The sequence below is a fragment of the Cynocephalus volans genome, chromosome Y (assembly GCF_027409185.1).
Source record: "Cynocephalus volans isolate mCynVol1 chromosome Y, mCynVol1.pri, whole genome shotgun sequence".
Taxonomy (NCBI): Eukaryota; Metazoa; Chordata; class Mammalia; order Dermoptera; family Cynocephalidae; genus Cynocephalus; species Cynocephalus volans.
Genome location: NC_084479.1, coordinates 9,222,518 through 9,344,139, shown reverse-complemented (window position 1 = coordinate 9,344,139; position 121,622 = coordinate 9,222,518). Strand labels below are relative to the sequence as shown.

Here is a 121,622-nt window from a genome sequence, read left to right as displayed (position 1 = left end):
GAGTTTTTTCTCAGGGATCCTTCCCTGGGTTGGGTGAGTTATTTTCTTTGGGGGGGTTTACTGGTTTGATTAGATGTTCGGGCAGCCATCGAGGCCCCCCTTCTTGAGTGTTATAGATACAGGCCGAGCCACGTCCCCATATGAGGACCGGGTCAGGGCCCTGCCATTTAAGTGTTGAGGGATTTTTCCACATGACCTGTGCATACTGGTCATTTGTTTTTTGGTGCCAATGACAATCGGCTGCTGATTTTCCCTGTGCATCAAGTTGTAAGAAGTTTAGAGTGAATAGAGCATGGTTAAGGATATTATGCGGTGAGCCTTTGGTGGGGTAAAGACCTGTGGTTTTAAGCTTGTTAATGGTATTTTTTAAGGTTTGATTTGTTCTTTCAAGAATGCCTTGGCCCTGTGGATTATATGGGATTCCTGTGATGTGTTTGATGTGCATTTGAAGGCAAAAGGTTTTGAAGGCTTGAGAAGTATATCCAGGGCCATTGTCTGTCTTTAGGACATTAGGTTTACCCAGAACTGTAAAGCAGTGGAGAACATGAGTAATTACATTTTTTGTGGCTTCACCACTTTGGAGGGTGGTGAGGATGAAGCGACTGAAGGTATCTACTGTGACATGGATGTATTTTAGGTTGCCAAATTCTGGAACGTGTGTAACATCCATTTGCCATACTTCATTTGGAAGCAAGCCTCTGGGGTTAACCCCAAGGTGTGGCAAAGATAAAAAGACTACACAAAGGGGGCAGTTTTTAACGATGTCTCTGGCTTGCTCTCTGGAGATTTTGAAACAGAGGCGCAGCATTTGGGCATTTACGTTGTGTAAATTGTGAAATTGTTGGGCACTTTTAAAGGGGTCCTGTAGTAAGGAGAAACAGGCCTGGGTTAGAGTATCGGCCTGTGTATTACCATGAGAGAGGGGGCCTGGAAGATCCGAATGGGCTCTTAGGTGTCCAATAAAGAAAGGTTTTGTCGTGATAAAATTAACAGTTGTAATTGTTGGAACAGAGGTACTGCATTTGTAGAAGGTTTTATGTAGGGAACAGTCTCTAATAGTGGAACAGAGAAGGCAATATATGCACTATCAGTATATAGATTAAAGGCCTCATTTTTTAAGAGCTTGAATACTTGTATGATGGCAAATAATTCAACAAGTTGAGCTGATTGATATGGGGATTTTGTAATATATTGTTGGTTATTTACGATATAAGCAGCTGTACCTGAGGAGGAGCCATCAGAGAAAACTAATGTCACTCCTTTTAGGGGCTTTTGAGAGGTAATTTTTGGGAATGTAAAAGGGTGTAGCCGAGAGAATTGGAGAAGTTTATCGGCAGGGTAGTTGTTGTCAACTTGTCCCTGAAATAGGATAAGGGGAATAGCCCAAGAGTCATCGTTTTGTATTAGCCATTGTACTTGTTCTCTGGTGTAGGGAAGAACAAGATGGTCAGGGTCCCTTCCAAAATGTAGGCGGCTCTTTTCCCTTCCTATTTTGATTAGTTTAGAAATGAGGGTGGTATATGTTGTTAAAACCTTGTTTGGAGATGAAGATAAGTGTACCCATAATAGGGGGCTATGTTGCCAAATAACCCCGGTAGGGGTGTGTGGCATGGCACAGATTATGAAGGAGAAAGGTTGGCTGTAATCTAAGAATGTAACTTGTTGTTTTTGTATAGCAGTTTCTAAAAGTTGGAGTGATTTATGTGCCTCGATGGTAAGAGCACGCGGCGACAGGGGATCAGGGTCACCCTGTAATATGTCAAAGAGAGGTTTAAGTTCCCCTGTGGATAACTTTAGATAAGGCCGTAGCCAATTGACATCCCCTAGAAATTTTTGAAAATCATTGAGTGTGTGTAAATGATTAGTCTTTAATTGAAACTTTTGAGTAGTGATGACAGTCGAATTGAGCTCAAAGCCTAAGTAATAATAGGGGTCTTTTAACTGAATTTTATTGGGTGCAATTTGTAACCCAAGGGTGGTGAGTGCCTCCTGTAATTGGGCACAACAATTGAGTACCTCAGGGGCGGTTTTTCCTGCCAAGAGAATATCATCCATGTAATGAATAATATAAATATGAGGCCATTTGTCCCAAAGGGGATCTATAGCTTGTGCCACATATTTTTGGCATAGTGTGGGGCTGTTGGCCATTCCTTGTGGAAGAACTTTCCACTGGAACCTTTGCATTGGCCCCTTAAAGTTGGTTACCGGGAGGCTAAATGCAAAACGTTCTCTGTCCTGGGGGTGTAAGGGAATGGTTAAAAAAAACAATCCTTAAGGTCAATAATGATTTTGGAATAATTGGAGGGAATAGCTACAGGGGAGGGGAGATCAGGTTGTAAGACTCCCATAGAGAACATGGTTTTATTGATCTCTCATAAGTCCTGGAGTAATCTCCATGTGCCTGATTTTTTCTTAATGACAAATATAGGAGTGTTCCATGGTGACGTGGTAGGTTCAATGTGGCCAGTTGTTCCTGCACTAACGTAGTGGCCGCAGTGAATTTAGTTTCAGTTAGTGGTCATTGGTCTACCCAAATGGGGGTGTCTGTTTTCCATTTTATTTTTTCTGCGTGGGGTGCAGGAAGATCAATGGCCATTAGAATAAATTTTGAGTTCCTAACCCTTGTTGATTGGTATTGGGTGTAACTGAAATAGGCTCTTTAATGCCCTGGCTATTTTTTCCTAGTCCCTTGCCAGGGAGAAACCCTTGATTTAGCATTTGACTGGTTACTATTTCATTTGGGCTACACATGATGACTTTTAATTGTGACAGTATGTCTCTCCCCCAAAGATTAACAGGTATTTCTGAGATAATATAGGGTTGTACTTTTCCTGAATTTCCTTCCATATCTGTCCAAGTTAAGATTTTAGAACTTTGTTTTGGGTTGGTAGACTGTCCTATACCTTGGAGGTGGGTATAAGAGGCTTTAGAAGGCCAAGAAGAAGGCCAATGTTTTTCAGAGATAACAGTAGCGTCAGCCCCCGTGTCTACTAGTCCCTCAAATTTTTTTCCTTCTAAATGTAAGGTTAGTAAGGGCCGTTCAGGAGTAATTTGTTGGATCCAGTAGGCATCCGAAGAGCCAAAGGCAGAATCTGACTGGGGATGGGATGAATTGTGGTGATTTTGTGTATTTAGGGGCAATATAAGTAATTGAGCTAGGCGTTGGCCTGTTTTAATAGGGACTGGTCCCGAGATTGTTGACACTAGGATTTTGATTTGTCCTGTAAAATCATTGTCTATAACTCCGGGGACTACGGTTAGACCAGCAAGGGAAGAACTCCCTCTCCCAAGGACGAGTCCAAAGGTACCAGGGGGCATGGGGCCATAAACAGTTGTGGAGAGCATTTGCACACCATGTTCAGGAATTAGTATTGTGTCAGTGGCAGAACAGAGGTCCAATCCTGTGCTTCCAGGGGTGGCTCATTGGAGGGAGCTAACTCCTGGGCGGGGAGAACCTGTTTCAGGGGGACGAACCGTAAAGCCCCTAGGTTCTGTCCCGAGGATGGGGCCAGGGGCTGGCCCCTTTGGGAGTTTCCCTGTTTCTTAGGTAGGGAATTCCCATCAATGTCAGTCTTGGAATAGCAATCAGATGCCCAATGTTTTCCCTGTCTGCAGCGAGGGCAGACAGTGGAGGGGGGAGGTCGAGGCAGTTTGGCATCAGTCTGTGGAGCAGTGTGAGCCTTGGCTGGACATTCTCACAAGAAGAGACCGGGCTGTTTGCATGTAAAACAAGTCTTGGATTGTTGTCCCTTGTTGGTCGTTGCGGCAATAAGGGGTTTTAGAGCAGCTCCAATAGCAAGGCCAAGGGTGTGGGAGGCCCCAACCCCAGAGTAAAGCTTAATATAATCAGCAAGAGAACCACCGCGGTGTGGGCGGATAGTTTCCTGACAGGTGGGGTTGGCATTTTCATAAGCTAGATGTTTAATGAAGGCGCTTTCATTTTCGCCTTCCCCGACCAATCGTTCTGCTGCATCAGTTAGTCTGCTAATAAAATCACAATATGGTTCATCTGGTTTTTGATGAACTTCAGCCAAGGAAGTGTTGGCGGACCCTTTGGGTGGGAGTCGGCGCCAGGCTTTTAGGCCAGCGACCTGAATTTGGGACAACAATCCTGGGGGAAATGCAGCCTGAATTTCATTAGTTTGATAAGGAGGTCTCCCTAACATCTTGTCCCTAGTCCAAGTTTTAGAAGTTTTATTCTCTGTATTACGCTGTGCCGTTTCCCGGCAGTTTTCAACAAAGTCTGTGTGCCAGAGAACAAAGTCACCCCCGGAGAGGGTAGCCCTAGCTAGGGAAAACCAATCATTTGGTGTTAGCCACCGATCACTGAGGCCCTCAAGAAGTGCTAGCGTGTAGGGTGCAGTGGGTCCGTACAAACCAACTGCAGCTTTTAAATCTTTAAGATGTTTAAGATTGAGTCTACGATATTTTTGTCCTTGGGAGAAGTTACTCAGGGTTTCAACCTCAGGTTCCTCCATATCGGAGGCCTCCTCGGTGGAGAAGGGGTCTTGGGTGTCAGGATCATTTTGATTTTCGGTTTCACCCTTATCTTGACTGGAATTTATGGGGGCGCGACTGCGTGTGACGGGAAAAGTTAAGACTGGTGGACTGTGTGTCTTCCGTTTTTTGGGTGTGGCATCTTTTAGAAGGAGCAAACTAAGTTAATGGTCAAGGGCTTTTATTTCTTTGACTAATTGGACGTGTTGTCATTTTTGTTGAAGCGTGGATTTGAGGGAGGAAATTTGTTGGGTCAGGGAAGAATTTATTTGTTGTAGGGGGTTGTTTTGAAGGAGTTTCTCAGGCACAGGGCATAGGGGGCCCACAAAAGGAGGAAGTGGTTGAGGGAGGGGATAAGGGGGGGTTGGTGGGGAGCGGAGGGCGGCAGATGAAGAACTGGCACAGTAAGCTGCCAGGGATCCTCGTCATCATGATAATGAGCTGCCTGTTCGTCTAGTCTCTTGGTCCTCAGGGGGAAGTTGATCATTATGAGGGGCGAAGGAAGTAAGGGAGGGGTATAATTTTGGAGCTGTTTTACGAGTCTTTTTAGAGGGGTTAGTTACAGGGGAGATTGTCTGAAGGGTCTTTTCAGGGGGATCAGCATCATGGCTGCTAAGTCCCTCCGGCATGCCTATTACGACAGAGGGGCAAGTTGAGGGGGGGCGAGAACCATCCTTAAGGGCTGTCTCCCCCACTTGTATTATGTTTTTGATATCCGGGTCCTGAGAATGGGTTTGTAAAATGTCATTAATTAAATTCCAGTAGGAAAAGGTAGACACGGGGACCTTGCTGGGGCCAAAAGTACGATAGTAATCATTGAGACAGTCACCAACCCGTTTCCAGTATTTATGATCAATGGTGCCCTCTTGAGGAAACCAGGGGCATACATCAGTTAAGAAATTGAAAAAACTTCAGAGATCTTTCTTTTTAGCCTTAATTCTGCGCATCTTGAGGGAATCCTTAAGCCCCTTAAGGAAGAGCTCATGAGAGCTCAATTCCTGTCCCATGATAATCACCTACTCACCAGTCCCATGTCCGCTGGGGCGGCTAGTCCAGCGATGATCAAAATCGAGTCTTGTCCCGAGGATTGATCACCCACGGGCTCAAAACAAGCTCAGGAGCTCAGGGTATGCCTGGCCAGGCGTCTTCCAAGTAGGTGCCAGCAACGCTGTTCCGTGCCTCGGGCCCCATGTTGGGCGGCAGAATGTCCTGTCCTGCAGGAAAGGTAAGAACGTGGGCTCGAGGAGGACTACCTGTAGCTGGTGAAAAGGGGGAGAGACAGGAGACACACAGAATGGAGGCAAGACAGGATTCTGATCAAGCCTCAAAATTTTATTATCAGGCGATTGCTTATATACATAGTGAAGAAGGGGCGGGCTGTCACAGAGTGTGGCAGCTTATGATAGGTGGAAAAGCAGTGGGGTGATAGTGGCGTGGTATGAGAAGAGGAGGTGGGAGAGGTGTTGGCTTGGCATGCGCGGGCTTTTCTGAGGAAGAAGAGAAAGGCTTATATAAAATGGCTGTGATTTGTTAAAATGGTGGCTATTGTTAAAAATGGCTCCTGACAGGAGTTTGTAATAAATGGCATTAACTCTCCCTTAATTATTTGGTATAAATTACTTGTGAGTATATTTAGTCATGAGTATTTCTTTGTTGGGAGGTTTCAATTACTAATTTAATCCCCTTATTTGTTATTGATCTAGTTAAGCAAATGTTTGTTTCTGATTTATTCTAGGTAGGGTCTGTGTTTCTTGAAATTCATACATTTCATCCATGTTGTTCAATTTTTGGCTTATAAAGGTTTACAATAATTCCTTATGATCTTTTTTTATTTCTGTGGCATGGAATGAAATATTCTTCTCAATTCTGACTTTCTTTATTTGAGTTTTCTCTCTTTCTTGTCAGTGTAGGTTAAGGTTTTGTTCATTTTGTCTGTCTTTTCAGAAAACCACATCTTAGTTTTATCAGTTTTTGATTGGTTTTCTATTCTCTGTTTATTTCTGTTCTACTTGTTATAATTTTTTCTGTTTACTTTGGCTTAGTTTGTTTTCTTTCCAGTTTCTTGACATATTACATTAGGTTGTTGTTCTGCATTGCTTTTTAATTTTGCCTACTTAATCTGTCACTTTCTTCCTGGTAAATGTGTTAATTGAGTGGATGCTATTGCATGCTGGCCACATTACACATCATTCTTTAACTCTCTTTCCCTTTCAAAAGGATTATCTAAATTCCCTGCCTCCCAAAGCCTGTTGTAACATAGGAATGTTTTCTCACGTGCCTTCTCTGAACTAACTCTTGGTATAACCTGAATGCTTGCACAAATAGGCATGTTTTCATACTTACCTTTATACATCTCTCTGAAATAATAACTCACGACCACTTGGTGCTTCTAGAAAAAATAGGCTTTGGCTTTGGGATACCACACTGTCCTATCTCTAACTTGTCTGTTCTCCTTGGCTATTTCATGTCTGGGGCGGCCCATTAGTCTCCAGGAAATCTTTGAATGTTGGATTACATGAAACTTGGTTCTAGACTCATTTCTTACTTCTGTACCTAAGTGATCTCTTTCACATATATAGTTTTAATTACCAGATAAACATTGAAAACTTATGTGTATCTTTAGGCTCTCCTATGAGGTCCTGACTCTATTATACATCTCCTCTCCATTGTTCAGTGTACCTCCAACTTCATATATACTTAGGTATACTAATAGACTTTAAATTTAATTATATTACTAAACTTGTAAATAGTAAGTTAATAATATACTCATTAATATACCTAATTAACTCCACTAAACTTAATTATTCTCCAATATTCTGTATCTCTTCTACTGACACCACTATTCTTTCTTGATTACTACCTTCTACCCCACTTTGCCCAGTTCATCTCTGAATCTCCTTGATCTTTCTTCTCATACTGCATTAATTCAGCCATGTCAGTTTTTCTTCATTGCTATCCATCTGGCCCAGAGTCCATCTCACCATTTTGCTGCTGAACTCCCTACAGTAGCCTCACGAATACTGCACGTCTGTCTCCTGAAACCTCAGTAATGTCCACCTACTGCAGCCAGAAAAAAATTGTCACTCACCAGCATAAACTCTTTGATGGTTTACTGATACCCTTGGCCAAGAGCAAAATCCTGAGAATAGACTACAAGCATTCTGGACTCTGTCTCTATTCAGACTTAACTCTCCCCGCAGTCCCCTTCACTCAGTTTACTTCAGTCACAATGTCCTGTTTTTAGTCTGTGCTTTGTTTATTTCTATCTCACAGCCTATGCATGTGCTATTCTTCTGTTTGCCCTTCTTGCTTTTATTCTTTGCTAATGTCTTTGAGATCTTATCTCAACTCCTTCAGGCAAGTTTTTCCTGACTCTCTAGATTATTATTTTATTTCTCAAGATAGAACAAGATCTCATATTGCTCATAATCTTCTCACTTGGAACTCTGACCTTTCTCCCTTAAATGGTAATGGGGTAGGGTCCATGTTTTCTCCCTCTGAAATCTGGCCCTCATGAAAATTAAATTACAAAAACCAGTAAGTTTTAAAGAGGGTCTGGCTGCAGGACACATTATCAGGAAGGGTAAATAAGTGTTTAAGATTTAAAATCACAACTCTGGGATGTTCAATCTAAGGGCAGCTGAAAAAATTACCATCTTCCAAGGGCAACATATTTTTTAATGTCTTATGTGATCAAGAAACATAACAAAAAAGATAATCTCAGAGATCATTGTCAGGGACAATAGAGAGCAGAGAATAATAAAGTTCCTCTCAGAGAGAAATGTGAGGCCAGAACACAAACACCCTTTAAGGATAGGAGCTTCACATGTCTGCACAGCAGGATTTGGGAATTGTTACATTTCAGTGATAGTTGTGTGCTTTCTTTTTCCATCCAAGTGAAAGTGTTTATTGCAGTAGGCCTGTTTTCTTTTCTGTTATTAACATTGGGTGTGTGTTAGAAGCAGGAGACGGGTGGTAGATTGGTGTGTGTGTGTGTGTGTGTGTGGCAAAACATACACCACAAAATTTATTATTTTGACTATTTTAAGTGCACAGTTCAGTGGCAGTAAGTACATTCTCACTGTTGTGAAACTATCAGCATCTCCAGAAATTTTTTTCATGTTCCTACAATGAAACTTTATACCCACTAAGCAATAATTCCTCAGTCTTTCTCTCCATCTCATAGCTCCTGGAAACCACCATCTTTGTGCCATCTCTATAATTTTGACTACGTTAGGTACCCTGTATAAGTGGAACTATACAATATTTGTAAAGTTGTGACTGGTCTACTTCATTTTGCTTAATGTCTTTAAGGTTTATTCATGCTTTAGCATTTACCAGAATTTTCTTCCTCTTTTACAATGAATAAATAGTATTCCATTATATGAAATTACCATTTTTTGTTTCTCCATTGATTCACCAATGGACACTTCAGTTGCTTCCACCTTTTACTATTACAAATAATGCTGCCGTGAACATGTATTATTCGGAGTTCTTCAGACAGACAGAACCAATAGAAGACAGATAGAAAAATGAAAGAGAATTTATTAGAGGAATTGGCCCACATGATTATGGAGGCTGAGAATAACCATAACATGCCTCTGTAAACTGGCGATTCTGGGATGCTGGTAGCATGGCTTGATCCAAGTCTGAAAGCCACAGAACAAGGAAAGCTGATGGTATAATTCTCAGTTCAAGGCCAAAGGCCTGAGAACCCAGAAGGCCATTGGCATTAAGTCTTGTAGTCTGAAAACTGCAGAGCCTGTTGTTCTGATGGCCAGGGGCAGGAGAAGGAGAGTGTTCCTGCCTCAGGAAAGAGAGAGAAGAAATACTTTTCTCTCCCTTTTTGTTCTATCCAGGCCCCCAGGTTATTGGATTTCTCCATTGAAAACACCCTCACAGACACACCAAGAAGGAATGCTTTGCCAGTTCTCTTGGTATTCCTTTAGTCAAGTTAACAACTAAAAATAACTATCACAATGGGTGTGCAGAAACTCTGTTTTCAATCTTTGAATTGTTTATCCAAAAGTGGAACTACTGGAGTATATGATAATTCTATTTTTACTTCACAAAAATTTCTTTTTAATTGTGGTAAGACATATAATTACCATTCTAATTATTTTTAGGAGTAGAATTCAGGGGTATTAATTACATTTATATTGTTTTGCGATCATTGCTACCACCCTTCTCCAGAAACATTTTCCCCCCAAACTGAAACTTTATTCCCGTAAAATAAGAACTTTACATTTGATAATTTGTTTTTTCTTCTTAATTAATTAATTTATTATTGTTGCTTTTACATTCTAAGATCTTGTTGCAGGGCAGTTGGAGGGAAGGATGAGAAGGGAAAGGAGGAAAGTTAGGGTAGGAGGAGGGGGAAGGAGGGAAGGTGGGGTGTGGTCAAAGCCCATGGCATCCTTCTCATTTTGGCAAGGGAACCCAGGGGGCTTTTGGCCATGGCTTGGTGGTCATCGCTGGGCTGCATGAAGATCAAGGAGCATGACTGAAGCCCTTGTACCCCCATCATCCCAGCTTGGGGGCCTGGGGCACTTCCAGCAGCAGCCTGGTGGTTGTCACTGAGCTGGATGCTGATGTTAGACAGGCATGGCTGAGGCTCTCAGCTCTCCTGCTGCAGCTTGGGAACCTAGGGACATTTGGTGGCAGCCTGGTGGTGGTTACTGGTCTGGGTGCAGCTGTCATGGGGTGTGGCTGAGGCCCCCCATGCCAGCTTGGGACTCTGGGGGGTTCTGGTACTTCTAGGTTCCATAGGTGTTCTTTGGTGCTGGTAGACCTTTACCGGTTAATATTGGAACTCTGATCTGTGGGTTTATTGTTTTTTCTTTCAGTTCTGTGTTGGATTATTTACTATTCCCACCACTTAGATTCTGAACTGGAACTAATTTGTTGTCCTTTGGTTACTTCTAAAATGTGGGAACTTCCTGTAGGGACCAGCAGTTGAGACCTGTGATTGAGTTAAAGTGCTGCTTTGCTGCTAATTCTCTAGGGAAGGCTTTTTTAGGTTTTAATTGTTGACCTGGTATGGTACACCTGGGTTGTGTGGAAACTCTGGTCTGAGCCTGAGTCTTTGCAGCAAACTGCACCCCTGCAGTTCTGTATTCCTGACCAATCTCCACTGACTGGTCCTGTGCTGATTGGGGGGCAGATCTGCTGTCCATGCTGTGCCCCAGTGTTCCCCTGGTGGGCCTGTCTCCCCCACTCCCCACACTTCAAATACTTCCCATGAGGTGGGCCATGCACAGGTCCCTTGCAATAACTCACCAGCCTCTGAGTGGCTCCTTTTTTCAGTTGTCTGTGGTCCTTCACTCTTACGTGCGTCCATGGGAATACTGTTGGTCGTCTTGCTGGCCTGGGGGCCATCAAGGCCCTCTTCTCCCCACAGTCTCTAAGCAACTTCATATAAAGGGCACAGCAGTGGGTTTTTTCTGATAATTTTTTTGATTAGAAGGTTTCTGTACCAAGAAGAGTTAAGACTGATTCTGATAGAAAGATGGCATGCATCACTGAGAAAAAAAATTTTTTTGATGTAGATGAGATGAATCTTTGGTGATCTCTCTTGGAAAGTGGTATAGTATTCCATGTTGAGAATATTTCAGGTCATGATTTTTAGAAGCAGAGTCCCTGGTTGCTGTTTAAGTAATTTATTAGTGGAAGACTTTTATGAGAAAGTGGATGAGGGACACAAGAAAGGATGGAGAAAATCTGATCTTAAGTTGAACACAAATTTTACCAGAGTTTATCCCAGTCTAAAGCAAGTTTATTTGTATATAAGTTTGCTTTCATATGGCCAAAGACAATTTTTCAGAAGAGACAGCTGCTAAGTGACATCAGTAGCCAGGGGATGCCTAGTGAAAGGGATCTGGATAGAGCACCACAAGCAACCGTTCGAGCACATCAGGTCCAGTCTAGTGCAGCCTTCCCATCCGGACCCACGGGATCTCTGATTTTTATCCTTGGTCTTCCTGCTTCTGCTGTGTTAGTCTGAGGCTACATATGGCCAGTCGGCTGGCAGATATCTGTTAACGGCTCATATTCCCAGAACAGCTGCAGGTACTGATAACTTTAAGATTGGGCCTTAGGGATGCTGTATGTCAAGGAACATGAGAATAACATGTAATCCGTTGGCTAAGCACTGTATCCACAGGTCCAAATTCCTGAATTTGATTGTCCTGTGGTATGGCTTTTTTAGTGGCTTCTACCACAAGAGTACCAGGTCAGCTGTCTCTTAAAGATGCAGGCTCTCATATAGAGGGAGGGGCACAGAATTCCATAATTATGAGCTGACATTGCCCTATGAAGCAAAATAGTTAAGTGATTCATTTTCTGACTATGTGCTAAAGAACCCATAAATGCCAGGGAGGTGCCTTGAAGCAGGGAGGGGGACAGGCATCATTGGGAGGTTTAAAAGAAAAAAAAATACCAGAAAATAGAGTTTTGCAGGTCTCATGTCCATAATTCAACTAGAACAGCTAAAATTTTATTTAACTATTATGCACAATTTTATCCGGGTAAAAAGGGGCTAAAAATGTTTAACAACTGATGATGTAATCTAAATCCCTTAGTATGTAGATAAAGAAACATTGATAAGAAAAGTTAATTGCCTCATCAAGCTGGAGACGTTACTAGTAGAGCCTCAACTGTTCATGTTTGAATCTTCCTCAGGCAATGTCCACATGCCCAAATGCTGAATCTATTTTAAGCTCATGTTCTTCTAAGGCTAGGCCAGCAGCAGCACTGAGCTGCCAGATACTTAGTACAAGCTATTGCGTTTATTATTATTATTAATAATATCATCATTGTTGATTTTTATAATATGTAGATATGGCATAACATTTGGATTCTTTCTGGGATCTAAAGATCTAACTAGGTCTTTGTAGTCACTAAAAAGATGAAGTGTATTGAAGTGATGGATAATGGCACTGGCTTAATCTGGGGCCATTTATCAAAGAGCTAGAGAATAAACCCCTCCTCGTGTATACCAGAGATTCATAGGTGCTAGCGTGTGAAGATCTGAATATAAAAATGCAGTTCACATTATAGGAAACATCACTTTAAGTCAGGTTCTCAGTAATTAAATGGTTACCCTGTCATGAATAAGTGTAATGCATACGCATATAAAGATATTGCACATAGACAAACATTGTTGAAACTGCCAGATGTTCCTGGAAGTTAGTGAAGGGAAGAAGAGATTACACCTGAGTTTGGCCTTTAAAGAATAAGTAGGATTTTGCAGGCAACATGAAGAAAGATGAGAAAGGCAGCCCAGGCAAAGAGAAGAGCTCTGTCAAGGTACACATGTTGGAAAGAGTGCAGTGGGGGATTCAAGCTCAGCTGAAGAATAGGTTATCTGTTGAAATGTGCAGGGAGTGGGAGTGGAAGAATACTAAAAAGGTCTGATCATATAGCCAGTGAAACTCATAAAAAAAAAAAAATTTTTTTTTTCTGACCGATAAGGGGATCACAACCCTCAGCATGGTGTTGTGCACAGCATGCTCAGCCATCCCTATATAGGATCCGAAACCCGCGGCCTCGTCGCTGCCAGCTCTGCACTCTCCCGAGTGAGCCATGGGGCCGGTCTTCATCAAAAATTTTAATCAGGGGTGTTGTAGGCTTAGACATCTCTTTTGTGGACCAGGGTGTTATAATAAGTATCTAGCAGTGAATGCTGCTCCTGGACTAGCCTTAGAAGAACTCAGTGGATTGTCAGGTAAGCTGGATTTCTAGAGGTTTACTCTCTTTTCCTAGTTTCCTCTTTTTGTTCTTGACTCATCCCAGTCCCTGAAATTAAAGACCTGCTTTTCTCCCAAGTGGGACTGTGGAATCTCAGGAAGTTTCTCTGAGGCAAAGCACACATGCAGCTTGCCTATCTTCAGAGAAGATTCACAGAAATACATAAGGGATGGTTTTCCTCTGTCTCACCCGTCTTATGCAGAGCTAAATAAATAATGCCCTTGTTCCCTCTGAGCAGTTCACCAGAGTGATAGGCCTGTTTCTAAATTGTCCTTGCACCTTCGTATGGACCACTGGGTACTCCTTTTCCCTCCAATATTTTTGCTACATGGGAGATTTTTGTTTTTATTCTTCATATGCCTATTTTAGAACTCCTTTACTGTTCCCTACAAAAGAGGCAACTCACTGTTTTTTAACTTTGGGGACTCTGGGAATTTGTCTTTTATTTTATCTGAAGATTAAGCACTGTAACATAACTTTTTCATTCCCTAGAATAGTGAACAAGTGCTATGGCAGCTCTTGAATCTGAGAGGGAAAAAAAAATCTTAAGACTGAGATGTATCCCTTTCTCATTCAGGAGTAGGGTATGTAATGCTATGAATTGGCCTGTAATGAATCTAGAGAGCCAAGAGTTTTTCCATCAACTGTTCCTGACTCTGTTTCCTGTTTTTACTATTATAACTATTTTATGTCCATATTTAAAGTGGACTCTGAATTCCAAAATGCTCTACATTTCCTCCTCTGCCTGCAAGGTCATAATGCTCCCTTTAACCCCACCTATACCAAGTTAGTGTAGCTTGCTTGAGGAAGACTGAGAGAGCTTTTTCTGAAAGAGTTCATAGAATTCTGGTGAAGTTTGTCTTTACCTATCTCCTACTTTAGCATAGCTGGTAAAATGTCAGGAGGGTAGTAACAGTTGTATCCCTGAGACTAGGTCTAAGAAGTGCTGATGGAGATAATTGGCTATTTGGGAAAGATGGAGATGATGTCAGGAAGATGAGAGTATGGCTCCAGTGTGACTCATTTAAAGGTATCAGAGGCTATGGGCTAGCAGGTATATGTCTGTAATAAAAGACAAGGAAGGTCAGTGGGCCAGCAAGGTCATAACCAATACCATGGTAAGACTTCCCATGATGGAAGAGGGTGGAACACATAGCTTTGATTTGCGATCAAGCAGGCCCATTGTGTGTAGGGGAGCAGAGAATCACTCCAAACTAGCCTGATGAAATGTGGACTTTCTGAATATTGTTGCTATCTGTGAAAAATATAAAAATGACGAGGATCGATGATCTCTCATTAGAACTCCCCTACCCCACTAGGTCAATCCTCGGCTGGTTCTCTTCCCCACTTTCCCAGGGCCTCCCTTTATTTCATTTATTTATATGTCACAAACCTTTGCCTTTTACCTCTCATTGGAATTTCTTGGCTGTCTCTGGCTATAGAAGGAAGAAATGTTATGAAATAGACAGTAGTGTAGAAGCAAGAAGTCAATGAGCTCAATGTCACCTTAGTGCAGGCAAACAAACAAGCAAAGTCTTAAGGAGAGGAAGAGCACAATAAAAGAAAAACATGTGCCAGAGTTAGACAGCTAGTACTGTCCTCCTTTTTGTAACTATGGAGGTATCTGCAAATATAAAGAGGCAAACCTTAGGGAATATATGGTTATATGAAATCACAACAGAAAGGGGCTTAGAACTTACTTGGAGATAAAAATCAAAGTGCAACATATCAAAATTTATAGGATGCAGGGCTCATGCAGGGGTTAGAGGAAAATTTATACTTGTAAATATGATATTAAAAGTAAGAAAAATCTGAAATCAGTAATATAAACTTCTACCTTAAGGAAAAAAAAATGAGCAAACTAAACCCAAAGGAAGTATAAGTAGGAAATAACGAGATTACAACAGAAAAATATAAAATACAGAATTAAAAAACAATAGACAAAATCAACAAACCCAAATCTGAGTCTTTAAAAAGATCAGCAAAAATTGCAAACCTTTGTCTACATGGCTTGACCAAGAAATAAAGAGGGAAGACTGAAATTACTAAAATGAGAAATAAAGCAGGGGCATTATTACATTGTCATTATGGGGGTTTTTTTTTGTGATGGTAAGATTTATTTTCTTTCTTTTTCTCATTGTTTTATTCCACCAGTAGGTTCTGCTCTGTCTTGTGTATTCATGGTAGTTTTTATTGTTTTTCTGGTTCCAGGGGCAGGACTTCCTTGAGGATTTCTCATACAGCTGTTTATGTGGTAGTGAAATCCTGCAGTTTTTGTCTGTCTTGAAAATACACTATTTTCCTCTTGTTTCTGAAGGATAGTCTTGTCACATATAGTGTTCTTGGCTGTCAGCTTTTTTCTTTTAATGTTTTGAATATGGTCATCCCATTTTCTTCTGGTCTGTACAGTTCCTGTTGTGAAGTCTGGACTGATAAAGTGGTAGGACCTTCCTTATAGATGACTAGATACTTTTCTTTTGGTTCTTCTAAGATTCCCTCTTTGCCTTTGAGCTTTGCCAATTTGACTTCTCAGAGAAGTCTGCCTTTTCCTTTCTCCCCCCATTCTGGAACACTTATGATTTGAATGTCTGTGCACTTAACATCGTCTGCTAGTTCTGTTAGAGATTCTTCATTTTCTAAGATTCTTTTTTCTTTTCTTTTTGTCTGCTTGGGTTATTTCAAACAGACTGTCTTCAAGATCAGAAATTCTTTCTTCTGTGTGCTCTAGTCTGCTGCTTAAGCTCTCAGTTGTGTTTTTTATTTCCTTGAGTGAATCTTGCACTTCCATAAGTTGTGCTACATTCATTTTTAAGGTATCAATCTCTTTGTAAATTTCCTCTTTCATATCCTAGATTTTTTATTTCTCATTTGATTATGTTGCCTGAGTCTTCTCATATCTCCTTCCTTAAGATTGTTGTTTAGAATTCCTTTTCAGGAAATTATTTCAAATTTTTCCTGCTCTGTAGGGTCTGCTATTTAAGAATTACTGCTTTCTTTTTGTGGCTTCATTTATTTTATTTTATTTTATTTATTTTTTAAATTTTCTTAATTCTAGTGTATCTTCATTGATGTCTGGTCATCTGTTGATGTAGTTGCTCCTTCTATTACTCTGGAGTGGGCTTTGAGGAGAGAGTTGTCCTTTTCTTTTTCTGATCTCTGCAGATGACTCTCCTTGTGTCAATGCAGTTGAATGTCTGGCAGGCCACCTGCACAGTAGCTGTGGCTACAGATATGATCTTGAACCACTTTTGCAGCATCCAAAGCTGTGGCAGTCCTGAGGTGGGTCTCCTGAGTGGAAGTGGTGTTCTGGGTATGCTTCTTGCCTTCTTCCGGGTGGTGGAGGAGGCTGCCCTGGGCTCCTGTCTAGGGCCTTGGGCATGCTGTCCACTAGAGAAATTAGAAAAAGAGAAATGTATTTCATTCTTTCACACAGCCAAGCAGCCATTACACAGATGTTCATAAGATAAACAGTAACTGATTCTCAAATAAGAGGACTTGATAGTATAATTTGTCACACAACGGGCATTCTAAATTCACCAGTAATTAGAGTTAGCATCTGTGCTTGATAATTGGCTTTATCCAGAGGAAAATAAACTCGAGACAGAATAGTTTTCAGGTGAAGCACCTACTTAAGATACATTCCTACAGAATTGGGAGATAAGCCTTCTATCTTGCTTGATAATTACATTTCAAAGAGATGGCTCTCAGGTCCACAAGAAATGCATTTCCGTCGGTCGCAAAATTGACAAGAGACTTCTTTAGGTTTTAAAAATATCTACGTACATCTTAAAGGCAGAGGAAAAATTTACAATCTCAAGTTTTCTAAAGAAATCCTCTGAAAGAAAAAGTGGGAGGAGGGACTCTTGAAGCAGGAATTTTTTTTTCTTTCTTGATTCGTGTTTGCTCTACTGATCATCAATTTGTTATGTAAAACAGTAACACAGGCTGGCCATTTAGCTCAACTGGTTAGAGCATGGTGTTATAACACTGAGGTCAAGGGTTAGGCTCCCCTTAACTGGCCAGCTGCACAAACAAACAAAAAAGTAAATAACAAATAAAATGGTAACACTGCAAATTTCTAGTTAACTCTATTGTTGCTTTTATACTTCTCTGGGTGAATTTTTGCCATATAAATATTCAGTATATTTATAATAAAATACAAAGCAAAGCAATCATCAGAATTATGATTAATAACATGACTATTGTATTTTTTAAAGAATTAGTGTGTTATTTTTCAGGGGGCAATAAGTGTTGAATATGTCATACCAATGGTGAATGTTAAATCAGATTCTTGCTCAGCAGTGCACAAAATTTTTTCTTAATCATGAATTAATTTTACAGATTGCTATAATGTCTTTATTGCTTGCATGTTTTCAAATGATTAAGTTATGTAATTATTTGGTACTTCTTTATGAAGTCTTCCTCCATTCAAGACTGAGGAGTACCTAACTCTGAAGCCTAATAATCAGAAGTTTTATTAAGAATTTTTTGTGAGGACTAATATATTTCTGTTGAGTTTCAGTCAGTTACCTAGGTATCATCACCTTTGTTTGACAATTTAGGCCTTTGGAAATTTTTTATATCTTCCCATAAGTTTTATCAGCTATGAAAGGAAAAAAACAACCAACCATAGCCATTGATTTAGGAGACCCATTGTGTTGCTGTGGGAAACCCATTGAATGATATATGTTGAATTTGCAGCTTTGAGTATACCTAGCTATAATTGATTTAAGTCTTGAAGACAAATTCATTCTATGAAGCTTTTTTTTTTTTTTTTTTTTTTTTGGCACTGGGTATAAATTAATAGCTAATTACTATTATAGTCAACTAAATCTTCATGAATAGCAGGTATCCACCTTTTAAAATCTATTTGGGGACTTGTATTAGTCTTTTCAGGCTGCAGTAACAAAATGCTATAAATTGAGTGGCTTTAACAACAAAAGTTTATTTTCCCAGAATTCTGGACGCTGAAAGTTTGAGATCAGGACACCAGCATGGTCGTTTGTGGCGAGGGCCTGTTTCCCCACTTGTAGATTGCTGCCTTCTCACTATATTTTCATATGGCCTTTCCTCCATGTGTGTGCTCAGAGAAAGAGAGCTCACTGTTGTCACTCTTATAAGGATACTAATCTTACCAGATCAAGGCCTCACTCTTAGAACCTCATTTAATCTTAATCACTGTCTTAGAGGTCCCATATCCAAACATGGCCACAGTGGGAGTTAGGGCTTTGACTACAAATTTTGGGGGGAAACATTTAGATCATAAGAGAACTGTAGAAAACTTGCTTCTCAAAGTTAATTGAGTGACATTAGAACTGTCTTCTGCAGTTTCTATCTGTACAATTTTTGTTCATTTATTTTAAAACATTTTTGTGACATCATCCTTCCAATCACTAGTAAACAAACATTTTTTGTGTTAAACTTGGTGTCTAAGAACCTCGATGCATATTAGTTGCTTTTACAACATCATTATCAAAAGTTACTAATAAGAGTGACCCCATTTTCACTCTATCAATACTGAGATTGTTAGATTTATAAACACATTTTATTTTAATCTATTTATTCTGAGTACCATTTAAAGCTGTTCAGAAATAAGATGATTAAAGCCATTTCTGAAAGTACAAATGGAAAAAGTAATGTAATAAATAACATATTTGTTTTCCAGTAAAGTGTAAACATTCAAGGAAAAGAAGTAACCCTTCTGTGAATAAAACAGCAGGGCACTCTATAAAAATAATAGTAAGTTTGCTAGAGTACATTCTTTTTTGTTAAGTTACTCTAAAATATCAGTTATTCTAGGAAATTTAAGGTTTAGGTCCGTTGTGGTAACTATAATCCAGGCCTCCTGCAGTGGGAAGTGTGGATGTAGTTCAGGTGGTCTTTTACTTTGCGTAACAGCTGTATGGGTAATCAGCAGCTTTTGAAAGGTCTCTCCTAATGCAGTCAGAGCCCATCATTCCTTTGGAACACTTTTATGTAGACAAAATTTCTTGGCCAATAAAGGTGGCAGACTTTTTGCATGTCCCTTTGGGTCCTTGTGACTATATCTCAGGGTCTGTAGGGAAGAAATAAGTGTTTGTAAGTATTAAACATGATTACAGAGAATTAAGTCAAATAGCATGTAGGGTATGGTTTCAGACCCCAGTTTATGAGTCTGCCAAACTATAAGTTCAAAAGGAGAGATAACTTTCTTACTTTTAGACGTTACTCTAATTCTCAATGAGGCTAGAGTGAATACTCTTTGCCATCCTTTTTTTTTTTTTTCTCTTTCTTCTTTTGTGGCCAGTGGTGCAGGGATCTGAATCCCTGACCTTGGTGTTATCCGCACCATGCTCTCCCAAGTGAGCTAACCAGCCGCCCTCTATGCCATCTTAATCAATGAAATTTTTAGAGTTGGATTCATAAGCCAGTTAGTTGTCTTATGCATTTTCTTTCATTATATTTTATATTTTAGATTACACAAAACTAAAAGTATTTGAATGATATTAGATGATACTTGAAAGAAAATTACTTCCTCTGTCATAGTTCATGTACTCAGGTATCCTAAAAGTGGGAATAAGAAGAGGCTTTGCCATTACCTGAGAACTGGCTTTTAAAGAGAACTGGCAATGCACAGTACACTAGCCATAAATGGTCCAACTTATTTAGCTTAGGACAGAAATTAAACAAAAAAAGTTTTAAAAATATTAGAAACTAAATTTTAGGTTACAGATTAAGGAACAAATGATAGAAGATCTAAAACAATTAAGAATTTTACACCCTTTTACAATCTAGACTCCTGTAATGACTTTTTAAAGATGGAAGTTTAGAAGTTTTACTGTCTGTAAATGGGTGTAAACCCCATTTTTATTTGACCAGAGTTTCTAGGTTCTCTGTTTCTTAGCTGATCTTCTGTACATAATTCCTGTGTGTCGCTATAGATGGAACATCAAAAACCATTGGCAAGATAAACTGGAAATGAAAAGCTGACTATGGGGGTAAAAGGATCACAAATGCCTACTGTTGGACTTGCCCCAGACAGGCCAGCCACACACACACACACACAGACACACAGACACACACAGACACACACACACACACACAGACACACACAGACACACACACACAGACAGACAGACACACACAGACAGACAGACAGACAGACAGACACACACACACACACACACACACACACACACACACACACACACACACACACACACACAGTGTAACCCCAAAGTTTAAGAGTCATAATTTTAAAACATCAAGTTAAATTAATTTTTATAATTATTTCTTTCCTAAGGTAAAGGAATTTTGTGGTGGTAGTAAAAAAAACCTTTAACTCTTTTAAATATAATCTCTGTTTAAGGCTTATTTACTAATTTAATTTTCCACAGATATAAGTCAATTATTTAAAGTGAGAGTTCTATAAAAAGCATGTGTATGTATATTTTTGACATAATCAATTTATTTTTAGTAATCCATGTTTGGCCATTATAATTTTGAGATCACCTTGAGTTATACAGGCCTATTTTTTTAAGTTTTGCAAAATTACACAGCAAAAGAAACAGCTGTTACTTCAAAGCATGCTATGTAATTTTCACTCCACTGAAAACCTGAAATATCCTGGAGCCATTTCTTTTAATACCATGACCCAATACACTCACTTAGTAGCAGAAATTGATCTAACATGATTTCCCTTTTCCCCAACCTCCTACCCCAAAATGAAGTCAGCTGATAAGTATTGAATTTCTCACCATGCAGGGAGAGCAGTGCCTTTATCTGAAACTCCCATGGATAGAGACAGAATCCCTCATTCCCAAAGGGAACGGACAGGGTTGGGGGGGAAAATAGCTCAATAGGTTGTCTGAACTCAGCCTAAAGAGGGAGATCCAAAAACCTAGAAGAAACTCATCTCTTCTGGTACCAGCGAAGTCCCTGGAGTAGGAGGGCAGAATGGGCCTCTCTTTTTGAGGTACTGAAGCTCAAACTCCAAGAGGAAATGCTGGACAGTCAGGGAAGTTGCCTTGGAGTCTTTGCTCATGATCGCTCAAATGTTGGACTAAAAATTAACTGAGGCCAAGTCCGTATAGCAAGGATTTATTGAGCCAATATGATGATTGCAACAAGTGAGATACACAGATCAGGTAACCCTGAAAATGTGTTCTGAAGAGGGCCAACAGAGCTTAGCATTTTATTATCACAAGAAGGGGGAAGTGTCAAAGGAGAGAAAGAGACACAGTCCTGTCTCATCATTTCCTCGGGCTTTCGTTGGCTGTACATGAGATATAGATTTGGGAGTATTACTAGATCACATACTACATGCAGGGATCTAGGGTGAGGGTAATAAGAAGTGTTCTGGGTTACTTTATGGCTTTCAGGCATCACTGTGGCTGCTTCCAAGTAAAACAGTCTTAAGAAAATGTTTTCCAGCTCAGGCAGAGGTGATTACTGACTTATCCCAGATCTCCCAAGGCACTATAACTTAGCTGATGTACTCAGAGCAGATGCTTTTGGTTACCAAGAGGATACCATACAAATATCTTTTTAAACTCACTTTTATCTGAATCCTTTCTGACATTTCAGATTTCCCCAAGTCTATGCATGTATTTGACGACGAGTTTTCTGAAAACAACCCAGTCAGAAAGGAATGTTTACGTCCGAAAGCCATATTCTGTACTGTTCAATTTGGAGGAGAGAAAATTTACTTTGGGATAACAATTAGAAAGAGAAATAAGTAGAAAGTGGGTGTGGGCCTGGCTGGCTGCTGCATTGTGGGAAGCACCACCCCAATTAAGGCTAATGGCCCTCCTGGAGCTCTACAGCACTAGAACTGAAATAAGAAAAGGAACCTCTCTTGGGCCGGCCCCATGGCACACTCGGGAGAGTGCAGCGCTTGGGAGCGCAGAGGTGCTCCCTCCATGGGTTCGGATCCTATATAGGGATGGCCCGGTGCGCTCACTGGCTGACCGCGGTGCGGGAGGCACCAAGCCAAGGGTTGATCCCCTTACCAGTCACAACAAAGGCAAAAAAAAAAAAAAAAAGGAACCTCTCTAAGAAGTGGCCAAAAGGGTCTAGGCTTGGCCTCAGAATCCAGAAATAGAAGGGCCAAATTGTACCATTTCATTACAAACAGTGTGACGGCAAGAGTCTAGATTGTATTCAACCCTGCTGTCTTGAAAGCTAGAAGTGAATGCATTATTAAAACTTGAGGCTGTAATGTGTGCTTACAAATTTGTAAAGCGGATAGTCCTCATGCTAAGTGTTCTTATGACATTAAAAAGAAAATTAAATTACATTGAAAAAAACACAAGTACACAAGAAAACTTTTGGAGGTGATAGATATGTGTATTATCTTGTTTGTGGTGATGGTATCATGCATGTATGTATATGTCCAAATTCATCAAAAAGTACACATTAAGCATGTGCAATTTTGTTTGTTGTGTTTTTTTGTTTGTTTGTTTGTATATCCATTATACTACAGTATAGATTTTAAATACACACACTCTTACTCACCTGAGTAAGTATTACTTACATACTACAGAGCTTCCCCTTTGAAAGAGCATAATTTGCTAGGTTTCACTACATTCACAGTGCTGTGCAACCATCACGAGGATCTAATCCAGAACAACGAAGGTTTATTTCTTAATTGACAGAATTCATATGCCATAAATTTCACCATTATGAAGTGTACAAGTCAGAGCACTTTAGTACATTCACAAAGTTCTGTGCCCTGCGCAAGACGAGAGCAACGAATGATGTTTTAAAAACAAAGCACAGGTTTGCAATCACCACTTGTAAGTTACAACGTGTCATGTAGGTTGTTTCGCACAATTGGTTTGGTAGAAAAAGGGCCCTAAATCCTACTCGTTCAAGATCTTCGTTAAATATTTTGAGAGTCTTGAGAGTCGGGGAAAGAATTTCTCACTCTGTCTCTGTCTCTTGGTGGCTGGTCGGTAAGGTGATCCTAACCCTCGACCTGAAAGATAATTTTAAATGTGTAAACTGCATTCCCTGAGCTCAGTAGACCTGAAGAGAGGAAGACAGAACAAGAAAGTCCCGTGGCATAACTGGCAGTCGTGGACGAGTCTGTCCCTCTGCGAAAACTGATAATTCCAAGTAATTTCAGCCCCGGGATTCAACCTCTAGAACATGAGGAAAGGAATGTTTTTTTTTTTTTTTTTTTTTTTTAAATTTCCTAGGGGTGGAAGGCTTGAAATGAAACTCCCCCTCACCTGACTTCCTCCAGCTCTTGTAGAAGCTTACTGGGAGGAGGCCATGAAAGCAAGGCATTGGGAAGGGAATGGGGCTTGGGAGTGTTTGCTGTTTTAAAGAGGGTGAAATGGAAAGCCTCTTTTAAAAGAACAGAAAGAGGTAAGGGAATGCACCACTGGAGGTGTTTGGGGGGATAATGTTTCCAAAAGGTCTGTCTGCCTGTTAGGGTGGGTGAGGATTTGGGGGGAGGCTTTTGCAAATCGTGGTGTACAGTCCCTGTCCTGAATGATCCTCTGTATTCCTTCATGTTTGAACTCGCATATGAATGTAGAGCTGAATACAGCATCAAAAGGGGGCGAAGGTGCCACAGCCTGGTGTTCTCCTTTGCCTCTTGAGCTCCCCACTTAAGAGTGGACTTCCTGGGCAAGAGCTGGGAACAGAGGAAGGGCGTTGTCAACAAAGTGTGCTGAGTTCCACATGAGAAAAGACTTAAATGACAGTACATCAAGTTACCTTTAAATAATTAAACTAATTGGTTAAAAGTTACCCTTAAATAGTTAAGCAGCATTTAAAATTAATTGTTCTGAAGGATAAAGTAACTGAGTTTTGCATCGAGCCCAAGTTACTGATTCAATAGCAAAGGGTTCGAAGAAGTTGGGTGAGGAATCCTGCAGGCACTTGAACTGAACCTTTTAGAAAGGGCAGGATTTCAAGATGAGGACAGTGTGCCCAGGGGCATGGATTCCTACCAACGAAGTTGGAGGTTTCATGGGAGGCAAGGGTCCTGCAAGGAAGAGACTGTGCCTGGCATAGTTGAGCTTAGGTGGTGTGGTCAGACTGGGAGAGACTGGTGAGTGGTTGAAGCCGAACAAAAGGCTGGGCCCTCTGAGGCAGAGAGGAGGGAGCTGATGTGAAGAAGGAGCTTTGTGAGAACCAAGATGCTTAAAATGCCAATGGTTTTCTGAGCAGGAATAAATGTGAGGTGTCTGTAAAACATGACATCCAGCCCTGAGGGTCCACATAGGAGAGATTTAGTAACTCAACTCATTTGATGGATTATTTGGTCTCTTCTTGGCACAGTTCGAACTCCAGGTAGTAGAAATCTGTGTTTCTTGTCTGTTTTTGTTTTTGTTTTTGAGAGAGCTTGAGGCACCCATTGTCTGGAGTCTTGGATTTGTGACCTGTCTCTGTCTGTATCTTCTTCACATGCTACCTCTCTACTGCTGCCATGTAGTGTCTGACCGCTCTGGGCAGGCCCCTATTTTCTCAGTTGTTAAATTGGATGAGCAGGGCATCCTTTTTAAGAAGACTTGATGTGAGGCTAGCACCCAGTCTTGTGGGCTTCTCTCCCTTTTCCTACGGTGATTGTGGGAAAGTGGGGTTAATGACTGAGTCTTTTTAAGGGGGGGGGGAAGTTGAGGAGGGACTTTGTAGAAGAAGCTTAAGAATGGTCTCCTTTAAGAGGGATTTCTGTATGATCTGGAGCTTAAGAGATCATTGGGGAGTAAAGTTTAAGACGGCACTGCTCCAGACCAAGTTGAGTAACTGCGAGTTTTCCGTGGGTAGTGTAACACAGAGACTGGGGGAGTATAGGACTAGGCGTAGTGTGAAGTTGGTGATAGTCAAGCTGGCAGGCAGTCGAGAAAGGAAGAAAGAAGCACAGTGGGTATTGCTGGGGTGGTCTAGCAACATTGGGGGGGGCTTGTGTGGAACTTTGAAGACTGGAATGGTGAGGGAGTGCTAGAATCTGTCATAGAAGGCTGTGGATATAGCAAACCACAAACGAGATGTGTGGGATGTGGTGGTGAGTTGAAGGGAGACTTGATAGGTCTGGGGAGGCAGTAGCAGTGGCAGTGGTATGTCAGGTGGGGCAAAATGGAGAGAGAGGTGGTTTGTGATGCCGGATTGTGGGGAGAGGTGTCACAAAGTGGGATTTCCATGGTTGAGGGCTCTGGACCTTCCTAACAGAACAAACACCTCTAAATTGGTTAATTAATTGCTCTTTTGTATTCCTCTCCCCCCGACCTACCCCCTGCACCTCCGCAACAAGTTAAGTTCAACTTAACGTCTGCTGAACTAGGGCATGCCATCTGCTCAATCTGGGTAAGGGGTGGATCTTGAGAGATCAAGTTGTCTGTCCTTGTCTTCTTTTACAGGCATGTCGTCCATTGGTGGGTCACCACAAGCTGAGGGAATGTCTCCCCCTCATCATCTTCCTCAGGATCAACTATGCCTTGACTGGAGATGAGGTAAAGAAAACAAGTATGCAGTGCTTCATCAGAATCAACAGTAAGGTTCGAACGGACATCACATACCCTGCTATGTTCATGGGTAAAGAAAGAATTCTGTTTTAATGTAGCAGAAGGAACAGGTTGAGAGAAGAGCAAGGCATAGGGATTACATGATGTCAAAGACACACAAAGTCAGACATCAGTTAAAGGGCTGAGGACAGATTTTCCTCAGTAATGCACTAGTGCAATGTGGAAGAGAGTCTAGCCTGAATTGAACTCAACTTTGATTTGTTCAGAAGCTCCCAGGCCTTGCAAGGGGAGAATGAGGGAGTGGGGGAGAGCAGGGCCTCAAGTGAAGAATTGCAAATGCTGTCATTGCAAATGCTGTTATGACAGCTGTGTCTGCCAGCTGGCAGTTATCAAAGTCTTCTCCCTCCCACAGAGGCTGGGAGGCAGAGACCCTGTCCTCAGGTGTTGACTCGAACAAGTAGTAAATTCTTTTGGGAGCCTTCAGTTGCCTCAGCCTGAACTGTTAGAAACTATGTTAGTATTTGTTGAGGTCTTCATAGACCAAGGTTGAAGTCTAGTCAAAATGAGGGCTGTGAAGAGCCTGGCTAGAGTTTGGTCAAGGAGAGAATCTTTGTCAGTGAACAGGGCTACAGCTGTGTTTTCCCACCCTGTCTGGTGCTGAGTTAAGCATTCTCGGATCTCCAAAGATTCATTTGGGGCAAAGTGAGTGGGGTGGGCAGAGGAGGGAGAGAAGGCTCACACTCTGCTGGGAAAAAGGTGAGCTGAGAGGGTTGGTCAGGAAGGGCACTGAGGAATCCTGTCCTAGTGCTTTGTTTACCCTTTCTTTCCATAGTGAGAGGTTCGGCACTTTTTTAAAAAAATAGCTTTTTAGCCTAGTAGTGGCCACAGAGCTAGGGCAGTGGAGGCTAAAGAGGTGCTGGGATCTGAGACCAGTACTTTTTCCAGGATCCAGCTATTTAGTCAGGAAGGTCTAACCATCCTGTCTTCCTTCCATCTTTTTGCATTTGGCTCCTTCCTTCTCAAAACCCCAATCCCAGAGGCAGGACCTGGATGAGTGTGGGCATAGAGGAGTAAAGGCTCAAGCCACTGTATGGGCAGTCTGCTGAGCTTTCACTGCGAAAATACGAGGATTGCACATTCGGTTTCCTGGTGTGTGCGGGTGTGTTCATGTGCATTCTGCTTGCTGTCCTGAGTGCATTAACCCAGAGTACAGTCTCAAATAGCCATTGTACTCTTCGACATAAGCAACCATGAATATAGTTGCTTCCTTTTACAGCATTGTAGTAGGACAGGTCCGGAGGGTTGGCTGGTATCATTCAAGGCCCCCCATCCAGTGTTGGGGACTCCCAACCTAGTAAAACTTTCTCACATTCAGCCCTGGCATAGCCTAGTCCTGCTGCCTAGGCAAAAGAAGTATCTTTGGATTAATAATGTCCATTATACCTGTTTGTGATCAGATGTCATCAGCATCGAGAAGACAGGTAAGCATTTCCTTGTGGTCTACGACACCAATGGCCCTTAACGCTGTCCACCGTTTCACAGCAGAAGAGGCAAAGGTAAGTCAGGTGCACTTGGCACTTTTCAGATGGATGAATCTACTACTAAGATTGTCAGAGGGAATTTAGGCCAGATTCCAGGAATCTTTTCTACCTGTGCTTGTTGGTAGGCATAGAAGCCTACTGAAACTGGTATAAGATGATGACTTTTCCACAGGAAGCTGCTTCTGGACAGAGCACTAATCTAGTAACTCACTCTCTGAGGAACAAGCTGTTTCTGTATAGGAGAAGGATATGTGTGGTCTTGGAATCATGAAGGCCTGAGTAGACATCTTGACTCCACCATTCATTAATTAATTAGTTACCATAGGCAAAAGTATAGGAGTGTTCTTGAGCCTCCTGTGTTCTCTGTAAATGGTGATAATATGCTTTGTTCCCAGATTATCATAAGGTTTCAGTGAGTGTTAGTAGCAGTGCTGTCTGGTGGTCACCAGATGTAGAAAATCCCTGATTTCCTGTCTCAGCCCCCACCAAACTCCCCCCTGCACACCGAACAGCCAAAGTCAGTACTTTCAAGGGACTTTTCCTTCTGTGTAGATATCAACTTTCTTTCTTCTGTGTACGGAACACCTGTGTGGGAACCCGGATTGCCCCTGAGTCATACTTTCCTCTTTTCCCTAGGTTTAAGGTATTGGGGTGACTTATCCCTTCTCATCTCACACATAATTCCATCACCTTAACAGTACCGAATACCACCTGCATATGATGTGCATTCTGTCGGTGAATTTGAATATATCCCATCAGTAATTACTTCCACTTTATTCAACTGATTTGCCTTGCCTTTATCTCAGCAGCTCATTTCTTTGGGAAAAACACTTTGGAGTCTGCCTTAAATTGCCTTCTGTTGCTATGACAGAATGTCTGAGACTGGGTAATTTATAAAGGAAAGAGGTTAATGTTGGCTGTTGGCTCTGGAGCCTGCCTGGGAAGTTCAAGATCCTGTGGCCCCATCTGGTTGGCCTGTGATGAGGGCCCCGCACTGTATCATAACTGAGAAGCAGGAGGAGAAGCAGGAGCAGAACAGGAAAGACAGCCTCACTTGTAATTACCCACTCTGGTGGGAACTCACACACTCCTGAGAGAAATTAACCCCATCCTGAGAGAAATTAACCCCATCCCTTGAGAGTGCCACTGCTCCGTCTTAGTGACCTAATCACCTTTTAAAGGCCTGACCTCCCAACACCGCTACATAGGGGGACCAGATTTCAACTCAAAACATAGCAGAGTCTGTAGAGGACTTTGCAAATATTATTTTCATATCTAGGTAATCGCTCGATTGGTTGGTTGGTTGGTTCATTGTTTTTAACTGTCTTGGTAGCATCCCTCCAAGCAGGATCTGTTTTTGTGGATGGCTCACATGAGGAGACAGTTTGTTTCAGATGTGTTCCATTGCCTGGGATGTTGGGCCTAAAAGCTAAAAGGTTATGCCCGTACAAGGGGAGTCTCAACTCTGATGACTGGTGTTCTTTTTTTTTTTTTTTTTGCCTTCTTTTTTTGGTGGGGGGTTGGTTGGGGGTGTGTGGCTGGCCTCTACAGGGGTGGAACCCAGGATCTTGGAGTTGTCAGCACCACAGTGTAAGATAACCGGCCAGCTCCAGAGTGTGGATCTTAAAAGACAACACAGATTGGAAGTCCCTGTGAACTTCTAAAAGGGGAGAGATGACAAGGGAGAAGGAAACTTTGGAGTGTTGTGTTTACCCACCAGCCCTACCGAGTTGGCCAGCTGCTACTCTTTGATATTCTTGTGTCCAGAAGAGTATCAAAGAGTAGCAGAAGTGCCAGTTTGAGATCTTAACTTACACCAACACTGAGAGATTTGGGGAGGTGATGATGGGGGCTTATTTGTTATCTGGTTGTTTCTTTGGGCAGATGGCAAGCGAGCATTCCCTGTCACTACCCCCACCCAGCTTAGCTTCAGCCAAGGGTTCAAGGGCAAGGAAACTGCGGAGCAAGAATTGCAGGCTCCTGGGACCTCAAGGGTATCAGGGGCACACCAGGAAGCTTTCTCATATACAGTGTTAGTCCACCAGATCACATAGCTTAATGGAGGAGGCAGAACATCCAAACAAACTATCAAAAGAGAGAAAGAAAAGCCAGAAAGGGGTATTTTGGGGGTCTTGCAAAAACTAAGCCTGATTGTTTCAAGACACAACTTTCCACTGTTACAACTCTGTATGAATTGAAGACCAAGGAAGTGGAAGTCATTTGATCTGAGACTAGGAGATCAGGTCTTTCTGGGATTGTGGGTACAGCAGATGGGAGAAAAGGAGAAAATTTGGAAGAGCACATGATGAGCCTAAGGCAGTACTTGTTCCCATTGGGAATGGGGGGTGGGAGGCAGAAATAGCAAGCAAACAAGGCAAGGAGTTTTGATTACAAAGGGAATGTTGCTGAAGTTGGTGGAAGCAAATGGAGGACAGGATGCTTGAGTATTTGGTGGTGAGGTGAGGTGGTAATTACAGATCTTGAACCACATGGATGCTTGAGAGAGCAGTGGGAGGATGATGCCTTTATGTTTTGGGTTCAGCTTGTTTTGGTGGGTCTTTCAGGCAGATAGGCAGTTAGAAAGAAGTATCTGGTCATTGGAATAGGTGACTGAAGCAGTGCTGAAAGGGACTATTGTAGAGGCTGTGTGTGAATAATTGGCACAGAATCATCATGGGTTTGTGTTCAGTGATGGGTGTGCATGGGGAGAGGGAGCTTTCCTAGTGCATAGGGTTCTTGAACAGTGGGTCTAGACAGTGCAGATTCAGTTCACTGGAAAGTACAAAATGCTGGCTAAAGAGATGAAAAAGGTGAACTCAGAGAGTATCTAACCAAAAGGAGAGATGTAAAAGTGTTCAAGATCACAATTCTTGAACATTAAGAAAACTCAACGTTTTAAGGTGGCAGTTCTCCCCAGAGAAGAAGAGATAGGGCAGCGACTAGAAAGAGGTAGCTTGGTGAACCAGGTAGTTTCTTTTGGTAGTGAACCACATAAGGGGCTATGTTTGCTCATTCGTTTTAGAGAATTGGAGGTTGGTGCAAAAGGAGGTGATGGAGATCATGAGTGTAGAGAATGCTTTCTGGTAGGCAAGGAGGAAGAGGCAGGAGGAGGGGACAGGTTGCTGAAGTTAAGTTCCAGAAAAGATGGAACCTGGGCAGTTAGGTTTGTTTCTGAGGGAGGTCAGTGGGCAAAAGTTTTGAGTTTACTTGTGTAAGCAGCATACAAAGGGCAGTGGGAACTTACAGAGAAGAGTTCCTCAGGCTGTGGGGTATAAGATGCATTTTGGAGAACAAGAAAGGCCCTCACCTGGCAGTGAAGGTGGAGGCATTACAGAAAAGGTGTTCAAGACAGGAAGAATGCTCACAGTGTGTGCACAAAAGGAGTCTCTAGCACGACCAGGACGGTATTTGGAAGGGGCTCTGGTGATAAAAATGTGGGTGGGGATAGGTACAACGGTGGGTGCACAAGGAATGGGGGTAGGGGAACCTGTCCCTCACAGGCCAGATGTTGAAGGGTGGTGTTGAAGGGATGTGGGTCAGGCTTGTGAGGTTGCCTAGCCATGTGCTTGGTGTAAGACTTCAGTATTCTTTCCCAGTCTGTCTGTCTGTCTCAAATGCCTCAGGCGTAGTAAGCAAAGGCTTTGTATACCAGTTATCCTGTTGGATTTACATTTTGGGAAGATTACTGTGGTAGTACAAATTTGGATTGGTGATGGGGAGAGGAAGGAAGGTTGACTGAATGGCCGATTGAAGGGGCTGTAGGCAGTGGAGCTGAGCAGAGATGTTGAAGGTCTGCACCTGGAAAGCAGCAGAAAGGTCAGAGAGGAGAAAACAGTTTAGAGACATTGACTGGACTGGATGAAAAGGCTACAGGACTTGTAGATAGGGAAGGCATGTTGGACATGGTGATGTGATTACAGGTCAGATGTCTTCACTGTCAAGATTTCTGAGCAGACAGGTTGCAGAGTTGAGGTTTTATTTTGGCAGGGTGACCCTCGAGAGTAAGAATAAAGTCTTTTATTCTTCCAAATTTACTTGTGCTGGGAGTGAGGAGAAATGGACATCTTCTGGAGTCTTTCTTGCCTGAGATTTTTGCTTGAATATCCTTGTTTTATATATACCTAGGTTAAGTTACCTTTTATTTCCCCAACTCCCAGCCCTCTCCTCCATTTGTCTCAGACATTTGACATGCATTCGGTTTTGGACCTTCCAGCTCATGTTCTCTTCTGTTCATCCAGTACTATCCTTGATCTTTTGAGGCCTTGAGTCTGCCTGGGTGCAGGGTGTCGTCCAAACCCCTATGCCTGATCTGGAGCCTTCCCCCACTATTCAGAGGCTGAGCCCCATGGTAGGAGCCAAGGAGTGAACAGAGAACAATCTCCAGTTGGCAGTGGTTGTTGTGCCTTTTGTACTGGCCAGTTGTGACTTTAGAGAGTTCTAAAGTTTTAGAGGGAGTGGGGGGTGGAAGGAGAGAAGGTGAGGATATTATCTCTTTAAAATGTGGGCCAACTGGTTAAGTGGTTTTCTGCAGATGTTGAGTTTACCCCCGTGGCAGGCTGTTTAGCTCAACAGGAGGTCCTGTGCCGTCCTGTTCCTTCCCGTCTTTTTCTGTTTTCCCCACGAAACAGGATCCTTGTGTTGACCAAATCTTGGCAGGTTGGGCCTCTCGTAAATGTGAAGACCCAAGATCTAAATCCTGAGCTATTTTGTTCACATTACAGTTTGGTGGGCAAGAAAAGTGGCTTGAGGTTGACTTGATGAAAGCCGGCTTAGGCTGGTTTTTGTAGGCACGCTCCTCCTAATAAAGGTGTACTGTTAAAAGATTTTGCTGGCCATGGGCCTGGTCTTGAACGCACAGCAAACCTGGTCATTTGATTCTGCATAAAGATTAGATCCAGAAATCTTATCGGTTACTGTGGTGAGAGAGCTTACTGGCGTTTCACTCATTTGATGTTTAGTTACCTAGCATTCTCCGTGTTTCACAGTTGAGTGATTCTGTGGATGTTTCAAGGACTACCGTGCATCGTGGGGCTTGGGTTAATGGTTCCAGTGTAGACCTTCTCACAGGGTGATGGGAGGCCATTTAGAACTGGAAGCAGTTTTAAGGAGAGAGGTGATGCATTTTCCAGAGGGAGTTTTGTGTGTAATGGGTAACAGTGACTGTTAGGCGGTTATGGGCAAATGACCTTTGTGTCCAAGCCTTCATGTCTGATGCTGTGGTGGAGAAAGAAAGAGATAGTGGTAGTGCTGTCCATATAGAAAAGGTTGGTTAGTGAGAGGATGTGCAAAGGATGTGGGGGAATAAAGTTTTTTTGTTAGTTTTATTTTGTTTTTGCAGTCTCTCTTCTGAGAGGTAGGGCTGAGGTGTGGACAGCCATCCCATAAGTGCATGGCAGTAGAGTCTGCTTGGACCTGTCTAGCCTGGGATATATGGAGCTGATGAGCCAGGGTGGAAAGAGGTCAGGATTAGCTTTCTCTGAAGACATTTTAGAGTCTCCCAAGAAGGTTCAGGATGTCACATCCAGAAAGTGTGCAAGACAGTTGGGTGATAGAATTCATTCAGAGAGCAAAAAGAGCTTCAGAAAGAGTTGGAGGGGCAGAGGTAGGGAGGGCCAGGTTTTATTCTGAGTCGGGGGCAGTAATAGAAAAGAGGAACACTCAGTAACTGTGTGGAGCTGTTTGAGATTGAGAATGCCCACTAGTAGCACTGCGTTTGTCAGAATAACACTGCATTTGTAAGTGATCAGTGTATGGAAGCAGTGAGGCACTGTGAAACACAGGGACTGCAGAGATGGGAGGAGAGCGGGAGAGGTACTCAAGACTGGATAAGATTGTTTAAAAGTAAAGTGTAGGCTGCTCTTCTAAATAGGGGTGGGAGAGGGTAGACAAATTGTTTCCAAGAACACTGTTGCTGGATCCAGGTCATGAGATGCTCTGTTTCCTATGGTTTGGTCCTGGAGCCTCCAGGGGGTACAGGAAAAAATTGTTTCCTCTGTCCATTTACTCCCAGATTTACCTTAACTGGTTGAGTTAGTAAGGCCTAACTAACTGGGTGGTCATTGTTGCCTACCTGGGGTGCTGGGTGGTATTAAACACACTCACGCCTCTGTAATGCCTTGCACAGTGTTGGAGCTATGGCCGTGGAAATAATATTAGCTGACATTTATCTTCTTTGCCAAGTCCTTTATGCTGATTTTTCTCATTGTGTGCTCTCATTGAGACTATCAGGTGCAGGAGTGTGCTGTAAAAATTCCTAATTCACACCTCCAAAGCTGAGGGGACAGTATTTGAGGCTGGGGCTGTCTCATAGTAGGGACAGCTCAAGCTCCGGTTGCTTTGCTTACCATAGCCTTCTTTCCCCACATCCTGTGCAGATCAGAGCAATGCTGGAAGCAAGCTGGCAAACCTCAGTCAGTCCAGAGAGCCTAAAGATAGTGGCGAGAGAGTGGAGGATCTGTAGAGGAAGAAGGCGGGTTGCTCCTGGAGTCCATTTACTGTGTACTTTTAGGAGGTATTCTGTCACTCAGCTGACTCACCCCTTGTCCTTATCATTTTCACATTGACCCAAAATCCTGTCCTGAGACTTCAGAGGAGTTTGTGCTCAATTGAAGGGAGAGTGGAGTTTGCAGTAACTTAAATTTCTGTAAGCTTTTTTTCTCCCTGCAGAGCTGAAAGGAAACCCTGCTTTGTCACTTCTAAGTGCAGGGACACTCAGGGGGGGAATCTGACTTATATAGGATGGGCTTTGTTAAACACAAATGGGTTATGTTTGTTTGAGGTTATGTGGCATACCCTTCAAAGCTCCTAAAAATCACTTGTGGAATATCAGATGGGACTTGGGTAACTGCTGGACTGACACAAGTACTCGGTGTGAGGCATTCTGAAAAGCTCCTGCTGGTAGATATCTTTTTTTTTTTTTTTTTTTTTTGAGTGGCACCAGAATGTTACATGTTAAAGGGGAGAAATAGGAAGTAGATAACAGGGTGTGCCACATAAAAGCAAGTTGAGGGAGAGGACGATTGTCCACAGGAAGCATCTAGCTGGCTGCGGACAGCTGTTTTACTCAACCTAGTCATAAAAGCATGATGTTCTTAGCACTGGTAGAGTTAAAGTTGTTGCTGGGGCTCTCTGAAGCCGCCTTCCCAGAGTTGCAAGATGTGCACTATTAATTAGACATAACGTCTCTGAGAAGCAAAAGGATGGTCTGGGTCATCTGTGGCTGTCATTCAGATGTATCAAGCAACAGGCTTTTGACCCATGGAAAAGGGCCAGAGGTTAATTCAGCTAGGTACTCCTCTAGCAGCTACCACAAGATTCTGAAACGAAGGTTCTGTCTTGGCCAAGTTTCCCAGATGTCTAAATTAGTAATTCAGTGTAGCTGAGAGGCTGGTTAACGTAGTTTTTCCCAGGACCTTCCTTGTCTAACTCAGGAAATGCTGAAAATAGATGGGATAGTGAACAGTGGTTAGATGTCCACTTTGGCTGGCTGTGCTTTTTACACTTTAAGTTGGTTGTCCCTGCTGTGTGTTACGGTACAAGTTGTGCAAAGTGAGGAAGATTACTGTGGGTACAAAGGGAAACCCACACCTGGTGACTCATGCTACCCAGATCTTCTCATCAAGATGAATGACACAGTTCAGATTGATTTAGGGACTAGCAAGATAACAGACTTTATCAAATTTGACATAGGTAAGTCTTTTGTTCCTTGTCCTGTCCGTTTTCCTCCCTCTCTTTCTTTGTCGTTCTTTTCTTTCTTTCTGTCACTCCTATGTTATGTGCACCCTCATCTTCATTAGAGAGAACTGAAACACATTTGGTTCTCTCTGCAAACCCAAGACAATCCGCTGCAAATCCCAGAGACCATCTGGCAGCCTTACTGATGAGAGCCAACTGTCTAGCTGTTGTTTCACCACAAGGAACAACGTGAGTGGTGTGACGTCCCACCGGGTTACATCCATCAAACCAATCTCTTTGGTGAATATAAACCATTATTATAGTCCAGCTATAGAAACTGTGTGTCTACAGATTGTCCCGAGAGGGGAACTTCATGTTTCGAGTGTGACAGATTTTAGATGTGTTCCTTGCGGTGAGATGACCTTAAACTAGGTGGTGAAGAAAAGATTTGTCTATGCATTTGTTTCTCCTTCCCACAACCCACATTCCTCTGACAGAGCCTCTCACCCAGTGTTTGCTAGAATCTGACGTGCCTTAGGGAAGGAAAAATATTTGGCTCAACTTGTTTCAGCAGAAATTTCCAAAAATACAGAAAAGCTGAAAGTATAGGACAGTGACAACAAGCAGTGGCAACTTCATTTCTGGCTACCTTCAACACTTGTCCACAGTTTGTTTCTTCTCTGGGTCTCTCTCATTCTGTGTGTGTCTCCCTGCCAGCAACCCGATCCAGGAACCAGCCAAAGTCCTCACACAGTATATACTTCGTTGTGATATCTCTCTGGACCTCTTTTAACCTAAGAGTCTCCTTGCTGTTGATAAAGTGCCCTGGCTGGTTGTCTTACCCAGTGCTTCACAGCCTCGGGTTGTCTGGTTGTGGTTTGACCACGAGGACCTTATACCTGCACTGCCGGTGCTCCTGGTATTTTCTGTTGACCTGTAAACTGTAGACAAGAATGCTTCATGAGTGTCAAAATCTAAAGGTCTGTCCATTAAGCAAAAATGTTGAGAGGAGATATCAATGTTGAGAGATGGGTCAGGCTTTTTACAGCTAAACCTGTTGATTGATTTTGACATGGCACCACAGAGATAACCAGACAGCATGTGCTGCCATCCAGTGGCCGTTCGCAGTACTGCTCAGGAAGTATTCTTGTCCAAGTATCATCAAACTTGGAGAAAAAGAGAAAGAAAAGCATAGATTTGAAGACACATAGGACACCTGGCAATCACTAACCTTTTAGAGAGGATTACCACAGTATTTCAGGTTCAGACAACTTGACATACGGCATTTGTTTCAGAAGGATGCAGTGCAGGACTGTAGGTAAAGACACGAATCAAGGTTGGGTGGGAGTTGAAAAATGTTGAAGCTGAAGGAATGGGTAGGTCGAGGGTTGCTTATGCTGTTCTCTCAACTTTTTTTTTGCATTCTTTTGAGAATAACTTTTAAAATTGAATCACACTTCTCATTTCCAATTAAATGAAATTTTATTATTCATTTATTAAATTAGATTGCTAAGTAAAATTTAACATTACACATTTCTTTCCATCCTACTTTGTTTATTTTAAATGTATGTCTCTTTCTCTTACAGTGCAGCTCTTAGCACTATTTTATTTACTTACTGTGGACATAAAATACTCTCAAAATTTGTCATATAAGTGGAAATTGTACAGTATTTGTCTTTTGGTGACTGACTTATTTTTCTTTGTAAAATGTCCTCAGGGTTCATCCATGCTGTGGCATGTGGCAGATTAATACTCCACTGTCCATGTATTCCACATTTTGTTTTTCCATTCATCTGCAGGTGGACCCCTGCTTCCACCCCTTGGCTGTTGTTGGTAATGCTGCTAGGGACATGGCTATGTGGATATGTCTTCCAGATCCTGCTTTGGACTGTTTTGGATATACACCCAGAAGTGGGATTGCTAGATCACATGGTAATGCTGTTTTCAAGTTCCTGAGGAGCCATAGCCACTGTACTATTTCTCATTCCCAGCCACAGTCCACAAGGGTCGCGATTTCTCTGTGTGCTCGTCAACCCTTTGCCGTTTTCTGGTTTTCTTTTGTTTTCTTTTGGATAGTGACCATTCCTGTTGGGTGTGAGTTGGTTTTGATTTGAATTTGCCTGGTGATTAGTGATGTTGAGCATCCTTTCATGTGCTCGAGTATCATCTTTGGAGAAGCGTTTCTTCAAGGCCTTTGCCCATTTCTTAGTTGGGTCACAGTCACAGGTTGCTTAGCAACACGTTCTGAGAAATGCATTGTCAGGCAGTTTTGCCACTGTGTGAACATCATAGTGTGTACTTTCACAAACCTAGATGGTGCTGTCTACTACATACGTAGGCTGAGTGGTATATAGTCTGTTGTTCTGACTGCTGTCATATATGAGGTCCATCCAGCATTGACTGAAAGGTCATTTTGCAGTGGGTGACAGTATTTGTTTTTTGGTGTTGTTGAAGTTGTAGGGGTGGTTTAGATATTCTGGATATTAACCCATTCCTTATCAGATGTGGTATTTGCACATATTTTCTCCCATTCCTTGAGTTGCCTTTTCACCCTGATTGATTGTTTCCTTTGACGTGCAGGCATTTTTGAGTTAGATGTAGCCCCACTTGTCCATTTTTGCCTTTGTCGTTTCCTGTGTCTTTGGTGTCATATTGAGGAATTCATTACCAAATGTAATGTCATGAAGCTTTTGCCCTATGTTTTCATCTGGGGGGGCTTTACAGTTTCAGGCCTTACCCTTAAATCTTTAATCCGTTTTGAGTTGAATTTTGTGTCTGATGTAAGGTAGGTGTCGACGTTCATTCTTTTTATGTGTGGATGCGTACTTTTCCCAACACTGTTGAAGAGACTGTCTGTTCCCCCACTGAGAGGTCTGGGCATCCTGAAAACTGAAGATCATTTCACCATATACTCTTGGGTTGTCTCTGGGCTCTCTGTTCTATTCCATTGGTCTATTTGTCTGTCTTTTTGCCAGTACCACACTGTTTGATGACTGTCATTTTTGTAGTACGTTTTGAAGCCAGGAAGTGTGAGTCCTCTGATTTTGTTGTTACTTTTCAAAATTGCTTATGCTGGGGAGGCAGGGGTCCCTTGAGATTCCATTTGAATTTTAGGAAGAACTCTTCCATTTCTGCACAAATTCCCATTGGGATTTTTTTTTTTTTTTCCGTGACCGGCACTCAGCCAGCGAGTGCACCGGTCATTCCTATATAGGATCCGCACCCGTGGCGGGAGCGTCGCCGCTCTCCCAGCGCAGCACTCTACCGAGTGCGCCACGGGCTCGGCCCTGGGATTTTGATAGGGATTACGTTGAATCTGTAGGTTGCTTTGGGTAATTTGGACGTGTTAACATCTTAAATCTTTGATATCTGAACACCGGATGTCCTTCCATCAATTTGTCTTTTTATATTTCTTTCAGCAATGTTTGTAGTGTTCAGTGTACTGTATAAGTCTTTCACCTCCTTGGTGGGGTTTTTATTCCCGAGGATTTCATTCTTTTTGATGCTATTGTAAGTACAATTGATTTCTTAATTACCTTTCTATGTTCATTGTTCATTGTTAGCATATGGAAGTGCAACAGATTTTTGCATGTTGATTTTGTATACTGCCACTTTGCTGAATTTGTTCATTATTCCTTTTTTTGTGTGGGATTTTTAGGGTTTTCTGTGTATAAGATCATGTCATCTGAGAACAGATAATTTTGCTTCTTGCTTTCCAATCCAGGTGCCTTTTTTCTTGTCTAATTGCTCTGGCTAGGACTTCTAGTCCCACCATGGAAAGAAGGTGGTGAAGGTGGACATCCTTGCCCAGTGTTCCTGATCTTCGAAGAAAGTCCTTCAGTCTTTCACCCTTAAGTGTGCCATTAGCTGTGGAGTTTTCATACATAGCCTTTATTCTGTTGAGGCAGTTTCCTCCTATACCTAGTTTGTTGCGTGTTTTTATCAGGAATGGGTATTGAATCTTGTCAAGTGCTTTTTCTGCATCAATCACAATGATCTTGTGGGTTTTCTCCATTCTGATAATGTCTCATATGACACTGACTGATTTCCGTATGTTCCATTATTTCTTGCATTCCAGAAAAAAATCCCTCTTGAACATGGTGTATAATCCTTTCAATGTGCTGAATTCTCTTTGCTGGTGTTTTGTGTTGTGTTTCTGCCTCTGCGTTCATCAGGAATATTGGCCTGTGGTTTTCATTTCTTGGGCTTTGATAGCGGGTTAACACCGGCCTCTTAGAATGAGCCTCGAAGAGTACCTTCCTCTTTGAGTTTTTTGGAAGAGTTTCAGGAGGCTTGGTGCTAATTATTCTTTAGGTGTTCTCCAGTAACACCATCACCAGGTCCTGGTAGGTTTTTGATGACTGTTTCAGATGGATTCAGATGTCTAGTTACAGGTCTGTTTGGTTATTTTACTTCTTGATGATTTAGTCTTGGCACATTGTGTGTTTTCCACGAATTTGTCTCTTTTAGGTTCTCCAGTTTTGTTGGCTTGTGCTTGTTCGTAGTAGCCCCAGTCTCATCATAACTTTTTATTTCTGTCATCAGTTGTAATGTCAAGGAATCAGAGAAACCAGTAAGAACCCCGAGTAGGTCCTATCCAGTAACATAGCTGCAGAAGCAAAGTAAGAAAAGATCAGGGATATTCCTGGCTTCTGATGGTTGATTCACCAGCAAGCATAAACACAGTATTGGCGGTGGGTTGGGGGGGGGGCTGTAGAAGGCTCCCAAGCTTCTAATTTCCCAGAAAGAACATTAATTGTCAGAAATGTAATAGAGGATGTCCAGCTCAAGGTGGAACATTGAATCCAGTCATGTATTTCTTTCCCCTACTCAACTCTCACTGGAATAATGGAAGGAATAAAAAAGGTATAAGTCCTCGAGGACAAAGAATACTAGAGAGAACAGACCTTTAGACGTTGATATTTGGAAGCCCTCACACAAAGGGCTGGTGATCATCAGCTGCTTTCATACTTTAAAGCCCACCAGGCAACAAGCCCCATGCAGGCACACAGGGCTCATAAGACTTCACTTTCAGATAGAGAACAGATGTCATCATGCATTTAAAGAGTCTCCCATAGGAGAGATAGTGACCAAAACAAGTAAACAAGAAAAAGAATTCTGAAAAAAACATAAATGAGAAAGGGAGAAGAAAAATACAAAACACAAACAAACAATGCCTATAATTAAATGTCCTCATAGAGATAAGAGATAATAGTATATGAGGCATTTTCAGAGAGATAAGAGGTGATATAACATGGATTTTAAAATCTGATAAACAATTCCTTGGCAATCTCTAGATGCCATACTTCTTCTCTATCTATTTATCTCTACTTTTATCCCTTTCTCCTAATGCCTTTTCCTTCCTCACTTGGTTCTGATTTCCTGGGAGAGATTGGACAGGATTCAACACTGTGCTAAGGTTAGGAGAAACACAGTAGTGCTCTGTAGTGTTGGTTCAGGACGCTGGACAGCAAGCAATCACTTACCCCTATGGGAACTGTTGTTCCCAGGTGCTCTGGGTAAGCCCAGAGAAACCCTGTTTACACTGCAGCTTGTATCCCCTTAGCCACAGCTGATTGGGACAGAGATGGTACCTTGCCCAAGATGGGACAGTCATTCCCTCCTCCAGGAATTTGGAATTAAACTTGAGGGATAACCAGTTATTTAGTTCCCTTGTGTAGCTGAAACATGGTGACTCAGGAACTGAGGGTTATGCAGTTTGTCCCATGAGCTGAGGATCAGGAAATGCCAGTCTGCAGAGACAGGACAGTGAAGCAGATGTGCAGAGAGAATCAGAGAAAACAAATGGACTCAAAATCATGATGGCTTTCTAGTTCCACTTTCCATTTCTTTCTTGAGAAAGGCTGCAATCTTCCTCTTGGATTCTGCAAGACAGTTCAGTGGCAGTAAAATCAGTAAATCTCTCCCCCCTTTGTCTGGTTAAGCTAGATTGAGTGGGCTTCAGTTATTTGCAAGCATGAGAATACTAATGGGTATGACTTAATCTCTAGAATAGTATGATTCACTGGCACGTAGGACTGTTTATGTCTTCAGGGAGTGGGGAACACAAGAACCAGAAGTCCTGGGCAATGAGGAAGGTTTAATGGGTACTCGGAGGGGTTCTGTGTGGGTGAATTACACTAGACTTGGTGACTATGATAAGAAACTCCCCGACATAACAAGTATCCTTTGAAAGTGAGCCTGATAAAACTAGCTAAATGTTATTTTCCTTCAAGTTTTGGTTTTAGTGTTTGAAATGCAGCCGATAGTTTAAAAGCCTCAATGAGTTCAGCTGGTATTTAACTGTAGTAAGGGGAGACACCTTTTTTGATGAAGATTTTTCTTTCTGGTCTTCAGAGTGTGCAGTGTGGAATACATTTTAGGAAGCTCCTGTCTGTACTAATTTCTTCTTATGCTCGGTATTTTTCTTCTTTCCTTCTGCTCTGTCTTTCCTGATATGATGTCATCTGGGCTGTGTTAAACATATATTTTTTTTTTTTTGAAAAAGAGTGAACATTATACATTTCATCCAAAAAATGCATTTTCCTGGTTCCTAAAGGACTCCGATACAGCCCTACCCTCTCCACCGCCTCCCTTTCACCTTGGATTCAGCACTAAAAAATGTAGAAGATGTTAATAAGGCAGGAGGTGCTTTATGCCACACTGTATAGATGATACTATTGGAAATGAGGAATCTTCTTCCTGAATGTTGTCAGTTTGTTACTTTTCTGAGTCCGCAGGTGGCAGCTCAGCATGAGGCCCGGTTATCTCCCAGCCCAAGCAGGTGGCTTTGAGCGCAAGTCTGGACTCAGAGAGATTGATTCAGGGCCCCGGTGGGGCATTTCACGATTTTCTTTTCCTTGAGAAACTTTAAAAAGCCATCTAGACTCCACTACCTGTGGAGCTTCTACCATGTGACTCAGTTCAGAAAATGCAGCAGCCAGATTCCCTGCTGTGGGGGAGGTTGAAACATGGCTTTTAGCCATAGCTGTGCTGTGGGCTGGTGTCCGGGACCCACTGGGTGCAGTGGGGCTGGGACTCAGGCCAATTTGGCTGAACAAACACTTATTTGACACCTGCTGTGTGTGAGCAATTATGCAAAGCCTGAGGGCACAGAGGTCAGTACAATGTGGTCTATGCCCTCAAAGAGCTCAAGGTTCAGTGCTGAAGATGGAAAAATAAGAAATAATATATAATGGGTGAAATGCAGGGAGAGAAGGAAATACAGGAGCAAGAGAAAGGGGCATCTAAAGTTGAAGAGTGTGGAAGGGTGAGAAATGGATTGTGGAGGCAAGTGGTCATCCAATCAGAGTCTCAAAGAAGAAGTTGGACTAACCAGGAGTAAAAGTGGGGGGAAAGCATTTGAGGCACAGAAGCAAAACATGGAGGTGTAAAATGGATTGACCTATTTGAGAGACAAGTAGCTTGCTGGAGTGCTCAGGAGAAGGGGGTAGTAAAAGACAAGTCTGGAGAGCTAAGTGGGGTCAGGCAGCTGTGTAACATGTTGCAGGGGAGGGGGATAGGACTTTCTCCTGTAGGTGCTGGGGAGCCATCAAAGCAAATGATATACCTGGCATAGGCCAAGGAGATGCACGTCAGGAGTAGCCTGAGTGGGGAGGCTCAGGTTCAGAATCCCTGAACTGAAGGGCTGGTAGCAGGGGAGCCTGACACCTTCAAGGGCTGAGAGTCTAAGTGGAACCAGGGCAGTAGGGGACACCCAGGTGTGCAGATAGGCAAGGAAGAACCAAGCTGGATACACAGGCCTAGAAGGCCTTGGGTCTGAAGTCTGCACTGTGAGGTCAAGCTCAAAGGTTGGGACAGGTACAGAGGGTCAGGATAAACCTGAATAGGGCAGAAGTCAGAGGCCAACTTAGCAGCTGGCTCAGGAAGGACCTGTCAGGAGTTATGACCCCTGCCTCTTTATCACCTACCCCTAACGACCCCATCCTGTTTAGCCAGTGTTAGGCAATGACAAGTTTCCACTTGCAAGTTCATACCCAGTGTGCTGGAGGGGACTGACAGGATTCAGACCTGGTTAGCAGACAGCTCAGGAGGTACCTGTTAATAGATGTGTCACTTGGAACAGGTGGTGGCAGTGGAGGTAGAAAAAGGTGGACAGATTAAGATGTCCTTTATAAGCTGAGACACAGACTTGGTTATGGATTGAATGTGGGAATGAACACGGTGTCTCAGGATTGACTTTGAGATTTCTGGCTTTTAGGTACTAGAGGTTGGTGAGGTGGTACCAATTGTTTACATGGTACATTAGTTTGTGAGGGCTGCTTTAGCAGAGTACCACAAACTGGATGGCTTAAACAATAGAAATTAATTTTCTCACAGTTCTGGAGAGCAGAAGTCTGAGATCAAGGTGTTGGCAGGGTTGGTGTCTTCTAAGGGTCAGAATGGAAGCATCTGTTCCATACCTCTGTCCTCGCCTTGGAGAGGGCTGGCTTCTCCCTGTGTCTTCACATTGTCTTCCTTCTGTGTGTGTCAGTGTTCAAATGTCCTCTTCTCATGAGCATACCAGTCATGTTGGATTGAGGCCCAGCCTAATGCCCTCACTTCAACCTAATTCTTTAAAGACTCTTTCTCCAAATAAGGCCACACTCTGAAGTTCTAGAGGTTAGTGTTAGGTTTGAATCTTGAAGGTTTTAGTCTCAAGCCAGAGCAAAGAAAACCAGGAGGCAGGCAATAAATTTAGGGTAGGCTTTAATGGGGGCACTCCCAGGCGAGTTTCCACAGCCCGCAAGGGAGTGAGGCCAGGGAAGTCCTGCGCTCAGGGTGGCCACAAGCGGGTATTTATAGAGGAGGGCTGTTGGTGAGATTTTTGCCCATATATGGTAAGGAATTGAGCAGGGTTCAGTTTCCAGTCCCCACCTTCCAGGGAAGGGGTGGGGGAGAGGGAAGGGGAGTGGAGTTAACAAGATGGAGGCTCCATCACTACTTTGTTGCCGCTTTCAGGTCCTCCTGATCCCACCGGCCCAGGAGTTAGGACTTCTACATATGAGTTCTGGAGAAACACAATTCAGCCATAATAATGGAGTTGATCAAGAGAGGGAACAGTTCTGTGAAGAAACTTAGGAGTTTATTATTGAACGTATTAATTTTGAGATGCCTTTCATATGTCAAGTGAAAGAGTCAGGCTAGCAGTTGCATACACAGAATCTCGATCTCTGAGGAGAAGTCTGGGTGGAAATACAAATTGAGGAATTGTTGACGGATTTAAGTTTTATTTAATGCCACAGGAATTGGCCCTGAGTGTGTGTGTGGGGGGAAGAGGACTAATATACAAGGAACCAAGAATCAAAGTTGTATCCCATGGAAGTCCACAGACGGTCTTTCCACCACCTAGAAGACTGGGGCCCATGTCCTCAGGCCTGTCACACAATTGCTCTGCAGGTCATTTACAATGTAGAAATGACCAAGATGAGGATTGTGGAGTGCCAAGCAGAGAACCCCTCCATTGCAAATACATATTTATTTTGAAAAAGGAATCCTGACCGTTTATCTTTATAAATATAACACATGCCTGTTATAAACCGTTCCGGCAAATTAAAAAGTTTGATATAAGAAAGTGAAAAAAATCACTCCATGCTGGACACTTCATAGTCTCTCTGTCTCAGCCCTTATTCCAGATGGCTGTGGCAGATGGTTTTGCACAGACTTTGACCTCCCTCCATTGGCAACATCTTGGCTCAAGCCGTGTACACCCGACACCATGGCATGGGATGTCAGTGGAGCCTCCTTGACATTCACATGTGTGCCAGCCACCTTGGAATGCGGCAACCCTCAACCAATGGGGATGAGAGCCAGCAGGTAAATACTTCTCCATGTTGATCCCCAGCAGAGGGGGATAATGCTGAGATACCTCTGCATATTTCCTGAGGAGAATGTGGCCAGATACACTACCAATTGCTTATGGTAATGCCCAAATAGATAGCATCTTTACATTAACTTTCCCTCCTTGACGTTTCATTTTCCTTGGTCTCTAGAAATCACTTCCCAAATAAACAATCTGATCATTGCCCTTGTCTCAGGGAACGTAAGCCAGGCTACACCTCAACTGCTTAATCCAGAAATAACCATCCTCAATATAAATACCATTCAAGAATCTCTCTATGCACATACACAGGACTGGTGCAAGGTTGAAATAAGTTTATAAAAATGAGATAATTTTATACATCCTTGAATAGTACTTTTTAAGGAGATCCTTAAGGGAATCCAGAGCTGGGACTAGGAAGAGGTGACTGAGACTGGTAGGATGCCAAATTAAGGAGGCACTCATTCTCAGGGTGATACGTGCCAGGTCAGCCTCTCTGGTCTCACCCCACCTCCCAGCCCTAGTAAATTCAGTGGGGTGTCTTGATGACTATGTTCCCAAAGGTTGCATGGGACAGGGCACAGTGCTTGTTGAGTGGGGGAGACCTTTGGAGGCAGAGCAAAGGTCCTCCTGTAGCACTCACAATGGTGAGTGAAGACAGCAGTTTCTAAGTTTCAAAGAGCAGAAGCTTTGGGACCAGATGGGCTGGACTTAAATCCAGCTAGTTACCCATCTAGTTAGTTACTAGGTGGGTATTGCCAGGCACCTACATGAGATTCAGCTGTTGGAGAGTGATGGGCAAAGCATGCCACATTGTTGGGAGGGAGTCTGCACCACTGGAGATGTGATTGTGCTTACTCATGAGATGGGTACTCTGGGAATCCCAGGACAGTGAAAATCACTTCTGCCTTGGGGAATTGGAGAAAAACATAGTAAAGGAGAGGACCACTAAGTCCATCTCAATTCAATAAATAATGACCACGGACTTGCTATGTACAAGGAATTGTGTTGAACTGTAGAGGACACAAGGATGGAGGGGCGGCTAAGGTAATACACACCCTTAAGTTCTCCTGTTGGGGGCTGTGCCTGGTCTGGCTGGTGTGATCTGCAGAGGCAGCTGGCCAGGGAGTCTGTCCCTTATCTGGAGTTGGTTTGGTTGCTGACCTTAAGAATGTGTTTCAGAATTGGCGATGCAGCAAAGAGACAAACTAAAAAATGGAGTTTGAATGGGTAAAAAATAAAATAAAATAAAATAAAATAAATGAGGAGGGTGGGAGGCATCTGCTGGAGCCAGGGAGAATATTGCTGGTGGACAAGACTAGGGGATGGATCAAGGGAATAAATGTGAAGAGGGTCAGAACGAATACTTGGGACAGAAGCTGCTCACCCAAGCTTGTTTTTACCTTCATGGCATGGCTTGTGGCAAAGTGCTGGGGCAGCTGCCTGTCACCTAATGTGGGAGTATTTTCCTGCTTCCTTCCTTCCCCCAGACTTGAGTGCTCCTGAGGAGGCATGACTATATTTTCTAGGGACCATAGAGACCCATTGTGTGGAGGCAGTAGCCTGAAAATTAAGTGTTCGTTTTCCTGCAAACTAGCATGGTTTGGGCATCAAGCCAAGTTCCTGTCCTCTGTTGCCCCAAATTATCTCATTACACTTAACTTTGCTGTGGCTGTGGTCTGTTGGTCACGGAGTTTCAGCCATAAACAAGTATGTGAGCTTGTTTAGCAGAAATGTTAGCCAAGGCTGCTCATTGCCACCCCCCAGGAAATCATACTCAGTTTTACCAGATATTTAAAATACAATACCCTTGACCCATTCTACCTACCTTTCTCTCTATTCCTTCTAAGCTCTTTGAGCATAGTTTTCTTTTGCTATCTCCATTTTCTCTTTTCCTCCTTTCCCTTACATGCATGCAACACTGGTTTTCACCACCATCACCCCGTAGACACTTTCCCACCAAGATCTCCTCTAGATTGCTACATCCGATGGGCCTCTTTCAGTGTTTGCCTGAAGTCCTCACTGTTCATCACTGGATACTGCTGACCATTCGTTTCTTCTTGGTTTTCTCCTTTGGCTTCTGTATTACTGCTATCTCCTGTATCTTTCTCCCTCTGTCTGACTGTCCTTGGTGGATTTCTTTTGTTTTTCCTGCCCTCAGATGTTGCTGTTTCTTAAAGTTTTGTCCTGGTCCTCTTCTTTCCTCTTTCATCCTGAGTGACTTTGACCATTCCTATAATTTTGACTATAAGCTATTAGTGGTTGCCTCCCACTCTATAGTTCAGATCTTGCTCCTGAGATTTCATGAGGCATATTTAACTGCTTACAGGATGTCCCAGAAATACTTCAAACGTAGTGTGCTCCAAATTGGACTCATTCTTTCTTAGTAAGCCTGATCTGCATCCAGTATTACCTTTCCAAGTAAGTGTTAACCCTGTTTATTGAGCTGCCAGGGTCTTGGGAATCATCTTAGGTACCTCCCTCTTTTTTATCCGTCACATGAAACTGCTAACCAAATCCTGTTTTTTCTGCTTTCTTGGCATCTCTCCTGTTTATTTCCTCTTCTCTACGATCTAATTGATTTCCTTGACTCCTGTCTCACCACACCCAATGTATTCTTCACACTCCTGTTGGTGTGATCCTTATGAAAGACAAATCTGATCATTTCACTCTGTGGCTTAAAAGTAGCCAGAAGCTTCCCACCACCTAAAGAATAAAGCCTAAACATTTTAGCCTGGCCGCCCTGAGCCTCCATAGTCCAGCTTCTGTCCATCTTGCCAGCCTTGTCTTTAGCAGAGCTCTCTTCACATACTGAGCTTAGTGAGTGAATCCATTGACTCCATCATACAAATCACTAATTAACACAAGTGTACCAAGCAGTTCAAGATCTGCCCCTGTAAAAGCCTACTCACCATATTGATAAGCCTATAGGATGTCCTGAATTAAAAGTTTTGAAATTACGGGCAAGATTTGTCCTTTGTGACTCTAGAGGACAGTAGCATGGAATTTCAGAGAGATAGGTTTCAACTCAGCATCACTTTATAACAGTGACAGCTGGCCATAGGGGGATGGATTTCCCTAATGTAGTGAGATCTCTGCATCTGGAGATGACCAAACAGGCACAGCATGACTGTGGCTGGCAAGTTGGAGGAGGGGCCCCTACACTGTATGGAGTATTGGACTACAGGATCTCTCATCTTCCCTCCGTGAGAGGGAGAAGAGGAAGGGGAGAGAACTAATATTTACTTAGCACCTACTATGAGGGTACTTTAAAAAGTTCGAGGAAAAATAAAATTGAAAGATAATACAAATCTTTCCATGATCTTCATATGTGCCTGATGCTTTATATACAATGGTTCACTGTTCCTCTTAATCACCCTAGGGGAAATTGCTATTACTATCTCCATTTTATTGCTGAGGATCTAATGGTCAGGAAGGTGAAGTCACTTCCTCAAGGCCACTCAGAAAGTAAATGATAGAGCTGGCCTTAGAGTGCTTTTTGGAAGTGGGTGAATTATAAGTCACACTGGAGTAAAAATACTTGATCAGCCGTCGAATACATCAACTATCACGTAAATCCCTTCCCCGTCCGGTTCCCGCTGTCACCCCTCTGTCGGAGGATTTTATCCCAGAAATGTTTATCTGAAGTATTTTCTCAGTAGCATTCTCTACCCACTGCCTGTCATTTTGAGTCCAGTCTTCCCTGCATTTCATTACGTGGAGAGCACAGACACATTATCAACCCACGACTAAGTTATGTTTCTGAATGCCTTTTAGGTTTGCCTGGGGGTTCAGAGGTAGGAAGTCAGGGTTCTCACAAATTACCACTCCCTTGTTCTTTCTGATGTCTTGAACTGCATAGATACATCCACACACTGATCTTGGTCTTTGCTTCTGGGCCTACACAGCCCCAGGACCTGGCTTTCCATGGTCCCTGGTATGGGGGTCCTGAGCTCTCCCACACTGGAGCCTTCCTGAGGCCTGGGGCCTTTGTGTTCAACCTTATGTGAAGGTCTAGTTCTCCCTACTTAATGTGTGTACCAGGAGTGGTGGCAGAGCAGAAATGGCTGGAAGCTATGCGGGACAGCTTAGGAGACGCTGGGTGAGCCCTCTTGCTTCTGGCTACCTCTGCGAGGGAGGGTCAGGTGAGGAGCATCTGGCAAAGGTGGAAAGACTTCAGACATGACAGGTATTGCCCCCAGCATAGCTGGCTGCTTTCTTACTGCTTCACAGTCAGGTTGGTCATTGGGTGCCCTGACTCAGCTGTGAAAACTTTCCCGGGGATGGAGGTCTGGACCGTGGCTCAGTCTGGGCTGAGGGTTCATGGAGAGTGAGGGAAGGGACACGACGTAAGACTCAGGATGTACTGGATACCATGACATCCTCTCATGCCCGCATCCCTTCTGTCCCCACCACAGCCCTGGATGGTATGCACACCCAGTTTAGCTCAGAGAGGTGAATGATTGGTGTGGCCACACTCAGGCCTAGGTCTGACTAGCTAAAGCCCCCTTCTTGCTCAGGGACAGTTTCAGAGGAGCGAGGACTCCTCCTCTGGCCTTCACAGGCTCCTGAGTACCCAGATGACTTGTATGAGAATTGGGGCTAGCAATATCTCCCACACATTCCAGAAGAGGGCAAGATAAAGCAAGGGAGGGACCACTCTCTGAAAAGCTCTGGGGGAACCACTGTCTGCAAAGCCGTGAGCATCCCAGAAAGCCCCTGGCTCACTTCCTGCCTCAAGTGAAGTCACGACACCCAAGGCAGGTGGATTCCTTGGCCTAAGGCTTCTGTGTTTTCAGTGGTGAATTAGGCCAGGGTATTCTGCTGCCCTAGGTCGAAACACATATGGCTGAAACCAGCCAGCCTCATAGGCATCTCTTCTGGTGCAGCTTAAAAGAAACACTTGCCTTTCATTTTATTTTATTTTATTTTTAAAATTTTTTATTGGATCAAAATTGACGAGACATATTTTGGGGGTTCAACATTGAGATATGTTGATCAAATCAATATTACTAGCATATATATTGGGACAAATCGTACTTATTCTTTATGCCCGTTGTCCAATCTCTCCTTGTCCCCTCCCTCCCCCTCCCCCCTCTGATAACCCTAGATTTCTTCTCATCGTCTGAAAGAATAATGGTCACTCTGTTGATTTGTTGCCTAGATGATCTGTCCAATGCTGAGAGGTGTGATCAGGTCCCCCATTATTATCATAAAGCAGATGCTTCTTCTGTCACTCTGGAATGAGCTTTGTGGAGAGAGACATCCTATTCTTTTCTTTGGTCTCTGCTGGTGACTTTCCTTGTGTCAATGCACTCCAGTGGCTGGCGGACTATCTGCATGGTGGTTGTGGCGTCTAGCTGCTTTCATGGCAGCCATGGTTATAGTGGTGGCTGTGGTGGGCCACCCATGTGGAGGTGATGTCTTTGGCATGCTCCTTGGCATTGGTGGTGTGCCTGGTTGTGAGGAGTGTCTGGTCCCCAGATCCGTGCCTTGGGCCCTGGGCAGACACCGAGGCACTGGTGCAGTATGCCTGGTTGTGGGGGGAGGTGTCCAGTCCCCTTCTCTATGCCTCGGGTCCCTGGGCAGGTCTTGCGGTGCTGGCATGGTGTGCCTGGTTGTGGGAGGGTGGTCTGTTCCCATCTCCATACCTTGGGTCCCTGAGCAGGCCCTGAGGCACTGGTGTGCTGTGCCTGGTTGTGGGAGGGGGGTCCAGTCCACTTGTCCGTGCCTCAGTTCCCAGACAGGCACAGAGGCACTGGTGCAGTTTGCAAAGTTGTGGGAGGGGGTTCTAGTCCCCGGTTCCATACCTCTGGTCCCTGGGTGGGCTCTGAGGTGCTGGTGCCATGTGCCTGGTTGTGGGAAATAGGTCTGGTCCACTTCTCCATGTGTCAGTTCCCTGGGCAGGCCCCAAGGTGCTGGCATGGTGTGCCTGGTTGTGGGACGGGGTCTGGTGCCCTTCTCCATGCCTTGGGTCCCTAGGCAGGCCCCAAGGTACTTGTGTGGTATGCCTAGATGTGGGAGTGGGGTCTGGTGTCTGGTTTCATGCCTCATGTCCCCTGGTGGGCCCCAAGGTGCTGGTGGTGTGCCTGAGCTGGAACTAATTTTTTGTCCTTTGCTTACTTCTTAAACAGGGGAACTTCCTTTGAGAACCAGCACTTGAGCTCTGTGGTTGAGCTAAATTGCTGTCTTGTTGCTGTTTTCCCTAGGGAAAGCTTTTTGTGCAGCTCAGGTCTTAATGGCTGACCTTATAGGTACTTCCAGCTCTCCAGAGACCTGATGCACCTGGGTTGTAGGTACTCTGATCTGGGCCTGAGTTTTTTCATCAAACTGCACCCCATGCAATTCTGCATTCCTGACCAGTCTCCTCTGGTTCTGCACTGATTGGGGGGTGGATTGGCTGTCCTTGCTGTGTCCCAGTGTTCCCCCAGTGGGCCTGTCTCCTCCACCACCCATGCTGCAAACACTTCCCATGGGATGGGCCCTGCCCCGGTCCCTTGTGATGACTCTGCGGCCTGTGGATGGCTCCTTTTTTTAGCTGTTCTGGCTCCTCACTCCTGCATGGGTCCACAGGAACCCTATTAGTAATCTTGCTGTCCTGGGGGCCACCAAAATCCTCTTCTCCCCTTCCGCCTCCAAGTAATTCCATCAGAAGGGCACAGCTGTGGCTTCTGCTGGCTCCTGCTCCATGTGCTCAGCAGCTCCAGCCTTAAAGTGGCTGCAGCTTAAAACACTCAGAGCAGTTTTTAATTTCTCTCATCATGGTTTCTCCCACCTTCATGAACTCCATAGGTCTCTCCTCTTCCCCTAAGCTTCTGTGGCCCCAGCTTGGCTGATGTTACATTTTTATAGTTGTAAATTTGTTGATTTGTGGGAGAAAATGACACCGAGGACCATCTATTCTGCCATCTTGACGGTAACTAGTGCCTTCCATTTTAGAGTAGGGTTGAAATAATGCTGTAGAAATAAAGTCACACTAAAGTGTGAATGATGGATATAGGCCATTCCATCCTTTGGCAAGAGTTTATTGAAAGCCAACTGCGTAGAGTCAGAGGCTCCATCCTGGGCAATTTACTCACCTTCTTGTCTTTCTATATTGTGAGAAGTCAGGAAATGTGGATCAAGAGCCTGGCACATAGTAGAACCTCCTTGTATTTTACTTACCCATCTTTTTACACATTATGAAACACAAAGAAAATAATACAATTATTTGCACATTGGGATTAAAATGTGGTAACTATATGGGCTTAGCAGAAGAATTCATCGTATTACCTTTCTATGTACATTAATTATAATGAAAAATAAAAAGTATTAAAGGAAAGACATTAAATCTGGATTTGATAAGGAACATTAAAATAAAGTTTCTTCAAAAAAAAAAAAAAAGGACTGAAAACTGACCATCCACAGCTCAGCGACAAACCAGCACAAACCACACTCATCCACTACAGAGCAAGAACAACTTGGGTCCACGTGTATGTTCATGCGGCCAGTCCAAATACTTTATCCCAGCCCTAAAAGAGAGAGGAAGAGAAAAAAGAAAAGGGAGGAAGGTAGGAAATAAGGCATATTAGCCAGGGTTCTGCAGAAAGGTAGAATCAACAGGATATGTTATAAATATATGAGCAAGGATTTGTTAGGGGAATTAACTCCCATGATTGTGAAGAGAACTCCCACGAGAGGCTATCTGCAGACTGGATGCTGGTAGCGAGGCTCAGTCCAGGTCCAAAGGCCTCAAAACCAAGGAAGCCCATCATGTCCTGGGTGTACGTCCTGGAACCAAGAGGCCGAAGGTCTTGAGCTCTGATGTCCAAGGATGGGAGAGAAGAATGGATCCCAGCTCCAGCAGACAGAGAGAGAGATTTGCCCTTTTTCTCCATTTTTTGTTCTCTCTTGGACCCCAGTGGACTGGATGTTTCCCACTCATACTGAGGGCGGATCTTTCCCACTCAATCCTCTCAGGCTCTCATGCTAACCTCTTCTGGAAATAGCCTCATGGACACACCCAAAAAGGTAGCTTGACCAGGCTTCTTGGCCTTTCTTAATCTAATCAAGTTGACACCTGGAGTTAACCCTTGTATAAGGGAATCGGTAGTGTTCAGAAGTACAACTCAACTACACACAGAAATTTATACTTAAAAGCTAAACTTTATCATTTATTTGTTCTTGCAACAAATTTGTTCTGAGCACCTACTGTGTGGCAAGTACTGAACAGGACAGTCAGGAACACTGGCTTCTTGAAGCTGAAGCTGTGGTACGGGAAATAGGCAAAAGTAACTTTTAAAAAGTCAACAGTCGTAAGCAACGTTGTGTCAGTGACAAGCCCGTGAAAAAATAAAACAGAGCTGGGATAGAGGGCTCAAGGGCCTCTTTACATAGGCCATCCTGAAGGCCTCTGGGTGGTGACATTTGGACTGAATGTCAGCAGAATGAAGAACAGTTGGCCAAGGCTGCATCCAAGTCAACAGTGAGTTGACAGTTTTCCTCAATAAAAATGGGTGGGCACATGTTTCCCCTTCGTGTTAGTTGGTTAGGGCTGCCAAAACAAAGCACCACAAAATGGGTGGCTTACAAGGCAGAAATTTATTGTCTCACACTTCTGGAGGTGAGAAATCTAAAATCATCATGTCAGTAGGGCCACACACTCTGAAGACACCAGCAAAAAATATACAGAGCTGATAAACTTGCAGTTACAAAATCAGCATACAAAAATCAGTAGCACTTCAATACACTAACAACAAACTATCTGAAAAAGAAACCAAGAAAACAAACTCATTTACAAAAGCATCAAAACCCCAAAATACTTAGGAGTAAATCTAACCAGGAAGATGAAAGATCTCTATAATGAAAACTGTAAAACATTGATGAAAGAAATTGAAGATGACAAACAAATGTAAACGTATCTCATGTTCCTAAACTGGAAGAATCAATGTTTTTTAAATGTCCACAGTATTCGAAGTATTTACAGATTCATGCAATCCCTATCAAAATTCCAAATTATTTGTTCACAGGAGAGAATAAAGATCCTAAAACTTGTGTGGAAACACAGAAGACCTTGAATAGCCGGAGCAATCTTGAGCGAAAACAACAAAGCTAGGGACATCGCACTACCTTACTTCAAACTATATTACAAAGCTATGATAATTAACACAGCATTGTGGTGGCTTAAAAACAGACACATTGGCCAACTGAATAGGATAGAGAGCCCAGAAATAAATCCACTCATCTACAGCCAATGGATTTTCGACAAAGGTGCCAAGAACATGCAATGGGGAAAAAAGATAGTCTCTTCAATAAATGGTATTGGAAAAGTTAGCTATGCACAGGCAGAATACAGAAACTGGACCCTTAATTCACCCCTTATTCAAGAAACAACTCAAAAGGGATTAAAGACTTAAATGTAAGACCTGAAACTGTAAAGTTACTAGAAGAAAACATAGGAGAAAAGCAACACAACGTAAGTCTGGACAATGATTTCTTGCATATGACCCCAAGGGCATAGGCAAGAGTAGCAAAAAAAAAAAAAAAGACAAATGGATTGCGTCAAACTAAAGTTTCTGCACAGCAAAGGGTGAATTTAACAGAGTACAAAGACAACCCATGGGTTGGTAGAAAATATTTCAAATTGTACATCAGGTATGGGGTGTCTATTCAAGATATGCAAGGAACTCAAACCACTTGATAGCAAGAAAACCAACACCCCTATTTTAAAAAGGGGCAGAACACATGAACAAGATATTTATCAGATGAATGCATATAAAAACAAGCCAACAGATACCTGAAAAAATACTAAACATCGGTAATCATCAGGGAAATGGAAAATAAAAACCACGGGACATCAACAGCTATTAGAATGGCTGTAATTACAAAGCTGAAAGATTAACAAGTCCTGGCAAGGCTGTGGATAAAAGGAACCCTTACATGCTATTATTGTTGGAAATGAAAATTAGTACAGCCATTTTGAGAGACAGTACGGAGATTTCAGAAAACCAGAAGTAGAACTATTGTATGATCTAGCAAACCCAATTCTGGGTATGTATCGAAAGGAAGGGAAATCAGCATGTCAAAGAGGTGCCTGCAGACCCACGTCCATTGCAGCACTATTCACAATAGCCAGGATATGGAAACAAGCAAAGTGTCCACCAATAGATGAATAGGTATAAAAATGTGGTGTGTTTACACAATGGAATACTATTCAGCCTGACATGAATGAATCTAGAGGACATGATATGCTAAGTGAAATAAGCGAGGCACAGAAAGTCAAATGTCCCACGATCTCACTTATATGTGGGATCTAAAAATTCAGGCTCATAGAAGCAAAGAATAGAGTGGTCATTACCTGAGTCTGAGGGTTGGGGATGGGCAGGGAAAGGAGAAATTTTGGTCAAAGGGCACAACGCTTCAGTTAGGTAGGAGGAGTAAATTCTGTTGATCACCAATAATCTGGTGATTACCACTCAGCAAGTAACCATACTTAATAATGGTGTATTGTATATTTCCAAAGTGCTAAAAGAGTAGATTTGAAATGTTACCACCACAAAGAAATGACAGGCAAGTGAGATGATGGTTGTGTTTTTTAGCCTGAATTGCTCATTTCACATTGTGCCCTCTACATATGCACAATTATTAGTGGTCAATATAAATAAAAATTTACAGAATAAGCAATTATAAGAAATTATGGCAAGGTTATAGGATAAATGGTGAATATACAAAAATCTGCTGTTTTTTTATATACCAGAAATGAACAAATGGAATTCAAAATTAAATCATTCTATTTACATTAAGACACGCACACATGAAGTACTTAGGTATAAATCTACCGAAACATACACAAAAAGTGGATGCAGCAAAACTCTAATGGAAGAAATAAATATTAAATAAGTGGGGAGATATTCTATATTGCAGGATAGGAAGACTCAGTATTGCCAAGGTGTCATTCTTCCCTATGTGAGCTGTTGATTCAGGCAATCCCTGTCAAAAATCTCAGCAAGACATTTGGTGGGTGACGAAAAGCAAATCACAACACTGATGCTAACTTACTTAATGCTATGGTAATCCAGGCAGTGTGGTATTGGTAAAAAAGTAAACAAATAGGCCAATGAAACCAAACAGAAAGCCCAGAAGTAGATCCATGTAAACAGAGTCAACTGATCTTTGACACAGGAGCAAAGGCAATACAATGGAGCAAAGACAGTCTTTTCAAGTAATGGTACTGAAACAACTGGATGTCCACATGCAAAAAAACAAACAACAAAAATAGAAAACCAAAACCCAGAAATGATCTGGACACAGACCTTAAACTGTTCACAGAAATTATCTCAGAATGGATCACAGACCTAAATGTAAAACATAAAACTATAAAGGCTTCTAGAAGATAACGTAGGAGAAAACCTAGAACATCCTGGGTCTGGGGATCACTTTTTAGATACATTACCAAAAGAATGATCCTTGAAATATGGAATTCACAAGCTGGATTTTACTAAAATAAATTTTTTTGTTGTTGCTCTTCCAAAGGCACTGTCAAGAGAAAGAGAACACAAGCCACTACTGAGAGAAAATATTGGCAAAAGACTTAAATGGACTGTTATCCAAAATATGCTGGTAACTCTTAAAACTTGATATTAAAAAGGTGAACAATTCCATTAAAAAATGTGCCAAAGACAACTCACCAAAGAACATACAGAAAGCAAACAAGTATATGAAAATGGTTCCACATATTACGTCATCAGGGAAACCAAGTGGGAGTGGTGTGATATGGGGAATGATCTTGGCTGGAATGGTAGCCAAGTATTTTCAGGTTTATGAATGTTTGTGCAGTATTGTATGTTTGTGGCTGCCTGGCTCATCACAGCCACAAATGCCCGTCAAGGACCTTATGGCCACAGGAATTCCTGAGGGACCAGAAGTCCTCATAGGTATTGTGTGAGAACGGATAAAGTGCACAGTGGAGGTTTTTTGCTGGTTTCTCCCCCTTTATGTTTCAGCTTTAGTGCAGTCTTGGGAAAGGGATAGAAAAATTCTTGTCTCAACTGATGCACTTTTTTTTTTCCTTCCTAGGTATGTATAGGTTTATTGTAAACCAAGAGTATCACTTTGAAGGGTTTGCAGATGAACTTTATGCCTTAAGGTGTTTTCTAAACTTCCACACTTGATAGAATTTGTAAAGGTGATTTATAATTAATTGATTTTGTGCTATTTTAAAAACACTGTAAAATTATTTTGAGCTCTTTGGAACATTGTGAAGCAGTGGGACAGTAGTTTCTATAAAAACTGAAACGTAAAAAAAAACCCTGAAAAGTAATGCAAGCATCAATATTTTTCTTTCTTCTTTGCTTTCTTTCTTTCTTTCTTTTTTTTTTTCTTTTCCTTTTTCTGTGGCTGGCTAGCACTGTAGTCAAATCCTGGACCTTGCACCATTCTCTTACCAACTGAACTAAACCAGACATGCATTTATTCTTCATAGAAACATATATGGTACTTGGACAAGAGGATTCCCATGGGGGCGGGGAAGTATGTATTGTAAATACTTGTATGACTTACAGGTATACTCATTTACATTAAAGAAAAATAATTTTTATCTCCTTTGTTAAAATGAAGGGATTCCTCGAAAGGCTGCTGTAGCCCATACGTTACATGCCTACCCTATCTGGCTACACCCATTTAAACAAAGTATCATTGTGATGACACCATCTGCCTTATTTTCTTACACTTTTGATATTTAATGGATTGAATTATGACCCACCAAAACTATTGAAACTTAAATTGTGTCCCCCAAGTTTCATATATTAGAAACTTAGCCCCCACTGTGACTGTTAAGAGGGTGGGAAATCCTATTATGGTAATCAAAAGCTGGTGCCTTTGAAGAGGTGATTGGATTGCAGGACCATGCAGTAGTGAATGGATTAAAAACGGTGGTCAGGGGCGTGGTTCTGAGGGCTTTAAAAGAAGAGGAGAGTCTGTCTCCCTCTCTCTGCTCTCTCCGCTTCCACCATCTTGCAATGTGAGGACCCCTGGGTCACTGTCACCACCATTAGATGGACTTTGGACTTACCAACCTTGGAAACTGTAAGTAAATAAATTTCATTTTCTTTATAAATTACCCAGTTCCACGTATTTTCTCATAACGACACAAACAGATTAATACCAGTGAATATTATTCCTCTTATAAAGGAAGTTGAATTGTGGGTATATTTGACTGTAACAGTGTGGACCTTGCTTTACTTTTAGGCCTCAGCAGTAGCCCGGTAGACGTGATCCGTGGAAGTAGACAAAATACAGCATTTGCTCTTAAATCTGCAGGAGAAGAAAATAGAGTAGGCTAGTGAGAACTATAGCAGGCCTCATTTCACTCCCCACACAGTGTGTTAATTAATTTCCTAGGGTTCCCATAATACACTGTCATATATCAGTGACATAAACCAACATAAATTTATTCTTCGCAAAGTTCTAAGTCTAGAAGCCTGAAATCAAGATGTTGTCAGGGCCATGCTCCTTCTGAGACTAGAGAGGAAGCCCTCCTTGCCTTCTTCCTGACTTTCTCTGGTGGTTTCCTGCAATCCATGATGTTCTTTGGCTTCTAGCTACATCACTTCAGTTTCTGCCTCTGTCTTCACATGGCCTTTTCCCCTGCACAAATGAGTATGTCTGCAAATCTCCTTCACTTTGTAAGGACAGCAGTGATTGGATTAAAGGCTAACACTAATCCAGTATGACCTCATCTTGATTACATCTGCAAATACCTGTTTGCCAAATTCACAGGTGTTAGGATTAGGCCCTAAATATATGCCCCCACCCTGGGGACACAATGCAGCCCATTATATACATACACGTGGTGGCTTCTGTTTTTGTCCAGGATGTTACTTGCATATGAGGGAAAAATAGATTACTCATGAGCCCTTATAAACACTTAGCATTAGTGTAGACCAAAGATTTTTCAGTAGACATTTTTACTTGGGAAGTCTTAAGGGGCACCTGTGTACAGATGGGGCAAACACCAGCTCTACGTCTCCAGCTATTATCTGCTGATGTGAGACTCTTGGCTGGTAGAATGGGAGATAAATGTGTGGCATTTCTGTTTTTAAGTGCTTCTTCTGTTACTGCTATATCCAAAACCTTTAAAAGGCTTTTGAAGCAATTCCAGATGTGGAAAAAAACCACTATATCTTTTTGTTCTTCCCGGAACTGTCCGTTTATAACATTATCATGAACACCACATTAAGACTTTTTAGCATTGTATTCCCTGTGGTGTAACATATATATGTGTGTATACAGAGCAATTTCTTTTTCAGAAGAATACTTATCTTTCTGGCATTTGCTCTTTCAACTCCCATGTCTCTCCTGAATGTCATCAAGGTCTTTGGCCAGCAAGTGTTGAACCACATTTCTCTTGGCCATTCTTGACGGAAATCACATCAGCATCATTCTTTATCATGCTATCAGATGTTTGCAAGCAGTCTGTTAAGCAGTAATTCTTCAGAATTCTCTCACTTCAGAGTGATCATTTGTCAGTATTCACAACTTATTCATACTGTCTTCCACAGCACCTGTGCCATTTCACATTCCTACCAACAATGCACAAGGCATCCAATTTCCTGACATTCTCATCAAGCTTATTTTCTTTTTCTCTCTTTCTTCCTCCCTCTCTCCCTTTTCCTCATTTCCTTTCTTTCTCTGTTTCATTTTCTTTTCAGTAATATCCACCTTACTGGATGGTATCTATCTCATTTGATTTTGATTTTGATTTCTCTAATGGTTAGTGGTGTTGAGCATGTTTTCATGTACTTATTGGCATTAACAAGTTTCTCTTTGGAGAAATACCTATTCAGGTACTTTGCTTTTTTTGCTTTTTTTTTTTTTTATTCTTATTGAGTTGTACACATTCTTCATGTATTCTAGACCTTGATCTCTTAAACTCTTAACCAGTAAGCAATTTACAAATATTTTTTCTCATTCCATAGGCTGCATTTTACTCTGTTGATAGTGTTCTTTAATGGATAAAATTTTTAACATTTGACATAGTCTAAATTGTCTATTTTTTTCTGTGTTGCCTGTGCTTCTGGTGTAATAGCCACTATAGCATTGCCAAATCTAATGTTACAAAGATTTTCACCAGGTTTTCTTAGGATTTTGCATTCGATCCATTTTGAGTTAATTCTTGTCTATGGGTTAAGTTTAAGGTCCAACTTCGTTCTCTTGCTTGTGAATATCCATTTTTGCTAGCACCATTTCTTGAAAAGACAGTCTTTTCCCCCATTGAATGGGCCTTGGCGATGCCAAGAATCATTTGACTGTATATGGGAGGGTGTATTTCTTGGTCCCTCAATCTGTTTCATTGCTCTGTATATCTGTCTGTATGCCAGTTCCATGGTTTTGATTATTGTAGAATTGTCACAAGTTTGAAAATCAGCAGTGGGACTTTGGATTTTGTTCTTATGTTTCAAGATTGCTTTGGCTATTCAGGGTCCTTTGAGATTCCATATTATTTGGGGATGGATTTTTCTACATCTGCAAAAATGCCATTGTGGCTGGCAAGTGGTCTCAGTAGGTTAGAATGCACTGTTGATCACACCAAGGTCAAGGGTTCAGATCCTAGTACTGGCCAGCCATCGGTTGGTTACAACAGTGTGTTATAACACCATGGTCAAGGATTCCAATCCCCATACCAACTGCACTCCCCACCCCACAGAAAAAAAGAATGAGAAAAGTAGTGGCAGCAGTGGGTATCCTGGTCTTGTTCCTGATCTTAGAGAAGCCTTTTAGTGTTTCACCACTGAGTTTGAGGTGTGGGTTTTACATATATGTCCTATGTAGTCTTGAAATAGTTTCCTTTATTTCTTGTTTGTTTAGTGTTTTCTGTTTTTTAAGTGTGGTTAAAGTTATTTTTATTTATTTATTATTTATTTGTTTGTTTATTTATTTATTTATTTATTTTGCATATTCATGAGATATAAGGCTGATTGTCCACCCTCCTGTCCTTGATGTGGGGGGCAGATTCATACTGGGGACATATCCGTTACCAGAAATTACTTTTGTACCCTTTGTCCCCTCCCATTTATCCCCCAACCTTCCTCCCCTCCTCCATCCCCTCCACTCCAATTTGTAGCCCTAGGAATGTTCCCTTCCTCTATTGGATCACGGCACCACTGTGGTCTTTCTTTCCTGCCTTCCTTTCTGTCTTAGCTCACACATATGAGTGAGCACCTGCGGTATTTATTCTTCTGTGCTTTGCTTGTTTCACTCAACTTAAGTTTCTCCAGGTTCATCAATGTTGTTGTAAATGGGAGTATTACATTCTTTTTTATGGCAGAGTAGTATTCCATAGTGTATACAGACCACAGTTTCCTTATTGAATCAGCTATTGATGGACATTTAGTTTGGTTCCATATCTTGGCTATTGTAAACAGAGGTGCAATAAACATGGGAGTGCAGGTATCCCTTTGACATGATGATTTCTATTCTTCTGGATATATACCCAGAAGAGGGATTGCTGGATCATATGGAAGATCTATCTGTAGTTGTTTGAGAAATCTCCAAATTGTTTCCCAAAGTGGTTGTACTAATTTACAGTGCCACCACACCAGCAGTGCAGTAGTGTTGCCTTCTCTCCACACCCTCGCCAGCATTTGTTATTCACCGTCTTTTTGATCATAGCCAGTCTAAGTGCAGTGAGGTGGTATCTCAGTGTGGTATTAATTTGCGTTTCGCTAATGACTAGTGATGTTGAGCATTCGTTCATGTATCTGTTAGCCATTTGTATGTCTTCTTTTGAAAAATGTCTATTCAGCTCCTTTGCTCGTTTTTTAATTGGGTCATTTATTTTTTTTACTGTATAATTGCTTGAGTTCCGTATGTGTTCCGGGTATTAGTCCCTAGTCGGATGCATAGTTGGCAAAAATTTTCTCCCATTCTGTAGGTTGTCTTATGACTCTGTTGATTGTTTCTTTTGCTGTGCAGAAACTTTTTAGTTTGATATAGTCCCATATGTTTATTATTTCTTTGGCTGCTTGTGCTTTCGGGCTCATTTGCATAAAGCCTGCGTCCAGACCTACCTGCTGAAGTGTTTCACCTATATTTTCCCTTAGTAATTTTACAGTTTTGGGTCTTATACTTAGGTCTTTAATCCATTTTGACTTGATTTTAGTGTGTGGTGAGAGATGCATATCTAGTTTCATTCTTCTGCATATGGATATCCAGTTTTCCCAGCACCACTTGTTGAAGAGGCAATCTTTTCACCAATATAGATGTTTGTTGCCTTTGTCTAATGTTAGATAGAGATAAGCCTGAGGAGTGATTTCTGGGTTTCCAATTCTACTCCGCTGGTCTGAATGTCTATTTTTATACCAGTACCATTCTGTTTTGGTTACAACAGCTTCCTAGTATAATTTGAACTCAGGCAGAGTTATGCCTCTGGCTTTGTTGTTTTGCTCAGGATTGCTTTGGCTATTTGGGGTCTTTTGTTTTTCCATAAGAAGGGCAAGATTGTTTGTCCAATTCTGTGAAGAATGTCACTGGTATTTTGGTGGGGATTGCATTGAATCTGTACATAACTTTGGGTAGAATAGACATTTTCACAAAGTTAATTCTTCCAACCCAAAAGCATGGAATATCTTTCCATCTTTTTGAGTCTTCTTTAATTTCTTTCAGAAGTGGTTTGTAATTCTCATTGTAGGGGTCTTTCACCTCCTTGGTCAAATGGATCCCTAGGTATTGTATGTTTTTAGTGACAATTGTAAATGGGCTTATTTTCTTTATTTCTTTTTCTGTTAATTCATTATTTGAGTATATAAATGCTACTGGTTGTTTTTTTGTTTTGTTTTGTTTTGACATTTATTTTGTATCCTGTAACATTACTGAAGTTATTAACCAGCTCTAGGAGTTTTTTGATAGAGTCTTTAGGGTTTTCTATACATAGTATCACGTCATCTGCAAATAGGGTACGTTTGACTTCATCTTTTCCAATCTGGATTCCCTTTATTCCGTTCTCTTGCCTGATTGCTCTAGCTAGTACATCCTGTACTGTGTTGAATAGAAGTGGTGAGAGTGGATGTCTTGTTCCTGTCCTTAAGGGGAAGGCCTTCAATTTTTCCCCACTCAGAATGATACTGGCAGTGAACTTGTCATAAATGGCTCTTATTGTGTTGACATACTTTCCTTCTATACCTTATTTGTTGGGAGTCTTTATCACGAAGGAATGTTGAATTTTGTCCAATGCTTTCTCAGCATTTATTGAGATAATCTTATGGTCTTTGTCCTTGAGCTTGTTGATGTGATGTATCACATTTATTGACTTTTGTATGTTGAACCATCCTTGCATCCCTGGGATGAATCCCACTTGATCATAGTGTATAATTTTTTTTAATATGTTGCTGTATTCTAATTGCTAATATTTTGTTGAGGATTTTAGCATGTAGGTTCATCAAGGATATTGGCCTGTAATTTTCTTTTTTTGTTGTGTCTTTTTCTGGTTTTGGTATCAGAGTTATGTTGTCCTCATAGAATGAGTTTGGGAGACTAGCATCTGTTTCAGTTGTTTGGTATTAACTCCTCTTTAAATGTTTGATAGAATTCAGCTGTAAAGCCATCTGGACCTGGACTTTTTGTTGTTGGAAGATTGCTAATTACTGCTTCAATCTCCTTGCTTGTTATTGGTCTGTTCAGATTTTCTGTCTGTTCTTGGTTCAGTCTTGGTAATTTATATGTGTCTAAAAACTTATCCATATCTTCCAGATTTTCATATTTGCTGTCATACAGTTGTTTATAAAAGTCTCTAATGATTATTTGTATTTCTGTGGTATCAGTTGTAATGTCTCCCTTTTTCATTTCTGATTTTTGTTATTTGGGTCTTCTCTCTCCTTTTTTTGTCAATCTAGCTAATGGTGTATGTTTTTTGTTTATCTTCTCGAAAAACCAAGTTTTAGTTTTGTTGATCTTTCTATTGTTTTTTGGGTCTCTATTTCGTTTAGTTCTGCTCTGATCTTGATTATTTCTTTCCATCTGCTGCCTTCAGGTTTGGACTGTTGTTGTTTTTCAAGTTCTTTGAGGTGTAGCATTAGGTCGTTTATTTGGAGTCTTTCCATTTTTTTGATATAAGCATTTATTGCAATAAATTTGCCTCTTGGTACTGCTTTTGCAGTATCACACTAGTCTTAGTATGATGTATCTTTATTTTCATTAGTTTCTAGAAACTTTTTGATTTTTTGTTTAGTTTCTTCTTGAACTCATAGGTCATTCATTTATTTTCCATGTATTTGTATAGCTTCCAGCAATTTGCTTATTGTTTATCTCCAGTTTCAGTCCATTGTGGCCTGAAAAGATTGTTGGAATGATTTCAATTTTTAAAAATTTGCTGAAACTAGATTTGTGACATAATATGTGATCTATCCTGGAGAATGTAGCATGAGCTGATGAGAAGAAAGTGTATTCTTTAGCTGTTTGGTGAAATGTTCTGTATATATCTGCTAAGTCCAGTTGCTCTAGGGTGCAGATTAAATCCTGTGTCTCCCTGTTGACTTGTTGCCTGGAAGTCCTGTCCCATACTGAGAGAGGGGTGTTCAGAACACCCACTATCTCCTATCTCCTTCTTTATGTCTAAGAGTGTTTGCTTAATATATCTGGGTGCTCCAATATTGGGTGCATACATGTTTATGATTGTTATGTCTTCCATCTAGATAGTTCCCTTTATCATTATTTAATGGCCTTTGTTGTCTTTTTAAATGTTTTTTGCTTTAAAGTCTATTTTGTCTGATATAAGAATAGTTACTCTTGCTCGTTTTTGGTTTCCATTTGTGTGGTATATCTTTTTCCATCCCTTCACTGAGTGTCTTTACAGGTGAGGTAGGTCTCTTAAAGACAGCATATACTTGGGTCCAGTTTTTTAATCCAGTCAGTTAGTTGGTGTCTTTTGAATGGGTAGTTTAGTCCATTCACATTCAGAGTAGTTATTGAGAAGTCTTGTTTAATTCCTGGCATTTAATTGCTACTTGTTTAGGTTGTTTAAATACCTTTGATCATTGTTCCCCCTTTTATTTCTCTTCGTCAATGCGAGTTGGGAATTTAAGGCAGAATGATTTAGCTTCTTTCTCTTTCTTGGTGGCATTTTTGTTTTAACTGTGGGTTTTGCTCTTGCTTATGTATTCGTGATGATGGTCACCATTATTCAGATTCCAGATGAATGGCTCCCTTGAGAATTTCTTGCAGGGCTGGTTATGTGAACTCCCACAGCTTTTGTTTATCTGGGAAATACACTATTTCTCCCTCATTTCTGAAGGAGAGCCTTGCTGGGTAAAGAATTCTTGGCTGGCAGTTTTTTTCTTTCAGTGTTTTGAATATATCATTCCACTTTCTTCTGGCTGATAGGGTTTCAGTTCAGAAGTCTGCTGTTAGTTTGACAGGTGCTCCCCTATAAGTGACCTGATGCCTTTCTCTTGCTGCTTGGAGAATTCTCACTTTGACTTTCAGCTTTATGAATTTAAGTATAAGATGTCTTGGGGAGTATTCTTTTTGGGTTGAATCTGTTTGGGGACCTTTGAGCTCTCTGCATCTGAAGGTCTGTATCTTGCCCTACACTTGGGAAGTTTTCTGTTACTATTTCCTTAAGTAGGTTTTTGATACCTTTTCATTTCTTCTGCCCTTCAGGAATACCCACAGTTTGGAGGTTGTCTGCTCTCTCTCTTGGGTTTTCCTTGTTGTTTTTAATTCTTTTTTCTTTTTTTGTCTGCCTGAGTTATTTCAAAAAGACCACCTTCAAGCTCTGAAATTCTTTCTTCTGTTTGCTCTGCCCTGCTGCTCAAGCTCTCAGTCATGTTTTTTATTTCATTGAGTGAATCTTTCATTTCTAGAAGTTCTGTTACACTCTTTTTATGGTATTAATCTCTTTGTAGATTTCCTCCTGCACATTCTGGATGTTTTTTTCTTGTTTCATTGTGCCCTCTAATTGAGTCTTCCTTTATTTCTTCAAGTTTTCTTAAGATCATTGCTCAAAATTCTTTTTCAGACAATTCAAGGATTCCCTGTTCCATGGAGTCTGAGTTTCAGGCATTTCTGTATCCTTTTGGTGGTGTCCTTTCTTCTTGATTGTTTGTACTTCTAGTGTTTTTTCACTAATGCTTGGTCATTTGGTAGGGGGTTTGCTTCTTCTCTTATGCTGAGGTTGGCTGTGGAGTGGCCCTGGTTGCTACTGCGGGGGTTGAACTGTCTTACTTCACTGTAGGTGTGGTGGTGGTTAAGTTAAACCACTTTGGTTCCTGTTCTAGACTCTGTGGTTGTAGAATGATCTGCTAGCATGTGGAGTTTTGCTGGGCCTAAGTCGGTGGGTTAGATCCATAGGCTGGTGCTCCCCACTGGGACTGAGGTGGGCTGAGGGGCGGGCTGCGTGGAGCTGCATGGTTCTGCTATCTGGTGTTGCTGCCAGCTGCCCCCTGTAGGCTCACCTGCATGGTGCTGGTTCAGAGTGTGGGGCTGGGGCCTGGAGCTCCCCCCAGCCTGGTTCCAATGTGGTGGGGTGAGGGAGCCATGTGGAGCCACCTGGTTCCACTGTGTGGTGCTGCCGCCGGCCACTTCTGGTGGGCTCTCCTGTGCGGAGCCAGTTCAGTGTGCAGGAGCCAGGCCTGGAGCTCCCACCTCATGCCTGGGTTCAAGATGGTGGGGTGAGGGAGCCACATGGAGCCGCAATTCCACTGGCTGGCACCTGGGGGCTCACCTGCAAGATACCAGTTCAGGGCACGGGGGCAGGGTCTGGGGCTCCCCACTTGGCTGTGTCAAAGGCGCTGGGTGAGGGAGCCACGTGGAGCCGCCTGGTTCTGCTGTCTGGTGCTGCTGCTGGCTGCTTCCAGTGGGCTCCCAACTTAAGTTTTTTAAAAGTTAAGTGTTTATTTTATTTTATTTAAGAGTTTTAAATTTTGTCAAATGCTTTTTCCATAATAGTTGAGATAGTTATGTTATTCCCCCCCATCATTTTGTTAATGTGTTAGATAGCTTTGATCAATTTTTGTATGTTGAGCCAGCCTTGCATTCCAGGAATAAAGTCCACTTGGTCACAGTGCATAACCTTGGCTGCTAAATATGTTTTGTTAGAAGTTTGTGGAGAACTTTTGAATAAGAGTTTATAAGGGATTTTTGGTCCGTGGTTTTTGTTTCCTCTTTTTTTTTTTTTTTTTGTATTTCTTGTAGCATTGTTGTATGGGTTTGTTACCAGGGCAGTCTCTCCTTATAGAAGGAGTTAGGAAGTATTTCCTCCTCTTCAGTTTTTTGGAAGAATTTGAGGAGAATAGGTATTAATTCTTCTATAAATGTTAGGTGGAATTAGACTGAAGCCATGTCTAGGGCTTACTTTATTGGGATGTTTTTGATTACTGATTCAACCTTCTTACTGGTTATAGTTCTATTCAGAATTTCTGTTTCTTTGCAGTTCAGTCTTGGTGGGTGTATGTTTTCAAGATTTTACCATTTCATCCAGGTTTCCCAATTTGTTGGCATACAGGTTTTCCTCGTACTCTCTCACAATTAATTCTTTTTCTTTACGTAGAATTGGTAGTAATGTACCCACACTCATTTCTGTAGTACTTTAAATCTTCTCTATATTTTTGTCCATCCAGCTAAAGGTTTGTCAGTTTTATTGATCTGTTCAAGTAACCAATTCTTGGTTCATTCATTTTCTCTACTGTTTTTCTATTTCCTGTTTTATCTCATCGATATTCTTTATTATTTTCTCACATCTGCTACCTTTGGGTGTAATTTGTTCTTCTTTCTCTAGTTTCTTAAGTTGTTATGTCAGGTTGTTGATTTGAGATGTTTCTTTAACATAAATAAACATTTACAGCTGTTAAGTTTCCTATTAGCACTTCCTTCAATGAATACCATGTTTTCCTTTTTTCTCAAGATAGTGTGGTTTCTATTTTATCTTCTGATTTCTACTTCGACTCATTGGTTTTCTTAAGAGTGTGTTTTTAGATAATCCACATGTAAGAAAATATTTTAATTTTCATTTTGCCCTTGATTTCTAGTTTTTTTCTATTGTGATCTCAAAAGATACTTTGTATAATTTCAGTCTTTGAAAATTTATTGACACTTACTTTATGGCCCCAAATAGGTCATTAAGGAGAATGTTCCACGAAGTATTTGAGATGAATGTGTATTCTGCTCTTGTTTGGCGAAGTGTTCTCTGTATTTCAGTTAAGTCTCTTACTGATCTTTTGTCTGACTGTTCTGTCTGTTAACAGGATTGTTGTATGGAAGTCCCACACTGTTATTGTGGCACTGTCTATTGCTCCTTTGACTTCTGTCAATGTTTGCTTAATGTATTTAGAAGCTCTGATATTTGTGTATGGCTTATAATTGTTATAACTTCCTGGTAAACTAACCCTTGTCATGACATATAATGTCATTCTTTGTCTCTGGTAACATTTTTTTTGGCTTATACTTATTTAGTCTGAAACTAGTATAGCCACTCCTGCTCTCTTTTACTTCATATTCTTATAGAATATCTTTTTCCATCTTTTTATGTTCAACTTGTGTGTTCCCTTAGTTAAAAAGAGAATCTCTTGTGGATAGCATATGTGTAGTAGGACTGTGTTTTTTGTAATCCATTCTGCCAGTTCATATCTTTGGGGAGTTTAATCAGGCACATAGCATAATTACTATAGGAAAGGACTTCCTTTTGTTATTTTTTCTTGTTTTCTGTACGTTTTAAAGCTTCTCTGTCTCTCATTTCCTCCCAACTTGCTTTCCTTTGTGTTTAGTTGATTTTTTGTGGTGACATATTTTGGTTTTTTTGGTTTTTTAAAAAATTTTATTATGTCGATATACATTGTGGCTGATTATTGTTGCCCATCACCAAAACCTCCCTCCCTGTGGTGACATATTTTGATTCCCTTGTCATTTCCCTTTCTCATGTTGTAAAGATTTGTACTAGTGCTTATCATTGAGATTACATATAACTACCAAAAGTTATAATAATCTATTTTAAACTGATACTGTCACAAGTCAATTATGTGCAAAAACTCTATGGTTTTACAGCTCCACACTCAGTCTTTATGTTATTAATGTCATATATTACATCTTCACATATTGTGTATCCATTAATGTAGATTTATAATTACTTTTATGCTTCTGTCTTTTTAATACAGTAAAGGAATAAAAGGTGGATTCACAAACCAACATTACAGTAATATTTTTTAATAATTGCCCATGTTTTACCAGAGAACTTTATTTTTTCTAATGCCTTTGAGTAACTGTCTAGCATCCTATCATTTCAACTTGGATGACTCCTTTTAGCGTTTCTTGGAAGTGACAAGGGAATCAAAATATGTCACTACAAAAAATCAGCTATACAAAAAGGAAAACAATTTGGGAGCAAACGAGGGAAAGAAAAGCTTTGTGAGGTAGGTCTAGTGGTGAGAAACTCCTTCACTTTTGTTTATTTGGGACTGTGTTAATTTCCCCTTCAATTTTGAATAACAGTTTTATCAGAATTGTTGACTCGCGCGTGTGTGTGTCTGTGTGTGTGTGTTAGTGCTTTCAGCGTATCATCTCATCACCTTCTGGCCAGCAAGGTGTGTGTGTCTGCTGATATCCAGTGATAATCTTATGAATGATCTCTTGTATGTCATTAGCCGCTTATTTCTGGTTTCAACATCCCTTCTTTGTCTTTGTGTTTTGACAGTTTGATTACAGTGAGTCTCTGTGAGTCTCTTTGTGTGTCTCTTACTTGGAGCTTTAAAAATTTTTGTGTCCATATCTTACCCTTTTCTGCAGGTGGGGAGGACAGTTAGCCAGTACAGGGATCCAAACCCTTGACCTTGGTGTTGAAATATCCTGCTCTAACCAACTGAGCTAACCAGCGAGTCCCATGTCTTACCTTTCATTTAAAAGTTTTATTAATTATTTCTTTAGCCAGTCCCATGTCTTACCTTTAATTTGAAGGTTTTATTAATTATTTCTTCAAAAAAACTTCTCTCTGATTCTTTATCTCTTCTCCTTCTGGTACTCCACTAGTGTGGATATTGGTTCACTTGAGGATATGCCATACTGTTCGGCTCATCCACTTTTCTCTATTCTTTTTTTTCTCTTTGGTGATCAGAGTCACTGATTCCTAGTGACTTGTCTTTGAGTTTTCAGATATTTCTCTGCCTGTTTGCATCTTTTGTTGATCCCCTCTAGGAAGTGTTTCAATTTAGTTATGGCACATTCAGTTATCTTTATTCTTTTTATTTCTGTCTTTCGTCATGGTCTCATTTTGTTCAGACACTGTTTTCCTGATTTCCTGTAACTCTGTGCCATGTTTTCCTTTAGCTCTTTGAACACATTTAAGACAGTTGTTTTAAAGTCTTTGTCTAGCAAGTCAAAAAAACCTGTGGTATTAGTACGTTTCTGTTGCTTATAACAGAATACTTGAAGCTGGATGTTTTTTTAGAGAAATGAAATGTGTTGCTTACAGTTTTGGAGGCTGGGAAGTCCAAAGTCTAGGGAACGTATCTGGTGAGGGCCTTGTTCTTGTGATGACTCTCCACAACAGTGCAGGGTGTCATGTGGTAAATGGCTGAGCAAGAGAGAGGGGATAAGCTTGTCATTCCCTCTCCTTATAAGGCTGTCATAGCCATAGCCATGACCACCATTAGACCATCAATGGATTAATCCATTCATGTCTTCACAATCTAATCACTTCTTAAAGGCCCCATCTTTCAGTTACCATAGTAGGATTTCCCACCCTTACAACACTATCACGGTGGGGAGGAGTTTCAATGAGCTCTGGGGGCCATTCAATCCACAGCACCTGTGTTTCTTTAGGGTCTGTTTCTGGAGATTTATTTTGTTCCTTTGGATAAACCATGGTTCCCTGTTTCTGTGAATGCCTTATAATCTTTTGTTGAAAATTAGGCATTTGAAAGAACAGCTACCTTTTTCAGTGTTTGCAGACTGGCCCTGTGTAGTGGAAGACCATTACTAATCCAACCAGTGTGGGAGTTGAAGGCTTTTACTTTTCTCAGCCCTTTTCTGGGTGTGCATATTAGTTTGCTAGTGATGCCATACGGAAGTAGCGCACACTAGGTGCTTAGACAACAGAAATTTATTTCCTCACGCTTCTGGAAACTGGAAGTCCAAGATCAAGATGTTGGCTGGTTTGGGTTTTTTTCTGAGTTCATTCACCTTGGCTTTCTGATGGCTACCTTGATGCTGTGTCATGACATGTTCTATCTTCTGTGCATCCACATCTCTGATGTGTTTTTTGTTTCCAAATTTCATACAGACACCAGTCAACTTGGGTTAGGGTTCACCTGAACAGACTCATTTTAACTAATTTTTTTTGAGGTTCTATCTCAAAATACAGTCACATTATAATATACGTGGGTTTAACACTTCAACATATGAATTTTGGGATCAGGGACATAATTCAGCTGATAATAGCATGCATACTTCCTGAACCTTTGCTTATGCCTCCCCTGTTTCCCCAATTCCCCCATATGGATGGCTGCTTTTAAATATTGCTATGTCCTTAAGAATCGCTTCTGCTTTTTTTTTTTTTTTTTTTTTTTTTTGGTTCCATGGTATTCCTCTTCCAGTAATCTTTTCTTCTTAGTCACTCATGTGTCTCCAGCCTCCCTATAGTTCTGACATGCTGTAGTGCGTGCCCCTTACTTCAATGGCTTTCAAAGTAATGTGATATCCAAACTATGTCTCTGGTCCCACCTAAGTTGTGAGTCAGGTCTGAAGAAACCCAGACATCAGGCATGTCAGAATGCTGCCAACAGTTTCACTCCTTTTCTTTCTTCTCCAGCAGAAATTGGGAATTGGCTAGCTTCCTTCTGACTCTACTGCACTGCCTAGGGCGGAGTTGCGACAAGAGTAAGCAAAAATGCTATAAAACTTCCTACTCTTTGGGGGGTCACTTTTTCTCTTTTTCTTTTCTTTTCTCTCTTCTCTCTCTCTCTTTCTCATCTTTTATTTTATTTTATTTTTTGCATCTGGCAGGTACAGAGATCTGAAACTGGACCTTGGTGTTATGACACCACACTCTAACCAGCTGATCAAACTGGCCAGCCCCTGGGAATCACTTTTTCTTAACTGGCTATTTGCTTTGTTGCTGCAGTCCTTTCCTCGTTTCTAGAGCTCACCCAAAGGTATTTTGGTCAGTCAGTTGTTTTTTACTTTATGTCATCATGGAGGGAAGTGCCTGGAGCTCCCTACTTTGTGAATGTTGCTGGTATCACTGCTTTGATATTTTGTAAATCCACTCTTCAAATCTCTTTCTTGCAATTGAAGACTGTAATCTATTTATATTTGTAGTAATTACTAATAAGAAATTGCTTATTTCTACCATTTTACTATCTGTTTCTTTTACTATCTGTATCTTTCCCCCCAGTTCCTCCATTACTGGTTTTGTGTTTAATTAATTTTTTTCTGTTGTTCTATCTTGACACCTTTCTTATTGCTTCCATATATTTTATGTCTTTTAAAAAAATTACTGGTTACGCAAGGTATTACAATGAACAACCTTGTAAGAACAAGGTGTAAATAAGTACCAGCACAGTGTCCATAGTATATAACAGCTCTTCTCATCTACACATGTACTTCCTTTTTATGTTGTTGCTGTCACAAATTACATTTTTATAGCATTATGTGCCCTTTAACATATATTCTTCTTTGTCTTGTGACTTTATCTTTTCAGTCAAACAGCAGGTTTTAAAAACAGGCCTTACAAACCAAAATAGATTCATACTGACTGTTGTATTTACCCCTGTAATTACTTTAACTTCTGTTCTACTTTACTTTATACAGTTCAAGTTACTTTCAGGTTCCATTTAATTCATCCTGAGCATTTCCTTTAGCATTTTTATGTGGCAGGTCTAAGTTATGAACTCAGATTGTATTTTTCTGGAGATGTCTTAATTTCTTCTTCTTCTTTTTTTATTTTTATTTTTTGTCTTTTTCGTGACCGGCACTCAGCCAGTGAGTGCACCGGCCATTCCTATATAGGATCCGAACCTGTGGCAGGAGCGTCGCTGAGCTCCCAGCGCCGCACTCTCCCGAGTGCGCCACGGGCTCAGCCCTCTTCTTTTCATTGTAGCATAAATTTGCCTAAAATTATTGGTTAAAAGTTTATTTCTGCCAACACCTTAAAGATTTTCTTCCATTGCCTTTGGTCCTCCATGACTGCTGACGAGAAATTGGCTGTCAATCTGACTAAAAACACTTGCATGTGTACAATCGCTTCTCTTTTGCTGCTTTCTGTATTCTTTCTCTGTTTTGACAATTTGGCTATAATATGTCTTGTGGATAGCTCTAAGTTTATTGGAATTGGATTTCATTGAATTTCTTGGATGCATAGCCTTTTATAAAATTTGAGATGTTTTGACCATTATGTCTCCGAGTAGTCTTCCTGAACTTTTTTCTCTCCCGTCTTCTTCTGAGACTCCCCTTATTCCTATGTTGGGTATCCCGTAGGTATTTTAGAGTCTGTTCACTTTTCTACATTACTATTATTTATTTCTTTATTTTCCTGTTCTGCAGATGATAATTTCAACTGAGCTATCAGTGAGTTTGCAGATTCACTCTTCTGACTGCTCCAATATGCTGATGAATTCCCTCCCCAGCACTGAAAATTTAATTTCACTATTTGTACTTTTCAGCTCCACAATTTCTATTTTGTTTAATTTCATGTTAATCTCCTTGTTTATTTCTTCTACCTTTTGAGATATCATCCTCCTGGTTATTTTTAGTTGTTTTTCCGAGGCTTGTCTTAGTTCTTTGAGCATAGTGAAAACAGTTGATTTAGAACCTTTTTCTTTTTCTTTTTCTTTTGACTGGTAAGGGGATCGCAACCCTCGGCACGGGTGGTCCGCACCGCTCAACCAGTGAGCGCACCGGCCATCCCTATATAGGATCCGAACCCACGGCCTCGGCGCTACCAGCACCGCACTCTCCCGGCTCACCGGCCCAGAACCTTTTTCTTAAAGACTGATATCAGAATAAGAGGATTAGGACTGTCCCTTCACTTACAGATGTGTGAAATAAAGAGCTGCCCATGGATCAATTCCCGTGTGAGTGAAATCCACAAACTAGTTGAGACACTCCTGTATACGGGGCAACTGAGAAAATACGCACATGTAGGTAAACAGGAAAAGCTGAGATATACTGTTACTGTAAACCCCAGGTACAGCACAGCACCATACAATTGGGAGGAAATCCTCATCATTTAGGTTCTCATGAGCAGCAACTGGTAAAGTGGCTCCTAAATTGCCTGTTGCTGTAAGCCAATGTGGCTTGGCATTCATTAGTCCCCCAGAATCAGAAGAAATAATGAGGTGGTGTTAAGTAGGCATGCGAACACCACCTGTATCTCTTCTACTCAGTGCCCAGCAAGCATGCAACAAACTTCAGCTCTCAGCTTCTCACTGGAAAGGGTTAGGATGCACATCTCATGCTTCAACTTTTTCAACTACTGTTTTTGCAGCTGGCTCCTAAATTGCATTTCTCTGGGCCCTAAGAGTATACAGCATTTACTAATCCCTCAGGGTTGATAGAAAACAAAGCAGCAGTTTTTAATTTCATCTTTATTTTAGTGTAATTGACAAATAAATCTATATATTCAAGATGTACCACATGATGGGATATATGTATGCATTGTAACGTGATGACTGCAATGAGGCTAAGTAACATGTCTATCACCTCACTTAGTTACATATTTCTGTGGTGGTATTACTTAAGATAAAACTCTCAGAAAATTTCAGGTATATAATACAGCATTGTTAACTATATTCACCAGGCTGTACATTAGGTCTCCAGCTTTTATTCTTCCTATAACTATAAGTTTGTACCCTTTCACGATCTCATCATTTCCCATACGGCCTAACCCTTTGTAACAACCATTCTATCTTGCTTCTATAGTTTGATTTTTTTAGATTAGGCATCATCATGTGATCATGCAGTATAAGGGTACTTCAGAAAGTTCATGGAAAAAGGGAATTAATACAATCTTACCATGAACTACTTGAAGGCCTCTTGCATTTGTCTTTCCATGCCTGGCTAATTTCACTAAGCTGATGTTCTTCTGGCTTATTGAGATATTTGTAAATGGCAGAATTTTCTACTTTTTTACATGCCAAATAACACTCTGCCTCTGTGTGTGTGTGTGTGTGTGTGTGTGTGTGTATCACATTTTAAAAAATCCATTCATCTGCCAATAGACACATTGATTTCATACAGTGGCTACTGTGAATAATGCTGAAATGAACTTGGGGATGATGATATGTCTTTGAGATATTGATTTCATTTCCTTTGGATTTATATCCAAAGTGAGATTGTTGAATCATATAGTACTTCTACTTTTAATTTTTTGAGGCACCTCCGTTCTGTTTCCCATAATGGCTGCACCAACTTACACCTCTGACAAAAATGTATAGATTTCTTAATTCTCTACATCCTCAGTAACACATGCTATCTTTTGCATTTTTGATAATAGCCGTGTTCATATACCTGTAGGCCATTTGTATGAATTCCTTTGAAAAGATGTATTTTCAGCTCTGTTGCCCATTTTAAAATTGTGTTATTCAATTTCTTGCTGTTGAGCTGTATGAGTTTCTCATATATTCTGGTTATTAACCCCTTATCTTATTTTTCATTCTATGTATTGCCTTTTTCTTTTGTGCAGAAAGCTTTGTAACTTGAGGTCGTCCCACTTGTTTATTTTTGCTTCTTGAAAATTATTAGTCTTTAAATTGACATGTAATTGTAAATATTTATAGGGCACAATTGGTATTTCAGTATGTATATGCAATGCATAATGATCAAATCAGAGTAATTAGCATACCGATTATCTCAAATATGTATCATCTCTTTGTATTGGAAACATTCAATATTCTCTCTCCTAGCTATTTTAAAATATAAATATGTTATTTTAATAAAATAGGTTATTTTTAACTGTAGTCACCCTGCAGTGCTATGGAACACCAGAAGTTCTTTGTCCCAGTGAGCAGTAATTTCGTATTTAGTAACCAAACTCTCCCTGTCTCTTCTCCTCCTCCCCCTCAGATTTCCAGCCTCGAATAGTAGTCATTATTCTATTTGGTACTTCTGTAAGATCAACCTTTTCTAGCTGTTTGACTGCAGTGTGCCTCAGAGAGGACTCTTTGAGTTAAGTCTATTTGGGGACCTGCGAGCTTCCCAGATCTGCATGTGCATATCCCTCCCAAGGCTTGGGGGGAAGGTTGGCTATCATTTAATTAAATACGTTTTTGTACACCTTTTCCTATCGCTCCTCTTTCTGGAACTCCCATAATGTGAATACTTGTTAGTTGAATGATGCTCCACCAGTCTTGTAGGCTTTCTTCATTTTTTTAAAGTTGTTGTTTTGTGTTTGTTTTTTCTTTCTTGTCTGAATGGGTTATTCCAAAAGACTTGTCTTTAGGTTTAGAAATCCTTTATTCTGCTTGAGCTAGTCTGTTTTTGAAGCTCTTTGTTGTACTTTAAAATTATATTCATTGAATTTGCAGCTGCAAGGGTTCTGTTTGGTTCTTTTTTATGATATCTCTTTGCTGAATTTCTCATTCAGATCATAACTTGCATTTCTGATTTTATTAAGCAGTCTCTCTGTGTCTCTTGTATCATACTTCCCCCCCTCTTTCTTTTATTGAATCATAATTGATTGTACATATTTTAAGGGGCTCAATGTTGACATATGTTGATCAAATTAATATTATTAGTGGATATATTATTACAGACTGTACTTATTCTTTATGCCCCTTATCCAGTCTTTCCCCATCCCCTCTCACTCCCCCCTCCCACCTCTGATAACCCTAGATTTCTTCTCTCCTTCTGAAAGGGTAATGGTTACTCTGTTGATTTGTTGCCTAGATGATCTGTCCAGTACCGTCAGGTCTCCCACTCTTATCGTAGAACAGATGCTTCTTCTGTCACTTGGAGTGGGCTTTGTGGAGAGAGACATCCTCTTCTTTTCTTTGGTCTCCTTGGTGACTCTCTTTGTGTCAATGCACTCAAGAGGCTGGAGGGCCATCTGCAGAGTGGTTGTGGCATATCGCTGCTGTTGTGGCATATCGCTGCTATTGTAGCAGCCGTGGTGGGTCACCCACATGAAAGTGGTGTTCTTGGCATGCTCCTTGTCTGGTCATGGGATGAGGGGCAGTCCCTGGCTCCAAACCTCAGGACCCTGGGTGGGCCCCGTGGCATTGGTGGCATGCCTGGTTGTGGGAGGAGGGCTCACTGAGTTTTCTTGAGGTTATAATTTTGAATTTCTTTTCAGGCATATGATAGATTTCCTTTTCTTTGTGGTCTGTTACTGGAAACTTACTGCATTTCTTGGAGATGTCATGTTGCCTTGCTTTTTCAAGTTTCTTGTGATCCTACATTGAAATCTGCACATCTGATTGAACAGTCACCTCTTCCATAAAGCTCCATAAAACTGGAATTGCTTTTGTAGAATAAAATATTAATGAATATTTTCAATTAATAAATTTAAATAAATTAATAAATTAAATTGAATTTTAAAATTATTTTTAATTGCTAAATATAAATATTTTTGTAGAATAAAATATGTTATGGAGTAGCTCTCTACAGAAATATGCTTTGGTTTAATAATTTTTTGCTATGTGTATCAAACTACTTTCTTCTGTAAATGTGTTCTATAGTATCAGTTCAATAGAGTGCTTTGGCTGTAGTGTCAGTGGTGTCTGCAAGTGCCTCACTTGCCTAGAACACAAGTGTTTATAGAGGCAGTGACATGGCTTTGCAGGGAGTGGGAGCAGCCCTGTGGGCTGGTTCTCAGGCCCTGAGAGGGGCATGCACTGGGCATGGCGGCTCTGCCTGTCACAGGGGCAGCATCATGGTGGTGTCAGGCAGGCAGGCTCTTGGCTCCTGGGAAGCATGCACAGTGGTCTTTGGTTGAGGAACAGGAATACCAGCAGTGGTGGGTACCAAGCAGGCTGGTGTCCCTGGGGAGTGCACACTTTGGCTCCAGATGTGGCCTCCTTGTTTATCTTGGACTGCCTGCTTTGGGAAGTATAAGGTATCACATTAGCTTGGATCCTTGGGTCATGGCCATACTGCTGGGTTTATTTGGGGCCATGGCGCTGCAGCTTTTTGTGTGCATTTGGAAGGATTATGGTAGGGCTTCATGGGTGTGGATATGCAGGGGCTGTTGGGCCGAAAGGCACGATATACTCCAGCAGTGGCTTTGTTCTCAAAATAGTGTGGTGCCATAGCACCTTGGGTCTTGGGGTCTTGGAGGACCCAGTGGTGAGTCTCTTTTCTAGTGCAATATGGTTGCATGATCTCCAGGTTGCTCCCTACACTGGGTGCAGGGCCTGTAAGGACTGTGGAACTCTCACAGCTAGAATTTCAGGTATCTGTGGTGGTAATGAAGATTGCTGAGATCTCTGCTTACCTTTTTTCTGTAATGAGGAGTTGCTCATGGCTCCAAACAAAATCACAGCTGGTACTTTTCTTCCCTCTCTATGCTGCCATCCTGAGTTTCTGTGCTTCAGAGGGTTTCTGTCACTGTTATGTAAAATTCCAGTGTTGTTTCTTAAGACATTTTGACCTTGATCTAACTTTGGGGATTTCTAGATGAGCACCTGGACTACCTTGAAAGAGTGTATACTTTTTCCTTATAAAAAGAGAGATATTAAACTAATTAGGCTTACTTGGTATATTAAATTGAATAAATAGCATATGGACGTTATTCTTATATGTTTCAAAATTCATATGAATTTTTAAGAAAAGCCTGGTGGTCTTGACCTAACACGGTATAAGAAAATTTTGATATTTCTGCAGCACTTTAGTATAGCAACTAAGAAAAGTGGCTGATCATGTTATAACAGACACACCTTGAAAAATACAGCATAATCTCACATAGATATGGAATGCAAAAAGTTAAGTGCATAAAAAGGGGAGACATTGGTCAAAGGGAAAATATATGCAGCTATGTCGAATGAATAATTCTAGAGGTCTAATGTATAACATAAGTATAATTAATAACATTATGGCGTGCGTGCCGACCAGAGAGGTACCCCACCAGAGAGGCCTGAGTCCCATGGAGACCATGCGCCCTGGGGCACCAGTGCACAACCAAGCATGTAGGACTGGCTGCCAACGGACCCCATCCCCAGCCCAGCCGAGTGTTTGCCGACCAGAGAGGCGCCGCACTGGAGAGGCCCAAGTCCCACAGAGAACATGCTCCCCACTTGGCCAGTGCCAGACCCTTCCCCAGCCTGGCTGAGTGCATGACAACCAGAGAGGAGCCTCCGTGGAGAGGCCTGAGATCCGTGGAGACCACGTGCCCCTCAGTGCCAGTGTGTGACCAAGCAGTTAGGCCTCACTGACACTGGACCCAATCCCCAGCCTGGCTGAGTGCACTCTGACCAGAGAGCTGCCCCCCCGGAGAGGCCCAAGTTCCATGGAGACCATGCGCCCCGTGGCACCAGCACGCAACCTAGCAGGAAGGCCTTGCTGTGGCTGGACCCCATCCCCAGGCTGGCCTAGTGCACACCACCAGAGTGGCACCTCCCAGGAGAGGCCCAAGACCCAAGGTGACCACACACCTGAGGTGCCAGCGGGCAACCAAGCGGACACTGAGGCAACCATGTCAAATTGGCAGACCCAGCAACATCCTCGCCAGACAATAGTGTCAAACCAGGGACTGTGAAATCCCTTGCCACAATGACTAAACACCAAAGGAAAGATACCAGAACTATGAAAAATCAAGAAAGTACACCACCAAAGGGTAATAACTCTCAAGTTCTAGATCTTATAGAACAAGAAGCCCTTCAAATGTCTGACAAGGAATTTTGAGTGATAATTCTAAGGAAACTAAATGAGATACAAGAAAACTCAGCTAGACAACATGGTGAAATGAGCAAAAGTATACAGGATGTGAAAGAAGAAGTGTACAATGAAATCAATGCCCTGAAAAGAATGTAGCAGAGCTTGCCAAGCTGAAGAATTCATTCAACGAAATAAAAAACATAACAGAGAGTTTACCAAAGGGCTTGCAGAAGTAGAAGAGAGAACTTCTGACCTTGAAGAGGGGCTGTTTGAAATAACACAGGCACACACAAGACAAGAAGAAAGAATTTAAAACATTGAAGAAAATTGAAGAGAGATATCAGACAAACTATAGTGCTCAAATATCCGAGTCATGGTTATTCCAGAAGGGGAGGAAGAAGGAGATTGCATTGAAAACATATTCAACAAAATAGTGGCAGAAAACTTCCCAGGTATAGGAAAAGACACAGATCTTCAGATTCAGGAAGCTCAAAGATCCCCAAACGTATTCAACCCAAAAAGGTCTTCTCCAAGACATGTTATAGTCAAATTGGCAGAACTCAAAGACAAAGAGAGAATCTTAAAAGCTCCAAGAGAGAAGCTTCAAATCACCTATAAGGGAGCCCCAATCAGACTAACATCAGACTTTTCATCACAAACCCTAAAAGCCAGAAAGGAAGGGGATGATATACTCAAAATACTAAAAGACAGAGATTGCCAGCCAAGAATGCTCTACCCCCACAAAGCTATCCTTCCAAAATGAAGGGCAAATAGCATATTTCTCAGACAAATAAAAACTGCTGGAGTTCACTACCACATGACCACACTTACAAGAAATTCTCAAGGGAGTACTGAGTTTGATATCTGAAAAATCACTACCACTGCCATAAAAACTCAAGAAGAATCAAAACCAACTAGTAAAATAAAAAAGCCAACAATGAAGAGAGAGAGAGAGAGAGAGAGAGAGAGAGAGAGAGAGAGAGAGAGAGAGAGAAAGTTTATCTACAACCCAAGGAACCAACAAATGCAGAAGACAATCAGTAAATCAGAAAGAAAGGAACAAAAGGCACTTAAGACATCCAAACAAAAATCAATAAAATGCTAGGAGTAAGTCAGTACTTTTCAGTAACAACTCTTAATGTAAAAGGATTAAATTTTCCAATCAAAAGACACAGACTGGCTGACTGGATCAAAAAGGAGGACCCAACTTTATGCTGCCTTCAAGAGACCCACCTCACCTATAAAGATTCACATGGACTAAGAGTGAAATGATGGAAAAAGATTTACCATGCAAACAGAAGTGAAAAAATGAGCTGGAGTCACTATTCTTATATCTGATAAAATAGAATTTAAACTAAAAGCCATTAAAAGAGGTAATGAGGGCCACTACATAATGACAAAAGGATTCATCTATCAAGGAGACAAAACAATCATGAATATATACGCACCCAATGTGAGAGGAGCCAGATTTATAAAGCAAACTCTATTAGACCTAAAGAGGAAATAGACACTAATACCATAGTAGCGTGGGACCTGAACACCCTACTGTCAATATTGGACAGATCGTCTAGGCAAAGAATCATCAGAGAAACACAAGATCTAAACAGCACTCCAGACCAATTGGACTTGGCAGATATCTACAGAACATTCCAACCAACAACCTCAGAATATTCATTCTTCTCATCAGAACGTGGATCATTCTCCAGCGTAGATCACATGTTATGTCACAAATCAAGTCTCAACAAATTCAAAAAAATTGGCATTATGCCATGTATTTTTTCAGACCACAAAGGATTAAAATTAGAAATCCATAACAAATGAAATTCTGGAAATTATACAAACACATGGAAATTTAACAACATTCTACTTAACGACATATGGGTCCAAGACAAAATCAAGCAGGAAATCAAAAAACTTATTGAAACTAATGAAAACAGTGATACATCATTCCCAAACCTATGGGATACTGCAAAAGCAGTACTAAGGGAGAAATTTATCGTATTAAATGCTTACTTCAGAAGAATGGAAAGATGGCAAGTGAACAACCTAATACTTCACCTTAAAGAACTAGAAAAACAAGAAGAATCCAAACCCAAAGTTAGTAGATGGAAAGAAATCATTAAGATCAGAGCAGAGCTTAATGAAATTGAAACCCAAAAAATGATACAAAAGATCAATGAATCAAAAAGTTGGTTTTTTAAAAGATAGATAAAATTGACAAACCAGTAGCATGGCTAACTAGAAAAAGAGAGAGAAGACCAAATAACAAAATTAGAAATGAGAAAGTTAATATTACAACTGATATCTCTGAAATACAAGGAATCATTAGAGACTACTATGAACAACTATTTGCCAACAGATTTGAAAATACTGAGGAAATGGATAAATTTCTGGATACACACAAGCTACCAAAACTGAGCCAGGAAGATACAGAAAATCTGAACAGACCAATAACAATAAAAGTGATTGAAGCTATTATCAGAAGGTTCGCAACAAAGAAAAGCCCAGGACCAGATGGATTCACAGCAGAATTCTACCAAACTCTACAATTCTACCACATTCTATGGAGCAAACATCACCCTGATACCAAAACCAGGTAAAGTTACAACTAAAAAAGAAAACTACAGGCTGATGTCCTTGATGAATATAGATGCAGAAATCCTGAATAAAGTACTAGCTAACAGAATACAGCAACACATACACAAAATTATACACCACGGTCAAGTGGGATTCATCCCAGGGATATAAGTTTGGTTCAACATATGCAAGTCAATAAATGTGATACACCATATCAATAAAATCAAACACAGGGACTATGTGATCATCTCTATAGATGTTGAAAAAGCAAGTAACACTCATTCATGTTCAAGACTCTCTGCAAGTTAGGAATAGATGGAAAGTATCTTAACATAATTAAGGCCATAAATGATAAACCAACTGGCAATATCATCCTGAATGGGGAAAAGCTTTCACCTTTTCCCTTTTAGAACAGGAACTAGATGCCCACTCTCACCACTACGTGCCCACTCTCACCACTCCTATTCAACAGAGTGTTGGAAGTACTGGCCAGAGCAGTCAGGGAAGAGAAGGAAATAAAGGGCATGTAGATTGAAAAGACAAAGTCAAACTGTCCCTGTTTGCAGATGACATGATCCTATATATTGAACAGAGTAATTAAAGCCTCCACAAAAAAACTCCCAGAGTTGATACATGATTTCAGCAAAGTTGCAGGATACAAAATCACCAAACGAAAATCAATAGCATTTCTATTCTCCAGTAGTGAACATGCAGAAAGAGAAATCAAGAAAGCTTGCCCATTTACTATAGCCACCAAAAAAATAAAATACTTAGGAATTGAGTTAACCAAGGATGTGGAAAATCTGTATAATGAGAACTACAAACCAGTGCTGAGAGAAATTAAAGAGGACACAAGAAGATGGAAAGATATCCCATGCTCTTGGATTGGAAGAATAAACATTGTGAAAATGTCCATACTACCCAAAGTGATATACAAATTCAATGCAATCCCCATCAAAATTCCAATTACATTTTTCTCCAAAATGGAAAAAACTATCCAGACATTTCAATGGAATAACAAAAGACCATGCATAGCCAAAGCAATCCTGAGCAAAAAAAATAAAGCTGGAGGCATAACACTACCTGACTTTAAACTATTTTATAAAGCTGTAATAACCAAAGCAGCATAGTACTGGCATAAAAAAAGACACACAGATCAATGGGATAGAATAGAGAATCCAGAAATCAACCCACGCACCTACAGCCATCTGATCTTTGACAAAGGCATCAAGCCTATACACTAGGGAAGAGAGTGCCTCTTCAGCAAATGGTGCTGGGATAACTGGATCTCCATATGCAAGAGAATGAAGCTAGACCCACACCTCTCACCATATACTAAAATCAACTCAAAATGGATTAAAGAATTAGATATACACCCTGAAAGAATGAAACTTCTTTAAAAAAACTTAGGAGAAACACTTCAGGAAGGAGGACTGGACATCGACTTCATGAATATGACCCCAAAAGCATGGGCAACCAAAGGAAAAATAAACAAATGTGATTATATCAAACTAAAAAGCTTCTGCACAGCAAAAGAAACAATTAGCACAGTTAAAAGACAACCAACAGAGTGGGAGAAAATATTTGCAGAATATACATCTGACAAAGGATTAATATCCAAAATATACAAGGCACTGAAAAACTTTACAACAGAAAAACAAGTAACCCAGTTAAAAAATGGGCAAAAGAGCTAAATAGACATTTCTCAAAGGAAGATATACGAACGGCCAACAGACACATGAAAAAATGCTCAACATCACACGGCATTCGGGAAATGCAAATCAAAACCACAATGAGATGCCACCTCAGCACAGTTAGGATGGCTAATATCCAAAAGATTGTGAACGATAAATGCTGGTGAGGTTGCAGAGAAAAAGGAACTCTCATACATTGTTGGTGGGACTGCAAAGTGGTGCAGCCTCTATGGAAAATGCTGTGGAGGTTCCTCAGACAATTGCAGATAGATCTACCATACGACCACTGCTGGGAATATACCCAGAGGAATGGAAATCATCATATCGAAGGGATACCTGTTCCCCAGTGTTCAGTGCAGCACTCTTTACCATAGCTAAAAGCTGGAACCAGCCCAAATGTCCATCATCAGACGAGTGGATACGCAAAATGTGTTACATCTACACAACGGAACACTACTCTGCTATAAAAAAGAATGAAATACTGCCGTTTGCAACGATATGGAGGGACCTAGAGAGAATTATGTTAAGTGAAACAAGGCAGGCACAGAAAGAGAAATATCACGTGTTCTCACTTATTTGTGGGAGCTAAAAATAAATAAATAAATACACAAATAAACTGGAGGGCGGGGGGAAGAGGACAGAACAATCACAATTCCTTGAAGTTGATAGGACAAGCAAACAGAAAGGACATTGTTGGGAGGGAGGGGGGAGTGGAAGGAGGGAGGGAGGTTTCGGTAATGGGCCACAATAATCAACCACATTGTATATCGACAAAATAAAATAAAATTAAAAACACTCAATTATAAAAAATATAAAAGAAGAAAAATACAAAAACCAAATGAGAAGTTTCAGCAAACAGAAACCATAAAAATAAACAGACAAACAAACGAAACAATTATAAATTCTGGAGCTGAAAAACATGATGACCAAACTTAAAAATACCAAAGGAAGCTTCAACATCAGACATAAGCTGAGTAATCAGTGAGCTCATAGACAAGGCATTTGAATCTACCCAGTCAGAAGAGAAAAAAGAAGAAGAAGAAAATAGACTGAAGAAGTTCCTATGGTAAGAATGACACCATGATGTATACAAAAATATGTGTAAGAGGATTTCCAGAAGAAACAGGAATAGAGAAAGGGGGAGAAAGCTTATTTAAAATGAAATGATGACAGAGATTTTTAAAATCTGGAGGAGGATATAAACATCCAGATTAATGAACTCACAAGGAACACCAAATAGATTAAACATAAAGAGGTCTTCCAGAGACACATTATTTTATCTTTTTATAAATGTGTATGTGTACATATATATAGTGTGTATATATATTAACCTTTAAAAATTTTAATTGATACATACTAATTGCACTTATTTGTGGGCAATGTGTGATATTTGAATATATCTTATATATGATGTGTAATGATCAAATCAGATCAATGAACATATTCTTCACCTCAAATATTCTTTATTTATTAGGGGAACATTTAAAATTCTTTCTTCTAACTAGTTGAAAGTATACAAAAGATTGTAGTTAATTGTTTTTGATAGTCATACCATAGTGCTCTATAGAGCTAGATCTTATTTGTGCTATCCTACTCCACCTTTCAGGTCTTATGTTTGTTTTCTATTTATCACTCCTGGGTTTTAATTTTACTTGTTTGCAGAATGGGATAAAGCACATCCGATCATCTACTTGCAGAACATTTGTGGTATTGTTTTGGGGCCGAACATGGGAAGTTATTTTTGCTGTTGAAGCATTTTTTAATTAGTGTGATCCTGAGTAGGAGGAAGAATGCATAAGAAGGCACAGTGTCCTTATTCTGAGTACCAAAGGATGCTAGGGTATTCTCAGTTAGATTGCTGTGTGACTTTCATACTAAAATCTTATGTTGCATTTCAGAGCATAAAGAAGTTGGGTAGGCAGTGGATGGATATTCAAGTCATGCTGACCTGTTTTCCTTTTCCATTTGCTCATTCATTCTTCATGTTTTCTCTCTCTCTCTCTCTCTCTCTCTCTCTCTCTCTCTCTCTCTCTCTCTCTCTCTCTGACCGTTACCTTATTCTGGTCTCAATCTTACAATAATCTCATTCCCTATTTTAATGCGTGTCATTATGTTCATCATTTTTTTTCTTGCCCTGGTGTTTACCATTCACACGACTTAATCTTTTCACTTTTCATTATTTTAGTCCTCAAACTTTTCTTTGCTTTGAAACATTCTCTCATTTATGTACAACATTTAACCATGTTAAATATAGTTCTGAGTAGTACAGAGAGGTACATGAATTGCCTGTGGACATAGGAAGAATAACTATCATATTGTGTCATGCATGATATTCCAAGGAGAAGGAATCAGGATTTCCTGTACAGATCAATGGTTCCAAAGTCTTTCTACTTAGGCACAATTTGAAACTATTTGATAGGATTCCAGCAATAGGTTGCTAGCCTGAGATATCTGGATATCCAAATTTGTACTTTATCCCAACCCCAGCTGTCCCATAAAACTGAGTGATTGAGTTTTGTCAGGGATTTAGCCTATAAGTCTAGAAGGTGTAGAATAACAATACCTGCTGTGAAGGCTGCTTCTAAATGTGCAGTGGGAACCCACTGCAATCCATTTCAGTACAATAATAGGGAAAGAGTAGTAAGTATACAGCAAGTTCTGTCAGCAAAGGACCTGCCAGTCAAAGCAGAATATGAAAAAAATTTTTGATTCATTTTGATTCATTTTTTGATTCATTTGATTCATTTGATTCAAGGCAGGGGATTCATCAGTAGATATCAATGAGATAAAAGGAGAAAGGCCTTTAGGAAGGCATTGCTCAAAGTATACAAATTTGTTTAATGGTCAAAAGACTGGAAACTTAAAAGAGACCAAGGTAGTGGGTATTGAAGTGATAACCAAGTCAATATCATTGCATCTCTTAAGAACATTACTGTGACCAACCCTTTAAAGAAAGTTTGTGGCTAAGAGTGAAGACCAAAAAAGTAATATTTTGAATACTATTGGATGTTGGTTGTTTTGGTAATGAAAGTAGGTTTTAATGGGTTTAAGTCAATATTCAGTAAATTTGAATGAAAGGTATATTTGTAAAAGTCATTGTGCTAGGTAGGACAATGCTGGGTGTCCAAGACAGACAAGGAAACTGATGGGGTAGAAAATAAACACGTCCTGGAAGGGATGATGTCTGTACTGAAATGGGTAAAATAGTAGTCCAAGCAGGCAAAAAGGGAGAGAGCCTTTTATCCTCAGAAAAGAAATGGTGGAAAAGTTATGAGTCTTGAATAGGTGTGGATGAAAGTAGTTTGTCTGAATGTAGCTCCAGGGAGTAGTGGAGGAGCAGGAAGACATGCAGTTGCAAAGGTAAATATATGCCAGATTTTGAAGGGAACTGCTCAGACATGCAGAGGGTCTGGGCTCATAATCTACAAGGTGTTAAATGCTAGTGTGAAGAATGAAGTCTGTTTTTGGATGAAGAAAACAACATGATAAAAGTGTTCATTAGAAAACATGAAAGGTGGACTTGGGAGGGTGGTAATTGAAGGCACAAACTACCTGGAACGCTTTGATGACAGCAAAAAGAGCCCTTGCTAATACCTCTTCCTATTTGTCCTCCTCCTCTTCCTTTTTCTACTCTTTTTCTTCTTTCCTTATCCTTATCCTTTTTCTACCTCCTGTTATTTCTTATTTTTAAAATAATAAATTAGGTATAATTTAGTCACACATTGTCATGTCAACTTTCCTCTCTAATGGTCAAAAAGTTTATATATTAATAAAATAATTGTAGTATAGCCTGACTTTGAAATAAAACACCATGATACTCTTAACTATTTAAAAAAAAAAAGAAAGAAAAAGAAACCATAAAGGTGAACACATTTTTATTTTATTGTTCAAATAACAGAATTGCAGGTATTTTTTTTCGGCATTTGTCAACAAAAATTTTAGTCTCTGTTTCCTAGTTTGGTACTCCTTTGGTGGAAGTCAGTTCTAGGTAAGATGATTTTCATGTGATGAAGATGGTTGATGAGCTGACCTTGAAAGACAGGCATTAGATGTATCAGCTGTCATAGGCCTTGGGATCCATGGGTTGCATGCTGGTAGCAGATTAGAAAAAGGAGCCTCAGTGGCTGACACATCAGGACATCTGGTTGGAAAAGTGGAAGGTTCCACCATCAGTTGAAAATAACTATTCTGTAAGGGAGATATGATGTGGAACGGAGAAGCAGAAGTTGTACTTGTAATGTAATTCACAATGTGGCCATTTGCTTCAGTGTAGCTGCTTTGAGAGGACATGTGAAAAGTGGTCAACTGATTTAAACTAGCATGTTGATTGGTAACAGTGCGTTCTGATGATCTAACGATAGTTGATGGAGGAGAAAAATTACTTGCGATTGAGTTGATAGAGTCGGTTGTATCAGCAACTCTCTGGCTGGTAGAAGGCTTCCTTGTTAGAGGCACATTTAAATTTGTAGAGTTTGAAAGTAAACTTTCTCCACTAGTTTTGGCAACTAAACCAGTAATATTATTTTCCACATTACCCTCTGCTCTAAAGTCCTTCTTGTTGAAATCTTGAACTAATGGAGCAGATACAGAAGCATTTTTAACCCTGATTCTTCTTTTCATTCTGACTAAAAGTTGGGGACAGCCTCTCTTAAAGTTTGGATTATGATAGCACTGTAACTAAAACCAAAGGAGAAAGTTATTCAGTGACATTTTAAACCAAAAGGAAAGAAGTAATAACAGATCTACCTAGAAAATCCCAGATTTCAGTTTTATCAGATGAAATTAACATCATCAAATAAACGTGTACATTTGTGATTATTTAAAACATTGTTCTTACTGGGAAACAAACATTTAAATTCAGTCCTCAAGTGAAAATGTGTTGTCACAGTATCTGTGAATATCTATGAATTGCTTCTTTGATGGGATTTAACACCTTCCTTTAGAGTTTACTGAGGACATTCAAAGTTGCTAGCAAAATTTCTTTTAATCATGAGTATTTAGTGCTCGGGGTGTGCTCAAGTTTTTCTGAAAATTTTATTCTTAATATTTCACATAACTCAAAATATGGTATTAACATATTTACTGATGTACAAAATAAAATCATGCATATTCCCTACATAAGTAGTGACTGAAATTTTTGAATACCTTGCTTAAAACAGAGCTTTCTTTTTCTTCTTCCAGAAAATCAGCTAGAGAAGCAGATCTTTGAAAATTCTGTTGCATTTTGGTAAATCCATAGAGATTAAGCTGTCGAACTAAACTTTTCATACTGTCAGTTTCAAATATTCTAAAAGGGGCCTTTCTTTCCAAAACTTCTTTCCTAAAGAGTTCTTCATTAATCACTACAGAAGTTCCATTATCATCCCACCAAATAGACTTAAATTGGTCGCTTTCCACTATTTTCCAAAGTTTTCTGGGAAAGGTCAGAGAAAGAAAATCATTGTCTTCATCTGGTTCAGAGGCACAAAATGTGTAACGTGGTCTCTTTATCAAGGATCCTTCAGACAAAACCTGAAAAGCATTTTCTTCAACCATAGACCATAAGTCTGAGTCCCCAATGAATGTTTGATCCCACAATGGAGTTGAAGTGGAGTTTTCTGAACCAGCTGATCCGTCTTTCAGAGAAACATCTTGAATTTCTGAAGAAACGTGTGCCATCTCAAATAAATTTTTCTTCAGCTGCTCTTCTCATCTGCATGGTTTTGAAGCAGCTTCAAATGCTGCTTTGGCAGGCCTGAGAAGATAAACTCATCTGGACATCACAGTGGTTCTCAAGGTGAGTAGCTGTGACATCGCAAGATGACTTTTGTCTCCTAGAAACTGATGTGTAACATTCAGCCAAGAGTGCTTCCTTCCCACTCTGTGAAATTTATCCAGCTAAAATAAAATACAGACAGATTACTTACACAGTATGATCAGCAAAATCTCAATCCCACCAAATCTTTTCAGTAAAGAAGTAACTAAGTAGGTAAATGTCTTTACTTTCTGAAATAAAAGTGACTTTCTCTCTTACATACACACTCTTACTACAGTAGGGCCATGAGCATAGAGCCTGGTAATTGGACAATGGAAAAATAAATGAGTGAAAGCAAACAAATGATTAAAACGTTGTCAGTTTTGGATCTGAAATCATCGCAGAACCTGTATCTAAAGAAGGCATAGCTGTAGAAATAGAAAGCAGGTTACTGGTGCCAGGGGCTACGGGAAGGAGAGTAGGAAGTGTTTAATAGTGATGGGACTTTATATTGACAATGTTTAAGAAGTAGATGATTGTACAATACTGTGAGTATACTAAATGATACTTAACTGTACACTTTAAAATGGTTAATTTTATAAAATAAATCTGTATGTGTGTCTAAGGGGAAAATTGCTTTTATTGCCAAAGCCAAAGATTTACATAAAAAGATTCTTTAGGAATAAAATAATTTTCGTGTGCAACAACATAATGGTATTATTATAAAACAGGACTAATATTTTTGAAGTAATCTTAGTACTTGATAGAAAGTTCCCTGTCTTTGAAAAATAACTGCCCAGTTTACACTAAGATTTTTTAGATGTTCATGGTTGAAAGAAAGGAGGTATCTTGAAAGACCTTGGCTGTGATAAGGGTTTAATATGTGTGGAAGAAGTAAATAATCTAATTATTTTACAGATGTGGAAATTGTAGCTTTGTGGTGTTCAGCTAAGTAACCCAAGAAAGTGACAGAGTCAGGATTCTAACTCAGAATATCTGTTTTCAGAGTTTGTACTTCTTACTGGAACCACTTGAGGAAATCAGTTTGATCTCTTATCATCAGAAAGTGATTTTCTTTTATCTCCAGTTTTTTGGCTCTGGAATCTACTTTGTCTAATATCAATATATTAATGTAGCCACTCCTGGGCTTTGATGACTAGAGTTAGTAGGGCATATCCTTTTTCCAATGTTTTATTATTAACCTGTTTCTTTATATTTAACGTGTGTTTCTAAAAGGCAGCATGTAGTCGAGTCTTGCTATTTTTACTCAAAAATGACATGCTCTCCCTTTTAATTAGAGCATGTAAACTATTTACAGTTAATGTGCTCATTAATATAGTTTTCTATGTGCTCCATCTGTTGATTCCATTTTCCTGCCTTCTTTTCTTAATTACTCAAGTATGGTTTTATTTCATTTTATCTCCTTTGTTGGCATATTAGCTCTTGCTTTGAAGATTATAATATGCATCTAAAACTTATCACAATCTGCCTTCAAGAGATATTACACTTCTCCATGTATAGTATAAGGAGATTACCATATTTGCTTTTCTCCCCTCCTAGCCTTTGTACCATTGTTGTCATGCATTTTCCTTTTCCTCATGTTATATACCCAAATATATTGTTATTATTTTTACCTCAACAATCCATTCTGTTTTAAAGAGACTGATATTCTTTTTTTGGTGGCAGGGGGCAGGGGCTGCCTGGTATGGGCATCTGAACCCTTGACACTGCTGTTGTAAGGACGCACTCTAGCCAGCTGAGCTAACTAGCCAGCCCATGTGTTTTAAAGAGATTTAGCGCTGTCCGATTGGCTTGCTTGGGAGAGTGTGGTGCTGGAAACACCAGAGTCACAAGTTTAGGACCCCTTACTTGCCACCCACCAAAAAATGAAATAAAATAAACAATAATGAGCAGATTGAGTTAAAGGGGAAAAAAAATCCTACAAATTTACCCAGGTTAATTTGGTCTTCCTTGTCATTTTGTGTGTATTTAGTATATCTTTGTACTGCCTTTGAGAGCCATTTGACAAATTAACGTGTATGTACATTTAAAAAACTCCAGATTTTTATAAAATGTTTTAATATTTTTAAGTTTTCGATTTCTAAGAATGATGATTGTTCAGTGCTGAAAAAAAAAAGATGAAAATAAGTACCTGGAGTCATTATGTTATGCAAAAATACTCTCTGTTCTCATTAAAATGTATAACTGATGAGTAATTACGATATGTAATGACAAATATGCTGCTAATATTGATATGATCATCGCATAGTGTACATAACACCGATAGTCAACTCTGTACCCCATGAATATGTATAATCAACAGTGAAAACAAAATAAAATGTCTAACAGCACATAACTGTAATAGCACCTTCTGTTTGACTGATACTCATGTCAAATCACACTGAAGTCCAAAAAATTAGATCCGATGCTCTTTTATAAAAAAATGAAGACCTAGGTTTCCTAGATACCTGCTACCTACTGAGTTTTAATCTAATTGTATGATTATTCTTACTGCAAGAAGTATTTAAATTCTAAATTCTGAAGAACATATCAGTGAAATTTCCCTATGAAGAGAGAAAAAGAGGGTAAAAATATCTGTTGTGTCCATTGTTTATCTGCCAAATCTTGCTAAGTATTAATATTCAGCATCTGAAAAAAGTCTTGATCCCTTGTACCTGTTTATTGTCAATATAGCCATAAAGGAAAAACTTTCAGTTCATGAATTTGCTTTTTCATTTACTTCCTGCGTTAGTCAATGACAATAATTCTTATCATTTAGGCTCATGTTATTTGAGATGTTTTCTTTATTATTATAGTACTCTTATGATACTGTTAGAATTGTTTTAAATATTCTTTTGATTGATATTTTTCTTAAAGATGGCTGTACTATCACTGAGTTTTCTAGAAGGGAAAGAAGTTAAGTTGTTTAACCAAGTTTCTTTCTTTCTTTCTTTCTTTCTTTTTTTTAAGTTTAAGCCTATGTTACTATAGAGAATTACATTTTATCTCCCAAGTTTGTGTTGAAAGACTAATCCTCAACTCTTAAGACATGTTGATAGCACTTAATTTTATTAGTCTTGAACTCTATAACTTTATATAATGTTTTAAATTTTTAAAAATCTGGTTTCATTTCTTTTTTTGTTTATAATTATTTTAGGTATGATTATAGTTTACATTTTATTTTTAAAATGGAAGAAGCCTATTCTATCAGAAGAAAGGAATATTCATGAGTGGTGTGTAATTTAGAGCAGATTATGAAGCAGCTGTCCTATTTCTAGTATTTGTTCGGCTTGTTTCCTAATCTATAACTGAATGACACTTCAGGGGTGACATTAAATCTGTCAAAGAATGGGTCACTATCTCTCACTTCTATTTATTCTTTCCTGCTTACTTAGTTATTTCCTAGATATTATTCAACTGTTTCTTCTAAAATAAGCATAGCTGGTGATTGAGTGCAAGAACGTTCGCTCCCTCGGTGTTATGTACTAACAAGGAATGTCAACAAGGTGGTGGACTAGGATGCCGCAGGCCTTCATATTGCCATAGGATGAGTTTATATGTGGACAAAAATACCTTTGTGAGAACTGTAAAGACCAGCTGAGAATCTGCTGCACCCAGGTCAATGTAAAATAAGAAGTAATTCAGCAAAAGGGGTAGGAAATTTTACATCCATTTGCATACTGTTGTTGCCCCCCACCCTCCCATGGTGTAGTATGGTGCAAAGAGGAAACCTCCCATGCCAAGGCTTCTTTCTCAGAATGGGAAAGAGAGTAGTCTGTGCATACAACCTTCAGGTTAGTCTGGGTGCTGTCTGAGGTACTGGTTTGAGTCTTGCCTGAGTGGGAGTGCTGGCAGAATGGGTGCATGGTTTGGAAGCTGCTGGAAACAGGGGCTTGCAACATGGCATGTTAAAGCTGCAGTTTCTCAGGCAGACACCGGGGGGAGTAAAAGAACAGAAAAGGTTTGAGAGGTCCTAGGGCTTCTAGCCTGACCGATTGCTTGTTAGCGCAGTTGGTTAGAGCGCAGCCTTATAACAAGGTCATGGGTTCATATCCCTGTACTGGCTAGCCGCCAAAAAGTTCATCAAAAAGTTATGAGGCATGCAAAGAAACAGGAAAATATGGCCCAATGAAAGGGAAAAACATTAATCTTAACCTAAAGAAACCCAGATTCTGAATTACACAAAGAATTTAAAACAGCTGTCTTAAAAAATGTTCAGTGAGCTGAAAGAGAATGCAGACAATCAGGAACAAAATCATAAAATTGACATGTGAACAAAATAAGGATATCCACTAAAAAAGTATGAAAAAGAACCAAATAGATGCTGGAGCTGAAAAAACTCATTAGGGAGGTTTAACAAAAGATTTGATCAAGCAGAAGAAAGATTTAGTAAACTTGAGGCAGGTCATTTGGAATCATTGAGTGAGAACAGCAAAAGCAAAGAATAAAGAAAATTGCAGAGTGACCAGAGATTGGAGGGGCACTATCAAGCAGACGGAGATATGCATTACAGATGCATATCTTGCCTGCATATGCAAATTTGAGAGGGCAAAAAATGAGAGGAAGGAGCAAATAATTTGTTGAGTGAAATAATGGCTAGAACATTCTAAATCTGAGGAAAGAAATGGGTGTACAAATTCAAGAACCTCAGTGAACTCCAAGTTGGAAAACCCCAAAAGACCCACATCAACATACATTATGATCAAATTGTTGAAAGTCAAACAGAGAATCTTGGAAGCAGCAAGAAAAAGTAATCTCTCACATTCAAGGTTAACTCCCACAAGATCATTAGCGGACCTCTCAGCAGAACCTTACTAGCCAGATGAGAATAAGATGAGCTAGTCAAAGTGCTGCAAAACAACAACAAAACTGTGAACCAAGAAAACCGTATAGTAAAACACTGTCTTTCAAAAACATAGTAGAAAGTAAGCCTGTTTCAAATAAATGAGACCTAAGGTAGTCATTGCCGTTACTGTGGGACAGGAAATGCTAAAGGGAGTTCTTAAGTTGAATCAAAAGAAAGGTATGTAGAACCATGAAGAAACAACTTCTCTGGTAAAGAATAACACACAAGCAAGTTTAGTAACCTGCATTATTGTAAACTGGGTGCATAGAATTCAAATAACAAGAACATTAAAAATGATAAACCTTTGTCAAAGAGTATATAGTTTATGAATGTAATTTGTGACATCAATAACAGAAAGTGGATAGAGCTGTAAAAGAGTAGAGTTTTTGTGTTTGATAGAAGTTATCAGTTTAAAAGTAGAATGCTATAATTTGAAAAGGTCTTTTATAATTGCCTAATTAGCACAAAGAAAATATCTGTAGAATACGCACAAAAGTATTGGGGTTCAGTGTGTATCACTGCAAAACAGACAAAGAAAACAAAAACACAAAGGAAGGCAGTAAAAAGGAGTGTAGGAAAAAACCCTACAAGTCCTACAAAAAAACAGTGAACAAAATAGGAATCATAAATCCTTTCCTATCACTAATTACTTTAAATGTTAAGTATTGAATTCCCCCACCAAAGGACACAGACTGGTGGATTGTATTAAAAACAAACAAACAAACAAACGAAGATCCAACTATATGCTATCTATAATAGACCTACTTTAGGTCAAGGATACACATAAGCTGAAAGTAAACTGATGGAAAAAGGTATTGGATGCCAATGCTAAGCAAAAGAAAGCAGGCGTGACTGTCTATACTAGCATCTCAGACAAAATAGACTCTACATCAAAAACTGTTACAAGATACAAGGAAGAATCAAACTCTGTAGATGATATAACACTGATTAACTATTTATGCATCAAAACTCAGTGGTCTTAAGTATATAATATTTGACAGAATTGAAGGGACAAATGGACAGCAACACAGAAATGGACTTCAATACTCTATATTCAGTAGTGGATAGAACATGCAGACAGAAGACCGATAAGAAAACAAAAGATGTGAATAACACTGTAGACTAATTACAGGTAACTCTACTCAGGAGCAAAATATAAATTCTTCCCAAGTGCATGTGGAAGATTTTCTACTATTGACAACTTTAGGCCACAAAACAGGTCTCAACAAATTTCATAAAATTGAAAATATACAAAGTATTTTTCCTGATCACTATTGAATGAAACTATAAATCAATAGTAGAAGAAAGACTGCAAATTCATAAATATATGGAAATTAAATAATGATTCTTAATACGTCAAGAAGTCAGAGCCAAACTAAAAGTATCTTAAACAAATGAAAATACCACATACCAGCAGTAAAGGGGTACAGTAAAGCAGTACTAAAAGGGATATTTGTAGCTGTAAATGCATATATTAAAAAAAGGAAGATTACAAATTAATGACCTAACTTTACACCTGAAGAAACTAGAAAAAGAGCAAACTAAACCTAAAGCTGGTTGAAGAAAGAAAATAATATAGATTAGAGCACAGATAAATGAAATAGGGGGAAGAAAACCCCAGCAAAGTTGAGAAACACTTAGCTAGATTACCTGAGAAGAGAGAAGACCAAAAATAAAAGAAGTGAAAGAGGACATTAAAACCAAGACCACAAAAATAAAAAGGATAGTAAGCGAACACTATAAACAAGGGTATGTCAACAAATTGATAACCTAGAAGAAATAAATAAATCCTTAAAAACACACTGCCTATCAGTACTGAATCATGAAGAAATAAAAAATCTGAACAGGCTTATAACTAGGAAGGAGATTAAATTAGTAATCTAAAACCTCTCAATAAAGAAAAGCCCTGGATGAATGGCTGCACTAGAGAATTCCACTGAACAATTAGAGAAGAATTAATATCAGTCATCGTCATACACTTGTGGAAAACTGAAGTGGAGGGAACACTTATAAGCTCGTTCCGTGAAATCAACATTATCCTGATACTAAACTTATGCAAAGACACTACAAGAAAAGAAGACTGCACATCAGTGTATCTAATGAATACTAATACAAAAATCCTAGATAATATGCTAGCAAACTGAATTTGACAGGACATTGAAAGTATTGTATGTCTTGTTTAAGTGGGATTTACTTCTGGAACTTAAGGATGTTTCAACTTGGGAAAAATCAATGACCCTTTTAAGGATTGAAAACATATGATCTTCTCAGATGATTCAGAAAAAGCATATGACCAACAACCTTTTATACTTAAAAACAGAAAACGGGGATAGAAAACAACTACCTTAGCATCAAAAAGGTCGTATATGAAAGGTCCACATCTAACATTATATTTAACAGTGAAAGACTGAAAGCTTTTTCTCTAAGATCAGGGACCAGTTAGGGTGTTGGGAAAAGTGAACATTTATGTGCTAAAGAATGAAGACAGGCCCTTATATTACACCACATACAAAAAGTAACTTTTAAGGATTAAAGACCTAAATGTAACACCCCTAAACTATAATACTCCTAGAAGTCATTTATGACACTGAATTTGGCAATGAATGCTTGGATGTGACATCAAAAGCACAAGAAACATGGCAAAAATAGGCAGTTGGAACTATACCAAACTTAAAAACTTTTGTCCATTAAGACACAAAATCAACAGAGTGACATACAGGACTGCCACCACCAGCACCACCAACAGCAAAACAAAACAAACAAAATCAACAGAGTGAAAAGGCAACACATGGAATGGGAGAAAATATTTGCAAGTCACAGAGTTGATAAGGGGTTATTATATTCAGGATATATAAAGAACTCCTACAACTCAACAACAAATAATCAAATAACCTGATGAGAAAATGCACAAAGAACTTGAATAAGCATTTCCCTAGATGTGGTACACAAAAATGCCCAACAAGCGTATGAAAAGATGCTCAACATCACTAATCAGATAAATGCAAACCAAAACCACAATGATATGTTACCTCACACACAGTCGATGGTTCCTGTGAAACCAAATACACAAACAAAACCAGAATACAAGAAGCATTGGTGAGAATAAGTTGAAAATGGAACCCTTGTACACTTGTTGGTGGGATTGTAAAACGGTGCAGCTGCTGTGGAAAATGGCATGGAGCTTCCTCAAACAATTTAAAGTAGAACTATCATATTACTGATATTATGTACTTTATAAGATGGCTGTGATTTTCCCCCTCAATTCTTGATATGCTTGTCTTGGTAATGCAGGAAATCTGCAGTATAAAGGAAATAACTTAAATGCATAGAACAGGATATAAAAGAGTGATTCTTTAATATCTTTTTGGTTACAGCAAAAATTATTATTTTGGGCAGAGTACTGTCTAACCTTATGATCTCTTTAGCCTGCTATTTCATATTTAACACAATGAAATTAAACTATTAAACTTTTTTTTTTTTTTTTTAAAGAAGGCAAGACGAAGTGGTTGAACTGATGGCAGTAATAGTTCAGAGGCAAATTCAGGCAAACTACATTGCAAGTAAATTACAAGGAAAGAGAATTCTATTTGGAATTATTGTTAGGTATAAAAATTGTGAAAACTGAATGAAATCCTAAAATTACTTTTAGGAGTGAGCCGAAATAGTTCCAAAATTGTGGAGATGAAGTATTTAGGGGAATGACCTGGAGAAAAGAACTAAAAGCAAACAAATGAACTTTCAGCATTGTAGCTACGCAAAACAGAATCCCTTGCTCAATAATGCTGGGCATAATAGTTTACGTAGAAAAACCGATTTGGCATTAGAATTGAAACTTTGATGTTGATTTTATATTTTATAGAAAAAATATGTAATAATAAAATAATATGATGGCTCTGATAGATATAAACAGTACTTCTTGACTATGGAATACTGCTTTAGAAGTGTTTTATATAAAAATGAGAATAAAATCAAAGAGTAGTTAACTTGTCTTCTGAAAGTTAAGTAAGATGTACATGGAAAAGAAGAAAGATTCCCAGTTCAACCAAATGGGCATAGTTACATATATTTTTTGTATTTGTATTTATTTTTCATGGGAAATTGGTGTCTTTCCACAGGAATAAATCTATGGGTATAGAATTAATACTAATGGTTTCAAGTGTCTGAAACATGATTTCAAAACAATGTTAAGAATAGATATGGTTAAATTACAGATTGGCTTTTAAAAGAAGGGTGATAATATACGTGATTAGAAGGGATACAATATTAAGTAGTTGTAAAAATAAAAAATATGAGAAAGCAAATATCGAAATTATTATAAAAAAACAATTGGAGGAAAAAACTTAGGTCTGTAAAGATAGTGGAAAGACATGTACGTTAGGGAAGCTGTCCAGACAATTAAAATCCATGTAGTAATTTTCACATAGTAGAAAAAAATGATTGGCTCAAGTGTGAAGTCATTGAGTTTTCACTGATTGTTACTTTTCATTAAAATTAATCTATCTGATGAATTTTAACTCTTCCAGAAGTGAGATGTACAGATTAAAAGAATTATCCTTCTAGAAAATTGTGACAAAAAGGAATTTTTGGTGAAGTAGAAATAATTTTTTTTTCCCCCAAAAAACTCTGAGAGACCCTCAAATCCTTCACATTAAGCTGGTCCTTCACATTCACTGGTGAGGAGCATATTTTGTCTACATTCTATGTTAGTAAAGATGGAGAAGTTTCCTGTAGCCAACTTGCATAGCATTCTTTGACTAGTCTTGAAGCTTTTAGCTTTTGAAGATAAGCGTTTAACTTGAATCAAGGTAAAGGAGGAAATAAAAGATTGTGTACTTGTACTGCACGAGACAATTAACAGGCTGAATAAAACTTCCATGGTGTTACTGATTTGGTAAAAATAAACTAACAGATAAACATTAAAATTAGAAGAGCACCATGGAAGTGGCGGAGGGTCTACAGCAAAAAATAAAGAAAATAGGAAAATAATCACTGACAAATGATAAATATGGAAATGTTTGAAGAAGTTAGTAAACTAATCTGCATGAATGACATCAGTGGCTCAAATCAACACAGAGACAGTGGAGTTGGTAAGATTCTAAGGGCCGCCCCGCCCCGTGGCGCACTCGGGAGAGTGCAGCACTTGGGAGCGCAGCGGCGCTCTCGCCGTGGGTTCGGATCCTATGCAGGAATGGCCGGTGCGCTCACTGGCTGAGCGCGGTGTGGGCGACACCAGGCCAAGGGTTGCGATCCCCTTACCGGTCACAAAAAGACAAAAAAAAAAAAAAAAAAGATTCTAGTATTAGCATATACTCTAGCCACCGTCACTATCTGTTGCTTGGAATACTAGAGCAGTCCTTTCTCCATGACTCTTCTGTCTTTATTCATTTTATGATTTATTCTTTACGCAGTACCAGAGGAATTCTGTTAAAACCTAAGAGAAATCCTTCACTTCTGTCAGAACCCTTCATTTTCTCCCTTGGCATCCAAATAAAAGTCCCAGTCTTTAAAAATGACCTGCAATTGTGAAATAACCTAACAATCTATCTGTCATTGTTATGGGTTGAATCGTACCCTCCCAAAATAGATATATGGACCTCCTAACTACCCATATTGCAGAATGTAACTTATTTGGAAATAGAGATTTTGCAGAGATACTCATGTCAAGGTGAGGTCATTAGGACACTAATATGGCTAGCGTCCTCATAAAAGGGGGAAATTTGGACCAGAGGCAGACACAGAAGGAAGTGAAATGAAGTCCCCAGGCAGAACACCATGTGCAAACGGAGGCAGAGCTTGGAGTGATGCAACTGCAAGCCAAGGAATGTTGAGGATTGCTGGCAACCACGGGAAGCTGGAAGAGGCAGGGAAGGATTCTTCCTGAATGCCTTTGGCAGGAGGAGATCACCCCAGCTGCCATCTTGATTTTCTGTGCCAATACCATGCTGTCTTGATTGCTTTAGCTATACAGTGTCTTGAAAACTAGCGGACTAATTTTCCTACTGTATACTTTTTCAAAATTGTTTTGTCTATTGGAGGGCCTGTGCCTTTCCAAATAAACTTGAGAATGTTTTTCTATGTCTGCATTACCTCTTGATGGATATTTGGTAACCGGAACTGCTTGAAATATACAGGTTAAGGTGAGGAGGGTAAACAACGTAATATGTTGAGTTTTCCAAGCCATGAACACAATGGGTCTCGCTTTATTTACTATTCCTTTGATTTCTTTTACCAGAGTTTTATAGTTTTCAGCATGCAGATTCTGTACGTTTTGTTAATATGTGTATATAAATGTTACATTTTCTTTGGAGCATAGATGGGATTGCTTTTAATTTAGGGTCCTGGTGACCCCAGGGATGAGGAGATAGTAGAGTGCTAATTAGTTTATACTCACATCATCTGTGTAGTCCACAGTAGGTTGGATAATGGTGGCTGCTTAGCTCCCCTTTAAAGCCTGTTGACAGGATAGGGTGGAGTGTGAGGGAGGGCAGGCAGAAATTGCACAATGCAGCTAATGCAACTAGAAATTGTACAATGCAATTAATGCAATCTAATTACAAATTAGAAACTGGCAGAAAGCACAATGCAATTAGCCCTACTTAATCTTGCCTCTTTATTAATAATTGTTGTTGGGCACAGATGGATGATCAGCTTGCTGCTGGGCTGTGCTGATACTACATTGACTAAGGAATTTGGAACACTGCTCTGGGAGAAAGTAGATGAGCTGTCATCTCTGTCATTTCAGGGAATCAGAGTTTCACTGATCTGGAAGGATATTTGGGTAATGATATGGATTGACTGAATTGTGTCCCCCAAATTTCATATATCAGAAGCTTAATCCCCATGGTAACTATCGAGGCTGGAACATCCTATTATGGTTATTGAAGTTGGGACCTTGAGGAGGTGATTAGATTGTAGGAACTTGCTGTAGTCAGTGGATTAAAAATGGTGGTCAGGTCTGTGGTTTGGAGGGCTTTAAAAAGAGAGTGAATGAGGGGGTTAGTCTCTGTTCTCTCCGCTGCACCATTTTGCAATGTGATACTCTGCTGCCAATGTCACCACCCCCAAGGCTCTCACCAAATGTTTTCCCTGGACTTTGGACTTCCCAGCCTCAGAAACTGTAAGCAATAAATTTTGTTTTCTTTGTAAATGACCCAGTTCCACGTATTTTGTTATAAGCAACAGAAACGGACTTATAGAGTAAGAAGGAAAACGATTGTCTCCGCACATGGTTCCACAGAAACCGCAGGGGTGGTTTTATTGTTGGTGTTTGACTAGAATAAGGTGGTATTCCCTAGAAGGATTTTGTGTGGTTAAGCTTTCCTTTCCTGTTCCATTGGTTGGTAGAAAACAGGATTTTCTTACAGCTCTTTTTGTCTGTGGCTATTGGTGGTTCTAGAGGGGAGGCCTCTGCTGCTGTCCATCATCTGAGATATACGGGCGGCAACAGAAAAACCTAGAGGAATTAACCACAGTGTCACTCTTTAATTCCCAAGGTCCCTAGAACCTGGCTTCTTCTTTCTAACTTTCATAGTCCCTCTTTATTATTTTTTATGCCCCTCTATTTTTGTTGTAAGAGAAAATATAAGCACAAATATTTCCTTCTGTTGTTACCAGTTTGTTCAATGGAAGAATGGAAAGAATAATAATAATACCTTCTTCACAGGTTTAATTTGTTAAGGAGCAAATGATGTAAGAGAAGCTAACCCCTTATTTCTAATACTCTTGGGAAAGTAAACAAACACAAAAGCACCTCTAAGTGCCATAGATTATAAATGTTTTTAACATAAGCTATCTCATAAACATTTTTTTTTTAACATAAGCTATCTCATAAACATTTTTTTTTTAACATAAACTATCTCAAAAAAGTCAAAACCTCTAAGCTCAGACTCCAATATTGACTTGAGATTAATCCTGGTGGTCCATTGGAATAGTCAACTGGGGAGTGGAGTTGTACGTATCCCCAGAAAAGAAAACACATGTATGTCCAGGGGAGCTAGGCAACCTGCCTAGATATTTGATCAAAGAAAGAACTGCTCAAACGTTTAGTGAAAATATTTGAACCTATATAGAAAACCATTGCCCTCGTGTACCAGGATTCAATACAAAATGAGGTTTTCACTCAAAACCACAAGGCAAAAGATTCATATCTCAATATGTAAGCTGTGTGATATTTAGGACAAAGGTCAGATTTTTTTATAATATCTGCAAGGTACAGAAACCTCAAAAGAAAAAACTAACATAGAATACTTGTTTCAAAAAATGTGAAAAAATTAACTATGAAACTGTTCCATGAGAAAGACTTCGCATTCCAGAATAGACTTGAGGTCGCTTTACCACCTCGCAGATGACATTGCTATTCATTTATGGAAATCTCAGCATTAAGAGATAGCCAGGAAAACCCAGTTACAGGTCATATACAGGGATACATAAGATGAATCAAAAGGGTCTTCAGAATTAGTAGGTTTACGTGTTCTCTGAGATGAAGCATATAAATGGCAAGAAAAGACATATAGGAAGAAAAGACTGGAGCTTTAAAAAGGACAATATGGATCATTGAAAAATGAAGCATATATTAAAGGAATTAAAATTCCATTGTATGTTTTTTTATACAGTAGATTAGTACAAATATACTAAAGTATTTTTGTGTAATAATGAGAATCCAACATAGAAACAGTTTGGTGTGGAAAACATGAAAGTAGGCTTGCCAGGTTTGGTGATAAATAGAGGGATTTAAATTTCAGATAAACAACAAGTAGTTTTCTAGTATGAGTCTGTTCATTCAATATTGGGTAAGTAACTATACTAAAAAGTTATTTATAAAAAAAATTATTTGCTGCTTATGTATAATTAAAATTTACCTGGAAATCTTATACATTATCTGGTAAACACACATGAAAGAGAAGTCAATAAAAACAACGCTTTAATAGGCATCTAATGGAATGCCAGAAGAAAAAATAAACAGAAAAAGTGGTAGACAAAATATTAAAGTAACGTTTACAAAGAATGTTATTCCCAGATAAACTGTCATTTAATGAAATAATGCTTCTCAACTAATAAAGATTAAGCAATATTAATGATTTGTAGGAGTGCTTCAAATAGCATTAAAAGATAATACACATCTTTCCATGAACCTTTTTAAATATCCTGTTATAAAAAAACCTCAGGAAAAGAAGTACGTAAGACATGTTTTTTTCAGCAAGAAGTAAAATAAATCTCAAAATGAGATGGGTATGCAAGAAATTGTATCTTTTTTGAAGGGGGCTAGAAATAACTTTTCAGTTTGTTAGAAGAATGTAAGCTAACACTACTTTGAATAACTGCCAAAAGTATAGAAATAGAATAATTAACATCAAAATCATAAAAAAGATAATATTACATGGAAAACTAAATCAATAGAGTGGAAAAAAGACAAAAAAAAAAAAAAAGAAAGAAATACAAAGAAGCAAAGAAAAAACAGGGTGAATAAAAAATCTTCCTCCTCTCTTCTGCTTTTCTTTATCCAGACCTGCACATTGGAAAAAACTTCCTAGTAAGGTATTAGAAACAAATCTACTTAATGAGTAAGCATATTAAATGTAAACTGTTTAAGCTCATTTATTAAAATATAGAATACACCCAGGTTAGATTTTGAAAATTTGCACTTCTGAAGGAATAGTTACATTGACATGGTGAAAATAAAAAGTTATAAAAATTAACAAGCAAATATTTACCAAAAATATAGGTTACCAGTATTAATATTAGACAAAAGAAAACCTAAAGGAAAATGCAAGGAATTTAGAGGGACAATAATAAAGAACAATCCAAAGAGAATATAATAATTACAAATTCAGATGCCTCAATAACGTCTCAATATACACAGGAAGCAAAATTGATAGACACACAAAGTGATGTTTACAATGGTAGTGAGAGATGTTTAATGTATCCCTCATCTAGACTGATAAACATATAGGATAAGTCCTCCCACTTGTGGTTGACTGATTTTCAACAAACGTACCAGAAGAGTTCAATGGGGAAAGAATTTTTTAGTTCCTGAAGAAACAAAACTCTTTCAAGAAACGGTGCTAACACAATAGGACATTCCGAAGAATAGAGTAGGACCCTCGTCACACAACATTTACAAAAATTGTCTCAAAATAGATCAAAGACCTACATCTAAGAGCTAAAACTGGGAAATTGTCAGAAAGACATGTTGACATAAATCTTTGTGACTTTGGATTAGCAATGGTTTTCTAGATATGCCACCAAAGCGTAAACTTAATAAAGGAAACGTTAAATTGGACATCGTCAAAATTAAACATTTGTGCCTCAAAGGAAACCATTCAAAAGGTTAAAAAACAATCCACACTGGGCCGCCCCGCGGCTCACTCGGGAGCGTGCGGTGCTGGTAGCGCCGAGGCCGCGGGTGGGGTCATACATAGGGACGGCTGCTGCGCTCACTGGCTGAGCGTGGTGCAGACCACACCGTGCCGAGGGTTGCGATCCCCTTACCGGTCAGAAAAAATAAAATAAATAAACAATGAAAATCCACACTATGGGAGAATAATATTTGCGCATTATGTATCTGTACAATAAGGGATTTATATCTAGAATATACTCTCACAATTCAATAATAAAACAATAAATATCAAGAGAAAATATGGCAAAGAAGTAAGCACATGAAAAGATGCTCAACGTCCTTGGCCACCAGAGAAATAGGAGATGCTGCAAATGCAGTGGATTTACATTACAGATACGAAATTCTTAGCTTGGAGAAACCCCAATATTTTAAAGGAAGCTAATGGCAAACCTGGTGAACTTCTGTCCTGGAGGGAAACATTATCTTTGATGTTACATGGCTCTTCATTTTGTATACATCCTAGATCTGATAGTCTAGAACAAAAAGCAATGCCACATATTGTGTCATTCCATTTATATGAAATGTTCAGAATAGGCAAGTACATAGGAATAGAAAATAGGTTAGTAGTTCCAACAGCTAGGAAAAGAAGAAATAGGGATTGAATGCTAATGCACAGGGTTTCCTTTAAAGATGATAAACTGTTCTATATCTAGATGGTATTCATGCTTGCCCAGCTTTGAGTACAGTAGTCCCATCTTAACCAGAGTTTCACTTTTCATAGGTCGTCTGAAATAGTAAATGGAAAAGTTCAGGAGTCATCAATTCGTGTTTTAAATTGTGTGCTGTTCTGAGTAGCATGATAAAATTTTGTGTTGCTCCACCAAGAGCATGAACAATTACTTTCTCTAAGCTGTCTGCACTGTATGTGCTACCCACCTGCTAGTCACTTAGTAGCTTCTTTGGTTATCAATTCCACTGTCACAGTGTTGCAGTGCTTGTGTTCATTTTTCTCTTGCTTTACTTAATTATGGCCCCAAACACAAGAGTAGCGAGGAGAGCAATTTAGATATGCCAAAGCGAAGCCATATCATCCTTCCTTTAAATGAAAAGTTGAAAGTTCTAGACTTAATAAGGACAGAAATGTCTGTATGCTGAGGTTGCTAAGATTTATGGTACAAATAAATCTCCTATCGACAAAATTGTGAGACATAAAAGGAAATTTGTGCTAGTTTTGCTGTTGCGCCCCAAATGGCAAAACATATGGCCATGGTGTGTGATGAGGGTTTAGATAAGATGGAAAAGGCATGAAACCTGTGAGTGGGAGAGATGAACAGAAATGTGTTTCAGATGATGGAAATAAGGTTTGGTACTCTCTGTAGCTACAGGCATCCACTGGGGGTTTTGGAACATATTCCCTGCAGATAAAGGGGACTATTTTATCCTGAAAATCAGTAATTTTTTTTTAATGCTTGATATTATGGTATGCAGGTTATATCTCAATTTTTCAAAAATTTCAAGATTTTCATTGAAATTTTGAGAACTACAGCTGTAATAGGAATGTGTTTTTAGGTTAATCAAAGAGAAAAATGTTTAAGGGGTCATACGCAGATAAAGTGGGAAGAAATTGAACTGAAAAAGAATGTGAACTAAATTCAAAATGGACGTTGAATATGAAGGAGTGTTTTTTACATTAAATAGTAAAAATTGGAGATGGCAATATAGTTGGGTAATTTTCCATTTATAACAAATGCATCTAAACTTGCCCACAAGTATTATACCAGTTATATAATAAATAGAAGTTTAGTGTCTAGAATGAAGTTGGTACCTCTTCTTGCCTGTATCTTCTTGCTTGTACCTCTTCTTGTATCCTCAGCATGTCTGTTGTAGAAATAAGTGAATTTATTTCTACTAGTAGACTTTTTGAAATAAAGATCCAAGTGGACTACATAAAGGTGGCATGCATTTTTACTTTGAGAGAGTGTTTATGGAAAGATGGGTTTAGAGAATCAGTGTCCTCAAGAGAGGTCACTTTTTGTTCTCTTTTTTCTTAATTTATTCAGCAGATATTAAGACATAATATATCAGGTATTTTTTTCAGCAGTTCCATGTGCATATGAAATGCACATTTAGCTTTAGTGAGAAATATTGTCAATAATTAGTCAATTTTATTTTTTAGTAAAAAGGATCAAGATTGAAGTAAGAATAAGTGCTTAGTATAATCTTAAATGACAGTTGAACAAACTTTTAAAAGGTCGAGGATAGCAACACCTCTAAGGTAGGAGTCTTTATTTGGGCTTTTTGAGGAAGAAAGATAATGGTAGAAGAAAAGCTTTGAAAAACAATGAGGAAAGTTTATATGGTTTTGTGTTATAAGGACCATACTTTTAGATTGATGAGAGTGGAAGGCAGAGGATAACTGAGGATACTGTTTGAATTAATCAGTTGAGAAATGTGAATGGTCAGGGTGGGCGATAGCAGGAGAGAGTGAAAATTGGTTGGGTTCTAGATATACTTTGAAAGTGGAGCATACTGAATTTAAGAATAAATAGGAGGGATGTGATTAAAAGTAAAGCATTAGGTAATGAAGATGACTTTATACTTTCAGGCCTTTGTAACAGGGTGAAATTATGATCATGTTATATGGGAAACACTTTCGGAAAGATGCTTGAAGAGAATATCAAAATTCAGCTTATTATTTTGAGTTCATATTGCCTGTTATAAAAGGTTTGTCTTTTGATGAAAGATCTGAGCTGGAGATAAAAATTTGGGAGTCGTGGTACTCCCAAATGGCTTTACATGGTGTGTAAGGCCATTGCACGGGAAGATATAATCAGGGGTTTAAGAGTAAGTGGTCAGGAAGGATTCAAATAAGATGAATACTGAGAAAAGACCATCACATTTGGCAAAAAGGAGGTTGATGATCTTGAATAGAGTCCTCTTGGTGGCTTGTTGGCGATGAAAGCCTGAATGACTAAGGTAAGTGAAATCTTCAAAAATAGAAAATCTACCAATGGCATAAAATGTTCAGCTGACTGAAATTTCAAGTAATATTTTTAATTTAGCAATTAGGTTGTCACTGATGACCTTTGAGAAAAGAGTATGACTTCAGTATTTAGGGAATAAAATCTGAAAAAGGATAAGAACTGAGGAAATAGCTAGTATGAATTCTCTTCATAGAAATTAAAAGAGGGAGGGAAAAGGTCAATACCTTAGAGACAATTTTTTTGTTTTGGATTGTAAAATATGGAAACTTTAATAGATGTCTGCTAAGAAAATCAAGTCAAAAAGGGAAAAAGAATAATTTAATGGGTAGGGTTCTGGAGGACTTTTTTGAAGAACTGTGATCAAGGTTTACCTTTGGAAATGTAAGTATAGATAAAGGTATGATTTAGATAAGGGTAACAAACATAAGAAGTTGAAGAATTTTATACTCTATAGCATAAAATTTAACTAAGTGTTTATGGGAAAGGTTATTAAATGAAATGTAAGGATACAAAGAAATGTAAGGATACAAAGAAATGTAAGGAAATGGTAACAAATTTAAATTATTTAGCATATGAAAATTGAAAAAAATAATGAGATTACTGAATACTAATGAGGGTATTTAGAGAAAAACTGATCAGAATTCTAAAGAGAAAACTATACTAAACTATATATGGAAGATCTGTGAAAGGGATAACGTACTTGTTAGAATGTAAAAGGATGCAGATGATTGGAAGACAAAAGCCATATTATAATTGCTTCTGTTAAATAACTGCTTGTATAGTGCAGTTACAAACACCTGTTCTTTTATAAAAATCCTATAAATATTTTTCTAAAGAGTAGATGATAAAAGTCTTATCAATATAATAATAAGAATAACTCCTTTCCCATTTTTCTTAGTAATATTTTCACTTTCCCAATTGGTCTATTTTAAACAAATAAGCAACATCTGCTGTAGAAAAACCTTTTCTACTTAGAAAACTGCATTTGGTTCTTACTCATACTGTGGGTTTTCGTTTTATTAATCAGAATTTTTAGTTAGGGAGTCAGTTGTACCAGAAAAGGCAGCTGCTGTAGGACCTCCAGCCCAGGACAGTCCCTGCTGCTTTTAAGAGCTGCAGGGCCAACATGTCCCAAGTAAGACATGCCAGAAAAGGCAGATACCACAGGACCTCCAGCTCATGTCAGTCCCCACTGCCCAGAGAGGCCTGAAAGCCTCCAGGTCCACACACCCTGAGTCAGCAGCACTGGAAAAGGCAGGCACCATGGAACCCCCAGTCCAGGCCAGTCCCCAGGCACAGAGAGGCCCAAGAGCCACTGGGCCCACACACCCTGATTCAGCTGTGCCGGAACAGGCAGGCACAATGGGATGCCAAGCCCAGGCTATTTCCTGCTGACCAAAATTGGCAGTCCCTTCAGGATCCCAGCTAGATATCAGGGTGAAGCAAGTGGACTGTAATAGCCCCTGCCACAATGACTAAACAGCAAAGGAAAGCTACAAGAAATGTGAATCAAGAATGTACATCACCACCAAAGGAAAATAATAATTCTCAAGCTCTAGATCCTATAGAACAGGAAGTCTTTGAAATGACTCACAAGGAATTTAGAGCAACAATTATAAGGAAACTAAATGAGATTCAAGAAAACTAAAATGACACAATGAAACATGAAAAAAATATACAGTATCTGAAAGAAAAATGTACAAAGAAATCAATGCCTTGAAAAAGAATGTAGCGGGGCTTGTGGAACTGAAGAATTCATTCAATGAAATAAAAAAACACAACAGAGAGTCTAACCAACAGGCTAGAACAAGCAGAAGGGAGGATTTCTGACCCTGAACATAGGCTGTTTGAATTAATACAGTCAGACCAGAAAAAAGAAAAAATAATTTTAAAAAAAGAAGAAAATCTAAGAGAGATAACAGACAACCTAAAGTGCTCAAATATCTGAATCATGGGTGTTCCAGAAGAAGAGGAAAAAGGAAATGGCATAGAAAACATGTCCAATGAGATAATAACAGAAGACTTCCCAGGTACAGAGTAAGTCACAGATCTTCAGATTTAGGAGGCCCAAAGTTCCCTAAACTTATTCAACCCAAAAAGTCCTCTCCAAGACATGTGATAGTCAAACTGGCAAAAGTCAAAGAGAAAAAGAGACTCTTAAAAGCTGCAAGAGAAAAGCAGAAAGTCATCTATAAGGGAGTTCCAATCAGAATAACATCAGAACCCTAAAAGCCAAAAAAGAATGGGGTGATATATTCAAAATACTAAAGTACCAAAATTGCCAGCCAAGAATACTTTACCTGGCAAGGCTATCCTTCCAAAATGAAGGACAAACAGTATATTGCTCAGACAAACAAAAACTGCAGGAGTTCACTACTGCATATCCAGCCTTAAAAGAAATTCTCAAGGAAGTACTCAGTTTGATACCTAAAAAACAGCCTTCACTGCCATGAATACTCAGGAAAGAACAAAACCTACTAGCAAAACAAAAATGATAACAAAAAAGAAAAAAATGTTTATCTACCACCCCAAGAAACCAACAAATAAAGAAAGCAAACAAAGTTAGAAAGAAAGAAATAAAAGGTACGTAAGACATCTAAACAAAAGTCAGTATAATGCTAAAAGTAAATCAACACCTTTCAATAATAACTCTGAATGTAAAGGGACTAAAATCTCCACTCAAAAGACACAGACTAATCTGACTGGATTAAAAAGATGGACCCAACGATATGCTGCCTTTAAGAGACTCACCTCACCTTAGTCTCTTAGTCAAGACACACATAGACTAAGAGTGAAAGGATGGAAAAAAATATATCATGCAAATACAAATTAAAAATGAGCTGAATTAAAAATGAGTAGCTATTGTTATATCAGATAAAATAGACTTTAAAACAAAAACCTTAAAAAGAGATATAGAAGGCCACTATTGAATGATAAAAGGATCTATCCATCAACGAGACATAACAATCTAAATATATATGCACCCAATGTCAGAGCAGTTAGATTTATAAAGCAAACACTATTAGATCTATACATTGAGATAGACCCTAACACCAAATAGTGGGGGACCTGAACACCCTACTTCAACACTGGACAGATCATCTAGGCAAAAAATCAATACAGAAACACAAGATCTAAACAGTACTTTTGACCAATTGGACATGGCAGATATCTGCAGAACATTCCATCCAACAACTTCAGAATATACATTCTTCTTACCAGCTCATGGAACGTTCTCCAGGATAGACTACGTGTTAAGTCACAAAGCAAGTCTCAACAAATTTTTAAAAATTGGAATTATTCCATGTATTTTTTCCAATCACAATGGATTAAAATTCAAAATTAAAAACAAAACTCTGGAAACTATACAAACACATGGAAATTAAATTACATTCTACTTAATGACATATGGCTCCAAGAAGAAATTAAACAGGAAATAAAAAAATTTCTTGAAACTAATGAAAATAATGACACATCATACCCAAACCTGTGGGATATTGCAAAAGCAGTACTAAGGGGGAAATTTCTCACATTAAATGCATACTTCAGAAGAATGGAAAGATGGCAAATAAACAACCTAATACTTCACCTTAAAGAAATAGATAATCAAGAACAATCCAAACCCAAAGTTAGTACATGGAAAGAAATAATTAAGATCAGAGCAGAACTAAATGAAATAGAAACCAAAAAAATGATACAAAAGATCAATGAAACAAAACTTTGGTTTTTTGAAAAGACAAATAAAATTGACAAACTTTTAGCAAGGCTAACTAAGAAGAGAAAAGACCCAAATAACATAAATTTAGAAATGAAAAAGGGATATTACAACTGGTAACTCAGAAATACGAGGAATCATTATAGACTACTATAAACAACTATATGCCAACAAATTTGAAAATCTGGAGGAAATGGATAAATTTGTGGACATACACAAACTACCAAAACTGAGGCAAGAAGATATAGAAAATCTGAACAGAGCAATAACAAAAGAGATTGAACCTGTTATCAGAAGGCTCCCAACAAACAAAATCACAGGACCAGATGGGTTTACTGCAGAGTTCTACCAAACCTTCAAAGAGGAATTGATACCAATCCTCTACAAATTATTCCAAAAGATTGAAACAGAGGCCATTCTCCAAACTCATTCTATGAGGCAAACATCACGCTGATACCAAAACCAGACAAAGATGCATCAAAAATAGAAAACTACAGACCAATATCATTGATCAATATAGATGCAATAATCCTCAATAAGATAATAGGTAACAGAATACAGAAACAAGAAAATTATACACCGTGATCAAGTGGGATTCATCCCAGGGATTCAAGGTTGGTTAAACATATGCAAATCAATAAATGTGATACACCATATCAATAAAATCAAACACAAGGACCATATGATCATCTCTATAGATGCTGAAAGAGCAATTGACAAAATTCAACACTCATTCATGATAAAGACTCTCTACAAGTTAGGAATAGATGGAAAGTATCTTAACATAATTAAAGCCAGAAATGATAAACCGACTGCCAATATCATCCTGAATGGGAAAAAGCTTTCAGCTTTTCCTTTAAGAACAGGAACTAGCCAAGGATGCCCACTCTCACAACTCTTATTCAACAGAGTGTTGGAAGTACTGGCCAGAGCAATTAGGGAAGAGAAGGAAATAAAGGGCATCCAGATTGGAAAAGATGAAGTCAAACGGTCCCTGTTTGTGGATTGTTTGATGCTATATATTGAAAAGCCTAAAGCCTCTACAAAAAAACTCATATATCATAGTGTTGATAAATGATTTCAGCAAAGTTGCAGGATACAAAGTCAATGCACAAAAATCAGCAGCATTTCTATACTCCACCAGTGAACATACAGAAAAAGAAATCAAGAAAGCTAGCCCATTGACAAGAGCGACCAACAAAATAAAACACTTAAAGTTAACCATGGATGTGAAAAATCTATACAAAGAGAATACAAACCACTGTTGAGAGAAATTAAAGAGAATCCAAGAAGATGGAAAGATATCCCATGCTCCTGGATTGGAAGAATCAACATTGTGAAAATGTCCATACTACCCAAAGTGATATACAAATTCAATGCAATCCCCATCAAAATTCCAATTACATTTTTCTCCAAAATGGAAAAAACTATCCAGACATTTCAATGGAATAACAAAAAACCATGCATAGCCAAAGCAATCCTGAGCAAAAAAAAATAAAGCTGGAGGCATAACACTACCTAACTTTAAACTATTTTATAAAGCTGTAATAACCAAAGCAGCATGGTACTGGCATAAAAAGAGACACACAGATCAATGGAATAGAATAGAGAACCCAGAAATCAACCCATACACCTACAGCCATCTCATCTTTGACAAAGGCAGCATTTCTACACACTGGAGAGAGACTGCCTCTTCAACAAATGGTGGTGGGATAACTGAATACTCATATGTAGGAGAATGAAACTAGGCCCATATCTTTCACCACATACCAAAATCAACTCAAAATGGATTAATGAATTAAATACACATCGTGAAACATTAAAACTACTTAAAGAATACATAGGGAAAACACTCCACGAAGTACCAGTGGGTGCAGACTTCACGAATAGGACCCCCAAAGCACAGGCAACTAATGGGAAAATAAACAAATAGGATTATACCAATCTAAAAAGCTTCTGCACAGCAAAAGAAACAATCAACAGAGTGAAATGACAACCAACAGAGTGGGAGAAAAATTTGCAAAATATACTCTGACAAAGGATTAATATCCAGAATATACAAGGAACTCAAACAACTTTACAGCAAAAAAACCAACCATATTAAAAAAATGGGCAAAGGAGCTGAATAGGCATTTCTCAAAGGAAGATATACGAATGGTGAACACACACGTGAAAAAATGCTCAATATCATTCAGCATCCAGGAAATGCAAATCAAGACCACTTTGAGTTACCATCTCACTCCAGTCAGGATGGTTAACATCCAAAAGACTGAGAACAATAAGTGCTAGAGAGGTTGTGGAGACAAAGGAACTCTCATCCACTGTTGGTGGGACTGCAAAATGGTGCAGCCTTTATGGAAAATGGTATGTAGTTTCCTCAAACAATTACAGATAGATCTACCATATGACCCAGCGATTCCACTGATGGGATAGACCCAGATTAGTGGAAGTCGTCATGCTAAAGGGATTTGTACTCCAGTCTTTATTGCAGCACTATTTACAAAGCCAAGAGTTGGAACCAGCCCAAATGTCCATGATCAGATGAGTAGATAAGGAAACTGTGGTATATCTACACAATGGAATTCTACTCTTCTATAAAAAAGAATGAAATACTACCATTTGCAATAACATGGATGGACTTAAAGAAAATACATTAAGTGAAACAAGTCAGGCACAGAAAGAAATACTATATGTTCTCTCTTGTTTGTGGGACCTAAAAATAAGTAAATGAATAAAAACACAAATAAATAAAGGGTGGTGGATGGGGAAGATGACACAGAATCACAACAATTCCTTGAACTTTTTAAGACGAATGAACAGGTATGATGTAGCGGGGGAGGGGGAGTGGAAGGGGGAAGAGGAATGGGTAAAGGGTCATGAAAATCAACTACAATGTATATTGAAAATTTAAAATTAAAAAAAAAGAAAAAAAGAATTTTTAGTTAGGAAAAATGTTTCTGAAGATTATGTTCTGATATTTACTTGCTATCTATTGCCTTTCATTTTCCTCATTTTACATTTCGTTTTCTATTCCTTCTCAAGCTGTTAGTGATTAATTGTAATTCACAGTATGCTAGTATTATTTCTCTTGCAATTTGTCCAAATAGAATCTAAAATAAACTATTTTTTTTCAAGCAAAAGTTTACATCTTTTTTTTTTTTTTTTTTTTTAATTTTATTTTGTCGATATACATTGTAGCTGATTAATGCTCCCAATCACCAAAACCTCCCTCCCTCCCCCCTCCCCCCCTCCCCCCCAACAATGTCCTTTCTGTTTGTTTGTTGTATCAACTTCAAATAATTGTGGTTGTTATATCTTCTTCCTCCCCGCCCCCCGGTTTGTGTGTGTATGTGTGTGTGTGAATTTATATATTAATTTTTAGCTCCCTCCAATAAGTGAGAACATGTGGTATTTCTCTTTCTGTGCCTGACTTGTTTCACTTAATATAATTCTCTCAAGGTCCATCCATGTTGTTGCAAATGGCAGTATTTCATTCGTTTTTATAGCTGAGTAGTATTCCATTGTGTAGATGTACCACATTTTCCGTATCCACTCATCTGATGATGGGCATTTGGGCTGGTTCCAACTCTTGGCTATTGTAAAGAGTGCTGCGATGAACATTGGGGAACAGGTATACCTTCGACTTGATGGTTTCCATTCCTCTGGGTATATTCCCAACAGTGGGATGGCTGGGTCGTATGGTAGATCTATTTGCAATTGTTTAAGGAACCTCCATACCATTTTCCATAGAGGCTGCACCATTTTGCAGTCCCACCAACAATGTATGAGAGTTCCTTTTTCTCCGCAGCCTCGCCAGCATTTATCGTTCATAGTCTTTTGGATTTTAGCCATCCTAACTGGGGTTAGATGGTATCTCAATGTGGTTTTGATTTGCATTTCCCGGATGCTGAGTGATGTTGAGCATTTTTTCATATGTCTGTTGGCCATTTGGATATCTTCCTTAGAGAAATGCCTACTTAGCTCTTTTGCCCATTTTTTAATTGGGTTGCTTGTTTTCTTCTTGTAAAGTTGTTTGAGTTCCTTATATATTCTGGATATTAATCCTTTGTCAGATGTATATTTTGCAAATATTTTCTCCCACTCTGTTGGTTGTCTTTTAACTCTTTTAATTGTTTCTTTTGCTGTGCAGAAGCTTTTTAGTTTGATATAATCCCATTTGTTTATTTTTCCTTTGGTTGCCCGTGCTTTTGGGGTCGTATTCATGAAGTCTGTGCCCAGTCCTATTTCCTGAAGTGTTTCCCCTATGTTTTCTTTAAGAAGTTTTATTGTCTCAGGGTGTATATTTAAATCCTTAATCCATTTTGAGTTGATTTTAGTATACGGTGAGAGGTATGGATCTAGTTTCATTCTCCTGCATATCGATATCCAGTTATCCCAGCACCACTTGCTGAAGAGGCAGTCCCTTCCCCAGTGAATAGGTTTGGTGCCTTTGTCAAAGATCAGATGGCAGTAAGTGTGTGGGTTGATTTCTGGATTCTCTATTCTATTCCATTGGTCAGTGTGTCTGTTTTTATGCCAGTACCATACTGTTTTGGTTATTATAGCTTTGTAGTATAGCTTAAAGTCAGGTAGTGTTATGCCTCCAGCTTTATTTTTTTTGCTGAGCATTGCTTTGGCTATTCGTGGTCTTTTATTGTTCCATATAAATGTCTGAATAGTTTTTTCCATTTCTGAGAAAAATGTCTTTGGAATTTTGATGGGGATTGCATTGAATTTGTATATCACTTTGGGTAGTATGGACATTTTCACTATGTTGATTCTTCCAATCCAAGAGCATGGAATATCTTTCCATCTTCTTGTATCCTCTCTAATTTCTCTCAGCAGTGGTTTGTAGTTCTCATTATAGAGATTTTTCACCTCCTTGGTTAACTCAATTCCTAAGTATTTTATTTTTTTGGTGGCTATTGTAAATGGGCAGGCTTTCTTGATTTCTCCTTCTGCATGTTCACTATTGGAGAAAAGAAATGCTACTGATTTTTGTGTGTTGATTTTGTATCCTGCTACTGTGCTGAAATCATTTATCAATTCCAACAGTTTTTTTGTAGAGGTTTTAGGCTGTTCGATATATAGGATCATGTCATCTGCAAACAGGGACAGTTTGACTTCATCTTTTCCAATCTGGATGCCCTTTATTTCCTTCTCTTCTCTGATTGCTCTGGCTAGTACTTCCAACACTATGTTGAATAGGAGTGGTGAGAGTGGGCATCCTTGTCTAGTGCCTGTTCTTAAAGGAAAAGCTTTCAGCTTTTCCCCATTCAGGATGATATTGGCAGTGGGTTTGTCATATATGGCTTTAATTATGTTGAGATACTTTCCCTCTATACCTAACTTATTGAGGGTCTTTGTCATGAATGAGTGCTGAACTTTATCAAATGCTTTTTCAGCATCTATCGAGATGATCATATGGTCCTTGTGTTTGAGTTTATTAATATGGTGTATCACATTTATTGATTTGCGTATGTTGAACCAACCTTGCATCCCTGGGATGAATCCCACTTGATCGTGATGAATAATTTTTCGTATGTGTTGCTGTATTCTGTTTGCTAGTATTTTAGTGAGGATTTTTGCATCTATATTCATCAAGGATATCGGCCTGTAGTTTTCTTTTTTGGTTATATCTTTACCTGGTTTTGGTATCAGGATGATGTTTGCTTCATAGAATGAGTTTGGGAGATTTGCGTCCGTTTCAATCTTTTGGAATAGTTTGTAAAGAATCGGTGTCAATTCCTCTTTGAATGTTTGGTAAAATTCTGCTGTGAATCCATCTGGTCCTGGGCTTTTCTTTGTTGGGAGCCTTCTGATAACAGCTTCAATCTCCTTTATTGTTATTGGTCTGTTCAGATTTTCTACGTCTTCACGGTTCAGTTTTGGGAGCTTGTGTGTGTCCAGAAATTTATCCATTTCCTCCAGATTTTCAAATTTGTTGGCGTACAGTTGTTTATAGTAGTCTCGAATGATTCCTTGTATTTCAGATGAATCAGTTGTAATATCGCCTTTTTCATTTCTAATTTTTGTTATTTGAGTCTTCTCTCTTCTTTTTTTTGTTAGCCATGCTAATGGTTTGTCAATTTTATTTATCTTTTCAAAAAACCAACTTTTTGATTCGTTGATCTTTTGAATTGTTTTTTGGTTTTCAATTTCATTCAGTTCTGCTCTGATCTTAATGATTTCTTTCCGTCTGCTAACTTTAGGATTGGATTGTTCTTGTTTTTCTAGTTCTTTAAGGTGAAGTGTTAGGTTGTTCACTTGCCATCTTTCCATTCTTCTGAAGTGAGCATTTAATGCAATAAATTTTCCCCTCAATACTGCTTTTGCAGTATCCCACAGGTTTTGGTATGATGTATCATTGTTTTCATTAGTTTCAATAAACTTTTTGATTTCCTGCTTGATTTCTTCTTGGACCCATATGTCATTAAGTAGAATCCTGTTTAATTTCCATGTGTTTGTATAGTTTCCAGAGTTTTGTTTGTTATTAATTTCTAGTTTTAATCCATTGTGGTCTGAGAAGATACATGGGATAATTCCAATTTTTTTGAATTTACTGAGACTTGATTTGTGACCTAATATGTGATCTATCCTGGAGAATGATCCATGTGCTGATGAGAAGAATGAATATTCTGAGGTTGTTGGGTGGAATGTTCTGTAGATATCTGCCAATTCCAATTGGTCTAGAGTCTTGTTTAGATCTTGTGTTTCTCTACTGATTCTTTGCCTAGATGATCTGTCTAATATTGACAGTGGAGTGTTCAGGTCCCCTGCTATTATGGTATTAGTGTCTATTTCCTTCTTTAGGTCTAATAGAGTTTGTTTTATAAATCTGGCTGCTCCAACATTGGGTGCGTACATATTTATGATTGTTATGTCTTCTTGATGGATCAGTCCTTTTATCATTAAGTAGTGTCCCTCATTGTCTCTTTTTATGGTTTTTAGTTTAAAGTCTATTTTGTCAGATATAAGAATAGCCACTCCAGCTCGTTTTTCTTTTCTGTTTGCATGGTAAATCTTTTTCCATCCTTTCACTCTTAGTCTGTGTGAATCTTTATGGGTGAGGTGGGTCTCTTGTAGGCAGCATATAGTTGGGTCCTGTTTTTTGATCCAGTCAGCCAGTCTGTGTCTTTTAATTGGGGAATTTAAGCCTTTAACATTAAGAGTTGTTATTGAAAGGTGTTGATTTATTCCTAGCATTTTATTGGTTGTTTGGTTGTCTTAGGTGTCTTTTGTTCCTTGCTTTCTGATTTACTGTTTGGTTTCTTTGTTTGTTGGTTCCTTAGGTTGTAGATAGTGTTTTTGTTAGCTTGTTTTCTCTTCATGAATGCCATTTTTATTGTACTAGCGGGTTTAGATTTTTCTTAGGTTTTTATGGCAGTGGTAGTTATTTTTCAGGAACCAAACCCAGTACTCCCTTGAGGATTTCTTGTAAGGGTGGTCTTGTGGTAGTGAACTCCCGCAGTTTTTGTTTGTCTGAGAAATATACTATTTGCCCCTCATTTCGGAAGGATAGCCTTGCAGGGTAGAGTATTCTTGGCTGGCAATCTTTGTCTTTTAGTATTTTGAAAATATCATCCCATTCCTTTCTAGCTTTTAGGGTTTGTGATGAAAAGTCTGATGTTAACCTGATTGGGGCTCCCTTATAGGTGATTTGACGCTTCTCTCTTGCAGCTTTTAAGATTCTCTCTTTGTCTCTGAGTTTTGCCAATTTGACTATGACATGTCTTGGAGAAGGCCTTTTTGGGTTGAATACGTTTGGAGATCGTTGAGCTTCCTGGATCTGAAGATCTGTGATTTTTCCTATACCTGGGAAGTTTTCTGCCACTATTTTTTTGAATATGTTTTCAATGGAATCTCCATTTTCTTCCCCTTCTGGAATACCCATGACTCGGATATTTGAGCGCTTGAGGTTGTCTGATATCTCTCTCAGATTTTCTTCCATGTCCTTGATTCTTTTTTCTTTCTTTTTGTCTGCTTGTGTTATTTCAAACAGCCCATCTTCAAGTTCAGAGGTTCTCTCTTCAACTTCGACAAGCCTGCTGGTTAAACTCTCCGTTGTGTTTTTTATTTCGCTGAATAACTTCTTCAGTTCAGCAAGTTCTGCTACATTTTTTTTCAGGACATTGATTTCCTTGTATATTTCCTCTTTCAGATCCTGTATACTTTTCCTCATTTCATCATGATGTCTAGCTGAGTTTTCTTGTATCTCATTCAGTTTCCTTAGAATTATCACTCGAAATTCCTTGTCAGTTATTTCAAGGGCTTCTTGTTCTATAGGATCTAGAGTATGAGATTTATTAACTTTTGGTGGTGTACTTTCTTGATTTTTTGTATTTCTGGTGTCTTTTTTTTGGTGTTTATTCATTGTTGCAGGGGGTTTCACAGTCCACCGGTTTAAGACTAATGACTAACTAGGATGTTGCTGTGGTTGCCAATTTGGTATGGCTCCCGCCGTGACTGCTCAGTTGGCCTCTAGTGTCTTGTGTGTGTGGTTGCCTCGGGTCTTGGGCTTCTCCGGGGATCCACCTTTCTGGTCAGCTTGTACTCTGCTGGGCTGGTGGATCACGTACCACAGGGTGTGTGATCTCTGTTGAGCTTTCACTTTCTGTACAGGACTTCTCCCCTTTCCGTGTGCTCTGGCCCAGGCTGTTAGATCGTGCAGTGGCGACCCCACCGGGTGTGTGGTTTCTGTCGAGACTCCGCCTCCCTGGCCGCACGTCACCCCCCTCTGTGAACACTGTGCTGGGCTGGGGCGTGTCTTCTGCACCCCTCGTCTATCAGCTGGGCCTTCAAGACCCTGCTCAGCACCGCCTCGCCCAGGAAGTCTACCAGGTTTCTGCTAGGCACAGACGACCGGTCTCTCTGGGTGCCTTTGTAGCACTGTGTAGATCTTTCTCGGGTCTTGTTCACCTTTGTATCCCCCCGGTATAAACCGAGTCTAGTGCCCGCCTGCAGCCTGCTCTCCGGCAGGTTCAAGCGGACCTGGGAACTCTCCTACCGCACTATTCCCAACCAGAAATTCGTTAGGCTTTTTTCCAAACTGGTGGTCGCAGAGATGGTATCTGCCTCCCAGTAACAGGAAGTTTACCGGGGCCAGAGTCCAGGGTGTGGTGGAGTGACAGTCGGCCCGCCCGTACTTCCTAGCCCTCCCAAAACTGGTCGGGACGCCCCACATCCCCAGCCCTGCCAGAGAACCGTGGAGGGAGTGGGAGAGGAGGTCGGCCCGCAGGGTCCGGAAAGCCCCGCGCCAGGCCAAGCAAATGGGCTCAGTGATGGCCGAGCGGGGCGGAGCTGCCCGCACCTGGGAAAATGGAGGCAGCACCGGGGCAAGGAGTGGCCTGGTGGTGCAGGCGGGGAGCCGCGTGGGCATCCACCCCCCGAACAGAGCTTTGCCAGGGATCACTCACAGTGCTGTGCCAGGTCGGGCGCTCGCTCTGTCTCTGGTTTGTTGCCTTCCGTGTTCTCGGCGCTGCCGCCTCGGGCTGTTCAGTCGCGGCGCCGCTCGGGCGCTCCCAGGAGTCTTCTTTAATGCCGGCCTGAAACCTCGAATCCTGAATAGGGCAGCTGGCCGCCTTCAGTGCGGCCCCAGCCTCCGGGATCCTGGCTGCATCCACAGCAGCCCTGGCGCCGTGTTCCCTGTTTCAAGACTCGCTTTTGCAGCTAAGAATCAGTTCTTTTCCTGCTCCACACTTCAAAGCTGTTGCCTGTAAATGAGGCAGCCTCTCCTGCCGGGGGCAAAGTGGCGTTGAGCCCCCACGACCGGCCAGCAGCAGCAGTCCTCCCTTAAGAGATGGCCAGAGGAAGGTCCACAAGTTTCCCGGCTGCCTGAGGCCTAGTGGCCACCTTTTCCACCTCAGCTACTCCGCGCCAGCCGCCGCAGCCGCCGCCATCTTGAAACTCAAAAAGTTTACATCTATTTGCATTATTTTGGAAGCTCTGGATTATGTCTATTTCAATTGATACTGGACTTGATTAATAATTTTCCATAGAATTAAATCAAACAAAGAAATAGTATTTCAAATTAAAAGTCATCAAAATTTAACAATAAATGGAATTTAAAGGGCTAACTTATTGTATTCCTCTCCTTGGTCAGGAATATCTACTGGTTAATTTTCTTAGTGTCGGTACGAGCAAACTCTGCTTAGATCTTGTGCTATTTTCTTAGGTGGATGTCAGTTGCAGACACTGGCTAAAAAGCACAGAAAGAAGAAAATCATAAGAAATG

At 39.8% G+C, this 121,622-nt stretch overlaps 1 protein-coding gene and 1 pseudogene across 1 annotated transcript; one reads left to right on the top strand and one right to left on the bottom strand.

Annotated features, from left to right (window-relative positions):
* Positions 1-24,886: 24,886 nt before the first annotated feature.
* On the top strand, positions 24,887-58,054 carry LOC134368989 (small ribosomal subunit protein eS4-like; annotated as a pseudogene).
* Positions 58,055-87,757: 29,703 nt separating this feature from the next.
* Positions 87,758-89,295, bottom strand: LOC134368988 (heat shock transcription factor, Y-linked-like). Its single transcript, XM_063085216.1, has 3 exons — positions 89,285-89,295; positions 88,919-89,186; positions 87,758-88,450 (listed from the first exon to the last, which is right to left on the bottom strand). The coding sequence occupies exons 1-3, from the start codon at positions 89,293-89,295 to the stop codon at positions 87,758-87,760; spliced, it is 972 nt and encodes a 323-aa protein (XP_062941286.1).
* Positions 89,296-121,622: the final 32,327 nt, after the last annotated feature.

Coding starts and splice junctions, on each gene's coding strand:
- LOC134368988 (XM_063085216.1), bottom strand. Junction 88,451..88,918: donor AAAGCTCTGTTTTAAGCAAG/GTATTCAAAAAT, acceptor CTTTGGTTTTAG/TTACAGTGCTATCATAATCC.